The sequence below is a fragment of the Perognathus longimembris genome, chromosome 26, assembly GCF_023159225.1.
Source record: "Perognathus longimembris pacificus isolate PPM17 chromosome 26, ASM2315922v1, whole genome shotgun sequence".
Classification (NCBI taxonomy): Eukaryota; Metazoa; Chordata; class Mammalia; order Rodentia; family Heteromyidae; genus Perognathus; species Perognathus longimembris.
Window position 1 is genome coordinate 6103852 of NC_063186.1, and position 139061 is coordinate 6242912.

Below are 139061 nucleotides of genomic sequence, written 5' to 3' on the forward strand. Positions count from 1 at the left end.
TGGCTCAAGTGGTAGAGCGCTCGCCTTGAGCACAAAGAGGCTCAGGGACAGCGCCCAGGCCCTGAGTTTGAACCCCAAGACTGGGCACAGGAAAAAAAAAAAAAGACTCAGACTAAGATCTGATGATCACGATTTGAAGCCAGCCTGCACTGACAAATCAGACTCTTTTATCTCCTATTAACCAGTTAAAACGCTGAAAGTACAGCTGCGACTCAAGCGATGGAGCGCCAACCCTCCAAGTTCAAGCCCAGTAGCAGCAATGTGCACATGGGTGTGCCCTTCCACACACACCAAAAAAAAAAAAAAAAAGTGCTCATCCATTTAAAAATACGCAGTCATTTAAAAAGCAAAACAGTTGAGTTATTTTTATCAGGAGTTCATCATGGATGATTATTTTTAAGGGTTGGGCAATAAAGTTTTTATCTTGTTTCACTTTGTTTTATTTTGTTGACTGAGAAATGTCCAGTGTTCTATTTTTAACCAGTGTCTTACGCTGTCCAAGCTGCTCTAACAGAATATTATAAACTGGTGGTTTGTTTAAAAAAAAAAAAAAAAGGGTTGAGAATGTGGCCTTTGAGGAAAAAAACAAGTGGAGTGTGTCAGGCCCTGAGTTCAAGCCCCAGTACCTGTGCACGCGCACACACACACACACACACATTGTGAACTAAAGAGTATTTGAAAACCCCAACTCTGGGCTGGAGAGAGGTGGCTTGGTGGCAGAGTGCTTGCCTAGCACGCGTGAAGCCCTGGGTTCCATTCCTCAGTGCCACATACACAGAAAAATCTGGAAATGGCACTGTGGCGCAAGTGGTAGAGCGCTAGCCTTGAACAAAAGCAGCTCAGGGACAGCGCCCAGGCCCTGAGCTCATCAAGCCCTAGGACTGGCAAAAAGTAAATAAGTAAAAAAAAAAAAACGTCAAGTTCAAGCCAGGTGCCAGTGACTCACACCTGTAATCCTAGCTACCCAAGGAGGCTGAGATCTGAGGATTACGGATCAAAGCCAGCCTGGGAAGAAAAGTCCTGTGAGAGACTTTTTAATCTCCAATGAACCACTCAAAACTCAATAGTGGTGCTGTGGCTCAAGTGGTAGAGGGCCAGCCTTGAACACAAAGAGGCTCAAGGACAGCGCCCAGGCCCTGAGTTCAAGCCCCAAAACCAACAGAAAAAAAAGAAAAAAGAATGCCCCAAGTCCAGTAGATCATAAGCAATGATACACTGTGCTAGGGTGGCCATTCCTAAAGGTCCCGTGAGGCAAAGGGTCCTGGCTCGGGGCAGAAAACCGCTTATTCTGCAGCAAACTGAAAGGGCTTTTCTGTCTCTTCTCCTTGGCTATAGGAAATGTCCCCACACACAATGCAGTGTGTGTTTCAAAGCTGGTGGCCGCTTTAGGCATGGCTCTGAAAAGACTCTCTATTTCAATGGAGAAGGAGGATTTACAAGAATGAATGAGCCAAGAGCCAAGTTTCCTCTGGAAGCTGTGTGTGTGTGTGTGTGTGTGTGTGTGTGTGTGTGTGTGTGTCCTGGCACTTGAACCCAGGGTCTGGGCCCTGTCTCTGAGCTTCTTGTGCTCTTTTTTGGTGGGTGATTGGAGATAAGACTTTTTTCTGACTGGGCTGGTTTTTTGTGAACCTCGGTCCTCAGCTCTCAGTCTCCTGAGTAGCTTGGATTACAGGCGTGTGCTACTAGCTGACGGCCCCCAGCAAGCCAGGAAACTTTGGTCTCTCCAAGTCTGTTTCCTGAACCTCAGGCTGTAACAGCCTCCAATCTCACTACGCAATCCTGAGAGAAGCAGCTGTTATAAAGGCTCTATCCTGGGGGCTCTAAGGAGCATTGGTTTCCTGATTTTTCTGCCCTGGAAAGTTGCAGGGCTAGACAAGGCCCCTATCTCAGGACTATGACCTCTAACTGTGTGTGTGTGTGGCCTCTGCCAGGCCATCAAGAATCCACGTTCTTGCCCAGCCCCTGTCAGCCCCCCAATCCTTCAATCCCACAGGCAGCACAGCTGGAACCACGTGGCTGGCCACCAGACCCCACAAGGAAGGGCCCGCAGCCACCCGCACAGGCCTGGCCCATCCCTCTCAGGGCAGCCTGCCCAGAAAGCAGCAGAAGATGTGAAATGAGACACAGTAAACTGCATGTTGGTTTCTGAGTGGGGCCCAGCGTTGGGCTTATTCATTTTATAAACGCATAGAGGACAGGCATGGAGGCTCCTGTCTGTCATCCCAGCTAGACTGGAGGTCGAGGTAAAGGATATCGAGACTTAAGGCCAGCCCAGGCAACAAGTCAGGGACCCCCTCATTTCAATTTCAATAAGCTGGGCATGGTGTTGAACAACAGTCATCCCAGCTCAGTAGAAAGTGTAAAAACAGGAGGATTACTGTCCAGGATGGGCCCAGGCATAAGTGAGACGTTATTCTGGAAATAACTAAAGTCTCAGGGATTTTTCTGCCCAGGCTGGCTTCAACCCGGGATCCTCAGATCTCAGTCTCCCTAGCAGCTAGGATGACAGGCATGAGCCACCGGCACCCAGATATCATTATTATTTTGCCAGTCCCGGGGCTTGAACTCAGGGCCTGGGTACTGTCCCTGAGCTTGTTTTTGCTCAAGGGTTAACACTCTACCACTTGAACCATATTGCCACTTCCAGCTTTTTCTGTGGTAGTGAAGAATTGAACCAGGGTTTTGTGCATACTAGGCAAGCATTCTACCACTAAGCCACATTCCCAACCCCTTATTATTGATGATGCTTTAAATTCACAAGGCACAAATGAGTTAGTACACTGTAAGATGCCCTTACCACCTCAGCTCCAGCCCACCAGCACCCCGTCTAGATCAAGCCCTGTCACTTCCCTAAAGTACTAAGTACCTGTCTTTTTTTGGGGAAAAAAAAAGAACAAACAAACAAAAAAAAACAAAGCTCAAATGCACTGCCCCTCTGGCTTTCTGCACTTAACAAGATTCTCAGAAATCGTTCCCCATGATTTCACACACATTTGATAATCATTTTCTCTTTGGCTAAGTCACGGATCAGTCAGCCAGTCTCCAAGTCATGGACACAAAACTGCTTCCACACCCTGCAGAATGGATGACTCCAAGCCACGAAGGCCAGGACACTAGCTAGTCATAGACACATAGGCATACCGACAGTCTCTGCTTGTATTGACTTAGAATGTTTCCACGTGTGTGTATACGCACACACGTGCATGTGGGAGTGTGCACTCACTGGTTCTGGGACTTGAACTCAGGGCCTGAGCAGTGTCCTTGGCTTTCTTTTTGCTCAAGGCTAGCGCTCTACCACTTTGAGCCACAGCGCCACTTCCGGCTTTTTCTGCATATGCGGTGCTGAGGAATCGAACCCGGGGCTTCATGCCTGCTAGGCCAGCTCGCTACCGCTAGGCCACATTGGCAGTGCCCCACAATGGCATGTGTACAGCCAGGCTTAGGTAGGTAGATGGCCCTGCCTGCATCAGGCGGTCTGCACATTTCTTGGGTGGCTTGCTTGACAAAAAGTGGTGCTAATAGTTGATAAAGTGGCAAAGAGCCTCCCCCCACCTACCTGTGGAGTGAGGATTGGGGTCCCAGCCAGAGGGCAGGGCAGACACCCCAATTTGGCAGGCAATGGAGGGATCTGTCATTAGGCAGCTATGTTAGATGCACAGATGTAGAAGAAACATGGCTGTCCCATTCCAGACAGCCGGGAGGCACAGACTGGATCTGTGGACCAACATTGGCCTGAGGCTCCTCCTTCCTCCCCCGTCCTCAGACTGCTAATGCTGGGAAAAGGCTGCCTCGCCCCTTTGCAACTGGCCAAGGTCACCCACGGGCTTGAACTCTGGCCAAGAGGAAGTGGTCAGGGTTGTGTGACCCCAAGATCAGCATCTCCATCTCTCTTTCCCCTGCAGGCTGAAGACCAGTGAGGAGCCAGGTGCCGGTGGCTCACGCCCTGTCATCCTAGCTACTCAGGAGGCTGAGATCTGAGGATCGTGGTTCGAAGCCAGCCTGGGCAGGAAAGTCCATGAGACTCTTATCTCCAGTGAATCATCGATAAAGGCAGAAGCGGCGCTGTGGCTCACGTAGAGGGCTGGCCTTGAGCAAAAGCAGCTCAGGGACAGCACTCGGGCCCTGAGTTCAAGCCCTAGGACTGGCACAAAACACACAAAAAAGAACCGTAGGGTGTGCCCAGCCAGGTGTGTGTAGACAGTGGCCAAACCTTCCGGGGACACCAGGAAGGATGATGCTAGGAGAGAAAGCAAGAAATCAGGACTGTGCTGGAAAAATCCAGGAGGAATCAAAGCCGGCCAGCTGGGAAGCCAGCACGGGAGGTGGGTTGGGGCTCGGCGTTGCCATCTCTGCCCGTGTGATCACGGGCACGGCCCCGTGCGGCACAGCAGGGCCTGGCACCCAGTCCACCCTCGGTAGAGAAGCGGTGGTACCATTGCCCTGCTCTGGGCATCTACGTGTCGGTGTCGGGCACAGACAAGTGAGAGGGGCAGCCATGCTGGATCTCAAGTTCAGGGCTTAAGGCAAAGGGAGATGAGTCACAGGCGAGGAGTTCCAGCAGGCCTTGGCTGCCGCCCCCCTCCAGGGCCTCATCACCCCTGCACCTCCTCCAGGCCCCCCTCTCCTCCCCCTTCCTTCCGGCCTCTCATATCAGCTCTGCCTAGGGTGGGTGATGGCGGTCACTCTGGGGTCCCAGATCTCAATCCTGTAGTATCCTGGGGCTGCCCTGTCATTACCCACTACCTTTCCCAGGGGGGAATCCCCACTTGCTCACTCACTGTGGGTCACCCCCAGATTCCATTCTCCACACTCATCAAGCCAGATGGGAGCCTTTTGGCTGCCAGCCCACGGGGCCTCCCTCAGGCGGGAACCCAACCCCTGGAGGAGCTGGTTTCCACTTGCTCTCTGTCAGCAGAGCTGGGGGCACCTCCGCCTTTCCATGTCCTACCATGGGTGGGGTGTGGCAGGAGGGTCACCCTCTTAAATGATATTTTGCCTGGAGGTGGTACCAAGCATTCCCTGGGGAGGGCTCAGAGTCAGAGGAGCCCAGAGTGGTTTAGGCCTGGGGTCTTCTTCATGGCATTAGCTGTATATGTGTGTGTGTGTGTGTGTGTATACGCGCATGTGCACATGCCTGTATTGGGACTTAAACTCAAGGTCTCTTGTTCTTATTTTTTTTTCTTTTTTTTTTTTGCCAGTCCTGGGCCTTGGACTCAGGGCCTGAGCACTGTTCCTGGCTTCTTCCCGCTCAAGGCTAGCACTCTGCCACTTGAGCCACAGCGCCACTTCTGGCCATTTTCTGTATATGTGGTGCTGGGGAATTGAACCCAGGGCTTCATGTATACGAGGCAAGCGCTCTTGCCACTAGGCCATATCCCCAGCCCCCTCTTGTTCTTATTTTTTTTTTGTTGGTTGTGGGCCCACAAAAACTTGGAACTCAAGGCCTGGGCTCTGTTGCTCAAGGCTAGCGCTCTACCCTTTGACCCATAGCTTCTGGTTTTTAGGTGGATCATTGAACATAAAGAGTCTCATGGACTTTCCTGCACAGGCTGGTTCCAAACCGCAATCTTCAGATCTCAGCCTACTGAGTAGCTAGGATTAAAGGTATAAGCCACCAATGCCCAGCATATTTTAGCTTTGAATGTGTTGTTTTGTTTTGTTGCCAGTCCTGGGGCTTGAACTCAGGGCCTGAGCACTGTCGTTGGCTTCTTTTTGCTCAAAGCTAGCACTCTACCACTTGAGCCACAGCGCCACTTCTGGCCTTTTCTATATAATGTGGTGCTGAGGAATCGAACCCAGGGCTTCATATTTATGAGGCAAGCACTCTACCACTAGGCCACATTCCCAGCCCATTTTCTTTCTTTTAAAGAAACATATTTGGGGTTGGAGGTGTGACTCCGTGGTAGAATGCTTACCTATCCATTGTCCATGAGGCCCAGCACCACTATGTGCACATAGGGCATTACTGCTATATGTGTTTTTGGTTTATAAACTGACATTTTTCAGAGAGGGAAGCCCCAGCTAGACTTCCCTCAGAATACTAAGGAGGCTGGATATGGTAGTTCATGCCTATAATCCCAGCCACTCAAGAAGTGGAGGTAGGAGGAAACTGATTTGAGGTTGGCCCAGTGGAAAAAGATGAGACGTTATCAAAAAAATAGACTAACACGAAAGAGGGCTGGGGGTGTGTGTGACTTAAGTGATACAGTGCTTACAAGCAAGACTTCATTAAAGCTCTACGTGCAAGCCCCAGTATCTCCCACCCCAAACCCAAAACAAAAACAAAGCAAAAAAGCAAATGGATGGCTCTGATCTACATGTCACCCTGTTAACCAAGTGGACATCTGGGTGAAGACAGACAGACATGACGAGATAGCCTAGGCTCTGCTGTAGATCCTGGCTCCTTTACTTATTAGCTCTGAAAACGGAAGCTTTTCCACCCCGGCTGGCTTTGAACCTCGCTCCTCAGATCTCAGCCTCCAGAGTGGCTGACAGGCGGGAGCCCCCAGTGGCCTTTTGCAGTGTTCTGATACTCAAGCTACAAAGCAGATCAATGAAATGGGAATTTCTGGGCACAGGGACCAGATAGAGAACTAAAATGGAGCCAAGCTTGAGACCATGTGACTTAACTACTGATGGGAGAGTACCTGAGTCAGGGCTGTCTGCCCCCCGAGGTGGGGTGTGAGTTGCAGAAATCCAGGCCTGCAAGCATCTCCGGAGGTGGGCCCCCAGCCAGCTCCTGTGATAACCAGATGAGGATGGAAGACATCGGTCTGCTCCCAATTAACTCCTACAATTGGAGCGTGGTGGCTGTTTGCAAAGCAGAAATCTGTCCCGAAGTGACAAAACATTTTGTTACGCCAAAGACAATCATCTATCAACTACTGAACTGCAGCGGGAACCACACCACAGGCCGCTTCAGAATGATTTTCCTCAGGGGCACCAGATAGCAAATAGGAGATTTTTGTTGTTGTTTTTAATGGAAGAATTTGTATGGAAGCTTGAGCGCAGGGCCCTGTGCATTTTTTTCCACTCAGAGCTGGAGCTCTATCACTTGAGAGCCACAATGCCGCTTTCATCTTTTTAGTAGTTAACTGGAGATAGGAGGCGCGTGGACTTTCCTGCCTAGGCTGGCTTTGAACTGTGATCCTTAGATCTGCCTTCAGAGTAGCTAGGGTGACAGGTGTGAGACACCAATGGTAGGCTGAATATAGAGTTTTTTTAATTAAAAAATGTTTTTTTTTGGCAGTACAGAATGGCTAGCTTCTTCCCTTTCTTCCCTCATTAAATATGAATCAGCAGCTAAGGCCACTTCTGGTCAGATCACCCCATTGCTGACTTCCTATAAATCCAGGATTGCCCAAGATCCCGACAGCTGGGTCCACTCCTGGCCATTTACAGCACATGGGAGGTGACACCCAGAAAGCGGCGGTAGCCCCGGGCTTCTGGGGTAAGGTAGCTCTTCCCAGTTATGGGGGGGTGGCGCATATCGACAATGGCAGCACTACCATCTGGAATCGCATGCATCATCTGGGGCCCAAATCCTGGCTGGGCTGGGGTGGGGCTCTGACCGTGGGGACCAGCAGCCGGGGGTACGGTTCCACGTCGCTGGGCAGCAAGTCCCTTGTGGTGAGGCCTTGAGGATGGTGACGTGTCCTTCCTCATACAAGTGTGGCCCTGCTCGGAGTGTGTGTGTGTGTGTGTGTGTGTGTGTGTGTGTGTGTCCTTCCTCATACAAGTGTGGCCCTGCTTGGAGTGTGTGTGTACCAGCATACTAGGCCAGGACCAGCAGGCCACCCAGCAGAGTGGGGGTGCGAGGAGGCCTGTGCCACACAGAGGAGCAGGAACAGCATTTGGAGACACAGTCGGAGGGACCAGCACAGCTGTCTGTGATTCAGAGGAACTTCATTTGCTATTTGCCCACATGAGCTCTTCTCCTCCTTATTTTTGTATTTTATTGTTGCTGGGTTGTTTTTGTCAAGTCCTGGGGCTTGAACTCAGGGCCTGGGCGCTGTGTCTGAGCTTTTTTTTGCTCAAGGCTAGCGCTCTACCTCTTTGAGCCTCAGCTCCACTTGCAGTTTTTGAGTAGTTCATTGGAGATGAGAGTATCGTAGACGTTTGTGACTGGGCTGGCTTTGAACTGTGATCCTCAGGTCTCAGCCTCCTGAGTAGCTGACACTTACAGGTCTAAGCTACCAGTGCTGGGTCGGAGCAATTTCGGAAGGCCCTGAGTGTCCATCTCTTCACACTGGCTGTTTGGCTGCGGCCCGAATGGTTTCCTCATTAGCCTGCGAGCTGGGAGGTCAGCCAGCGCCATCAGGAGGCTCAGCATGACTGTCAGGCGGCTCCCCGGGTCTGAGGGGTCCAAAGAGAAGGCAGCGCCATCACCGGGATCGAGAGGCTGCATCGCTCCTCTTCTCTTCCCTGAGCCCACCCCACAGATTCCAGTGTCTTTTAACGGAGTCAGATGGCTTCCTCACCCTGCCCAGGAGGCGGGGGAGGAGGGAAGGCTGTGTGAACTCTGCCCTGTTTCTCCTTAGCCCACGTTCACCCTCTCTCCTGCACTAGGCCACAATACCCAGGCACTTCCTGGACTCTCCTCTATCCTCGTGCCCAGCCAATATCACCAACCACGTGACTTTCCCTTTTCTTCCAGCTGTCCCGGAAGGAAGGAAGGAAAGAAGGAAGGAAGGAAGGAGGCTCCTCTGGGCCCGCCCCTGCCCAGGGTTACTCCTGCACCAGGAAGTTGATGAGGGCGGTCCTGGGGGAGAGGAAAGCCTTCTTGATGCTTTTCCCTTGCAAGAGCCTCACTCCCAGCTCGCTCTGCAGAACAAGTGCGTGAACTTTGTCTGGGTCCTGGGCCACTTGTTGGGGCACGGGGATCTTGCCGCAGGCTTTATTGTTGATCTGTGAAGAGCAAAAAGGAAAAAGAGAAAAAGCTGAGGCAATGAGGGCCATGCTCAGAGGGGCAGGTACCCCAAAATCAAGCCCCACTGCCCCATTATTTGGGAGAGTCAAAACACAAAGACATGGAAGGGGCACCTAAGTGTGCACGTGGAGTAAGGATTGCCTTGTGTTTCCTGAACATGACTTCCTCCTGAGTAACTAGTTGGGAAGACAGGCATTTCCTTAACGCTCCTCCTCTGCCCCTGAGGTTCTACCACCCTTGTCTCCAGGGACATGCTGCTTCCAATCCATACCTCCCAACTGTCATCAGAGCCTATTCTTTACCAAGCATAACTGACTGGATGGACAGTGTGCTCTCCAGGCTGCTGGCACCCTATTCTGCCATGGTCTCCTTGCCTGGAAAGTGAGGCCAGTCTTGGGGACAGCCCACCCCGGAGCTGTCATGTGGTACAAGCAACCTGGAAAGTCCTAGGGAGAAGCCAGGAGTGGGCGGTCCCCAGCTCTGATGTGTTCACCTTGACGCTTTCTACGCGGTGTGTGTGACAATTCATGGGCCCCCTCCTGGCCTTCGTTCCTAGGGCTAAGCTCATAGAAGAAAAAGGCCAAGTCTCTGAACCCTTGGTGTTTGCTTGGCAGGGCTCAGGGAATGCGGGCAAGCTGAACCACATGACTGACCCCGGCTTGCGGCTTCTATTCTGGTCTTGGGCACCACTGCCACGTGACGTGGAGTCAGCACACAAGCCTTCCTCCACAAACTCGCTGCCTGGTGCTGCCAGGACCCACAGCTGAGCTGGAATTCCAAATCCTCCTGCTTCTTCCTCCCAAATGTGGGGATTCGTTCATTGATTGATTTTGTTGGTTGGTTGTGGGGCTTGAATGCAGGACCTGGGGGCTGTTCCTGAGCTCTTTGTGCTCAAAGCCAGCACTCTTAGCACTTTGAGCCACAGTGCTACTTTCAGTTTTCTGGTGGTTCCTTGAAGATAGAGTCTCACAGACTCTCCTGCCCGGGCTGGCTTTGAACCCCGATCCACAGATCTGAGCTTCCTGAGTAGCTAGGATGACAGGCGTGAGCCACTGCTGCCCAGCCCTCGTAATATTTTAAATAGAAATATTGTGGTTATTTCAAAGAGCAAGACACGTCTATAAGCTGAAAAACTGCACGTTGAAATTTGTCAGCTGCACTGAGACAAGTTTTCTGGGGGTACCGCAGATATTTACTTTCTCAGAAACACCGCTCAAGGAAATAGCTCGTGTCACCAGGTGCAGTTTCGGTTCTGAGGGTTTGGGGCAGAAATCCCTAGGGAAACCCTGCTCTTCCCCCCTGCCCCGCCCTGCCACTCCCCATGGAGATGGCAGAGCTATAATGCCAGGGCAGAGGGCGTGGAGCTCGGTAGCTTGGAAGCTCAGATTCCCAGGCTAAACACTGTGGGCCCAGGCCTTGCAGAGGTGCAGAAGGCACGGCCAGCTGGCTGGCGAGCTGCACCTGTCTCTCCTCACCTTCACTCTCTGGGTAGATGGGACAGTAACACGATCCATGACTGGCATTTATTTTTCTTTCTTTATCTCGCTCCTTTTTCTTCTCTATTTCCTCCCAAGGTTTTAAGCCCCAAGAGGGAAAGGGCCCTGTGATTTTTGTCTTCTTAGCCAGTACCATGCCTAGTGTAGAGAGGGAATTGGGCGTGCATAACTTACTTACCTGAGCCTGGGTGGCCCATGAACAATGAGAGGCGAGGCAGGCCTACGGCAAGGGCTGATGGGAGTGAAATGACAGCCTGTCTATAGATGACCTGGACCCATATATGCCTCAGGAGACAGGGCTTAAAAAAAGTCCACCCTTGCCGGGTGCTGGTGGCTCATGCCTGTCATCCTACCTAGTCAGGAGGCTGACATCTGAGGATCATGGTTCAAAGCCAGCCAGGGTAGGAAAGTCTGTAAGACTCTTATCTCCAATGACCCACCAGAAAAGTGGAAGGGGTACTAGGGCTCAAAGAGTGTTAAACTTGAGCAAAAGAGCTCAAGGACAGTGCGTGGGCCTGGAGTTCAAGCCTGACAACAACAACAACAAAAATCCAGCAATAAACCGCTTATTATTAGAAATGATCCAATTTGCAAAAGAAAGGAAAAGAAAAAAGGAAGGAAGGGAGAAAGGGAGGCAGGCAGGAATTTTCTGTAGCTTTTCTTTTTTTTTTTTGGCCAGTCCTGGGGCTTGGACCTGAGCACTGTCCCTGGCTTCTTTTTGCTCAAGGCTAGCACTCTGCCACTTGAGCCACAGCGCCACTTCTGGACATTTTCTGTATATGTGGTACTGGGGAATTGAACCCAGGGCTTCATGTATACGAGGCAAGCGCTCTTGCCACTAGGCCATGGTCCCAGCCTTCTGCAGCTTTTCTGAAATATACAGAGTGATATATTCATGGACCGCCAGCTACCTGCCATACCCTCTGGGCAGGGTCCTGAGAGCCATCTGGGAGAGTTTATTATTTTTATTATTATTTTTCCAGTGCTGGGCCTTGAACTCAGGGCCTGGGCACTGTCCCCGAGCTTCTTTTGCTCAAGGCTAGCACTCTACCACTTGAGCCACAGCGCCACTTCCGGCTTTTTCTGTGCATGTGGTGCTGAGGAATCACATCCAGGGCTTCGTGCATGCTAGGCAAGCACTCTACCCCTAAGCCACCTTCCCAGCCCTGATCTGGGACGGTTTAATGAGTCAGTTTTGCATAGGAGGTGGTGGGGCTCAGTGAGCTCTACTTCTGGGACAAAGGGCTGGGAGGGGAGGAGGGAGGGAGGGAGGGGCAGTACCTACCAGAACAGCCATCTGCACAATGTCAGGTTGTTGGAGGTACTCTGGGTCCACGGTGGGCCAAGCCTGAAGGAGCACCCCAGTATCCCAGGCATAGTGGTCACACAGTTTCTTGGGCACCAGTGCCAGGCCTGCAATACCAAGACAAAGATAGGTTACAATAAGTACACAACTTCTTGAGTAAGGCCAGGAGCTCACCACTTCTTTTGGCCTGTGTTGTTGTTTCTGTCTTTCTTTTCTGTAGGTTGTGGGGCTTGAACTCGGGGACTGGGTGCTACCCCTGAGCTTCTCTTTGTGCTCAAAGCTAGCAGTCTACCACTTTAAGCCACAGCTCCACTTCTGGTTTTAGGATGGTTAATTGGAGAGAAGAGCCTCATGGATTTTCCTGCCCTGGTTGGCTTTGAACCTCTATCCTCAGATCTCAGCCTCCTGAGTAGCTGGGATTATAGGCAGTTTTTGGCTTTTTTTTTTTTTTTAACTTGCACGTTACTGGAGCATGAACTCGAGCCTTGTGCTCTCACTTGGCTTTTTTTGCTCTAGTCTAGCACTTTGCCATACCACCAATCAAGCATTTTACTGGCTAATTAAAGAGTCTCACAGACTTTTTTGCCCAGGCTGCTTTGGAACCTTAATCCTCAGATCTCAGCCTCCTGAGTAGCTAGGACTAGAGGCCTAAGCCACCAGCTCCTGGCCGCTTTTGCAATTGTTTTGTGTGTGCCAGTTGGGACCTGGGCACTGTCCCTTCATTTTTTTTTCCCTCAAGGCTAGAGCTCTATCACTTTGAGCCACTGGAGCACTTCTAGTTTTTTGGTGCCTAAATGGAGATAAGACTTCCTTGCCAGGGCTTGCTTTGAACCACGATCCTCACATCTCAGCTTCCTGAGCAGCTAGCGTTACAAGTGTGAGCCATGGGCACCCAGCTTGGATTCTGCAATTCTTTTTGTTGTTGTTGTTGTTGGTCATGGGGCTTGAGCTCTGGGCCTGGGTGCTGTCCTGAGGTTTGTTCGCTCAAGGCTAGTGAGCCACAGTGCAGCTTCTAGTTTTCTGGTGGTTCATTAGAGATGAGTTTCACTGACTTCCCTGCCTGGGCTGGCTGTGAGCTGGGATCCTCAGATCTCAGCCTCCTGAGGAGCTAGGATGACAGGCGGGAGCCACCGGCACCACCGGGGCCCAGCTCCTAGCAGAGATTCTATGAAAACTCCTATGTACGTGAGACAGGGCAGTCAGAGTGGGCAGGGCCGGAGTCCAGGGAAGGATGGCAAAGGCTGCCTATGGAAGTTGTACAGGATTCCCGGGAGATGAAAGGACCTGGGACACAAAGGCTGTGGGCAGAAGCTGTTATAACTTCCACCTTAAAGAAAAGAGAAGGAAGCCCTAGCCTTCCTGGAAGGATCCAGATGCTTATTTATAGCAGCCTGGGCCCCTGCCAACATGTCTCCGTATAGATGGGAATGGGGGCCCCCTGCTGAGCCTAGATGAACAGAAGCTCAGCACGTGACTAAGCCTGATTTTGCTTCCCTGATCTTTTTTAGGGAAGGAAAACTACTTTTTGCAAAGGTTGAAAGTATTTAAGATTCATGTAACACGTGACATGGCCAGCATGACAGGTGGGGTGGGGGTGGGGGGTAAGTTGGCCTTTGAGAAGCACAGGGACAACGTCCAAACACACGCGGTCCAGTGACAAGGTCCTGGCCCGCAGGGTCCGCACAGGGCTGGCTGTGGCCCTCAGCCTACCTTCTTCCTTCCCTCTCTCCTCTGGGGAGTTGACCTTCCTATGGAGGAGGGAAGCGAGCCTCTCCGTTCTGAGAGCTGGTGAGGTCACCATGTTGTCTTGATGCTCCAGAGTATACACTGGGGTGGTCACAGTTCTCTTTTCTGATCCAAGTCATGCGCGCGCGTGTGCGTGCACGCGCGCGCGCGCGTGTGTGTGTGTGTGTGTGTGTGTGTGTAACAGAAGTTGAACTCAGGGCCTCGTGGTCTCACCTGGCTTTTCCATTTAAGGCTGGCACTCTACCACTTGAGCTACACCTCTGCTTCTGGCTTTTTGGTGGTTCACTGGAGAAAAGAGTCTCACGAACTTTCCTGCCCGGGCTGGCTTTGAACTCGGTCCCTCACATCTCAGCCTCCTGTACAGCTAAGATCACAGGTGTGAGCCGAACAACAGGGAGAGAGGACATCAGCAACCAGGCGAGCCTGAGCATAAAGCAAGACCCTAGCTCGAAAACCACCAAGGAAAGCAAGCTGGAGGGGTGGCTCTAGTGGTAGAGCACCTGCCTTGCAAGCATGAGGCCCTGAGTTCAATCCCAGCAAAGTGTGTGAAAGGTGAGGGACCTTACTAAAACCAGCTACGACTAGAAATGTCTTCCTTCCTTCAACCCTTCCTTCCTTCCCTCCTTTTCTCATTGTCTACTGAGCCAGTCTCAACATCCTGGACTTGTGAGTACAGAAAGACAGCTAAGACAAGTTCCTTCTGAAATAACCCTGGGTCTATGGCCCTCCCATTGGGCCCTGAATGCGCCCAATCTCATCTGAAATAACTTTGGACTCACAGGAAATGGCAAGGAAACATTCTAGAAGTCCTCAGCAGCCTTCACACAGCTTCCTCCAGGAGTCATTCCTGGCCTGATTATAGCACAATAGCCAAAGCGAGAGGTGATCGAATGGCAGGGTGTATTCCGACGTGAGTGGGGCTTGAGTGATGGCACTGTGGAGCCTGACACAAAGCTGAACCTGCACTGCCCGGCTTCCCAGTGCTCCTTTTGTGCCCAAGGCCCCTTCACCCAACCCCTGATTGCTGGCATCCACTAATGTGTTTCCCATTGCTATGATTCTCTATTTCAAGAAAGTTTATAAATAGAATCATACAGTACATAACCTCTTGAGAATGGCCTTTTGTTCTTGGCAAAATCCCCTTAGAGTCATCTAAGCTGTTGTCTGTTACAAAGGGCTTCTTTTTTATTGGGCGGGGGGGGGGGGGGCAGGACTGGGGCTTGAACTCAGGACCTGGACACTGTTCCTAAGCTTTTTTTTTTTTTTTTTTTTTGGCCAGTCCTGGGCCTTGGACTCAGGGCCTGAGCACTGTCCCTGGCTTCTTCCCGCTCAAGGCTAGCACTCTGCCACTTGAGCCACAGCGCCACTTCTGGCCATTTTCTATATATGTGGTACTTGGGAATCAAACCCAGGGCTTCATGTATGCGAGGTAAGCACTCTTGCCACTAGACCATATTCCCAGCCCCTGTTCCTAAGCTTTTACATTCAACTCACAGTTCTATTTCTAGCATTTTGGTGGTTAATTGGAGATAAGAGTTTCATGAACTTTCCTGTTCTGGTTGGCTTTGAATGGTGTTCCTCCAATCTCAGCCTCCTGAGGAGCTAGAATTATAGGCAGGAGCCGCCAGCACCTGGCTTTACAAAGGGTTTTTGTTGTTGTTGGTGTCAGTACTAGGGATCAAACCCAAGGTCTCCTAGCAAGAGCTCTACTAGTTGAGCTACATCCTCAGTTCTTCTGTTTTCTATTTTGTTTTGAGACAGGGTCTTGTAAATTTTGCCCATCTGACTCCACCTGCCTCTGCCTCCTAAGTATCTGGTATCATAGGCATGTGCCACTATATCATAATTAGAAAAGTTATTGGGTTTTGGTGTTTTTTTTTTTTTTTGTCACAGGGCTTGAACTTGGGGCCTGGGTGCTGTCTCCGAGCTTCTTATGCTCAAGGCTAACACATTACCATTTTGAGCCACAGAACCACTTCCAGTTTTCTGGTGATTAACTGGAGATGAGTCTCACAGACTTTCCTGCCTGGACTGGCCTTTTTTTTTTTTTGCTAGTCCTGGGGCTTGAACTCAGGGCCTAGGTACTGTAATTGAGCTTCTTTTGCTCAAGGCCAGCACTCTACCACTTGAACCATAGCGCCACTTCCGGCTTTTTCTGTGTATGATACTGAGGAATCGAACCCAGGGCTTCACGTATGTTAGGCAAGCACTCTACCACTAAGCCACATTCCCAGCCCATGAAAGGCCATGTTGGATGGTGATGAACTACAGCTCCACTTGCCATCCCACTAAAGACCCCTACTACAGTTTCTGCTCTGAGCCCAACATCGGAAACTACTAATGGTGATCCCAAAGACTCAAACTTTCCCTAAGCAAATGGCCAACACCCTCATTTGTACAGGATAATATTCTAGGCTAAACAAAAGATGACTTTTAAATTCAGATGTGGAGTCTTTTAGCTTCTCTGACCCAGAGTTCCAGGAAGGAAAAGAAAAGATTTCCTCATCCTGTTCGAGTCTGCAAGCTGCCAAACTGCTTGTACTTTTTCTTAAAGTCTCTATTTACTTTTGTTGTGTATGTGTGCTGGTATTGGAGCTTGAATTCAGGGCCTGGGCATTCTTCCTTGGCTTTCTTTTGGTCAGTCATGGGGCTTGAACTCAGGGCCTAGGCGCTGACCTTGAGTTTTGTTTTCCCCTCAAGGATAGTGCTCTACCACTTGAGCCACTGTGCTACTTCTGTTTTTTGTTGTTAAGTTTTTTGTCTGGTGGTTAACTAGAGATAGGAGTCTCATGGACTTTCCTCCCTAGGCTGGCTTTGAACCGTGATCCTCTCAAATCTCAGCCTCCTGAGTAGCTAGGATGACAGGCATGAGCCACCAGGGCCTGGCCAGAGTCCTGAACTCTTTGAGGACTGATGATTTTATAGATGTGGAAGGAAACTAAGGGGCTGCTATGTCAGATCTGCTTGAGTATTCAGTGTAGAACACATGATAGGGAGGTCTGATTCCATAGAAAGTGAGTTAAAGTTTAGATCTAGAATTTCATTCCAGAGGCCTCTTCTTCAACTCTAAAAGGGGACCATGAGTTCTTGTCTTAAAAATTCATCCCAGCCAGTCACCAGTGACTCATGCCTGTAATCCTAGATACTCAGGAGACTGAGAGCGAAGGATCATGGTTTGAAGCCAGCCCAGGCAGGAAAGTTCAGGCCATTCTTATCTCCAACGAATCACCAAAAAAGCTAGAAGTGGAGCTGGGGCTCAAGTGGCAGACCACTAGCCTTGAGCACAAAAGCTTAGGGACAGTACCTAGGCCCTGAGTTCAAGCCCCAGAATAGGCACCAAAAAAAAAAAACCCAAAACACCAAGCTTATACCAAGTTGAGGTACGCAGCCTTGGGGAGGTCAGGTCATGACAAGGAATGTTCAACGGCAACCTCCATGTTCACATTAGTCTACCACGATGGCATGGGAGAAACACCTCGTGTCACACAGTATAGAACAGACAGATCCCCGAGTGAGGCTAAAGGCATCTGAATCCCGAGTCATACTCAAAAAAAAGATGCATGGGGATATCCAGTGTGGAAGAGAGGAGACAAATGCAGTCCTCACGTACCTGCCCAGAGCTCGGAGGTGATATGGGGGGCCATGGGGGCAGCCATCACCAGCAGTGCGCACAGAGCATCCTCAAACTCGGGGCTGTGGACAACGACCTTCTGAGAGGCTTGCTAGAGAAGAGAAAACAGCAATGGGAAAAGCCTGGGTAAGAAAGAAAGGCCGGGGCTGGGAAGGTGGCTTAGTGGTAGAATCCTTGCTTAGCATGCATGAAGCCCCGGGTTCGAGTCCTCAGCACCACATACACAGAAAAAGCCCAAAGTACCACTGCGGTTCAAGTGGTAGAGTGCTAGCCTTGAGCAAAAGAAGCTCAGGGACAGTGCCCAGGCCCTGAGTTCAAGCCCCAGGACTGGCAAAAAAAAGCCTGGGCTGGCTTCAAAGCTCGATCCTCAGATCTCAGCCTCCTGAGTAGCTAGAATTACAGGTGTGAGCCACTGCCGCCGGCTGCAATTCTGTTAGCCACAAGGATAGACAAAACATCCAGGCTGGATGCTGGTGGCTTCTGCCTGTAATCCTAGCTCTTCAGGAGGCTGAGATTTCATGATCTCAGTTCAAACCCAACCCAAGTAGCAAAGTCATTGTGACTCTCATCTCCAATTAACTAGCAAAAAGCCGGAAGTGGAGGTGTGGCTCACGGGGCAGAGTGCTAGCTTTGAGTAAATAAGCACCCCAGGCCCTGAGTTTAAGACCTAGAACCAGCACACATACAAGACAAGATGGCCAGAGCAAAGGGTGACCTGCGGTGCTCGGTCCCCACCTTGGGCTTGTAGGCCATCTTTCTCCCCCTCACTCACCCTCCTCTTCCACCAACAAACCAGGACCTCAGGCCACTTACCAAGAGGGCACTACTGAGTCCCATCAGCTGAGAAATTGCAGAATTCAGACAGAAGTCCTCCACGAAGTGGGAAGTCACCTACAGGGAAGAGCTGAATTATACACTTGCTTCCAAATTCCTTTAAGCTTTCCAGAAAAAAAAAAAAAAAGATCAAGAAAGTGAAATTAAAATGAATTTAATCTAAAATATTTGTAAATATTAGAATCTTGGATAATCCGTATGTTTCATAGCACAAGGATTTAAAAATTCAGTCAATGCTGTTTGCCTTGAGACTGTTCCTTAAAGCAGCTCACTCACATCTGTCATCCTTGCTATTCAGGAAGCCGAGATATGAGGATCATGGTTCAAAGCCAGCCTGGTAAGGAAAGACTGTAAGACTCTTATCCTCAATTAATAGCCAAAAAGCTGGAAAGCAACCTATGGCTCAAGAGGTAGAGCACCAGAATCGAGCAAAAGCCGTTGAGGCCAGGCACCAGTGGCTCACACCTGTCACCCAAGCAACTCAGGAAACTGAGTTCTGACGATTGCAGTTCAAAGCCAGCCTGCGCAGGAAAAGGCTGTAAGATTCTCATCTCCAATGAACCAGCCAAAATGCTGGAAGTAGAGTTGTGGCTCACGTGGTAGAGCATTAGCCTTAAGCAAAACAAACTCAGGGATAGTGCTCAGGCCCTGAGTTCAAGCCCCAGGACCAGCACCAAAATAAATAAACAAACACAAGTGGGGCCAGGCATTGGTGGCTCACGTCTATAATCCAAGTCACTTAGGAGGCTGAGATCTGAAGATCACAGTTCAAAGCCAACCCAGGCAAGAAATGTTCATGAGACTCTTATCTCCACTGAACTATCAGAAAAGGTGCTAGTGGTAGAGCGCTAGCCTTGAGTAAAAAAACAACTCAGAGACAGCAGCCAGGCCCTGAGTTCAAGCCCCAGGACACACACAAAAAAGTAGGAACATGGGAAATGAGACCAAGGCAACCAACATGAGCAAAAGAGTTGTGACCTGAGAACATCTCTTATCCTGGGAAAAAAGCATCCACAACAGCAGGACAGGCCACTCAATGTTCAGCAGTTGGGGCCACCACCGCAAAGCAGGAAGAAGACTTCTTCTACCAAGCCTGCCCAAGGTGAGTGGAGCCGTGACCCCGAGCTAAGGCACCTTCTACGTCCATCCAAGTTTCTGACCTGAGAGATGACTGCATTCTTGTACTTCCAGATCTTGCTGGCCTCGGCTCTCTCCTGACTGCTCAGCATCTGAGGTTGGGGCGCCGTGCCACCGGCCCTGGCCTCTAGAAATCGTGTTGTCAGGGACCACAGACGTTGCTGCCACCTCAGCACCCCAGGAAGGGCATCGGCTGCATGCGGGGACAGTCAAGAGACAGAAAGCTGTGTCATCCTAGCTGCTCAGGAGGCTGAGATCTGGAGGATCGCGGTTCAAAGCCAGCCTGGGCAGGAAAGGCTGTGAGACTCTTATCTTCAATGGACCACCAGAAAACCAGAAGTGGTGCTGTGGCCCAAGTGGTAGAGCGCTGGCCTTGAGCACAAAGAGCTCAGGGACAGCACCCAGGCCCTGAGTTCAAGCCCCAGGACTAGAAAAGAAAAAAAAAAAAAAAAAGCAAAGGAGAAGCATGTGGATTAAAAAGAACTCAGAATTGAAAAACAACAACAACCTTTTCCCTTCTCTTTATGCCTTCTGAGATCTAAACAGTTCCCAAGAGGAAAGCTGGGTGGTTGTTAAATTACAGGGTAACACCAGGCCCAGCTCCCTGACTGGGGAACTTTTTCCTTGGAGGGAGGACCCCCCTACTTTGTTCTAGAAAATCCCTTCCAGGGTAGATCAAGAGACCACTGGCTCAGCAGGCCCAGGAACAGTGGAACAGCACAGAATCTAGTCCAGTCTCCATGGAAACAGCTTCCTAGGGGTGGGCCTCAGAGACCAGGCTTTAGAATCCTGAGGCCCCACTGGGGCTGGAAGGGGCGAGTGGGGGTGTGGGGGGGGGAGGGGAGGGATAGAACCATCCCAGAGGCTGCAACAGCAGATCTGAGAAGAACTAACTGGGGGGGGTGGGGTTCTGCAAGGGCTCAGAGCATACTGGGTGGACTGGAGGGGAGCCAGTTCCTAGATCCACTTCCATCTTGGGCAGTGACATTTCCTCCCCCCGCTTTCCCTGCTGTTTCCTGAGCGTGGGGCGGATGGGGAAGGAAGCAGGCAGGGTGAAGGAGACTGACTCTTCACATCCCACAAGATATCCTTCTCGGGAGGGGCAGCGAAGAGGATGTAGAGGCGAATCGTGTCGATCCCGTACTGGGCTACGACTTCCTCAGGGTCCACACCATTGTGCTTGGACTTGCTCATCTTCTCCCACGTCACCTCCAGCTTCTCTCTCGTTCGTGCGTGAACAGGAGCAGAACCTAGATGCAAAGGAACACTTAGGAATGAACCTGGAATTCTAACCATTTGAGAGGCAAGGGGATGAGTGCAGTTTGAAGCCAGCCTGGGCATTCAGAGTTCAAGAGACTCCATCTCAATCAATTTTATCTCATTGTATTCTATATAACTTTTGTGATGGTAGGGATTGAACCCAGGGCCTCACACATGTTAGACAAATGCCCTACCACTGAGCTAATATGTCCTTGGCCCAAATGATTTTTAATTTATTATTTATCTCCTGATTTCTTTTTGCGCCAGTCTTGCGGCTTAAACTCAGAGCCTTGGGCACTGTCCAGTAGGATTTTTAGTTCAAGGATAGCATTCTATCACTTGATCCACACACAGAAGCTCCGCTTCTGGCTTTTTCTGGGGGGTGGTACACTGGTGAGAAAGAGTCTCAGGGATTTTTCTGCCAAAGCCCACTTGGAACCACGATCCAGGTATGCTTGGGTCGAACCCATCTTTAGGCAACTTTCTTTCACTCCTTAGCTCTAGTAGTAATTCAGCACCCAAGGGCTGATATGTGTGCCTAAGAGTCCACACCCCCGGGGTAGACAGACAACTTGATGGGGTGAAAGGGAAGGACGGCTGGGGCTGGAGGGGGCTGGTGTGGAGAGGCAGACGGCATACAGGCCAGGGCCCGTGACAGATCACTCTGGGATTCCCAATCTGGCCAGGGCCTACGGGTTTCTAGGCCTGGCCTCGGCTTGTGCCCGGCCAGCCTCTCACCTGTCAGGTCCACCTCCTCTCTCTGCAGGTACTGTCCCGACGGCAGGCGGAATGTCTGCCCCTTGATGAGGCCTTGGGCCAGCAGCTTGTGAAATGGCTCCCTGGAGAAAAGAGTAACAGGAAAAAAGCAAATGAGCAGAGATAGAAAAAAAAAAAAAAAAAAAAGCCCATGGGGTTGAAGGCATGGTTCCAGAGATACAGTACCAGCCACGGAGGAAAAGTGTCAGATACTGAATTCAAGTCCCAGTTACAAACAAAAAAAGAGGAGGAGGAGGAGGAGGAGGAAGCAGAGAAGGAAGAAGGAGAAAGAGAAGAAGAGGAAGAGGAAAAAGAAGGGGAAGAGGAAGGAGAAGGAAAAGACTGATGCTGGTAGCTCACATCTGTCATCCTAGCTACTCAGGAGACTGAGATTTGAGGATCGAGATTCAAAACCAGCCAAGGCAGGAAAGTCCGTGAGACTCTTTTCTCCAATGAACCACCAGAAAACCGGAAGTGGTCCTGTGGCTCAAAGTGGTAGAGCACTAACCTTGAGCAAAAGAGCTCAGGAACAGTGCCCAGGTCCTGAGTTCAAGGCCATGACCGACAAATGAATGAATGAATGAATGAATGAATGAGAGACGCTAAGGGCCAGCTTGGGCAACATAGTGAGTCTTGGTCTTTAAACAACACAACTGGGGCTGTGGAGCTGCAACCAGGTCTTGTAGTCATCAAATGACCACTGCTGCCACCTTCCGGTGGGTGTACAATTGCAACCTGTCAGAATCAGACCCCATCCCCAGCTGTCAATCTCCCAGCACAAGGCTGCATCAGTATACCTCCACAAAGGAGGTTTGCTCTCTGAGCATGTATTTGTGTGTCCATCTTGGTATGGTTATCAAGTTGGGTATACATTCCTCTGCAAAGTAAAGCTTCGAGTAACATAGGCTATTCAAGACCAGCTCAAGTAGTAGGCATGGAATAGGACAGGAGGCTCAAGGTTCAGGCAGTAAAGCTCGAGGGATGTCCGAGGCCTGGCCTGGCAGACTTGGAACCCAGGCCGGCTGCCAAGTTCATTACTCACATTCACAACCAATGAAGGACTACTGATTAGTCCATTCACTCACTCAACAGATGGCGCTTAGGAACAAGCTCCTGTCAGCCAAAAAGCTACTCATTCATCTTCCTGTTGAAGAACAGGAAGAACAGCATTGGTTTATATCAAGGGATTAAACTCATCTTATTTCAACAAAGGGTCACTAAGAATGCATAAACTAGCCAGGAGGATGAGCTCCTGAGAATCACAGTCCGAAGCCAGCCCAGGCAGGAAAATCTACAAAGGCATTTATGTCCAGTGAGCCACAAAAAAGCAAAACATGGAGCTAGGGCTCAAGTTGAGCTCCAGTCTTGAGTAGAAAAGCTTGGGGGATAGCACCACCCAGGCCCTGAGTTCAAGCCCAGTTGCAGGACATACATATAATTTTTCAGCTACATATAGCTCTGACAACCTGCTTCATGTTTGTGTTTGTGAACATAACTGTGGTAAAGTGGTATAAATGCTCACCTGTGTTTGACCATTTTTTGATTATGGCAAAAATGATTGAAGAACCTCGCATAGAACAAATGCATGACGGCATGTTCTTTTCCACCAATGTACAAATCCACCGGCATCCAGTAATCAGCCAGTGCCGGGCTGAAGGGACTAGAAGAGAGAGAAAAGGGCTCTTTACAACCTGCTCTGCTATCCTCAAACAAGCAAAGACAGATGTACTGCAATTCTGCACATGCTCTGAAATGAGCTCTTCCAGGAAAAAAAAAAGTGATTTTCTTTTCAGAATCTAGTGAGAGAAAAGCTTATCTGGTTCATTTATGAAATGTATAAAAATGGCTATAGATGTGCTCTAAAAACAGATTTTTATATTAAATAAGAACCAAAAAGAAAGGCATCTCAGTAAGATGGGTGTTATGCATATTACTATGTGTATATGAATATGCTGATTTAATTTTAAAGATTAGACAACCAAGACTTTGGCATTCTTTTCCAGTAGGGGGCACTGTGGGGTTTCCATTGTAGAACCAATGCGTAGCTACTAAGAGTTCTTTTAATTTTGTGCTGGTACAGGGGCTTGAATTCAGGACCTGGGCGCTATCATTGAGTTTTTTGGATTATTTTTTTCCTCAAGGCTAGTTAGTGCTCTGGGCTGGGAATATGGCCTAGTGGCAAGAGTGCTTGCCTCATATACATAAAGCCCTGGGTTTGATTCCCCAGCACCACATATATAGAAAATGGCCAGAAGTAGCGCTGTGGCTCAAGTGGCAGAGTGCTAGCCTTGAGCAAAAAGAAGCCAAGGACAGTGCTCAGGCCCTGAGTCCAAAGCCCAGGACTGGCAAAAAAAAAAAAGGGCTAGTGCTCTAACACTTGATCCACAGCTCTACTTTCAGCTTTTTGGTGGTTAATTAAAGGTAAGAGTCTCATGGACTTTCCTGACCAGGCTGGCTTTGAACTGTGATCCTCAGATCTCAGCCTCCTGAGTAGCTACTATGACAGGCATTGAGCCACTGGTGTCAGGCACAACCTTATTTTTAAAAGTACCTTTAAGGCCTGAATATAAAGCCGGGGTGCCTGTGGCTCACACTTGTAGTCTTTTGGCTTTTCTGGTGGTTAATTTGGGAGCTTAAAAGTCGTCTTACAGACTTTCCTGCCCAGGCTGGCTTTGAATAATGATCCTCAAATCTCAGCCTCCTAAATGGCTGGGTGAAATGGATATGCTTGTCTGGGGCATTCCACAGGCTTGGTTGAGGCCTTTGGACCCACACTGTGGTCTGAAGCTCCTCCATAAGCTTCCGCTTCCCCCCTTTTCTCCTGCACCTGCTACACTGGACAGAGGTCTAGGGCTCTCTGGATCCATTCATCCCGCACCGATTTCCCAGGCACATCTCTTGCACACCAGGCTCCATCTTTGCTGTCGGCCTCTTAGAGGATGAGGTGGCGTATGCCACAACTTCACTGGGGGACTCACCTGTGAGGATTGTGAGGGTCCGTGTATCTCAAGTAGTACCAGGCCGAGTCAACGAAGGTGTCCATCGTGTCTGTCTCCCTAGTGGCTGCCCCTTTGCACCTGAGGAGCAAATACAGCTTGTGCACTGACTTCTTTTACATCCATTCATTCATCGACTTGTTGGCACTGGGACTTGAACTCAGGGTCTGTGTGCTATCCCTTAGCTTCTTCACTCAAAACTGGTACTCTACCACCTGAGCCACAGCTCCATCCACTTCCAGATTTTGTTTCTAATGGGTGATTCATTGAAGATGAATCTTTACAGACTTTCCTGCCTGGGCTAGCTTGGAACCACGATCCTCATATCTCAGCATCCTGAGTAGCTGGGATGACAGGTATAAGCCACCAGCACCTGAGAGTCCTCTCTGAATTAAAGCCAGGTCTTTATACAGAGAGCAAATTGACTGCATCATATTTGGGGGAACTAATTAGAAGAGAAAGGTGACCTTTTCTTCTTGCTCACCTCCCTGGCACGCTGGTACCAGGAATACAGGGTTCAATCTGTAGAAAGCATCACACCTGCCCAATGCCATGCTGACTTGCTTTTTAGGGGTCTTATCAAACTTGAAGACGTGCTTCATTGCTAATACCAAACACTGGGGAAAAAGGACGAGGTCATTTGGCAGGAGGGAGTGACAGATGGCAGAAAGGTCATGGGTTTTTAGCTCCAAGAGTAATAATACCAGCCTGAGTACATAGGCCCAGTGCCAGATGCTTCATAGATAGTAGCTCAATCACCATCTCCCCTTGGAATTACCCAAATCCTCATTTCGCTGATGAGCAGCAACTAGGGACCAGAGAGTCCTAAGAAATCTGCCCACTGATTTGGGGATCAACAGTATCTCTCTCTGTTGGCCTCTGCCGGGTATCTCTATCTTTGTGGTTTAGCTTGGACACAATGTATCTGTGGCTTTCAGCGCTAGATCTCAGCAAATCCAGGAGGTCCGATCAGCCCCAAAGCAGGGGCTTGGCCTGCCCTCCCCAGCCTCGCCCCGAAATCCTAACATCAGAGTAGGAAGCCTTATTCCTTCCTACTCGTAAGGTGCAACAGACATCAGAGCTGTTTATAAGCCAGTGATGTCTCTGGCAAGGGAAGCTTATTGTGTCTACCTGTAAAGAGGGGGTGTTTATGCTTTATCCAGGCCCACCTTTCTATTCTAAAGCAGCCAGGGCTTCTCCAGTGTTCTTGCCTATAAGCACCTGGGCAAGAAGCAGGAGAGGAGAATGGACCTGTTCCTGTCTCCCGAGTGCCCACTAGGTGTCGCTGTGCAGCGCACAAGTGCTAATCCTTTCATAGTTCCTGCTGAGTGAATAGAAGCTCACAGGGGTTTAAGGTGTGAGCCACCAGTGCCAGGTTTCAAACTATTTAACTATTTAAAGCATCTTCAACATAAACCCTAAGCAGAGAGAAACAGAAAGGAGGAAAGGCCTGAGGACTGACACTTATTATTTATTTGTTTAATAGGTGGGTGTGGTGTCACAAAACTCAAACTTGAAGCCTGGTACCCTGTAGCTCACAGCTGTAATCCTTAGCTACTCAGGAGGCTGAGATCTGAGGATCGCTGTTCAAGGCCAGTCCAGGTTAAAAAAAAAAAAAAAGGCCATGACACTCAATTAATCACCAAAAAGCCCAAAGTGGACCTGTGGCTCAAGTGGTAGAGTGCCAGCCTTGAGTGAAAAAAACAGCAACGGCAACCCAGACCTGAGCTCAAGCCCCAGTAATAGCACAAACACACATACACACTGCCACCACCACTACTACCACTACCAACAACAAATAAGTAAGTTTCTGGGGCTTGAAGGTGTGGCTCAAGTGGTAGAGTGCCTGCCTTGAAAGCTCAAGGCCCTGAGATCTAAGCCGTGGTACCACAAAAAATAAATAGATAGATAAAAAGACAGACAGATAGATGTAGATCTGTTGAACTCAGCTGAGGGTTGAGAATGTGGCTTAGCGGTAGAGCGCTTGCCTAGCATGCATGAAGTCCTGGGTTCCATTCCTCAGCACCACATACACAGAAAAAGCTGGAACTGGCACTGTGGCTCAAGTAGTAGAGTGCATCCTGGAGCAAAAGCAGTCCAGAGACAGTGCCCAGGCCCTGAGTTCAAGCCCCAGGACTGGCAGAAAATAAAGTAAAATAAATTTAAAAAAGAAGTTGTTTCTGGAAGAGGTCTACATTAATATGTTCTTCCAAAGGGGCTGGGCGGGGCCTGATTCTAGACCCTATTTTCCAAGGTCCCCAAACCTGTGGCATTTTGTATAAGCTGATGGGAGTCAGGCGGGGGAGGGGGATGGTGTGTGGTGCAGGGGCCACAGGCACAGTCACTATACTGGGGGGGAAGGGGGGGGGACACAGCCCCTTACCTAGGACAGGCGCAGTTCACCCACTCGGAAGCTGCAGCCAGCGGTGAGCCTCCCTTGCCGGTGAGAGACTTGACGCTGGGCAAGGGCACAGGCAGGTCCTGCAGGGGCACGGGCACAGGGCCGCAGGCCGGGCAGTGGACGATGGGGATCGGCGTGCCCCAGTACCGCTGCCGGGAGATCAGCCAGTCCTTCAGTTTGTCACTCGTCACCTCGCCGCCCACTCTCTTCCCTCGGGCTTTCTGAGTCAGGGCTAGAAAGGCCTCCTGGCGGGTCATGCCTGTAAACTGCGAGGAAAGGGAAAAGACGGCCAGGACTCTCAGAGCAAGACAAGTGACGGGCCCCAGCCCTGCCTCACTGACGAGTGACCACAGGGAGGGACAGGCCGGGCTGCCACGAGGACTTCCACGAGCCCCGGGGCCTTGCTCCTGACGGAGATATTAAGAGTCACATCCATTACCCTGGCATCAGTACCTCACGCCTGTCATCCTAGCTATGCAGGAAGCTGAGCTCTGAGGAGCCAAGTTCAAGGCCAGCCAGAACAGGAACCCTTGCTTAAACTTTTTACTCAAAGCAGATGCTCTCCCATTTGAGTTACACCTCTATTTCTGGCTTTTTGGTGATTAGAGATAAGTCTCAGACTTTTCTGCCCCGGCTGGCTTCAAACCTTGATCCTCAGAGCCCAATCTCCTGAGTAGCTAGAATTACAGGTTGGAGCCACCAGCGCCCAGCTTAAAAATCATATGTTATGGGCTGGGGATATGGCCTAGTGGCGAGAGTGCTTGCCTCGTATACATGAGGCCCTGGGTTCGATTCCCCAGCACCACATATACAGAAAACGGCCAGAAGTGGCGCTGTGGCTCAAGTGGCAGAGTGCTAGCCTTGAGCAAAGAGAAGCCAGGGACAGTGCTCAGACCCTGAGTCCAAGCCCCAGGACTGGCAAAAAAAAAAAAAAAATCATATGTTATGGCTGCAACTAATAGAATATATATTTGCCAGTCCCAGGGCTTGAACTCAAAGCCTGTACGCTGTCCCTGAACTTCTTTTGCTCAAGGCTAGCACTCTACCACTTGAGCCACAGAGCTACTTCCAGCTTTTTCTGTGTATGTGGTGCTAAGGAATCCAACCCAGGGCTTCATGCATGCCAGGCAAGCACTCTACCACGAAGACCCATTTTCAGCCCAGGAATATAATTTTTGACTCTAGAGGTTTGTAATGTTTTTTTTTCCCTTCAGATCTTTAAAGAAATTGAAACCTTTTCAGGGGCATCAAAAAATGCCATGGGCCTTGGACATTGTGTCCCTGTAGCTAATGAGGAAGCTGGTCCTAGCTCTGTCCCCCCCTTATCCTTGGGGTGTGGCGGCCAAACCCATAGAGTTAATCAGATGCCAGCATTTAGCTGCCAAACCCAGAGAAGAAAAATCAAATACCCACCCTCTTCCGTGTGTGTGTACATGTGTGTGTGTGTAAGTCCTGGTGCTTGGACTCAGGCCTTAATGCTGTTCCTGAGCTTTTGTGCTCAAGACTAGTGCTTTACCACTGGAGCTATAGCTCCATTTCTGGCTTTTTGGTGATTCCTTGGAGATAAAGAGTCCCACAGACTTTCCTGCCCAGGCTTGGTTCTGAACCACGATCCTCAGAACTCAGCCTCGTGAGGAACTAAGATTACAGGCGTGAGCCACCAGCACCGGCCAATATTAGGTTTTCACTGAACAAGAAGCAAAGCTATAAGCTGGGATGTAGCTCAGTGGCAAAGAGCTTGCATCCTAAGTGTAACATCTTGGGTTTTGTCCCCAGTTACCAAAAAATAAATGAGAAAAAAAAAAAAAGAAGGAAGAAGAGGCAGTAAAGCTGCCAGACCATTAGGTATGAGGGATGAGAGAAAAGCATAGATTCTGATTTGCATCTGAAGGAGAATATCTTATCAAACTCACACCCAGACCGTAGGAAGTTCTTAGCCATGTATCTCAGGGCACCAACCTCAGCAGAGGAACACAGTCTTTCTGTGCCATCTGGTAGAGTTTCGATGACATCAGTGTAGGACAAGCCCAGTGTGTGCGCCAGAAGAGCATCCTCCGGGCTGGTGGTAGGAATCCCTGTTCAAGGGAAGAAATGAAGACTAACTCCTATGCACTCCACAACAATCCATACTTGGCTTCAGCTTTTTAAGTATTTTGTTGTTGGTGGTGGTCATGGGCTTGAACTCAAAGGCCTGGGCGCCATCCCTGAGCTCTTTGGCTCAAGGTTAGCGCTCTACCACATTGAGCCACAGCACTACTTCCAGTTTTCGGATGGTTAATTGGAGATAAAAGTCTCATGGATGTGTCTGCCCAGGCTAGCTTTGAACCACAATCCTCAGAGCTCATCCTCCTCAGCAACTAGGATGACAATTATGAACCACTGGCACTTGGCTAATTTTTTTTTTTAATGTGTCAGTACTGGGGCTTGAACTCGGGGCCTAGGTGGTGCCCCTTAGCTTTTATCGCTCAACGCTGGCACTCTACCAACTTCAGCCACACCTCTACTTCCAACTTTTTGCTAGTGAGCTGGAGATATTTCTACCCTAATGGACCCATCTTTCACTATGACATTATTTCCTTGAAGTCTTTTTCCTTTGCTTAGTTTTTTCCTTCTTTCTTTCATCCTTTTATTCCTGCATCATCATTGTCTTCATCCTCACCAGTATTATTATTATTTTGTACAGGTCCTGGGGCTTAAACTCAGGGCCTGGGCACTGTCTCTAAGCTTTTTGTTTTTTTGCTTAAGGGTGGCACTCTACCACTTGAGCCACAGTACCACCTCTGGCTTTTGGGTGGTTTATTAGAGATAATAGTCTCACATACTTTTCTGCCAGGGGCTGGCTTTGAACCACCATCCTCTCAGACCTCAGCCCCCTGAGTAGACAGGATTGACAGGTGTGAGCCACCAGTACCCAACTTGCTTCCTTCCTTCCCCCCCCCCTTTTTTTTTTCTTGCCAGTCCTGGGCTTGGACTCAGGGCCTGAGCACTGTCCCTGGCTTCTTTTTGCTCAAGGCTAGCACTCTGCCACTTGAGCCACAGCACCACTTCTGGCTTTTATCTGTATATGTGGTGCTGGGGAATCGAGCCCAGGCTTCATGTATACAAGGCAAGCTCTCTTGCCACTAGGCCATATTCCCAGCCCCCCCCCTTTTTTTAATAGTTGTGATCTGAAAACAATATGGTAAACACAAGGAGGTCTTGTCTTTGAACTCTCCCTCCCCCTGCCGCCCCCCCCCCACTGGAAAGGAAAATGGTTTTCTTTGGGGGGGGGGGGTAGGAAGCAGAGCTGAGTCCTGGGGCATGGCTCTAGCACCTTAGAAAACCCCACTCAGTCAAAAGCTGAAAGATGGCAACTGGGCTGTGTTCCCAAAGGCACTGGAACATTCTGAACAGACATTTACTCTGTGCTACTCCCACACAGGGCCTGGAGGAAATGCAGGGCGGGCTGAAGTAAATCACTCAGCCGCCAGGGGAGACCTGCTATTCTGGCTGGAGCTGGGCATTAAGAGCAGCTTTTTACTTTTCTTTATCTGCTCCCCGCCCGTCCCCCTCCTCCCCCAGCTGTTAGTTCTATAGGGGTAGTGACTCAGCCTTGGTTCTACTCACACCATGGGCTTCAATGAGGTGGGGGGGGCTGTCCTGGGGCATTGGGGAGGTGTGAGATAACATCCTTAGTGTCTACCAGGACCTCTCCATCAGCTTGGATACAATATCTCCTGGTGGAGAGTCACTGCTACCGTCACCCGTGTAAACTCCTGACTTGCTCAAGGACCCATGTCAGATAGAAAACTAAAGGGCATACACAACACACTAGGTCAGATCTTTTTTTTTTTTTTTTCTTTTTTGGTGCTGGTGGTAGAGCTTGAACTCAGGGCCTGGGCACTGTCCCTGAGCTTCTCTTGCTCAAGGCTAGCACTCTTACCACTTGAGCCACAGCGCCACTTCCGGTTTTCTGGTGGTTTACTGGAGATAAGAAAGAGTCTCATGGACTTTCCTGCCTGGGCTGGCTTTGGACCGTGATCCTCAGATCTCAGCTTCCTGAGGAACTAGGATGATGGGCGTGAGCCACCGGCACCCAGCAGTACTTTAGCCTTCAACTTGCAAAACTGATTAACATGGATGACATTTTAACAACCATTTACCTATTTTTGAGTCCAGAGAGCCTCCTAAGTCAGGTCTGGCCACAATAATGACAGGGACCTCCTGCTGGGTGAGCATGTTCACGGCTGTCACCGGTGTACAACAATCTGTAATGACAGCAAATGACAGTGCACGTCAGTCTACTGAGACCCCACACTGCCTGGATCTCCGAGGAGAGACCAGAGAAGAAGAAGAAGAAAAGCAGTAAATCTTCTGTGTTCTGTCCTAACTGATAAAGGACTTGTCCTTTGAAGGGTATTAATAGATAATTCACACCAGCAGAAATCAAAGGACGAAACAAGCACATGAGAAAATTTTGTTCATCCAAACTACAAAGCAAAGATGTGAGAATCGCCTTTTGAACACCTGCAGTAGGCAGAAGAATAAAACAACAACAGACATCTACTTATGGGGCTGGGAAGGTGGCCTTGTATGCATGAAGCCCTGGGTTCCATTCCTCAGCACCACATACACAGAAAAAGCCAGAAGTGGTGCTGTGGTTCAAGTGGTAGAGTGCTAGCCTTGAATAAAAGAAGCTCAGGGACAGTGCTCAGGCCCTACCTCAGGACTGGCAAAAAAAAAAAAATGTTTTCTGAATTTATAACATATGAAAATGTGTTGAATTTATAGTGTTTTACCTCAGGAACTCGGTCCTTTATAATTGATTAGCCCATTAAGCTCCTATTAAAGTTATCTCATTTTAATTTGTATCCTCAAATTAACCATAAGAAAAAATGAAAAGACTAAATGCTTGCATTTTTTAGTTTTTCAATTTTAGAAAATATTCAACCATCACAAGCCCTCAAAGCAATCTCAAATTGTCCATGAGGGTAAAAACTAGTTTTCCCTATAAACAGCTGAGAAAAAGCCAATTTCTCATTGGAATGAATAGACAAGGTAAACTTGATAAAAATAGCAATTTGCTTATTTTGCGCGTGTGCGTGCGTGTGCGCATGCGTGCACACGCAGGCTTGTTGTTATGGGCACTGTCTCCTTAGTTTCTTGCTCAAGGCAAGCATTCTACCACTTTGAGCTACAGAGCCACTCCCGGTTTTCTGGTGACTCATTGGAGATGAGAGTCTCACAGACTTTCCTGCTTTGGCTGGCTTCAAACCATGATCCTCAGATCTCAGCCTCCTGAGTACTAGCTACCAGGGTCCAGCTCCAAACAATGAAATTTCAACTCTTCTCCATTTTAGCATATCACATGAAGAGGAAAAGTAAGTAAAGAGATTCACCTTGTCTCTGAACCTGTGTCCCAGAGGCATACCAACTGGGCCTGTGTGTCCTGAGGCCTGACACTGCCCCAAGCTCTTAGGAAGTGCTAATTGGTCTGAATGCCTGAGTGTGGTCTTTAATGCTTAGGAAACAATTACAAGTGCCAGAGATAAGTTGCAATACCATGGTTTATTTCCTCAACCTGTTATTAGCAAATGTTTCAATTTGCTTCTTTCAAAAATGGCAACTTTGGGGGTGGGGAAGGCAACTTTGTATCACCCTCCTTAAGAGTTCTTAGTCAGATAAAGCTTATAATTTCAAACTCCAATCATTCCCATTGTTACTCCCCCTTAAAGTCTACAGCCCTTGGCAGGGAAGTCTGTGAGGCTTTCTATCTCCAAGGAACCATGAGAAAATGGCAAGTGGAGCTGTGGCTTAGAGTGGCAGAGCACTAATCTTGCACAGAGAGCTCAGGGACAGTGCCCAGGCCCTGAGGTTCAAGCCCCAAAACTGACAAAGAAAACAAAACAAAAACACAATACTAAGTCTAAAAGTACGGACTAAAAGTAAGATGCACAGATGCACATGTAAGATACACAGCAGGACCGTGGTTGTCAGGGACTGCTGTCCCCAAGCCTATTCTAGGATCTGCCAGCTCACCTTGGCCAGGTACCAGGGCCTTCTGAAAAGCCTCCTTCAAAGAGCTGTGCCCATGCAGGAGCCTGTGGCTGGGAGAAATGGCCACATGGGAGGTGCCATATATGGCCTCGGGGGTGGCTGTGTATGCTGTCAGCTTTTCTCCAGTATCTCGGCCATCAACCTGGCAGGAGGAAATGAACGTTATTTCATTTCTCCATCCTCCCTCTGGGCAGTGTGACGCCTCAGCCACATCCTTTGGCTCTTCCGCCTGGTTCCAATGGTAACAGCCTCTGTCTTCAACATCAAAGGGGCAGGGGACTAAGATGGGGCCTGGCAGTGCTGTGCTCTATCATGAATTTTGTGTGTTGACACGCGCACGTGCGCATGCACATGTGTGTGTGTGTGTGTGTGCGCGCGCGCACTCTGGTCATGGGGCTTGAACTCAAGGCCTGGATGCTGTCCCTCTCTCAAGGCTAGTACTCTCCCACTTTAAGTCACAGCTCCACTTCTGGCTATTTGGTAGTTTGTTGGGGATAAGCGTCTAAGAGCGTTTCAGGCCCAGGCTGGTTTTGAACCGTGATCCTCAGATCTCAGCCTCCTGAGTAGCTAGGGTGACAGGCGGTGAGCCACCAATGTCTCGCTTTGAAATCTTAATGTTTTGTTTATGTATTTATATTTTTTGGCAACCTCAATTAGGGTTGTTTCTTTGCCCTAAAAAATAAAATAGGTGGCTACTAGAAAATTTTAAATTATGTATGTGGGCTGGGAAGGTGGCTCAGTGGTAGAGTTGCTTGCGTAGCATGCATGAAGCCCTGGGTTTGATTCCTCAGTACCACATACACAGAAAAAGCCAGAAGTGGCGCTGTGGCTCAAGTCGTAGAGTGCTAGCCTTGAGCAAAAGAGCTCAGGGACAGAGCTATGGCCCTAAGTTTAAGGCCCACGACTGACAGAAGAAAGGAAAAAGGTTATATATGTGCACTATAATCAATGTCTTCCTGTTGAATAGTGTTTCTGTGGATCTGAGTCACTGGATTCATCAGTGAACTCCAAACTGCGAAAGGAGATTGGGGATCTGCTGAGCATGAGCTGCTAACACTGCAGGTGGGTGGTCACCTTTAACGTGAAGTCCAGATGGCAGCCCACACAGTCCCCGATCCAGTGGGCCTGCATGCCCTTGATGCCATACCACTCTGGAAGGTCTGCCAGCCCGTCCCGCATGGCCTGTGGGAATAAAGAGCAGAGGGAGAGAAGTAGACAGTGCTTAGTAAAGGCACCCAAGGATTTGGGGCCTGGGAAGCTAGTGTAAGAGTTACTTACACTACTTTGGCTGAAAAACATAGACTTCTAACTTGAGCCCAGGAGAAAAGCTTGGCATCAGTGCCTCCATTGGGGGAGGGGGGGCACTACCGGTGGGGCTTGAACTTAGGGTCTGTTACTCTCATTTGGCTCTGTGTTATGTGTGTTGGTTGTGGGGCTTAAACTCAAGGCTAATGCTTTACCACTGGAGCCACAGCGCCACTTCCGGTTTTCTGGTGGTTCACTGGAGATAAAGAGTCTCATGGCCTTTCCCACCCAGGCTGGCTTTGAACTGCGATCCTCAGATCTCAGCCTCCTGAGTAGGTAGGATGGCAGGCATGAGCCTGGCTCCTGGCTCACTTGACATTTTCAACCAAGTGAGTCACAGCTCCATATCCAGCTTTTTGGTGGTGAATTGGGAGATAAAATTCATCTAGATTTCCCTGCCCAGGCTGGATTATAATCCTCAATCCTCACACCTCAATCTCCTTAGTAGTTAGGATTACAGTTGGGAACCATGAGCACCTAGCTGTAATTCCTATCTTTCATAAATGTGTTATGTCTCATAGTTTAGGAACTAAAAGAAGGTCGTGATCTACAGAACTGACAGGGTCTGGGCAGGCTAGCCTGCTCCCTGCCACAGAAAACTGAATTCTGGCTAGATGCTGGTAGCTCATGCCTGTCATCCTAGCCTGTCAGGAGGCGGAGAGATGAGGATCTCAGTTTGATGCCAATCCAGGCAAAAAAGTTTGAGGTTTTTTTTTTTTTTTTTGTCACTTGTGAGGCTTGAATTCAGGGCCTGGGCACTATCCCTGAGACTTGTGCTTGAGGCTAGCACTCTACTACTTGAGCCACAGAGCCACTTCTGGCTTTTGAGTGGTTAATAGGAAATAAGAGTCTCATGGGGGCTTTTCTGCCCGGGCTAGCTTCGAACTGCGATCCCCTGATCTCAGCCTCCTGAGTAGCTAGGATGACAGGTTTCAGCCACTGGTGCCCAGCTCTGTGAGACTCTTATCTCCAACTAACAAAAAAGGTGAAAGTAGAGCTGTAGCTCAAGTGGTAGAGCACTACCTTGAAGACAAAAGCTCAGGGACAGTGCTTAGGCCCTGAGTTCAAGCCACAGGACTGGCACAAGAAAGAGAGAGAAGAGAGATATGAAAGGAAGAACAGAAGGAAGGGGAGGAGGGAAGGAGGGAAAGAGGGAAGGAAGATGGAATTCTGTTCAGAGGGAGGGAGAAAGGGAAGAAGGAAGGGAGGGAGGGAAGAAGGAAGGGAGGGTAGGAGGGAGGAAGGGAGGGAGGGAGGAAGGAAGAAAAAAAGGAAGGAAGGAAAAAAGGAAGGAGGGAAGGAAGGAAGGAAGGAAAGAAGGAAGGAAGGAAGGAAACTGAATTCTGATCTGCTGCTCTGGTAGGAATGTAGAAACCACCTCTTAGGTTTTCTCTTGATTGAACTGTCCAGTCTAGAAAACTTCTGCAGGAGGTACTTGCTTAAAATAGTCAAATAATGGAGAGGAAGACAAAAGATTCATGGATGGATGAAATTGAATTGTTTTCATATGCTAATTCATATGGAGGAAATTCGAATGTTTTCATATGCTAATAATTCTGGAGGGAGGTCTGGGTAGGACCTAACCTAACTCATAAATATTTCAAAATACCAAAAGAAAATTTATACATTGACCAAATGAAGCTAACCAACTATATATGTTTGTGCACTCAAACCACAGCTCTGTACCATTCGGACCACAGCTCCACTTGTGGCTTTAAGGTAGTTAATTGGAAATAAGTGTCTGTCTCATGAACTTTCCTGGCTGGCTTTGAATCTGACTCCTCAGATCTCTGCCACCTGAGTAGTTAGGATTAGGGCAACTTCTTTTCTTGATTGTGGCTCACAATTTCCCTTTTTTTGACAAGTAATTTTTGATTAGGTATTGTACAATGCTGATTAAATGGCTTCTTTTCTTTGTTTTGTTTTTGTTGCCAGTCCTGGGGCGTGGACTCAGGGCCTGAGCACTGTCCCTGGCTTCTTTTTGCTCAAGACTAGCATTCTACCACTTGAGCCATAGCGCCACTTCTGGCTTTTATCTATATATGTGGTGCTGAGGAATCGAACCCAGGGCTTCATGTATACAAGGCGAGCACTCTACCACTAGGCCATATTCCCAGCCCAAATGGCTTCTTTTCTAAAATTTGACTTTGGTGCTACAAGTTTTCTTTTCAACCTCTTGGGTTTGCTTTTTTATGCTTTCGTTAAGGACAGCCTGTTTTGAGTTTTGTCTCCAGTCCTGGGATGTCATCCATATATCTCACACACAGATTTCTGGGAACTCTCAACAGCACAGAATGGCAAAGCCATAACACCAAGGTCTCCCAGAGCTGCGCTAAAATTGCTTTCTGCCAGCCCCATGGCCTTGTGCTCTCCTCTCCCCCCCCGATGTTCTGTGCTGACCTCCAAAAGCAGCTCCTTCAATCAATGTGCACAGGGGTTCAGCAAGAACCGGGGGAGTTGCCATGGTAACTAAGCGCTTCTGCTGAACAGCTCAAAACTCACCGCTGACAATTGAAAGAATAATGTCCCTCCCGTCAGGCTATTACATTTCCAGCTAGAGGCAGAGGTCAAGAAAAAAGAGCTAATTAGGTGGCCTTTCTGATCATGTGAGCTACAGACTACAGAATCCTCGCATAGGTCTGCAGGATGACCTGGCTCCACTTCCTGGTAACACAGCGGGCCCCAGCTGTCAGCAGAGAGGGGTTCACACTGCCCAGATGGTACAGGGGGTGCTGACCTCAGCTTTGTTTTTCTCATCCCCTTCTCTGACTTCCCTGCCCTTTCAAGGAACAACACAAGGGTGGTTAACGAAGTCTAGTGAGCATTTCCCATGCATTCTGAATAAATTATATGGGAAAAGAGCCCCACTGAAGACCTCTATGTTGAGACTGCCTGTCATCAAGTGACGCATCACTGAGGGCTCCTGCTACCCAGAAGGCCTTGGGGCTGCCTGTCATCAGGAGAGGCATGGCTGAGGGCTCCTACTACCCAGAAGGCCTTGGGGCTGTGCCTGTCATCAGGTGAGGCATGGCTGAGGGCTCCTGCTACCCAGAAGGCCTTGGGGCTGCCTGTCATCAGGGGAGGCATGGCTGAGGGCTCCTGCTACCCAGAAGGCCTTGGGGCTGCCTGTCATCAGTTGAGGCATGGCTGAGGGCTCCTGCTACCCAGAAGGCCTTGGGGCTGCCTATCATCAGGAGAGGCATGGCTGAGGGCTCCTGCTACCCAGAAGGCCTTGGGGCTGCCTATCATCAGGGGAGGCATGGCTGAGGGAACCTCAGGCCCACCCTCACCTTTGCGTAGGCGGTGGTCTTCAGAAACCACTGTCTCAGGTACCTCTGCTCCACCTTTGCGCCCGAGCGCCACGAGCGGCCCTGCTCATCCACCTGCTCGTTGGCCAGCACCGTCTGATCCACTGGATCCCAGTTAACCAGAGCCTGCGAGTATTCACAAGACAAAAGATGTGCACAAAAATTCAAGGTTAGCGGGGTGCCGGGGGCTCATGCCTGCTGCTCTACCACTTGAGTTACAGCTCCACATCTGGCTTTTTTTTTGGGGGGGGGTAGTTTTGTAGAGATAAGAGTCTCACAGACTTTCCTGCCCGGGGCTGGCTTCAGTCTTTAATTTGCAGATCTCCGCCTCCTGAGTAGCTAGATCTATAGGTATAAGACATCAGCATTAATGAGCAAAAGTAGGGAGTGGAGTTGTGGCTTAAGTGGTTGATCACCAGCCTACTCAAGAGGCTGAGATCTGATGGTCACGGTTCGAAGGCAGCCTGGGCAGGAAACTCTGTGAGACTCTTTTTTTTTTTTTTTGGTCAGTCATGGGGCTTGAACTCTGGGCCTGGGCACTGTCCTCTGTCCCTGAGCTTCTTTTGCTCAAGGCTAGCACTCTACCTCTTTTTTTTTTTTTTTTTTTTGGCCAGTCCTGGGCCTTGGACTCAGGGCCTGAGCACTGTCCCTGGCTTCTTCCCGCTCAAGGCTAGCACTCTGCCACTTGAGCCACAGCGCCACTTCTGGCCATTTTCTGTATATGTGGTGCTGGGGAATCGAACCTAGGGCCTCGTGTATCTGAGGCAGGCACTCTTGCCACTAGGCTATATCCCCAGCCCAGCACTCTACCTCTTGAGCCACAGCACCACTCCTGGCTTTTTCTATATATGTGGTACTGAGGAATCAAACCCAAGGCTTCATGTATATGAAGCAAGCACTCTACCACTAGGCCACATTCCCAGTCCTACTTCTTTTTTTTCCCCCTCTTTCTTTTCTCCATTATCTCTCTACTTACTTTTTTTGAGTACAGGAAAGAAAAACAAATGGAGAAAAAGTGACTTCAAGGTTTTAGATTTATAGTCCATATGTAGTTTTTGGTGGTGTTGGAGATTACAATGTATATCTAATATACAATATTAACTATCTAATATACAATGTTATACTTAATATACTTAAATATATTTAAGTACTAGCTGTTAAATATATTTGAATGTTAAATATATTAAAAGTATCAAATATATAAGTATACAAATGTACAATACGTATAATAGTATAAATATATTAAAGATATAAAATATATTTAAAGTATTAAATATACCTAAAGTATCAAGCATATTCTAATCCACATAATAATATAAGTACACTGAAGGTATTAAGTCTATTTAAAGTATTAAAATACCTAAAGTATCAAGCACATTATAATCTGCATAATAATATAATTATATGAACAGTATCAAATATATTTAAAGTATTAAATATACCCAAAGTATTAAGCATATTATAATTTTTGTAACAGTATAAATATATAACCTTTAAAGGCATTAAGTATATTTAAAGTATTAAATATATTAACATATTAAGCATTAGATATATTTAATATTAAATATTAGAGTATATATTTCATATACAATATTAAATACTGTATATGCTTAAGGAAATCAAGTATTTTAGTGCTTGTGATTTAAAATGCAAGCAGGAGCCAGGTGCCAGTGGCTCACGCCTGTAATTCTAGCTACTCTGTAGGCTGAGATCAGAGGATCATGGTTTGAAGGCAGCCAGGGCAGAAAGTCCCTGTAGGATTCTTATCTCCACCTAACCACTCAAAAACCCGAAGTGGCACTGTGGCTCAACTGGTAGAGTTCTAGCTTTGAGCAGAAAGAGACTCAGGGACACAGCCCAGGTCCTCAGTTCAAGCCCCACAACTGATCAAAAAAAAAAAAAAATGTGGGCAGGAATAAAGACTACATACTGACTATTTGGGTTGTCAAAAATGTGGTCCATAAACTTCTGGGGGCCCCTAATGAGCCCTTTCAAGGGGCCACTGGTCAATAAGGCCAGCATTGTTTCCTCTGTTTTGTTCACATTGGCACGGCTGGTGCGGAAATCATTGTGGACCTCAGTAAAAGCCAAGGCAGCAAGCAGCATTTTAAACTGAACCACGGGTGGCTGTGGTTGTGGGCAGTGAAATTCCCAGTCCAGGCCACAAGGGGGTGCTCTTGTCTACCCCACCACCACCCCAAGCCCAGGGCTTCAGGCATGCTAGGCAAGCACTCTACCACTAAGCCACATTCCCTGCCACTGGTTTTTGTTTTTGGTTTTGTTTTAGTTTTGATGTGTATGTCAGTATTGGGTCTTGAACTCGGGGCCTGAGGTTCTCTCGTAGCTTTTTTTTTTGTTGTTGTTGCTCAAGGCTGACACTCTACCAACTGGAGCCATACATCTTCCACTTTTGGCTTTCTTACTGGTTAATTGGAGATTAAGAGTCTTAGGAACTTTTTTTTTTTGTCCAAGCTAGCGTTGAACCTTGGTCCTCAGATCTCCTAAGTAGCTAGGATTACAGGTGTGAGCCACCAATGCCTGGCAGTAGTTACTTTTTGAGTCTATTGTGATCAATTTCGGGAATTTGAGGTAGGAGCCACTGCTGTGGCTATTGTGCAATCAGGACTGATTTCCTTCCCATGTAACAACAACATATTCTAAAGGGATGGGGATGTTTTGTTTTGCTTTTTGAAGTTGGACATGCACTGACTTTAACTTACCTCCTTTTGATAGGCAAGTCCAGCTTCATAGAGTTTAACAAAGAGGTACTGAGTCCATTTGTAGTAATCTGGAAAACACGTGGTAATTTCCTGCCAAAGAAGAAAAAACAGTATGTATAGGCCTCTGTAAGCATTCCCCTACAATGAATATATCATCCTTGCGATCCACGATCCAATTTTTAAAAGCAATCAGACTGCACAAATATTTTCTAACTTAGAGTAAACTTTTTTTTTTGACAGTGGGGTTTGAATTCAGAGCCTACATTTGCTTGGCTTGCTCACAGCTAGGGCTCTACCACTTGAACCACGTCTTCAGCACAGCTTTTTGCTGATTAATTGGAGATGGAGTCATGTGGATTTTTCTGCTCAAGCTGGCTTCAAACTATGATCCTCCAGAGCAAATGCCTGAGTAGCTAGGAAAACAGGCATGAGCCATCAGAACCCAGCTCAAACTACAGTGTTTCCACCAACTAAAAAGTGAGAGGGCTGGGAATGTGGCCTAGTGGTAGAGTGCTTGCCTAGCATACATGAAGCCCTGGGTTCCATTCCTCAGCACCACATAAACAGGAAAAGCCAGAAGTGGTGCTGTGGCTCAAGTGGTAAAGTGCTAGCCTTGAGTGAAAAGAAGCTCAGGGACAGTGCTCAGGCCCTGAGTCCAAGCCCCAGGACTGGCAAAAAAAAAAAAGAGGAACACAGTGCTGGTCCTGGGACTTGAACTGAGGGCCTAGGCTGTGTCCCCGAGTTCCTTTTTGCTCAAGGCTAGTGCTCTACTACTTGAGCCACAGCATCACTTCCAGGTTTTCCTGAGTAGTTTATTGGAAATAAGTCTCATAGAATTTCCTGCCTGGGCTGGCTTTAAACCACAATCCTCAGATCTCAGCCTCCTGAGTAGCTAGGATGACAGGAATGGGCCATTGGTGCCCAGCTTGGCTCCCCCTTCTTTACTGGGCATGTGCAATGCAGAAACTCAACATCAGTTCTTCCTATATCCTTTTTTTTTTTTTTTTTTTTTTTGGCCAGTCCAGGGGCTTGGACTCAGGGCCTGAGCACTGTCCCTGGCTTCTTTTTGCTCAAGGCTAGCACTCTGCCACTTGAGCCACAGCGCCACTTCTGGCCGTTTTCTGTATATGTGGTGCTGGGGAATCGAACCCAGGGCTACATGTATACGAGTCAAGCACTCTTGCCACTAGGCTATATTCCCAGCCCCTTCCTATATCCTTCACAGAGCCATTTCATAGAGCTAAGAGGGAAATTTTCACATTTTAGGGCAAAAAAAAATTGTTTTTGAGATTAATGGGATTGATCCCGGGCCTCATGCATCCAGGCAAGCGTTCTACTCCAAAGCTGAATATTCAGTCTTGTTTTTATGAGACAGAGACCTGCAACTGTAGCTTAGGCTCGCCTCAGACTCAAGATCCTCTCCTCTCACCTCTAAGCGCTGGGATTACAGATCTGTGTCACCTTGCTCAGCAACACTAACTTTTCTGTCAGCACAAACATGTCGGAAACCATGAATGTAACTCATCTGGAAAGCAACTGCAAAATTCAACAGCAGTAACTGTGCCGGGTGTGGAGATATACATACATACATACATATATATATATATGTATATATATATATATATATATATATGCATATCCGTATTCCCCAGCACTAGGGATTCAGACACAGGAGAATCAGGAGTATGAGTTCAAAGCCAACCTAGGCTACATCTCAAGACTTTGTCCCCCTCCCCCTGCTAAAAGGGGGTAGGGAGCTGGGTGCTGATGGCTCACGCCTGTCATCCTAGCTACTCAGGAGGCTGAGATCTGAGGATCATGGCTCAAAGCCAGCCCAGGTGAGAAAATCCATGAGTCTCCTATCTCCAATTAACTCCCTCACACATACCAAAAAAGAAGCCAGAAGTGGAGCTGTGTGTGACTCAAGTGGTAGAACACTAGCCTTGAACAAAAAAGCTCAGAGACAGTGCCCAGGTCCGGAGTTCAAGCCCCAAGTCTGGCACAAAACAAAAAAAAGGGGAGGGAGGGAGGAATATTTGCTCACTTGGATATGATTTTGATTTCAAAATAAACCTTGTGTTTCTGCATGTAACTGGGGCCTGGTGGCTCTATAAGACTCACTGTAATCCATTTATTATTCTATTATATGAATTAGGCTAAACAATCTACTTAGAAAGGTGAATGAAAAACATTAACAAATATTAGTGAGAAGCCACATGACCTATTCTAAAGCTAGATCAAAGGTTTCTATAATCTACCTTCTGTCCTACAGCGCATTTATTTGCCCTAGAATTAAGAACAGAATCTGATTACCTAAGACATGCAGCTGATAAAGTCAAATAAATAAATGGCCCATGAAACAGCAGGCGATGACAAAACAGATGTTTAGGGCTGGGCAAAGTGCTTGCCTCATATACATGAAGTCCTGGGTTCGATTCCTCAGCACCACATATATAGAAAAAGCCGGAAGTGGTGCTGTGACTCAAGAGGTAGAGTACTAGCCTTGGGCAAAAAGAAGCCAGGGACAGTGCTCAGGCCCTGAGTCCAAGGCCCAGGACTGGCAAAAAAAATTAAAAAAAAAAAAAAAAGAAACAGATGTTTGAAGATCATCCACTGCTCACACCCAAACTTCCAGGCCACCCCGCCAGGAACCCCTGGAGCCTGTGGGTGGGGCTCACCATCGCCACACCCACCCACAGCTGGAGGGGGGGGCAGCTCATGCTTGGGAATACTTTGTTTTTCTTTTGGTGTCAGTCCTGGGGCTTAAACTCAAGGCCTGGGTGCTGTCCCTAAGCTTCTTTTGCTCAAGGCTTGTGCCTTGAGTTACTGGTACACTTGAGTTACAGCTCCACATCTGGCTTTTTTGGGGGTAGTTTTGTGGAGATAAGCGTCTCACAGACTTTCCTGCCCGGGCAGTCTTTAATTCGCAGATCTCAGCCTCCTGAGTAGCTAGATTTATGAGTTTGAGACACCAGCATTGATGAGCAAAAGCAGGGAGTGGAGTGGTGGCTTAAGTGGTTGAGCACCAGCCTGGAGCGAGAAAGCTAAGGGACAGCACCCAGGCCCTCAATTCAAGCCCCAGGACTGGCACAGGCAGGCTCACGCATGTGCACACACACAACACACACGGTCACACTCACACACACAAATAATAATACAGAGTCATGTAATTCAAACCATAGCTCTGAAAGCAAAGCGATTTGGACTCGCTCCACATAGATGTATCTCAAGATGTCGGCTTTTCTATCTTCCTGAGCTCTACAAAGCACAATTTAGTTGCCAGACAACCAAATTTACCCGTGAGCACAATGGAAATTGATTCCTCCACCCGGTGGCAGGCTTATATTCCACAGTATCTGGCTTTGACGCATTAAAATGATTTTGCACATTATTTATAGGCAAGACAGGGAGCCCAAGGCTCTCTCTGAGCTCTCTCTGCAACACCGGTGAGATCAAAGCACGGTCTTTTGAGGCCCGCCCACCCACACCTCAAGGACAGCCATCATTTAGTGACTGAGCCAGCCTAGTTGGTGGCTCTTGTGATCCAGTGACTTGGCAGTGACCAAATCCAGGAAGGCTGAGATACCGAAGCCTTCTGTGAGGAAAAACCATGGCGGTTATTCACCATAGCTAGTGTGCGATCGCCTCAGGCCACCACTGTTGGGTTTACTCAAGAACCTGTGTGTGGGTAAAGTCAAACATGGTGTCATAAAGCTCATCTCAGTGGGGTATGCTAAGGACCAAGAGTGCAGGGATTTGAGTAAAACAAAGGCTGGGCACATGTGGGGGGGGGTCAAGGGGCACCAAGGAGTGAGCTATCACCCTATCTCTCATCCTAGGATCTATCTGGGTCCTTGTTCTTCTGTCCCATGGCATATGGGACAGCCATTGGTCTCAGATCACAGAGTCACTGCAAGCGCTCTAAGCCATCCATCATGCATCACGCTGGCCTCCCAACCTCACAATATTTAGTCATCTATCAAGAAGTTAACAAGCCAGGCGCTGGGGGGGCGGGAGGAGGGTCCCCACGCACCATCCTAGCTTACTCAGGAGGCTGAGATCTGAGGGTGACAGTTGAAAGCCAGCCCCAGGCAGGAAGTGTGTGAGACTCTTATGTCCAATGAACCACCAGAAAACCAGAAGTGGCTCTGTGGTTCAAAAGTGGTAGAGGGGGCTGGGGATATAGCCTACTGGTAAGAGTGCCTGCCTCGGATACACGAGGCCCTAGGTTCGATTCCCCAGCACCACATATACAGAAAAAACGGCCAGAAGCGGCGCTGTGGCTCAAGTGGCAGAGTGCTAGCCTTGAGCGGGAAGAAGCCAGGGAAGGTGCTCAGGCCCTGAGTCCAAGGCCCAGGACTGGCCAAAAAAAAAAAAAAAAGTGGTAGAGGGCTAGCCTTGAGCAAAAGAGCTCAGAGACAGTGCCCAGGCTATGAGTTCAAGCCAACAGTAACAACAACAAAAGATGGCCATGGGAAGGCTGGGCAATGAGCACTGGCTCTATTCCTGGGCTCACGATGACCCTAGAAGGGGACTCCCACAGGCCAGGTTTCCTCAGCCTCACAGGCTGCTTCCTCTCTGCCTCCTCTTACTCCTCTTCCTTCAGCCATCTTTCCCATTGCATCTCTGCCTGACACCCTTTGACCTCCTGCTTCCTCTCTCTGCAAAACTAGGGAAAACAGGTGTTCATTTCAGGGCATTAATTAATCTTGAACCTAACATTTGTCTCACCACTGGTTGTTCTGTAATGACGTTCCTGTACTAAAGACTAACTTAAGATAGAAAATGAGCAGTGAAAGGAACTCAAAGTGACAAGTGATTGTCCCTGCACTATTCTATTTAGAGCATGCCTTTTTTTGTTAAAAGGTTTTTCTTTTCAAATCTAGGGCTGCCAGCTAAATTCTTAAGTAATTTGAAAGGCTTGCAAGTCACATGTTATTAAAGCCAACATAACAGGGTGAGTATTACAGGCAGGGAAATCAAGGGGAGCAGATTTTGGTTTTGTTTTGTTTTTTGCTGGTCCTGGGGCTTGAACTCAGGGCCTGGGCGCTTACCATTAGCCTCTTTGTGCGCAAAGCTTAGCACTCTACCACTTGAGCTGCAGTGCCACTTCCAGCTTTTTTGAGTAGTTTATTGGAGATAAGAATCTCATGGGAACTTTTCTACCTGGGCTGGCTTCAAAATGTGCTAGGATGGCAGATGTGAGCCACTGGCACCCAGAAAGGGAGAGGTTTTAAAGGCATTGTCTAAACACTGTGTGACTAAAAACCAGCTCATCTGTGTGTGTGTGTGTGTGTGTGTGTATGTGCGCACACACGTGCGTGCGTGTATGTTGGCACTGGCTTGAACTTGGGGCCTGGTGCTGTCCCTTACTTTCTGCTTTTGCTGGTTAATTAGAGGTAAGAGTCCCATAGACTTTCCTGCCCAGGCTAGCTTTGAACCTTGATCCTCAGATCCCAGCCTCCTGAGGAGTTGGGATTATGGGCATGACCAACCAGCACCCAGTTCTGCTATTCTCTTGATGGGTTTATTTGGGTATTCTTCATATTTCTAGTAGCCTGAAAGTTTCCCCTGCCACATCCTACACGAGACCCTATGAAGAAGCCATGGCTGGTCAAGAAGCAGCCATCTACCCCATTGTTCTTTGCCAGTTGACAAGAATTTCAACAAAGCAATCTAACAATACAGACAGCTTTTCTAACTGGACATCTGGGAACCAAAAAAAAACCCAACCGACCAAACTAACAAAAACTCCCATTAAGCTACAGATGAGATTAATTAGCTTGAGCTGCAATTTGTTACCAAACTATTTGGGCGGATGCCAGTATTTTGGCTGTGTGAGCCAAATGAGCTCTCCACAGCTGCCCCATTCTTCTAGAAGGGAAAGAATATTCATGCAATTTGCAGCATCCTTGAGAATTTCAAGGCTGAGCAGGACAGAATCACCTGATGGATGTTTGCATGGTTCTGGTTTGCTAGGTTCCCTGAGTAAGAAGAGGGCAATTTGCTAGACACTGGCATGGGGCCAAAGGAGAAAGAAACATCAATTCCCCAGGAGCAAACAATGACAGCAGTGCCCAAAATGAGTTGTTCAAGCTGTCGGCAAGCTCCATTAAGCCACAAGTAGTTGAATCCTGATATAGCTTGTATTTTTTTTTTCTTCCTATGAGATACAGACCAAGAAATCAAGCTATCAACTTGGAAATGTCATACTAAATTGCTCTGATAGTCCAGTCATCTGTTTTTCTTTTTCGTAGTAGTGGGGTTTCAACTCAAGTGCTGGGTGCTGTCCCTTAGCTGTTTTGCTCAAGGCTGGCACACTACCACTTGAGCCACAGCGCCACTTCTGGCTTCTTCTTCTTCTTTTTTTCTTTTTTTTTTTCTTGCCAATCCTGAAGCTTGAACTCTGGGCCTGGGCACTGTCCCTGAGCTTCTTTTGCTTAAGGCTAGTGCTGTACCACTTGAGCCACGGTGCTACTTCTGTCTCTTTTTGAGTAGTTTATCAGAGATAAGAGTCTCATTAAGTTTTCCTGCCCAGGCTGGCTTCGAACCACAATCCTCAGATCTCAGCCTTCTGAGTAGCTAGGATTACAGGCATGAGCCACCAGCACCCAGCTTTACTTCTGACTTTTTGTGGTTAATTAAGCATAAGAGTCTCACAGACTTTCCTGCTCAGGATGACTTTGAACCATGATCCTCAGATCTTAGTCTCCCGAGTAGCTAGGATTATAAGCATAAGCCACCAGTACCCAGCTTTATACTGTCTTATACAAGACACAACCCTTGCCCAGTGCCTCTGAGGAGTCCACAAACATTACCCTGGCAGAGACAATAAAAACACTGTCCAGGCGGGCATCAGTAGCTCATGCCTGTTGTCATCCTACCTACTCAGGAGGCTAATGTTGGAGGATTTCAGTTTGAAGCCAGCCCAGGGAAGAAAAGTCCATTAGATTCTTATCTCCAATTAACCACCAAAAAAGCTGGAAGTGGTGCTGTAGCTCAAAGTGGCAGAACACTAGCCTTGAGCCAAAGAGCTCAGGGACAGTGCCCAGGACCTGAGTTCAAGCCCCACACCTGACCAAAAAAATAAAATAAAATAATGAGTAAGAATAATAACCACAGTCTATGGTTTAGGCTGACAAGCACAGGAGCGGGCCCAGCTGTACATGAGGGTCATGATCTTGACTTTGAGATGACCAGCTATGTTTTGAACACACTGACCTTTGGGTCAACAGGTGAGCACAAGGGAGAGGTACAATCAAATCACTTCAGCTGGAGCCCACATACCCCCTTTGTCCCTCCCTGTGTCCAGCTCCAACCAAAAAAGGATTTCTGCAGGAAAAGGTTCATTTCTGAGTCTGAGGGGAGGCCCAGCAAACCTCAGCCAGAGATCTGCCAGACTGACTGCTTCCCCTGCCAGGACCTGGAAGGGGGCTGGGAGAAGTCAAAAGCCTAGCTTGCCTGCTACACGTTGTCAAGGCAACTGGCTCCAGCCCTTGCACCGGGAAGGCTTCCCACCACGTTTCCAGGCACTTCACTCGCCTCTAAGTTCTTTTTGTTTTTGAGCTCGTCTTTAAATGCTTTTCATATGGGAAAAAAAAATAAAAGAAAGAAACACATTTAAAAATATATCTTTCTATTATTCGGGAGACCTCATTATTTCTCCCAAGTTCAATTCTTCCTATCTATCAGACAGCTAGTCTGGAACATAAATAAAGCAGCAGTGGGGCCTCGAACAATAATGTTTCGCTCTGCAACCACACCAACTCTGCTGCCTCTGGGAATAAAACCTGGCCAAGAAGGAGACAGAGACCTATACAAGTAAGGGCGCTGGTGACTACTTAGAAGCTGAGACCTGAGAATCGTAGTTCAAAGCCAACCCATGCAGGAAAATCTGTGAGACTCTTATCTCCAATTAGACAGCAAAAGGCTCAAAGCAGAGTTGGGACTCTAGTGGTAGAGTAATAGCCTGGAGCAAAAAAAAGCCCAGGGATAGCACCAGGCCCTGAGTCCAAGCCCCAGGACCAGTGGCCACATCAGAAAACTACCCTTTCACCACAAGCATAGAAACTCAGCACGGGTAATGCCCATGGGACTAGCATCCAGGTAACAATGGAATCTGGAGTACAAGAAAGTATACTAGCATGAGAGACAGGTATCTTCAAGTGTTGGTGACACATACCAAATTAAATTCTTCACAGGTGAAACTGTACCACGGAGAGAAAAGGAAAGAAAGAAAAAGGATGGAGCCATGAACCCTCCCCTCCCCCCATCCATGGATTCCCTCCCTATGTTACAGAGTAGGAGATTTGCTGGACAAGACCTAGAAGAGCTCAGATACCCCAAGATCTGTCCCTTTAAAAAATGAAGACAGTTAGGTGCCTGTGTCTTATGCCTGTAATCTCAGCTACTCAGGAAGCTGAGAGCTGAGAATTAAGGTTTGAAGCCAGCCCAGACAAGAAAGTCTATGAGACTCTCATCTCCAATTAACCACCAAAGGGAAAAGTGACAGCACTCAGACCCTGAGTTTAAGCCCTAGTGCTGGCACAAAAGACAAAACAAAACAAGCAGAGCACAGCCAGTATGGCCCTGCAACTTCTGGGGTGCATACTGTGTACCCCTTCTAGACACATAGCCCAAGACAGTCATCTAGTGTTCACCTGGATTTCTCTTGTAAAAGTCAGCTTTATAGCTGGACACACGCACATAGATAGAACTAATAAACATGGAAACATAAGAAATCAGATGTGAAATATAAAAGCCATTTAAAAATTGGGGTTCCAGTGGCTCACACCTGTCATCCTAGCTACTCAGGAGGCTGAGATCTGAGGATTGCAGTTCAAAGCCAACCTAAGGAGCAAAATCTGTGAGACTATCTCTGATGAATCACTCAAAAGTCAGAAATGGAGTTGTGCCTAAAGTGGTAAAGTGCCAGCCAAAAAAGCTAAAAGAGAGAGATTAGGTCCTGAGTTCAAGCCCCGATACTAGCACAAAAAAATACATACATAAATTCATACAGCAAATAAAGACAAGATCTCTTCCACAAAGAGCCTCAGAAGATAGCCAGCTCTTGACTTTTGCATTGAGGGAAAAGATGAAAAGCTGAGTTAATCCAAAACACCATGTATGCCCAGTGCTAGAACATTTCCTTTTTCTCTGAAGTTTTCATTTTCATCAAAGTATGGATGTTTGGAGATTACCAAGCAAGCACTGCCTCTCCTCTCTTGGCCCAGTGGTTTTATGTATCCAAAGATGGACAGTGAAGGACCCATCCCCACCCTATTATCCCAGGGGCTAAAACCCCAAGTATCTGTGGGAGTACTTGATGTACAGGCAGGGCAGTCTACCTAATCCTAGCTGTAAAGGTTCCACAGTGGGCCTAGCCTGTAAGACTCTGAGGTCGAGTTGCGAGGCCAGGAAAGGGTTAAGAGGTGAAAGACTGAGAACTGGAGTGAAGGTCAAACCATCTAGGCAAGACAGATATAGAGCTCTTTGAACATTAAAAATAAAAGCTTGAGACCTTAGAGAAGGCAACACTTATCATATTCTCTGCAGTCACCCCCACCCCACCCCCAATACTAAACTCTAGTAACCCCTGTCTCCTCGCTCAGATTCAAAAACCCTTGACTCTAACTCCACCCTTGGACACTGTCCCAGCCCATGGGAAGACTGTGCCACTCGCTGTTCCTCAATAAACAGTCCTGTCTTAGCCTGTTTCCTTCCTCTCTTCTCCATTTTTCTAACAAACACCAGTCTGCGTTGGACTGGTTTGTTCTTTCTTCTTACATTTGCCTGATTTTTGAAGGGAATGCTTAGGGATTGATCTCAGTGCAATCATCCAATGATTTCCACATGCCAGAGTGTGCTTCTGTATCTGTGGGGGGTTTTGGGGGGTGAAGGGAGGGGTTGTGGGGCTTGAACGGAGGGCCTGGCCACCATCCCTGAGCAATTCTGCTCAAGGCTAGGGCTCTACCAACAAAACACCAGAAAACCGGAAGTCGCACTGTCGCTCAAAGTGGTAGAGTGCTAGCCTTAAGTGTAAAAGTTCAGGAACAGTGCCCAAGCTCTGAGTTCAAGCCCCATGACTGACCACAAAAAAGCAACAGGTCCAGTCAACTGTGGACTGGAACATCCAAAACTGTGAGCCTAAATCATCCTTTTCTCTTCCTCAGTTGACTACCTCCAGTATTTGTTACAGTAATGAGAAGCTGGCTAAAAACAAATGCAACTATGTATATCTCTGTTTTTATTTGAGCAGTGCTGGGGTTTGAAGCAGGGCCTTCAATGAGCTAGGCAGACCCTCCACCACTTGAGTCACACCCCCCCCATGCCATCCTTTGTGTGCTTTAGTTACTTCTCAGCTAGGGTCTTGTGTGGTGTGCCTGGGCTGGCCAGGACTTTGAGCTTCCTACCTATACTTCCTATGTATCTGGGACCATTGAGCACATACCACAACACTTGGCTTGATTGCTGAGATGAGGGGGGCGGGAGTTATCCCTGACTTTTTAGTCCTACACAACCTCAAACCACAATCCTCCCAATCCCTGCCTCCAGTCGCTGAGATTACAGACATGCCCCACATGACTAGCAACTTAGCACCTTCTTCTCAGGGAGGCTGCCAAGTATTCCAGAAAGTATGTGCCCCACCAAGAAACACCCCCCCTCTTCCCTCTTCCTCATTCTCCCCTCATTACACAATTTGGAATTTCATTCCCTCCCTCTTCTCCCCTCAGCGCATGTTCAGCTAATCGCATTCAGCTCTCCCTGTCTTCATTTCCCACCATCTAGAGAAAAAGCAAAACACGGCGCTGTGCTAGGAGACAACACGAGATGATCATTCTGGCTCATGAGAAATGCATTCATTCCAGGAGGAGGTGGACTTGCTTTCCAACCCTGAGAACCATGCTCTTTGTGGAAGGAAGACTGAAGAAAATACAGCTCAGGGGCTTGGACCATGGCTACGAGGTTTCCTGCCCCCAGGAGAGGCAGGAAGATATAAAATGCTACGAGCTGGGTTTTAAACTGTGGCTTTGCCGTCTGAAGGAAGAAGATAACATTCCTGAGCCATCTCGTTGTTCAAACTGTTTGGGTAATTGTCAGCTGGCCATCTGCTGGATTGTCTGTTTTTTGTGAGACTTTAAGATTACTGCTTGCAAAGGGCACAGATTCGTCTCTCAATTAAATCATTCCTCCACCTCCTCGTGTTGCTGTTTTGCACACATCAAGTAGATTGCAAAGGTTGAATTGGAAAGGCTTGTGAGGTTTCGGGGGGAGGGTGGCAGTAAAGGGCTAGGAACACATGCATGAGGAGATGAAGGGGTGGCTCAAGTGGTAGAGCGCCAGCTTGAAGTGGAAAAAGCCAAGCAAGAGTGTGAGGCCCTGAGTTCAAGTCCCAGTACTGGCATATATGGGCGTGCACGCACACACACACACACACACACACACACACACACACACACCCGTGGCTCACACCTAGCTTCTACAGGATTAGGGATGTGCTTCAAGTGGCAGATTGCCTGTCTAGCAAGTGTGAGGCGCTGAGTTCTTACCAATACATTAGAAGACAGTACTTGGGCATATTATAATATGACAGAAACCACAATGGTTTTTGTTTTGTTTGCAAAAACAAAGACAGAAAAAGAAGGAAACAAACAAATAAACACCCACACAAGCCTCTCCAGAAGGGAGGGGGGACTTACTCGATCCCAGCTAAAGCAAAGGCCCAGGTGTTCTAGCTGGCCCCTCATGTGTTCGATGTTCCTGTGAGACAGAGGCAAGGAGGTCAGATCTTTAGAGGAGGGTTGAATACATGACTTAACCAATCACACTCTGAGAAATGTGGAAGAAAACTCAAGAAGTATAGATTGGAGAAAAGGGCTTCAGGGAGGCTGGGAATATGGCATAGTGGCAAGAGTGCTCGCCTTGTATACATGAAGCCCTGGGTTCGATTCCCCAGGACCACATATGTAGAAAATGGCCAGAAGTGGCGCTGTAGCTCAAGTGGGAGAGTGCTAGCCTTGAGCAAAAAGAAGCCAGGGACAGTGCTCAGGCCCTGAGTCCAAGTGCCAAGGACTGGGAAAAAAAAAAAAAGGGAGAGAGAGAAAAAAGGGCTTCAGAGAGTAGTTTGTTTTTCCCTGACAGAACAAATCACGTTAAGTGAGGTAAGCCAGGCTCTGAGAGACAAAGGGCATACATTTTTTCTCACATGTGAAGTTGGGTCGAAAAATACTACTGGGTATGATGATTTATACAGAATTCTAAGCATTTCATACACAGTCAGGCTAAAGGAAGATACTCTTAAAGGATGAACCCAAATACTATTTATGGGAACAAATTCCAGGAAATGGAAACATGTTTTCTGTTGTTGTTGTTGATGATGATGTTTGGTTCTGCTTTTGTTTTGTCGTTTGAGGGTGCAAAGGGGCCCATAAAAAGAGGGAGGAAGGATGAACAAGTGCAGGCATGGTACTCAGTAGACACTATGTGGAAATGGGGCTGGGGATATGGCCCTAGTGGCAAGAGTGCTTGCCTCGTATGTGGAAATGAACTATGGGACTCGCAGGCAGGGACAGGAGGGGGAATATGGGGGCTAGCAAAGGAAGGCGTGACATTGTCCAAAGGAGATGTACTTACTACCTGACTTATCAAACGGTAACTCCTCTGTACAACACCTTAATAATAACAATAAAACCATACTTAAAAAAATGAACACAAAGGTGCAATGCTTCTGTGCTTCTGATCATATAAAGTAATATTTATCAAAGTGAATTTCAAAGGGCTGGGAAGGTGGCTTAGTGGTAGAGTGCTGGCCTAGCATGCATGAAGCCCTGGGTTCGATTCCTCAGTACTACATACACAGAAGCCGGAAGTAGCGCGGTGGCTCAAGAGGTCGAGTGCTAGCCTTGAGCAAAAAGAAGCCAGGGACAGTGCTCAGGCCCTGAGTTCAAGGCCCAGGACTGGCAAAAAAAAAAAAAAGCTGGGGGGGATTCTGTGGCTCAAGTGGTAGAGCATTAGTCTTGAGAACAGAGAAGCTCAGGGACAGAACCCAGGCCCTGAGTTCAAGTCTCAGGACTGGCAAAAAAAAAAAAAAAGAAGGAAGGAAGGAAAGAAACTGTGAGCTAGTGGCTCACACCTTTATCCTAGCTACTCAGGAGGCTGAAATATGTGGGTAGAGATACAAAGCCAGTCTGGGCAGGAGAGTCTATGAAACTCTAATCCCCAATTAATCACCAAAAAAGCTGAAAGTGCAGCTGTGGCTCAAGTGGTATAAAAAGTTCAGGGACAATGCCCTGGCCCTGAGTTCAAGTCAAGCCCCCCTGCCCCACCACCACCACCACCCAACGACCAAAAAAGAAAATGAAAATGCATGGAAACACACACCTCTGGGTCCAGCTTTCTGGATGTAAATTCCTCTCTATGGCTGCGTTCTCAGCAGGCAGCCCGAATGCATCCCATCCCATAGGGTTGATGACCTGGCGTGGAGAGGACACAAGTGAGCATGGTGAATCACTCAACCCAGCAGGGGTCTCTTCTGGACAGTCAGTCAGTAACACCATTAGCAACCTTCTCTGCTAAATAAGCCTTCTCTCCTGGGTGATTCAGGAGAACTTAGACTTTTGTACAGCAAAGCACCAATAGTAGTGACCTAAGTATTTCCTTTTTGTTGTCAGTTGTGGGGCTTGAACTCTCAGCCTGGGTGCTGTCCCTGAGCTCTTCAGCTCAAAGCTACCACTGGAGCCACAGTGCTTTTCGAGTGGTTCATTGGAGATAAGAGTCTCTCAGGGACTTTCCTGCCCAGGCTGGCTTCAAACTGTGATCCTCAGGTCTCAGCCTCCTGAGTAGCTAGGATGACAGGTGTGAGCCACTGGCACCTGGCTGGACTTTGCTGGACCACACCTGAGCTCAGCTTCCTGCTGTGCTGCAAAACTCTCCCAGGGCTGCTTCTTTGGCAGAATAATGTACCTGTTGTGTAACTGCTCTGCAGAAAGGAGAAAACCTAATTATTACTCAGTGTCTTTGTCAGAGCTGTCAAATGGTACCAAGTCAATGTTTCACCCTACTAACATCATGTTATGGGGCCTGCTCACATTTTTAAATGAAGTCAATACAGAGAGACTATGTGGGGGGGGGGCAACACAACAGTCTAGAGTTATATAACCAGCTTGTTCTTTTTTATTTTATGTTTTCAGATGAAATCAACATGAAAAGATATTCTTAGTTTCCATGTCATCCAAGATGTCTAGAAACATGAAGTTAGAAAAATCTTTTAAAAGAGTTCCTTAATATTTCAGACTCTTACCCAAAATAGCAAAAAGTTGCCCTTACAGAGAGAACAGAAAGGATTGGGGAAGCGGGGGGGGGGGGAGTTGGAGGCTTGGCTCAGTTGGTAGAGTGCTAGCCAGTGAGTGAAAGCGTTAGGTACAGTTTGATTCCCAGTTTTGGACACACCCTGACCTCTCCACCCCCCCCCCCAAAAAAAAAAGAACAGAACAGACTGTGGGAAATGCTTTCTGTAGCTTACATTCTTTCCACCATGGGTCAGGTCCACTAATTAAAAGGCCCCCGAGCCAAGTCTCTAGCCACCCGCAAGGATCTCCTTGTCCCTGTGCCCTGGGTTTCCCGGGGCCCCTACAATTCTCTTGACTTATGTGCTCCTACCAGAGTGGTAATGAAGTAAAGATCTAGCTGGATGCCAGTGGCTCACGCCTGTAGTCTGAGGTCACAGTTCGAAGCCAGCCTGGGCAGGAAAGTCTGTGAGATTCTTTTCTTTTCTTTTCTCTTTTTGCCAGTCCTGCGGCTTGAACTCAGGGCCTGGGCACTGTCCCTGAGCTTCTTTTGCTAGCACTCTGCCACTTGAGCCACAACTCCTCATCTGGTTTTCTGGTGGTTCACTGGAGAGAAGAGTCTCATGGACTTTCCTGCCCAGGCTGTCTTTGAACCACCATCTTCAGGGCTCAGCCTCCTGAGTAGCTAGGACTACAGGCGTGAGTCACCAGTGCCTGGTAGGTCTCAGGCTTCTGTCCAGGCTAGACCACCTCCATCTTCATACCTCCACCTCCTGAGTAACTGGGATTACAGGTATGTACCACAATGCCTGGCCCTCTATTCCTTTTTGTTCACCCTGACCAGGAAGCTAAGTTCTGCTCTGTCATGCACGCTCCACTAACCACCATCAGGATTCCCTAACCAGAGGTCTACAAGCCATGGGCCCACATGATCATGGGTTGAAACCTCCCAAGTCAGAAGCCAAAACAAACCTTTTCTCCTTATAAGATGACTGCTTCAGGTATTTGCTACCGTACTAGAAAGTTGCCTGATGCTAACATTTGGTCCATCTTTGTCCTGTTGGCTTCACTGCTCTATATAATGACTGTGTGTGGCACCTACAATTCTATCTGCCTACCCCCTCCCCCACCCCATCTCCATCCCTAGCGCAACACCCTATATACAAAAAGAAAAAGCCAAGCTCTTCACGTTCCTTCTCAATGTCCTTCAGTCTTAACTAAAGACATTCCTTCTTTGATGGGTGGCTCATGCCTGTAAGCCTAACTACTCAAGAGGCTAAGATCTGAGGTTTGAAGCCAGAACCAGGCAGGAAAGTCCATGAGACTCTGATCTCCAATTAGCCACCAAAAAGACAAGAAATGGAGCTGTGGCTCAAATGGTAGATGGCTAGCTTTGAGTAAAAAAAAGCCTAAGGGACAGCACCTAGGCCCGGAGGTCAAGCACAATACTGGCACAAAACAGACAGACATATAGATAGATGAAAGACAGATCGCTAGATGGATGAATGGAGAGATAGACGGTAGATGGATGGATGGACAGATGGATAACTGGATGGATGGAGAGGTAGATGATAGACAGATGAAGGGATGGACCATTAAATAAGGTTTGATCTTCATTTGTCCCGGGCACACATTAGCACGCTCATCTCAAGTAGAGTAGACCGGAGCGGCTTCAGCGGGTGTCTGCCCTTACCTGCCTGCCTCTCATTCTCTGGAAGCGTGCGATGGTGTCACTGATGGTGTAGACTCGAACATGGCCCATGTGCAGCTTACCCGAGGGATAAGGGAACATGGACAGCACGTAGAACTTGGGCTTTGACTTCTACAAAAGAATGACAAGGCGGACTTACTTATTAAATGCTTTCTGGGAACTCTGCCTGCAGGAATGAATATTTTGGCATCTCTGCTCATTTTGCATTGAAAGTTTTTTTCTTTTGAGAATGGAAAAAAAACCCTCTCATTATGTAAATTGACGAAAATGCTCAAAGCACAAAACTCAAAGCCCAGGGTAGAGCTAAAAGGTGTCCAATATAATACAGAATAACCCTCTAACTAAAAATCGTTGTCCTGTCTGTAAAGCTCCTCTTTTAGCCAGGCGCTGGTGGCTCACGCCTGTCATTCTAGCTACTCAGGAGGCTGAGATCTGATGATCACAGTTTGAAGCTAGCAGGACAGGAAAGTCCACCAGACTCTTAGCTTTAAGAAATCAGGGGGGCGGGGGCTGGGGATATGGCCTAGTGGCAAGAGTGCTTGCCTCGTATACATGAGCCCCTGGGTTCAATTCCCCAGCACCACATATACAGAAAACGGCCAGAAGTAGCACTGTGGCTCAAGTGGCAGAGTGCTAGCCTTGAGCAAAAAGAAGCCAGGAACAGTGCTCAGGCCCTGAGTCCAAGCCCCAGGACTGGCCAAAAAAAAAAAAAAGAAATCGGGGGAAAAAAAAGCCAGAAATGGAGCTGTGGCTAAAGTGGTAAAGAGCCTTGGGGTTGGGGATTTAGCTCAGTAGAAGAGCATTGCTTGCACTGGCCAAGTTCGGTGCTCAGAAAAGGGAGAAGAAAAAAAAGTAGCCTTGAGAGAGAAAAAGTACAAGGCCCTGGATTCTAGCCCAGTACTGGCCAAAAAAAAAAAAAAAAAACTGTCCATTCTCCTAGAACTATGTGGGGTTTGGGTTTTGTCTATCATAGGACATCTATAAAGATGAAGCCTCACCCTGGATCCACTGTGATCGGTACTGAGATCTACTGGCAGCAGAGTCCCAGGTACCACTTTGGGTCCTCAGTTTCCCTACTGTATTATAAACTCATTTTTTGATGGAAAAAGCTGAACCCACAGAGGGAACAGATTATTGTGTCCCAGGGCTGATAGGACAAGATCGGGGTCCTAAAAAAAGTGGGGGGGGGGGGGGCTGGGGATATGGCCTAGTGGCAAGAGAGCTTGCCTCGTATACATGAGGCCCTGGGTTCGATTCCCCAGCACCACATATACAGAAAACGGCCAGAGGTGGTGCTGTGGCTCAAGTGGCAGAGTGCTAGCCTTGAGCAAAAAGAAGCCAGGGACAGTGCTCAGGCCCTGAGTCCAAGGCCCAGGACTGGCAAAAAAAAAAGATCGGGGTCCTGTGGCCTCTGGCTTCCCCAGCAGCAGTGGGAGCAACACAGGAAAGAAAAAAAACGCCCTGGGGGCTATCATCAACCCAGCTGCTTTTTATTTTTCATTCTTTGCCAGTCCTGGGCCTTGGACTCAGGGCCTGAGCACTGTCCCTGGCTTCTTTTTGCTCAAGGCTAGCACTCTGCCACTTGAGACACAGAGCCACTTCTGGCTTTTTTTCTGTATATGTGATGCTGAGGAATCAAACCCAGGGCTTCATGTATGCTAGGCAAGCACTCTACCACTAGGCCACCTTCCCAGCCCCTGCTGCTTTTTTCTCCAGGAATTTTTTGGGGAAGCGGGAAAACGCCTTGTTAGAATTCTTTGGGACCACTGAATCTGAAATTTGGGCACTAAGAAGGCTGAAGCAAGAAGATGGAGAGTTTGAGTGTGGCCTGGGCTACAAAGCAAGATACTGTCTCAAACAATTACAGAAAGAAACAAAGGAAGGAAAAAAGAAAAGGAAGAAAAGGGGAGGGGAAGGGAGAGGGGGAGGGGAAAAGGAGGGGAAGAAGAAGGGGAAGGGAGGGGAAGAGGAAAAGGAAGGGGAGAGGAGGGAGGAAGGGAAGGAAGGAAAGAAGGGAGGGAAGAAAGAAGGGAGGAAAAGAAGAAAGGGAGAAAGGGAAGGAGAAAGGAAGGGAATTCTTTGGGAAGCAGAAGAATAACAAAATTCTTGACATATGATATTTCTGTAAGGTTTATTAAAGAGGTAGCTGATAAAGGAGAACACCACATGGTATTCGGGCAGGAGAGAAAAGTTTATTCGAGAACTTCTGGCCTGTGGCCGAGAAGATGAATAGCCAGAGAGAAGGGCTGAACTACTGAAGGGCCACGCCCTATCCAGGACAGTGGGATTGGAAGTGACCTCAGAGAAGGGGGAGGTAACTGCTTCTAGGTATGCCAGTTACCTAGGCAATGCAGGTACTGGGCACAGACTTAATTAAACAGGTTGCGGGGGGGGGGGGGTGAGGGGGGTGTGAGGGGGCGGGTATCTGCATGGAGCCCTCCCAGGGGTGGACATTACAATTCCTAGTTGTTGTTTTTTTTCTTTTTTCTAGTACCAGGGTTTGAACAGGGGCCTTGAACTTGCTGGGCTTGCTTGCAGAGCTCCTATTCTACCACGTAAGCCACGCTTCCAGCCCTCTAGTTTTACATACAGACATTTTCCTCCTTAGAATTACTTCATTTTACCACATGAATGTTCATTGTGTTACATTATGTTAGAAATGTTGCCCCAAGCATTTTCTTCATATAATTTGATCATTAATATCTATTTAAATGTTTACTGAATGAAAATTAAATTAGCAGCAAAATCAAATCATTCTTCATCTCCTTGCTAATATGCACAACTCCAAATTTGAGTTAGTAAAAGATAGGCAGAAAAAGCATTGCTAAAAGCATGAGTAAAAACCCTCCTAACTCATTGTCTTAGGCTGGGAATGTGGCTTAGTGGTAGAGTGCTTTCTAATCATGCATGAAGCCCTGGGTTCGATTCCTCAGTACCACATACACAGAAAAAAGCTGGAAGTGGAACTGTGGCTCAAGTGCTAAAGTGCTAACTTTGAGCAAAAGAAGCTCAGGGACAGTGCCCAGGCTCTAGGTTCAATCCCCAGTACTGGCACAAAAAAAAAAAAGAAGAAGAAGAAAAAGATGCATAGCTCAGGAGGCCGAGATCTGAGGATTACAGTTCAAAGCCAGCCAGGCAGGAAAGTCTGTGAGATTCTTATCTCCAATGAACCACCAGAAAACCAGAAGTGGCTCTGTGGCTCAAGTGGGAGAGCATTAGCCTTGAGCTGAAGAGCTCAGGGACAGCGATCAGGCCCAGAGTTCAAGTCCCATGACCAAAAAAATAAATACAATAAAAAGATGTATAGTGCTTGTTTATTGCAGAGCCCAGAGTACCGCCTGTGTCCCTGCTTTCTGCTTTTCTGCGTGAATTAAGTCATTTTTCCCCCTCAGTGAAAAAGAAATGAGTTCTGTCATCTGGGGGTGGAAAAAAAGGAAGGCAGAAAATTCAAGGAGTTTATATTCTAATTGAGCAGGAATCTGACTGAAAGGGAAATTTTCATAATTACATCAAAGTAGAGAATCGAAGCCTTTGAGAGAAAATTAGGATTGCAAGTGATGGGGAGAGAACAGCTTTGCTAAGTAGGTTCTATTGTTCTCCTTGGCCTGTACCTTCAGAAGGAAGACAACTTCTACTTCTCTGTGGATGGCGTTCTAAAGTTGCCACTGAGCCCCAGAGGGTAGCAGACCTAAAGACCCCCCCGCCCCTCACAGGGGGTGGGTAGAGCCCTCCCCCCTGGCCCTAATAGCCAATAGGCCTTAGGTAGATTCCTATTTTTCAGGCCTGTGTGCTGTCTATGAACCCCTTCTCCCCTCCACCCCAAAAAGCTAAAAGGCTTCAGGAATGGGCTGGGAATGTGGCTTAGTGGTAGAGTGCTTGTCTAGCAGGCATAAAGCCCTGGGTTCCATTCCTCAGCACCACATAAACAGAAAAGGCCGGAAGTGATGCTGTGGCTCAAGTGGTAGAGGTTGCCTAGTAAGCACAAGGTCCTGAGTTCAATAGCTAGTACCTTTAAAAAAAAAAAAAAAAAGGCAGCCAGGTGCCAGTGGCTCATGCTTGTAATCCTAGCTACTCAGGACACTGAGATCTGAGGATCATAGTTCAAAGCCAGCCTGGCCAGGCAAAGCCATGAGATTCTTATCTCCAGTGAACCACCAGAAAACCAGAACTGGCACTGTGGCTCAAAGTGGTAGAGTGCTAGCCTTGAACACAAAAGCTCAGGGACAGTGCTCTGGCCCCGAGTTCAAGCCCTGTGACTGACACCCCCCCCCAAAAAAAAGCCATTTTATACAGGTACCCTCAACTGCTTGTGTTGGGTCTAATAGCATTAGTTTAATACCTCTATTACCAGTACTAAATAAATAAATAGAGCAAAAGAGAGAGAGAAGAAATGGCACTTGGTGGCCCATGCCTAGCTATTCTGGAGGCTGAGACCTACAAGACTGATGGTTCAAGGCTAGCCAAGGAAGAAAAGCCCCCGACTTTACAAAAGAACCAGCAAAAAGTCAAGCTAGAGGCATGACTCAGATAGTAGAGCACCAACTGTGGACAAAAAAGCCAAGCAAGTATGAGACCCTGATTTTCCAACCCCAGTATCACCAAAACAAATTAACTGCCCATCATCATTTGGTTGAAGGCCACATATTTAAGAGCTTATCTGAACAGTGCAATCCCCAAACCCAAGCCCTTTGCCTTCTCCCCGCCATTTCAGAGTACTCACATCCACTTCAGAAGCGTGGGAGGCCTGATCTTTTATCCGCTGGTGCCACCATTTCTCCACGTCCTTTCTTGTCTGGAGCGTGTAGTCTTTCGTCCACTTCCCTGTGGCACTATAAATGCTTCGGGCACAGACTGTTATTCCCTTTCCATACTTGCTGATGGTTGGCATAAGGAGGGAGGCAGGAGAGCCCAGCCTCTGCCAAGCAGGAGCCATTCTTCAGAAGGTAAGAGGGCCCTGCAGAGAAGCCTAGAACAACAGGGGATCCACTCAGGAACTCCTCTGCTCAGCCAGCACACATCAGGGCGTCCTGCTCTTACTTCACATCCTTCCTCCGCTTCTCTTGATGATTTTTGAACTTGAAAGAATATATTGAAACTTCAATTGTGCTAAGACACAAACTAGTGTGTGTGTGTGTGTGTGTGTGTGTGTGTGTGTGTGTGTGTGGACATGCCAGTACTGAGGCTTGAGCTCAGAGATTCAGAGACACGCTCTCATTTGGCTTTTTTACTCGAGGTTGATGCTGTACCATTTGAGCCACACCTTCACTTCCAACTTTTTGCTGGTTAATTAGAGGCTAGACTCTCATGGACTTTTCTGCCTGGCTGGCTTCAAACCTTGATCCTCAGGTCTCAGCCTTCTAATTGGCTCGAATTACTGGGATGAGCCACTACTGACCATTGAGATAACTTTTTGGATTACAACCCATAAGTTGTGGCCCATCAGGACATCCAGCTACAATTCAAAACCCAAACTTCGATTTTTTTCAGTAGTTTCCTCCACCAGTGAATCTGGGGATTGGTCCCACTTAAGTTCCATGGCTGAGCGATAGCAGCTCGCATCTGTAAATCTAGCTTCTCAGGGGGCTGAGATCTGAGGACCATGGTTCCAAGCCAGCCTAGGCAGGAAAGTCTGTGAGACTCTTTTCTCCAGTTAAGCACCAAAAAAGCTCAAAGGGGTGCTGTAGCTCAAGTGGTAGAGTGTTAGCCTTGAGAACAAAAACTCAGGGACAATGTCCAGGTCCCAGGACTGGCACCAACCCCACCCCAAAAGAAACAACCTCTCAGTGTTGGCATTTTACAAGTATATGTACAGAATAAATTGTTTTCAACCTGGCAATTAATATCACTTGCTTTTTAAGGGTAGACATACAGAGTAAGGGGGAAAAAAAAAGTCCTATTGGGCTTGGCTTTTAAAAAAATATGTAGTGGGACTACATTTAATAGAGTTAGCTAAGTGAGCTGGGCACCAGTGGCTCACAATTGTAATCCTAGCCACTCAGGAGGCTGAGATCTGAGAATTGAGGTTCAAAGCCAGCCCGAGTAGGAAAGTCTATTAGATTCTTACCACCAATGGACCACCAGAAATGCTGGAAATGAGCTGTAGTTCAAATGGTAGAGCACTAGCTTGGAGTGAAAAGAACCAGGCTCTGAGTTCAAGCCCCAAGACCAACACACACACACACACACACACACACACACACACACACACACAGAGCTAAAAGAGGCTGGCTTAATAGCAACCATTCTACATGACCAGCCTAAATATAAGATGTTCTGTATAAGGAAGGCCATGTCTTTTTTCTTTTTAGGTTTCTATAAAAATCAGAATTATCTAAAGGAGGTATAGTGTTTCTGGTTCTCCAGCTAAGTTAGCACTATCATACACTGGCAGGTCAAAGAAGATCTCTTAGTGGGGCTGAGAATATGGCCTAGTGGCAAGAGTGCTTGCCCCGTATACATGAAGCCCTGGGTTCGATTCCCCAGCACCACATATATAGAAAACAGCCAGAAGTGGCGCTGTGGCTCAAGTGGTAGAGTGCTAGCCTTGAGCAAAAAGAAGTCAGGAACAGTGCTCAGGCCCTGAGTCCAAGGCCCAGGACTGGCAAAAAAAAAAAAAAAAAAAATCTCTTAGTGGAAGATATTAGGAAAAAAATAGAAAAAGGAAAAGGCCGGACTCCATTTCAACAGACTAGGACTGTTTATTGAAGAACAGCAAGGGGCTAAAACCTTTCCCTGGGATCAGATGTTATGCTAGAAAGTAGGGTTGGGGTTAGTTCAGTACAGGGGAGATGACTGCAGGTGTGGGCTGAAAATAGGGTAAGTATAGTGATAATTGACTCCCTTAGCAGAGAAGAGTGATCTTACTTCCAAGGTCTCAAGCTTTTTAATGTTCAAACAGCTCTACATCCATCTTGCCTTGACTGACGTTCTCAAGGTCCAGTTCTCAGCCTTCTGTCTAATCTCTTAACTCTTTCCTGATCTCATAGCTCGGCCTCAGAGTTCCCTACAGGTTAGGCCCACAGTGGAATGTTTACAGCCAGGTTTAGGTTGGCTTGTCCTGCCTGGGTCAAGCATGTCTGTGCATATCTGGGCTTTGGCCTGACATCTGTATGCACCTGGGAAGATAGGGAGGGGGGGGGGTCAATCCTTCATATTCTTTGCATACATAAATAGATTGAGCCAAGAGGGGAAAGGCAAATCCTTCAGAAGACACCTATATAGGGCTGGGAATGTGGCATAGCGGTAGAGTGCTTGCCTAGCATGCACAAAACCCTGGGTTCGATTCCTCAGCACCACATACACAGAAAAAGCTGGAAGTGGTGCTGTGGCTCAAGTGGTAGCCTTGAGCAAAAAGAAGCTCAGGGACAGTGCCAAGGCCCTGAGTTCAAGCCCCAGGACTGGCAAAAAAAAAAAAAAAAGATACCTATATAGATGCCTGAGATTTTTTTTTCCTAGACAGCCCTCCCTAAGAACATAAGCTCTCTATCCTCTTGAATAGAAATAACAGAAAACAAGCTGAGCACCAGTGGGCCCATGCCTGTCATGCTAGCTCCTCCGAAGCTGGGTCGAAGGCGATTTGAAGCTAGCTGGGGCAAACACATCCAAGACACTGATCTCCAGTTAACCAGCAAAAAGTCAGAAGTGGAAGTGTGGCTCACGCAGTAGAGCACAGCCTCGACTGAAAAAGCCAAGAGAGAATGTGGGGCACTGAGTTCAAGCCCTGGTGCCGGCCCCACAAACACACACACCGAACCACAGACCTGTGGTTTGCAAGGGCTAATGCCCTGCGTGACCTCAAGCAACTAACTTCCCATCTGAAATTCCATCCTGGGCATCTCTGTGGGATGAGGGACTAGAGCTAGGTAACTTCTGGGAACCCGAAGTCCATAACTTCATGTGCACCCCAAAGATTTCAAGAACTGCTCATGGCTGAATTCAATCCCACCCCACCCCACCCCACCACAACCCAGGGGGCAAAGATCCTGGGATGAGAGGCAGAGGAGCAGTAAACACCCAACCAAGCCAGGGGATTGGGTGGCTCACGCCTGTCATCCTAGCTACTCAAGGAGGCTGAGTTCCGAGGATGGCGGTTCGAAGCCAGCCGTGGCAGGAAGAGTCTGTGAGACTTTTACTTCCAATTAAATAACCCCCTCCACCTTAAAAAAATGAAAGGAGGGAAAAAGCTGGGAGTGGAGCTGTAGGTAGCACACGCGGTAGAACGCTCGGACCCTGAGTTCGAATCCCGGGACACCCCCCCCTCTCCTCCACACACGCACATACACACACACGAGCAAAACAAACAAAGATGTGTGTTTGCACGGAAAACATTCCAGAAGAACCAAGGGACGAGGTTCTCCCCGGCGTCCCGAGAAGGCGCCGGGAACCCCCTCACCGAGTCCGCACCTCACACCCCGGGAGCCTCCGCCGGGCTTGGGGGGCCGGGAGGCGATCTCACCAGCCTCCCCTCACGTCCCGCCGGGCCCGACAGGGTTGGACCTGCTCACGGGAGGCTCCTCAGAGGCTCGCACTCGCTCGAACTTTCAGGCGTCCACGGGCCGGCCAGTCTGCACGGGCGCCGCCATGTTGGGCGGAACAACAACTTTATTGACAGCGGCGGCGGCGGCGGCGGCGGACACAGGCAGGAGGGGCGGGGCCGGGGGCGGGGCCTGGAGTTGAGCGACAGGGCAGTTCCGGAATCCTCAGAACCGGCGGAGCGAGCGGCTGGGCAGGGGGCGTGGCCTAGGCCTGAGAGCCCGAGCCTGGATCTCGGGGAGGGGGGGAGGAGTCGAGGGCGGGGCCTTGGGGTGAGAAGCCAATGGGGGTTTTCTCCCGGCTCGTGGGGCGTGGCGGAGGGCGGGGCCTGGGGTTGAACTACAGGCCAATCCTGGATTCTCCTCTAGCCCGTGGGGCGGGGCATCTGCACTGTGGCCCTGAGCACGGCCTCCCGCGCAAGCCCCGGGCTCTGACCAGGACTTTTCTTGCAGGAGCAAACTCTTGTCTAAGGGTGAAATGATTACAGTTGTAGTTGTAGCTAATAATGTGGCAGAGCTGTTAAGGTTAGCGGCCCCGGGTTAGATGAGAGAGTTAGCTAGTGGTGGTGTAGATGGAGACCTGGGTTCAAATCTCAATGGAGCAATAACTGCCTACTAGGTTTATTTTATTTTATTTTTGCCAGTCCTGGGCCTTGGACTCAGGGCCTGAGCACTGTCCCTGGCTTCTTTTGCTCAAGGCTAGCACTCTGCCACTTGAGCCACATAGCCACTTCTGGCCGTTTTCTGTATATGTGGTGCTGGGGATTCGAACCCAGGGCCTCATGTATACGCGGCAAGCACCCTTGCCACTAGGCCATATCCCCAGCTCTGCCTACTAGGTTTAAGAAGGCCGATTGATTGACAATCACTGACCAAGTGACCTCACTGACTTTCTACTCTCCTTTCTCCCTATTTATCTCTGTGTGTCTGTCTGTCTGTCTGTCTGTCTCTCTATCCTGGGTCTTGAACTCAGAGCCTGGGTGTTGTCCCTGAGCTTTTTCTCACTCAAGACTAGCACTTTGCCACTTGAACCACAGCACCGCTTCCAGTTTGTTCCGATAATTATTTAGAAGAATCTCAAGGAGTTTCCTGCCCCGGGTTGGCTTCTAACCATGATCCTCATATCTCAGCCCCTTGAGTAATTTAGGATTATGGGAGCCCCAGATCATCTTGTTTATCAGGATACCCACAAGCCAGAAGTTTCTCTTGGAAGAATGGGCTGTCTCAAACTGGTTGGGTCTCAGATGGCTGTCTTAGCACTGGCCAGACAACTTCCAGCTTCATGATGATCTTCTCCTCCTGCTAAATGGCACTCACACCCACCAATGCCAGGACAGTCAACGATTGCCATGACAACAACTGCAAAGGAACATCAAGGAGCATCAAGAAACAGCCAGCATCCCAGAAAAATCTCCACCCGTTCTCAGAAAAGACATGAATATTCCTCCCCTTTATTAGCATGGCTCTTCCCCTTCACTTTTTCTATGCTGCTAGCATAATCTGCTAGCCCATAAGAATTGAGAAGTTAGCCAGGGGCTGCTCACATCTGTCACCCCAGAGACACAGCTCATCTCTGTAATCCTAACTACTTCTCAGGAGGCTGAGATGTGGGTTCAAACACAGCCCAGGGAATCAGAAATGAAGTTCTATCTAAAGCGGTAAGGCATCAGTCTTGAGTGAAAAAGCTAAGAGAATGCACCCAGGCCCTGAGTTAAAGCCCCAGTACCAACACACACACACACACACACACACACACACACACACACACACACACACACACACGAGTGAGGTTGATTTGTAGGTTTCTCAGGCATTTCTCTATTCTTGGCTGAGAATAAAAGTTTTGGATTTTTTCCACTGCTCAATTGGGTCCAATTTGCTATGACTTCCACAACTCTGGGAAGGTAGAAAAGCCAAATTAGGAGGTAACAAGTCCTAGTAGTAATACTGGAAATATTGCCATATTAACCTGCTATATGTAATACATACATGATGTGTACATAACTGGAACACCCTTTCTCTATTGCATCTCTACTTTTATTTCAGGTCAAAGGCATTTTCCTTTTATGTATTCAAGTTAACATTGACATTTCCAGAATATTCTTTCAAGTGGAATTTTTCTAAAAGTCATTTGCTTTACTGAAAAGTTACTATTTTTACACCAAAGAAGAAAGTGGGAGGAAAGGAAGTCTTTTCACTCTTAAAGGGCTCACTGCAAAAGGTAGATTATTAAATGAAAGAGACAAGTTTCTGGGTAGTATGGAATGCAATAACATTTTTATTCATTTTTTATAGAGGAAAAAATAGAAGAAACACATTTTGTTAGCCTAAACCTCCGGGGAAAACCTGAAAAAAATAATATATTCTAAAGAATTTCCTAAGGTTACTCTTTCAGAAAGATGGCATATTTTTCATGTGATTTCTTCATTTCTTTTACTAGTCCCAGCAGTTTGTGTGGGCTTATGGCCCTCAAAAATACTCAGCTCATTGCTGGGCACCGGTGGCTCATGCCTGTAATTCTAGCTACTCAGGAGGCTGAGATCTGAGGATCACAGTTCAAAGCCAGCCCGGGCAGGAAAGTCTATGGGACTCTTATCTCCAATGAACCACTAGAAAACCATAAGTAGTGCTGTGGCTCAAGTGGTAGAGCACCAGCCTTGAGCTGAAGAGCTCAGGGATAGCACCCAGGCCCAGAGTTCAAGCCCCATGACAAACAAAAAAAACAACTCAGCTTCCAGCTGAGCACTGATGGCTCACTTTTCTAATTCTAGCTACTCAGGAGGCTAACATCAGTTTCAAAGGCAGTCTGGGCAGAAAAGTCTGTGAGACTCTTATCTCCAATGAACCACCAAAAAGCCAGAAGTGGAGCTGTGGTTCAAGTGGTATAGTGCCAGCTTTGAGTGAAAAAGCTCAGGGACAGTGGTCAGGTGCTTGAGTTCAAGCCCCGGTACTGGACACATATATACACATACATACATACATACATACACATACACATACATACACATACATACAACATATACACATATACACATAAATATATGCATATACACATACACACATATATACACAAATACACATACACAACACTCAAAGGACCAATTGGTCGTTTCATTTATTAACTTTCAAATTGTTTTCCCACAAGTGCTTTTATAATTCTTGAGTACATATTAAAAAAGAAGGGGCTGGGAGGGGGCTGGAGATATGGCTTAGTGGTAGAGTGTTTGCCTTGCATACATGAAGCCCTGGGTTCGATTCCTCAGTACCACATAAATAGAAAAAAGCCAGAAGTGGTGCTGTGGCTCAAGTGGTAGAGTGCTAGCCTTGAGCAAAAAGAAGCCAGGGATAGTGCTCAGGCCCTGAGTTCAAGACCCATGACTGGCAAAAAAAAAAGAAGGGGCTGGGAATGTGGCTTAGCGGTAGAGTGCTTGCCTTGTATACATGAAGTCCTGGGTTTGATTCCTCAGCACCACATAAAACAGAAAAAGCCAGAAGTAGTGCTGTGGCTTAAGTAGTAGAGTTGTAGCCTTGAGCAAAAGAAGCTCAAGGACAGTGCCCAGGCCCTGAGGAGGAGGAGGAGGAGGAGGAGGAGAAAAAGAAGAAGAAAATAATAATTAGAGTGACACAGTTATACTGAAACACAGAGCTAGACCTTGGGATTAAGTTTTTAATCTGTTCATTACTGGAGAAGGAAAAAAGAATCCTTTCTATTGCTGCAAATCTCCTTAGGCCTTAGAATGCCTCTAGAAAAAAAGATAATCTTCTTTGAGGAGATCCTGAATTTATTACAAAGAAACAGTATTAAATTACATTTAACATAAAAAAGTTTTGAATTTTGATTGCTACCTTAAAGAAGCATTTCTGTAGGTGATGAACGTGCATTTCTAAGTGCATTAAATCTGGCCCATCCAATACTCAGAAGGCTGAGATCTGAGAACTGCAGCAAACTTGGGAGACTCTTATTTTATTTTAATTTTTTTGTCCAGTCCTGGGCCTTGAACTCAGGGCCTGAGCACTGTCCCTTCTTTTTGCTCAAGGCTAGCACTCTGCCACTTGAGCCACAGCGCCACTTCTGGCCGTTTTCTGTATATGTGGTGCTGGGGAATTAAACCCAGGGGCTCACGTATACAAGGCAAGCACTCTTGCCACTAGGCCATATCTCCAGCCCCGAGACTCTTATTTTTGTTGGTCATGGGGCTTGAACTCAGGGCCTGGGCACTGTTGCTCTACCACTTTGAGCCACAGCGCCACTTCTGGTTTTCAGTTGCTTCAATGGAGATAGGAGTCTCACACACTTTCCTGCCCGGGCTGGCTCTGAACCACGATCCTCAGACCCTCAGCTTCCTGGGCAGTTAGGAATGCAGGCATGAGCCACCAATACCAGGCTTCTCTGTGAGAGTCTCGACTCCTAATTAACCACCTAAAAAGGCTGGAAGTGGAACTATGGCTCAAGTGGTAGAGCACTAGCCTTTATGGAAAAGCTAAGGGTCAGACAACACTCAGGCCTTGAGTTCAAGCCCCAGGACAGAAGAGGAAGGGGGGGGGGTGAGGAGGATGGAGGAGGGGGAGGAGGGAGAAGGGAAGGAGAGAGAAGGGGAGGAGGGGTTCTTGGGCTCCCCTAAGTCACAGAGAGCTGAGACATCTTTTGATTTCTTGCTTTCTCAACCCCATGAATAAGGACAGAGGCAGTGGCTCTGAGCAGTCTGGAGCAATTGCATTGAAAGAACACTAATGTATTCCATTAGCATCTCATCTCATCAGCTTCCTCTGGGGGAAAAAAAGAAAGCACGTAAACAACTCATTGCTTCTGTTCTAAGGTACCAGAGTGGTCAGAACTCCTCTGCAAGAAGGGGCCTGAGGTACTGGGGAAGGATTTTATGGAGCTCCAGCTCATAGCCTAGAAAAATCTCCTGGGGTGTGGAAGATGATGGCTGCTCAGATGAAGGCTCTGGCAGTGAATTTCCTTCATAAGATGTCTGTCACTCCTATAAAAAGGCCCTTAAGAAAGAAAAGGTAGAGGGGCGGGGAGTGTGGCTTAGCGGTAGAGCACTCGCCTCACATACACGAAGCCCTGGGTTCGATTCCTCAGCACCACATATATAGAAAAAAGTGGGATGTGGTGCAATGGCTCAAGTGGTAGAGTGCCAGCCTTGAGTGAACACATTAAAGGACAGCGCCCAGGCCCTGAGTTCAATCCCCCATTCAGATACCAAAGCAAAATTCAAAAGCCTCTGCCTATCCTGACTTAAGATTTTAATGAGAAGCCTCAGATGGCTCCAACTCATCATTATTTCATTTGAGGTTTACCATCCAGGCCAGCAGGACATAAAACAAGATTGTATTATTTTTTTAAATCTTTCTTTTCCTGAAAGTTGTTATTGTAAAGGTGATGTACAGAAGGGTTGCAGTTACACAAGTCTGGTAATGAGCACATTTCTTTTCGAACTGGGTCACCCTTTCCCTTACTTCTCCCAGGTTTTCTACCCCAATACTCCCCCCTACCACCAAGTTTTACGGTTCATTTTCAACATAGTGTCTAGTGTAACTCATCATTAATACACAGAACATTCTGTCCCTCGGGTCCCTGTCCCAGGCCTTCCTCCAGAATGAAAAAAAGCAAACAAAACAGATCATAGCTAGTTCTGATTCTGTTCCACCATTAATTACTGTTTCTCTCCCATACCTGCGTGCCTGCCTTCCTTCCTTCCTTTCTTTTCTTTCTCCTCCTCCTCCTTCTCCTTCTTATTCTTTCTGATGTCAATAGCAAGATAAGATTGTCAGGACAACCCAGAGTAGAGGTGGGAAGGCCATTCTTGACCAAAACCGTAACCTCATTTGGCTCAGTATCCCCCATGGATGTTCCTGTGTTTCCTGGTAGCAAGAATGTAAAAAACTTCTTCAGCTGGGCAGTAGTGATGCACGCCTAACATCCTAGCTACTCAGGAGGCTGAGATCTGAGGACTGCGGTTCAAAGCCAGCCCAGGCAGGAAAGTCTGTAAGACTCTTAACTCCAATGAGCCACCAGAAAACCAGAAGTGGTGCTGTGGCTCAAAGTGATAGACCTCTAGCCTTGAGCAAAAGAGCTCAGGGGCAACACCCAGGCCTTGAGTTCAAGCCCCATGTCTGACCAAAAAAAAAAAAAAAAAAAGAAAGAAAAGAAAAAAAATCTTGGGGACAATGCACAGGCCCTGAGCTCAAGTCCTAGGACCAGCACCCCCCAAAAAGTGTGAATTATCACCACCACCATCATCATCATCATCATTTTTGAAAAACAGTGACTCATCATATACCACTCTTGGAGCCACAAATGCCTTCAGGGCTCTTGCAGCATCTGGACGATCTCCAGCATTATTTGAAAGCAATGATGGGGTTCAGTCTGTTTTGGAAGTTCCTCCCGAAGTCAGATTTCATGGTGTCTGGGTTTTAGTATCTCCTCATTATTCTTACCAAGATGTTCTTTGCAGAGAACTTGACTTCCCTCTAGCTACAACTTGAGCACAGGTGTATGGAACACAGTAGTGAAGAATCGATGTGGTCTAAAGTACACCCATCTCCCCATGTGCTGGTTATTTGATGCTTCGCCTCCTCTCCCATCCTTTCTCTGCCTCGTTCTGTGTCTGCATTCTGCATGGGTCAGCCAAAGAGAGGCAAGATGGGAAATGGCCCTTGCTCTCAGCACAGTGATAGCCCAGGAGCACAATTTCCATAGGCCACAGCTCTGGGGGTTCTGAGAAAATCTTTTTCTCCTTCTGGAGTATTTGGGTCCACTGCCAATAAAAGGCTCTGGCTATGGGAGCTTGAATTCGGGGCCTAGGTTGGTGAGATTAAGAGGAAAGCACTTAGAGATTCCCAACACTTGATTGGCCTCCCTGGGAGAGCCAGCGGCTGCCTCTCCGGCTGTGCTAAGCTCCTGCACTAACTCACTTGCCATGCAGGCCAGTGTCCAGCCTGCAATGACCTGGCTCTTTCTCTGTAGAGGAGCAGCAGGCTTAATACAAGTTTATTTGGAGCCTGGCACCAGTGGCTCATGCCTGTCATCCTCACTACTCAGGAAGCAGAGACCTGAGGATGGCAGTTCAAAGCCAGCCCAGGCAGGAGAAAGTCCCTGAGACTCAAGCCCCAGGATTAGCAACTAATAAGTAAATAAATCAATCAAATTAGGAACACTTTTTTTTTTTGCCAGTCTCATAGACTTTCCTGCCTGGGCTGGCTTTGAACTGTGATCCTCGGAGCTTACCCTCCTGAGTAGCTAGGATTAGAGGTTTGAGCCACCGGCACCCACCTAGGAACACTTTGTAGACAATAAAGTTGACCCTTGGAAGTTTATAACTGGGTGAGTTGTTATTTTGGTGTGTTTTGGGGTTTTGTAGGTGTGTTTTGTTTTTTTTTTTTTGGCAAGTCCTTAAAAAGCTTTGCGAGTTTCTTGTTATTGTTTGGCTTTCGAATTTCTTTTAGTTGGTTGTGGGGCTTGAACTCAGGGCTTGGGTGCCGTCTCTGAGCGTTTGTGCTCAAGGTGAGCGCTCTACCGCTTTGAGCCACAGCTCCACTTCCAGCTTTTTGGGTGGTTCATCGGACATAAAGTCTCACAGACTTTCCTTCCTCAGGCTAGCCTCGAGCCTTGGTCCTCAGGCCTCAGCCTCCTGAGTAGCTAGGATGACAGAGTCAGCAGCATTCAGCCAAGGGAGGACTTTTGAATGCATTTCCACTGGCAAACTCTCTGTTCCATCCAGGAAGGTCTCTGAGGTACCTCTTTCCAGCCTAGGTCGTGTTCCTGACAATTATAAGCAACAGTTCTCCCAAAGGATCTAGTTTTGTCTCATTAGAGCCACTGCTGAAATGAATCCAGTGGCCCTCTAACATTTTCTCGCTTCTCCCAGAGGCCAATTTTCTGGACTTAACAGCACCCACAGTCAATATCTCCCAAGATTACCAAATCGACTTCTACAGAGGAAGGAAAATCACCTTTTCCCAGCACAAAGCACATGTGCTTTCCTCAACCAGCTGTCTTCAGCTAAGAGAAATCATTTAATGAGACTGCAGGTCACAAGATCATCTTCCAATTAGGGCTCCATCATGCCAGCTGCCACCCACGCTGGGGACAATCGCACTGCGCTTTGGAGAACAAACACACCCACTCTCATGGCCAAAACAGTTCTTTATTTTGGGGGGCATGAACTTGGGGCCTGGGCACTGTCCCTGAGTTCTTTTTGCTCAAGGCTAGCACTTTACCACTTGAGCCACAGCGCCACTTCCAGTTTTCTGGTGGTTCATTGGAGATAAGAGTCACACAGACTTTCCTGCCTGGGCTGGCTTTGAACCGCGATCCTCAGATCTCAGCCTCCTGAGTAGCTTAGGATGGCAGGCGTAAGCCACCAGCACCAGGCTCCAAAGTGGGGATTTTTTAGTCTCTTTCCCTTTTGAAATGCAGCCAGGCTAAGGACAGGACAAGGTCTCTAGTAGGATGGGGAAGGCCCTCCACCATTTACCTTTCAGATTACAGAAGAGAGTTTGAGCCCCAAGCTGGCAGCTCATGCCTGCAATCCTAGCTATTCTTGAGGCTGAGATCTGAGGATCTTGGTTCAAAGCCAGGCCAAGCAGGAAAGTCCATGAGACTCTTATCTCCAATGAGTCATCCGAAAGCCAGAAGTAAAGCTGTAGCTCAACAAAGTAGAGCACTAACCTTGAGCAAAAGAGGTCAGGAACAGTGCCCAGGCCCTGAGTTCAAGCCCCAGGATTGGCACCAAAAAAAAAAAAAAAGTAGAAGAGAGTTTGACATTGTCCAAAACACTTATTAGGCTATAAGGAAGAAGTTAGAGTCTCCAGGATCTGTTCTTCCACCCAGGCCTGGCTAGATGGCCCAGGCTAAAGTCAGCTTGGGCAGAAAAGTCTGCTAGTTGGTTGTTTCCAATGAACCAACAAAATGCAGGGCTGGCGGAGTGGCTAGAGTAGTAGAGTGTCAGCTTTGCGAGTTCAAGGCCCTGAGTTCAAATGTCACTACCAAAAAAGAAAGAAGAAAAGGAAGGAAAAGAAATACAGAAGGAAAGAAATGAAGGAAGGAAGGGAGGAAGGAAGGGAGGAAGGGAGGGAGGGAGGGAGGAAGGAAGGAAGGAAGGAAGGAAGGAAGGAAGGAAGGAAGGAAGGAAGGACCTCCATTGGTATTCTAGATTCAGCCATCTGAGTAAGGAGATACTGTTTTGTTATAGCTTTGGGTTTTCTTCTTCCTGAGAGCTAAAATTCTATAGCCTCTCTGTATATTTAGCAGCCCCATAGATGACTCCTTTTGTAAAAGAAAAAAAAATCCCTGTGCATTATTTATTGGGTATTAAAAGAGATTCATCCTTAAAAGGAGCTCCTCTGTGAACTGGGTTCTGGCTTCCGTAGTTTTCTTTGTTGTCATTTGCTGAGGGCCAAATGCATAACTTCCTATCTCCCTGTCGGGATTTCTCACCTGTGGTCGTGGTGTGCTCTTTCCTCCTGCATGCCTGTGGTCTTCGAGCTCTTGGCATCTCTCTTACCCTCAGTCTGTCACTCATCCTGCCACATGCCCTTGGTGGCCCTGCCCTGCAGAGCCACTTGCTTGGTTGCTTGGTTACCATCTCACAGGCACGGGCTGGTCCAGCTCCATCTCAATTCGCATGGCCAGGCATCTGAAAGTGCTTTCTCTAAGAAGTCTGGGAGCTCAATAGTATTGACTCAATACCCACGAAAAATCAGCAGGAGCTGGCTGCCAGTGGTGGCTCATGCCTATCATCCTAGCTACTTGGGAGGCTGAGATCTGAGGATCATGGTTCAAAGCCAGCCCGGGCAGGCAAGTCTATAAGACTCTTATCTCCAATAAACAACTCTGAAAAAGCCGGAAGTGGAGCTGAGCACAGAGAGTCTCAGGGACAGAACCTAGGCCCTGAATTCAAGCCTCAGGACCAGCAAATATAAAATAAAATAACAAAATCATCTGGCAAAAGAAATAGTTGGCTGGCTGGCTTGTTTGTGGCTGTTGTTTATTTGTGCCATCCTGGGGCTTGAACTCAAGGCCTAGGTGCCGTCTCTGATCTTCCCCCCCACCCCTACCCAAGGCTAGCACTCTACCACTTGAGCCACAGCCCCACTTCTAGCTTTTCCTGAGTAGTTTATTGGAGATAAGAATCTCACAGATTTTCCTGCCTGGGCTGGCTTGGAATCACAATCCTCAGATCTCAGCCTCCTAGGTAGCTAGGATTTTAGGGGTGAACCACCGGCATATACCTGCCTCTTTTTTTTTTCTTTTAAGTACTTTTTGGGTGCTTTTTGCTCAGATTGAAAAAAGAAAGAAGGAAAGAAAGAGGAAAAAGAAACAGAGAGAAAAGAGGCGGGGGCAGGGGAGAAGCAACATGGGTACTGGTGGCTCCTACTTGTTATGTAGATACTCAGGAGGCTGAGATCTGAGGATCATGGTTCAAAGCCCAGGCAGGAAAGTCCATCCGGCTCTTCTTTTGTTTGGTACTGGGGATTGAACCCAGGACGTTGCACTTGCTAGGCAAGCACTTTGCCAATGAGCTTCATGCCACCCCATCCATCAGACTCTTATCTCCAATTAACTAGCAACCCCGCCCCCCACCCCCCAAACAAAGCTGGAAGTGGAGCTATGGCTCTAGGACAGTGCCAGCCTTGGATGAAACAGCTAAGGGATAGCCTCTAGGCCCTGAGTTCAAGCCCCAGTACTGACACACATGCACACGTGCACACACACACACACACACACACACACACACACAATTCTAACTGTGCCTCCACCCTTGGCCCACACAGAGATCCTACTCAATCTGTCTTTGTTTGCTAGATGCTTCAGGGGCCCAGCACCAGAGTAATAAAACATAATAATTCCTTTTAATGGGGTAATTTACTGCCCCAATTTACTTCTCAGCATTGTTAGCCAAATTGCTCTTTCAGGAAACATGAGCTAACCCAACTGGCAGAGCTCCGGCACTTTCTATGGAGGCAGAGCCAGGGAAAGTCTACACATTCAGTCAACTCTACGTCTTTCCATCTTTTTTGGGGGGTGGGGGGAGGGGTTGGTTGATTAGTCCTGAGGCTTGAACTCAGGACCTAGGCTCTGTCCCTGAGCTTTTTCTCAAGGCTAACACTCTACCACGTTGAGCTACAGCGTCACTTCCGGTTTTCCTGTGGGTCCTTGGACATAAGAGTCTCACAGGCTTTCCTGCCCTGGGCTGGCTTGGAAGTGCCATCCTCAGAGCTCAGCCTCCTCAGTAGGCAGGATGCCAGGCATGAGCCAACGGTGCCTGGCTCTTTCCATCTTCTTACCAAAGATATTAGCAGACCCTGTGGAGATCTAACACATTCCCCCTGACCTGGCCCCACCCATCTTCCCTGGACAGTCTAGAAAATGGTGGTTTAGCTGAAAGGCTCTAGGACTGTGTACTATGGCCTAGAAAGAGGTCCAAAATCAGATGGAAAAATCACCAGGTGGCTCATACCTATCATCCAAGCTACTTGGGAGGCTGAGATCTGAGGACTGAGGTTTGAAGCCAGCCAGGGCAGGAAGGTTCACAAGACTCTGACCTCCAATGAACCACCAAAAAAGCCAAAAGTAGAGCTGTAGCTCAAATGGTAGAGTACTATACTGGAGCAATAAAAGTTCAAGTACAGCACCCAGGTCCTGAGTTCAACCCCCAGGACTGCCACAAACAAACAAACAACAACAACAACAAAGAAATAATATGGAACTGGGTTCAAAACCCAGGTTCTGTGTTTGTTAATATTGTGCTCCTGGTCACGTGATTCTGCGCCTCCATCCCATTGTCCCATTGTCTATAAATTAGGAAGCGAGGTGGTTCATGAAATGTTTGAAATAAAGCGATTATCAGATACTTACTGTATAATCTTTGAGGGTGAGTGATAAGTTTTTAGTGTGTGACACACAAGACCTAGGCACTCTCCTTTAGATTTTTTTTAGCTCAAGGCTCGTGTTCTATCACTTGTGCTATTTTTCCACTTCTGGCTTTTTGCTGGTTAATTGAAGATAATAAGAGTTTCACTGGACTTTCCTGCCTGGTTGGCTTCAAACTGTGATCCTCAGATCTCAGTCTCCTGAGTAGCTAGCACAAGAGACATGAGCCACTGGCATCTAGATACCTCTGTAAAAAGAAATAATAATAATAATAGAAAAGTCTTCCTGCCCCTATCCAGCCATTTAGACATTTGATTTTCAGCTATAACAGCTCATTAACTTTCATTAGTTAAATGAAGCCTGTGGTACAGGGTACATTAGGTTTTCTTCTTGCCAACCCAGATATGAACTACACAGTAGAAGACTTAAAGTTCAGGTTAAATTCCTCATGAAGGTATAAGAGCAGAGATCAAAATCTGCATATCTTAGCTGGGTGCCTGTGGCTTGTGCCTGTAATACTAGCTCTTCTGGAAGCTGAGATCTAAGGATCATGTTGAAGCCAGCCTGGGAAGGAAAGTCTATGAGACTTTTATCTCCAATGAACCATCCAAAAGCCAGAAATGGAGCTATGGCTCAACGTGGCAGAGCACTAGCCTTGAATGAAAAAGCTCAAGGACAGAGTCAAGCCCGGAGTTCAAGTCCCACAACCAACCAAAAAAAAAAAAATCTGTACATCTTTGTGTTTCTTAATTAATTTAGTGACATTACTGGAAGGCTTCAGCTGAGGACCTAGGCACTGTCCCTTAGATTTTTCACCCAAAGGCTGGCACTCTACCATTTGAGTTACTTTGGTGCTTAATTGGAGATAAGAATCTCATGGACTTTCCTGCCTTGGCTGTCCTTGAACTGTCATCCTCAGATCCTGAGGACTAAGAATGACAGGCGTGAGTCACCAGTCCCTGGCTTCTTCATTTTAAACTCATCATTAGATAGAATGGGCCACCCCATTAAAAGTTTCCTTATCCCTGATCATTATTCAGCCCTGTTTAATTAACACCTCCCTTCCCTCCCCAATAGCTCTTTAAACAGCCTACTCTCTTGCCCAGATTCTTTTCCACACCTGTCGCAGCAATTCCGAGGAAAGAGGCTTTGAAGCAGCCTCTTCAAATCCCCTGTTAATGGACCGGTAATTATTGTGGTGACTTTTCAATAAGGTGTGAAACGTTCAGCTAGCTGTCAGCCAAGCCTTTCCTCAAGGCACAGAGAAGAGGGACACAGCAATGGAGAAAGGGAAACATCGGAGCCTGGGTCACTGTCCCGCATAGCTGTCATGAGCCTCTGTTAGGCAGATAGAGACCTCCCTGGAATCCTGAAGACAACACAGACCCACATTAATGACTCCTACATGCTCACCCATACCACCAGAGGCAATACCAAGAACTTTGCCTGGCTCAACTTGCTTGATATTTGTGAGAATGAAGCTGGATGCGGGTGACTCATACCTGTCATCCTGGCTACTCAGGAGGCTGAGATCTGAAGATCGGCTTTTGAAGCCAGCCCAGCCAGGAAACTCCCTGTGAGAATCTTTTTTTTTTTTTTTTTGCCAGTGCTGGGACTTGAACTCAGGTCCTGGGCACCGTCTCTGAGCTTCTTTTTGCTCAAGGTTAGCGCTCTACCTCTTGAACTGCAGCACCACTTCTGGCTTTTTCTGTGTCCGTGGTAACTGAGGAATCAAACCCAGGGTTTCATGCATGCTAGGCAAGCAACTCTACCACGAAGCCACCTTCCCAGCCCCTCATTCTAGCATATTTTTCTAGAATGTGTTTGTTTTTAGATCTGGCCTTCACTGGAGCAGGGCCTGGATTGGCTGTTCAAGAAGATTCCCAGTACGAAGTGTCAAGAATCATCGAGGCTCCTGGAAGGACTTTCCAGTTAGAACCTCCATACTACCTGGGCCAGAGGTTCCAAGCTTTTGCCCATGGATTTGTTCAGGTGTCAGGGCTGGGACTGGTCCAAACTGGGCTCCATCCTCCTCCTCCTTCATACACATCTAGCTTGGACTGAGCTCGAAGGAACAAGGCTTCATTACCTCCGAGTGGAAGTTTTGCTGAGTTCACCCACACTCTCCACCCAGCAATCAATCATCCACCCTGCAAATTGAGTTAGAAGTGTGATCCTAGTAATTACGAAGCTCTATCATTTCCCTCTTCTGTCCTAAATAAATTAGAAAGGCTCTGAGCTCTCATTTTGCAGCTGGACCTCATTTTTCAAGCACAGATGGAAGAGAGTGGCAAAGGTCTGAACTCACAGAGGACTGTGGCCAGTACCCAGTTAGGCAAGGGTAGCACGTTGTCTTTGCAAAAAATAAAAAAATTAAAAAATCCATCACCTCTCTCTGAGTCTCAACTGCCACATGTATAAAATGAGGAGTTTGCCTGATGCTGGTGCCTTATGCCTGTCATTCTACCTACTCAGGAGCCTAAGATCTGCCAGTCTGGGCAGAAAAGTTCTTTGACATTCTTATCTCCAACTAACCAGTAAAAAGCTGGAAGTGGGGCTGTGGTTCAAGTGGTAGAGCATCAGACTTGAGCAAAAAGGCTCAGGGGCAGTATCTAGGCACTGAGTTCAAGCCCCAGGTCTGGAACACACACACACACACACACACACACACACACACACACACACACACACACATTTTAAGGGAACAAAAAGAAAGACAGCTGGGTACTGGTGGCTCAAGCCTGTCATCCTAGCTACTTAGATGGCTGAGATCTGAAGATCACGGTTCAAAGCCAGCCTGGGAAGCAAAAGTCCACTGAGACTCATATCTCCAAGGAAGCACCAGAAAACTGTAAGTAGTGCTGTGGCTCAAAAAGGTGGAGTGCTAGCCTTGAGTGACAAAACACGGGAACTGTGCCAGGCTCTGAATTCAAGCCCCATGACCAACAAAAATAAGAGAAAAAGAAATACAGGCCAGAGGTTCCTGCCCTACCTTTCTTACAAAGTATCCAAGCTCAAGCTGTGTGGAAATGTAGCAGACGGAATTAAGTCTTAAGTAACAACTTTAAGATGGCCACAATGGCTGCTAGGTCCCCAAGGGAATCTGTGGTTCATTGCTAAATGAACTGTGCAGGCTCTAATTGCTGCCTGCGTTCCCCCAGAGACCAAGCTCCCTTCTAATGGCAGTCATCAGGAAGAATTCACAGGGCCACTCTGGAGAGCTGGCCAAGATGCTGGAGAATCACTTCCCTAGGTGGAAGTAGAGGCAAGAGAATCTCCAGGTCTCCTCAAGCCGGCCTGGCAGGGGAGGGGTTTCTGGTAGCTCCTCCCCTGACCCAGAGTAGCTCCTGATGCCTTCAGGGAAACAGGTGAACAAAGCCTGCTTTCCTACTTCTTAATATTCTACCCCAACCAATAAATCCAGCACAAACAACCACAGTCTCTAAACAGGATTTCCAATATGTTCTTTTCTCAGTGATATATATGTGTATATATATGTGTGTATATATGTATATATGTATATATATATGTGTATATATATATATGGGGGGGGCGGGGACAGGTCCTGAGGTGTGAACTCTAGGCCTGGGCACTGTTTCTGAGCATTTTTCCTCAAGGTTAGCACGTATGTACCACTTTGCGCCACAGTTCCACTTCTGGTTTCCAAGTGGTACATTGGAGTTAAAAAGTCTCATGGGGATTTTTTTCTGCCTGGGTTGGAGCCAACTGTGATCCTCAGATCTCAGCCTCCTGAGTAGCTAGGATTATAGGTGTGAGCCAACAGCTCCTAGCTCAATCTGTTCTTTTCTCTGTGCTATTTGTGTGTGTGTGTGTGTTGGGGGGGGGGCTGGGTACAGATCTTGGGGCTTGAACTCAGGTGCTGGGTTTTGTCCCTGGGGTTTTATTTTTGTTTGTCTGGCTCAAGGCTAGTGCTCTACCACTTGAGCCGCAGGTCCACTTTTGGCTTTTTTGGTAGTTCATTGGAGATCAGTCTCACCAACTTTCCTGCCCTGGCTGGCTTCAAACTGTGATACTTAGATCCCAGGCTCCTGAGAAGCTAGGATGATAAACAGGCCCACGTGGCTTAGGATTTGATTTTTTTTTTCTTGCCAGTCCTGGGGCTTGTACTCAGGGCCTGAGCACTGTCCCTGACTTCTTTTTTGCTCAAGGCTAGCACTCTGCCACTTGAGCCACAGCGCCACTTCTGGCTTTTTCTATATATGTGGTACTGAGGAATCGAACCCAGGGCTTCATGTATACCAGGCGAGCACTCTTGCCACTAGGCCATATTCCCAGCCCCAGGATTTGATATTTTAAATAACCAAGGAGAAAAACTAGAGGCACAAAGTTCTGTCTCTGGCTACTGAAGAGACATGGGAGACACTGTCCTCACCCCTCCCCTTGGCCACAGTTTTCCCTATAAAACAAGGGGTCAGGGGCTGGGAATATGGCCTAGTGCCAAGAGTTCTTGCCTTGTATACATGAAGCCCTGGGTTCGATTCCCCAGCATCACATATATAGAAAATGGCCAGAAGTGGTGCTGTGGCTCAAGTGGCAGAGTGCTAGCCTTGAGCAAAAAGAAGCCAGGGACAGTGCTCAGGCCCTGAGTCCAAGCCCAGGACTGGCAAAAAAAAAAAAAAAAAAAAAAGACAGAATAGGATAAAAGAGAAGAGGATAGAGCACAATAAAATGGAATGGAATATAATAGAATGGAATAGGACAGAATAAAATAGGAGAGTAGAATAGAAGGGAGTCAGGCACGGGTGCTCATGTCTGTAATAGCAGCTCTTCATAGACTGAGATCTGAGGAATCATGATTCAAAGCCAGCCGGGGCAGGAAAGTCTATTAGACTCTTATCTCAAATAAACTATTCAGAAAAACCTAGTAGTGGTATGTGGCTCAAGGGGGTAGAGCTCTAGATTTGAGCTAAAGAAGCTCTGGGCCAGAGCCCAGGTCATGAGTTCAAGCGTTAGGACTGGGGAGAGGGAGAGAGACAGAGACACAGAGAGAGAGAGAGAGAGAGAGAGTAATAAAGTAAAATAAAACAGCACAGAACAGAATAAAATGGGATGGAATAAAATAGAAGAGAATGGAATAGAATCAAATCAAATCGATCAAATTGAATAGAATAGAGTAGAATGAGATGGAATAAAATAGACTAGAAAGGGATAGAATAAAATAGATTAGAATGGAATGGAAAAGAATAGAATAAAACAGGTTCGGATCGGATAAACCAGAATCGAATAGAAAAGAATAAAACCGAATCAAACGGAGGATGGAATGAAATGGCATAGAATACAATGGAATCGAATCTTCAAATGGAACAGCATAAAACAGGACAGGATACAGTGAAGTGGATGAGGACGGCATACACCGGGTTAGACGAACACTGACTGGAAGCGAAGAGGGATTGAGCGGCGTGGAATAAAACAGAAAGGAAGGGAGTGGAATCGAATGGAACAAAATGGAATGGAGCAAAACAGTCGGATGGAATGGAACGGAATAAAACGAGCTGTCTGGGTGTGTGTGTGTAGGTGGGTGGGTGGATGGGTGTGTGGTGTGGGGTGTGTGTGGGTGTGACCCCTGAAACTAGACATGGCAGGCGCTTCTCCAGAGTGGCAGAGGAGAGTTTCCAGAACCTCCCTTGGAGGTCTCAATTCTCCCGGAGCGCGCGGGTGGGCGCGCGGGGCGGGGTTGGGGGGGTGGTAGAGGGGTAGGGGGGGTATGTTGGGGGAGGTTGGGGGGGTATGTTGGGGGAGTGGGGACCTAGTCTAGGCCCCGCCCTCCCTCCCTCCCACCTCTCTCTGGAATCCCCCTCATCCCCCCCCTCACTCCCGGGGGGGGGGTGGGGAGAGGCGGAGCCGGGGCGCTAGGAGGGCGTGACGGGGCGGGGCGCGCGGAGCAGGGGGAAATCCAGCTCTGGGTGACGCTTCTGGGGCTCCCCATCCCCAGCACAGCCGACCAACGTGTGGGGTGGGGAGGGGGAGCTGTCCGAGGACTCCCCCCCACCACTGCCCCCCCACACCCACCCACCCACCCACCCAGCCACCCTCAGAGCTCCGGGGTGGGGACCCCACAGATCTCCATCATCATCATCATCTCCTCCTCCTCCTCCTCCCCCTCCTCCCTCCCCCCTCCCCTCCCTCCCTTCCCCTCCCCTCCTCGGTGGAGCTCCGTGCGCCCTCACTCCGCCCAGCCAACCCGTCCTCCAGCCAGCCAGCCAGCCGGTTCCCACGACTCCCTGCGCGCCCCCCCACCACCTCCCCTGCCCTACCCCGCCACCGGGGTCCCCCCCCCTACCCCCTACCCCACCCCTACCCCACCCCACCCCACCCCACCCCCGATCGCCGGCGCGGTCGCCCCGCCATGCCGCCACCACCCCGGGAGTCCCCGCCGCGGGCGCCGCCCGGGTCGCCGCCGCCCGTCCGGAGCGCGTGAGGCGCGCGCGGTGCGCCCCGGAGCCCGCCGGCCATGCCGCCGAGGACCCCGCCGGGCGCCCGGGGCTGCGGCCGGCGGCGGTGGCGGTGGTGGTGGTGGCGCTGCGGCGGCGGCGGCTGCTTCTTCTTCTTCCTGGCCACCACCACCACCACCTGTCGGTTCTCCGGGATCCGTGGAGCGGCGGCGGCGGCGGCGACGGCGGCGACGGCGTCTCCTTCCTCCTCCTCCAACGGCACCGTCCACGCGCCCGCCGCGCCGTCCGGGGTCCCGCCGGAGCCGCCGGAGCCGCCGCCGTGTAACATCAGCGTGCAGCGCCCGCTGCCGAGCTCGCTGCTGGTGCGCTGGGGCGGAGGACCGCGGGCGGGGCCGCCGCCGTGCGACCTGCTGCTCTTCTCCACCAACGCGCACGGCCGCGCCTTCTTCGCCGCCGCCTTCCACCGCGTGGGGCCCCCGCTGCTCGTCGAGCACCCGGCGCTGGCGGCGGGCGGCGCGCGCCAGGACCTGCGCCTGTGCCTGGGCTGCGGCGGGCTGCCCGAGCGCCGGGCTGCGGCGGCGGGGGCGGGGGCGGGGGGGGCGGAGCCCCCGGCGGCCCTGCGCCCCGCGCCCGGCGGGGGGACCCCGGACCCGGCCACCGCGCCGCCGCCGCCCCCCTCCCGGGCCCCCGCCCCGCCCGCGGGCGCCCCCGCCCCCGGCCCCCTGTGGCTGCAGGCCCGGCCCTGGCACTTCTGCTGCCTGGATTTCAGCCTGGAGGAGCTGCCCGGGGAGGCCGCCGGCTGGAGGCTCAACCGGAAGCCCATCGAGTCCACCCTGGTGGCCTGCTTCATGACGCTGGTCATCGTGGTGTGGAGCGTGGCCGCCCTCATCTGGCCCGTGCCCATCATCGCCGGCTTCCTCCCCAACGGCATGGAGCAGCGCAGGACCGCCGCCGCCACCGCCGGGGGGACCGCCGTCGCCACCACCGCCGCCACCACCACCGCTGTCACCACCGGGGGGACCATCACCACCACCACCACCCCCATCTCCACTGTGACCGTGGGTGACCGTGGGTGACCGTGGGTGACCGTGGGTGACCGTGGGCACCACCCCCCCCCGGGAGCCCCATCCGGCTGGCTGGCTCTCCCTCCTCCCCGTGTCCTCGGCCACGGATCACCGAGTGGTCATCCCGGGCCTTCCCTCCCTGAGGTCGTGGCCACCGAGGGACTGCCACTTGCTGCTCTCCTGGGGTGTCCATTCCGTGTCCCCCCCACACCCCCACCCCCACCTCCCCAGATCAAGGCCACCCAGCCAGCCTCTCCCGTCCGCCCTGAGTCTGCCCTGTGATTGGGGGTTTGTTTTGTTTTGTTTTGTTTGTTCCCACCCTGCCAGTCCTGGGGCTTGAACTCAGGGCCTGGGCGCTGTGCCCCCTGAGCCCCTCTCTGGGCTCAAGGCTATATAATGCTCTACCCCCTGAGCCACAGCGCCAGGGCAGGCTTTTAATGAGTTGGTTGATTGGAGATGAGAGTCTCAAGGACTTTCCTGTCTGTCCCCCACCCTACCCCACCCCACCCCACCCCTGGCTGGCTTTGAACTGTGATCCTCAGATCTCGGCCTCCTGAAGAGCTAGGATTTTATTTTTTAAAATTTCATTTTCTGAATATTTTTATGATCTTTAAGTTGTTGGGCAAAGGAGTCGGCATTCAAGAGAGTCGTCTATGACTACGATGTGTCTCGGACCACTTCACCCCTTCATTCCCACCCATCCCTCCCTCCCCACCCACCCCTTCCCTCCCTTCTTCTTCATTTTTAGGTTATATATTGATTTCTTTATTTTTTATTTTGCCATTTGACAAAGCAGTTTAGGTCTCCAGTCCGTCTTGATTGGCGTCATCCTTTCAACACCCATCCTGTGTCCTCGATCACGACGCCAAGTGACCCCCTCCCGTCCTCCCTGCCTATCCGTCTTCTGTGGGTGCCTTTCCCACCTGAGAACCCATCAGGTGTGATTTGTGCTGTGGCTACCTAATTAGTTCTTTGCTGGGGGGGGGGAAGGGAACCCCCTCCCCCTCAGTGTGCTTGCCACTGTATGTCTGTATTGTAATTCAGACACACTGGATGTCTGTATTGTAATTCTTGTTCCAAATGACAGAGAGGGAGAAAGGGAGAGAGGGCGAGAGAGGAGAAGGAGAAGGAGAAGGAAGAGAGGAAGACAGAGAGGAGAGAGACAGAGAGGACAAGAGAGAGCAGGCCCAAGAGGCTCACATAGGAGGCTGAGATGTCAGTGAGGATGAAGGCTTGACTCCAGCCAGGGCAGGAAAAGTTTGTGAGACTCTTCTCTCCAATGCACCAACCACACACAAAAGGCTGGAAGTGGAGCTGTAGCTTGAGTGGCAGAGTGCTAGCCTTGAGCATAAATAAATAAATAGCCTAAGGGACAGTGCCAGGGCCTGAGTTCAAGCCCCAGGACTGGCAAAGAAGAAGGAGAAGGAGAAGGAGAAGGAGGAGAAGGAGAAGGAGAAGGAGAAGGAGAAGAAGAAGAAGAAGAAGAAGAAGAAGAAGAAGAAGAAGAAGAAGAAGAAGAAGAAGAAGAAGAAGGGAGGAGGAGGAAAAGGAGGAGGAGGAGGAAGAGGGAGGGAGGGAGGGAGGGAGGGAAAGGATGGAAGCAGGTGAAATGGGCCCTTTCTGCTTGATTCTGCCCTCCCTCCCCCTCTCCATCACCTGCCAAATAACTGGCAGAAAAAGACCAGATCCTGTGTTCTCTGTTTTATATATTTAATAACTGTTTTAAATGAAAGTTTTAGTAAAAAAAATTAATAATACAAAACAAAAAAAGACAACATTGCTATTGGTGTAGTAAAAGGAGCTCTTTGTATCTGAACATAGCTTGTATTTGAAGTTTGTTTTCTTAATTTATTTTTTAAAGGGGGGGATGGGGGAGGAGGGTGTGGGAATGATTCGACAGTGATTGATTGTTACCTGCAAAGCAGTGAACTTTCTGGAACTTTTCCCACGTCAATCTATATTCAGTGATGTAACCTGGTGGGTGTTTCTTATTGTATTTCTGTGGTGTTTTTTTTTTTCCTGGCTTTTAATAGAGACATTTCCCCCCCCTTCCTCCTGCGATGTGTATGTCTGTTCTTTTTTTTTCTTTGCTTGAGGGGGCAAAAAAAAATAAGAATTGCAAGCTATCACTCTAGAAAATGAGGGAGGGGATTTATGTGTGTGTGTGTGTGTGTATGCACACGCATGTGTGTGCCAGTACTGGGGCTTGAACTCAAGGCCTGGCACTCTGATTTATCTTTTTTTTTTTTTTACTCACAGACTTTCCTGCCCTGGCTGCCTTTGAACCGTGATCCTCAGATCTCAGCCTCCTGAGTAGCTAGGATTATAAGGTGTGAGCCACTGGCATCTAGCTACTGCAAGTCTTTTGTATAGGACAGCGCTAGATATGCTTAGCTTTTTCATTCAAAAGTTAGTGCTCTGCCACTTGAGCTACACCTTCACTTATGACTTTTTGCTGGTTATTTGGAGATAAGAGGCTCCTGGACTTTCCTGCCTGGGCTGGCTTTGAACCATGATCCTCATTTCTCAGCCTCCTGAGTAACTAGGATTACAGGAGTGAGCTCCTGGTACCTGGCTAACCAAAGATTATGTACTCTTTCCTCTCTCTCTCTCTCTCTCTCTCTCTCTCTCTCTCTCTCTCTCTCTCTCTCTCTCTCTCTCTCTCTCAGTTATGGAGCTTGAACTCAGGGCCTGAGCACTGTCCCTGGCTTCTTTTTGCTCAAGGCCAGCACTCTGCCACTTGAGCTACAGCGCCGCTTCTGGTTTTCTGGTGATTCATTGGAGACAAGAATTTCATGGACTTTCCTGCCTGGGCTGGCTTTCACCCTCACGAGCCTTAGCCTCCCAAATACCGGGATTACAGGTGTGAGCCACTGGTGTGTGACTAATCAAGTATGTGTATTCCTAAGGATCAAGTCAGTGACTCAATCGAGACAAAGGCACAGGAGACATGGAATGGAATGGAGGCCCTGGAGCCCCAGCCTACGGCAGGTGAGGAAGTGAACATAGAAAGTTTCTGTGTCAGCCAGGTACTGGTGGCTCAAGTCTGTCATCCTAGCTACTCAGGAGGCAGAGATCTGCAAATTGTAGTCCAAAGCCAGCCTGGGCAGGAAAATCTCTTGAGTCTCTCATCTGCAATAAACTACTCAGAAAATCCTGGAAGTGGCGCTGTGGCTCAGGTGGTAGAGCACTACCAGCCTTGGGCAGAAAGAAGCTCAGGGACCGCGCCCAGGCCCTGGTGGGGGAGGGGAAGGCCTGTGTCCTTTTCCATCTGATGTGCTTTCATCTCCTGGCACGGCCTCAAAGCCGGAGTGAAGGACCATCCCAACATCCTGACAGAAACATCTCTTCTTTCATTATCTGAAGGCTCCCATGGAGCCACCAAGGCCCGGAACACAATTCTCTGGGCTGAATGACATGACTCATCTCTGTGGGAACTGCTTGTATTGTCTGGCTTTACTGAATGTCTTGGGGCTGGAAATTAATTCGGAGTATTCCATAAGCAGGAGGGACATGGCTGCCCCCAAAGAACGAACGGTCACTCTGCCTGGCACCGGTGTAGCTCACGCTTGTCATCTTAGCTACTGTGGAGGCTGAGATCGGAGGATCGTGGTTCAAAGCCAAGCCACGAGACAGGAAAAGTCTGTGAGACTCTTGTCTTCAATGAACCACAAAAATAAATAAAAATATAGATATAAACTTTAAAAAAATGGTAGAGTGCTAGGATTGAGTGGGAAAAAAGCTCAGGGACAGTGCCCAGGCCCTGAGTTCAAGCCCCAGGACTGGCAAAAAAAAAATGAAAGAATCTCACAGGCTTTCCTGCCCAGACTGGCTTCAAATTATAATCTTCAGATCTCTGCCTCCTGAGTAGCTAGGATGACAGGCGTGAGCCACGAGTCCCCGGAGCTTCAGAGAATGAGTCGTGTGGTGCTAGACACTGGGAGCACAAGCCTATAATCCTAGCTACTCAAGAGGTTGAGATCTGAGGATCATGGTTCAAAGCCAGCCCTGGGCAAGAAAGTCTGTGAGACTTCTTTTTTCTAACTAGTCCTGTGGCTTGAGCTTTCTGTCTGAGGTCCTATAACTGAGCTTCTTTTGCTCAAGGCGAATGCTCTACCATATGAGCTACAAAACCACTTCCAGCTCTTTCGAGTAGTTTATTGGAGATAAGAGGGCTGGCTTTGAACTGTGATGTAAGATCTCAGTCTCCTGAGTAGCTAGGATTACAGGAGTGAGTTACCAGCTTCTGGATCAACCAACCAATCACCCTTCCTTCCTTCCTTCCTTCCTTCCTTCCTTCCTTCCTTCCTTCCTTCCTTCCTTCTTTCCTTCCTTCCTCCCTCCCTCCCTTCCTTCCTTTCTTTTCTCTCTCTCTTTCATTCTTTCCTTCTTCCTTTGTTCTTTTCTTTCTTTCCTGCCAGTCCAGGGGCCTTGAACCTGATCAGGACCTGAACACTGTCCACTGTCCCTTAGCTTCTTTTGCACAAGGCTAGTGCTCTATGACTTGAGCCACAGCTCCACTTTGGGCTGCTTGAGGTTCCTTGGCGATAAGAGTCTCAAAGACTTTCCTGCCTGGCTTGGCTTCCAACCTCAATCCTCAGATCTCAGCCTCCAGAGCGGTTAGGATGATAGGTGTGAGCCACCAGCACCCAGTTCTGTCTGTTAGGAATCTGTCCTGAGGATAATTCTGTTTTCAGAAGAAAGAAAAAAAAATAAAAAAGCTCTAGGCAGGAGAATGTTTGCTCCCTGCAGGGAAAAACCTAGAAAGCACTGAACTACCTCACAGTTCCGGGATGATGATGACACGAAGTGAAATGTCCTGAGTAGCTAGGATTACGGATGTGTGTGCTATCAGTGCCTGGCTCCACACAGCTCTTTCTCTGAAGCTCCACTGGTCACTTTTCCTCTTGGCACTGGTGGCTCACGCCTGTCAGCTTAGCTACTCAGGAGACTAAGATCTGATGATGGTTCAAAGCCGGTCCAAGCAGCGAAGTCCCCAGGAGATTCTTATCTCCAAGTAATCACAGAAAAAAATCTCAAAGTGACACTGTGGCTCAAGCTGTAGCGCATTCCTCTTGAGGAAAAAGGACTCAGGGACAGTGCTCGGGCCATGAGTTCAAGTCCCAGGACTGACAAAAAATGAAAAGAGCCTTGCCTAGTCCAGTAGGAAAGGAAGGAGGTAGATCTGGAGATCTGCCACAGCCCTGCCCCACAAAATGATTCCTGCAGGCTCAGGTCGCCTCCCTGCCTCGAGGCCTTGCCGACTGGGAGACGTTGCTACTTGTCTGTTTTTTAAAACCAGCATTCCAACCTCCCCCCACCACGCACACTCAAGAGGGAGCTGTCTCTGGAGCCCCAGAACGGCCTGGAGCTCAGACTGGTGACAGGGACACGTGTCCTGAGCCTCATAGGGCTGATCAAAAGTGCCTTCCAGGGCTGGGACTATGGCCTAGTGGTAAAGTGCTCACCTAGCAGGCATGAAGCCCTGGGTTCGATTCCTCAGCACCACAGATATAGAAAAAGCCGGAAGTGGTGCTGTGGCTCAAGTGGCAGAGTGCTAGCCTTGAGCAAAAAGAAGCCAGGGACAGTGCTCAGGCCCTGAGTTCAAGCCCCAGGACTGGCAACAAAAACAATACCAAACAAAAGTGGCCCTCTGGCTAGGCGCTGCTGGTGGCTCACGCCTGTCATCCTGGCTACTCAGGGAACTGAGATCCGAGGATTGGGGTTCAAAGCCAACTCGGACAGCAAAGTGTGTGAGACTCTTATCTCCCATGAGTCACTAAAAAGCTGGAAGTGAAACTGTGGCTCCAGAAGTTAGAGTGTACTAGCCTTGAGCAAAAGGCCAGGGCAGTGCTCTGAGTTCAAATCCCAGGACTGGCACAAGAAAAGAAAAGGGAAGAAGAAGAGAAAATTGGGGTGCAGGGGTTACTCAGCATTTTACTTATTTTGTGGTTTGTTGTTGTTTTGCCAGTCCTGGGGCTTGAACTCAGGGCCTGGGCACTGTTCCTGAGCTTCTTTTGCTCAAGACCAGCATTCTACCACCAAGCCACATTTCCAGCCCTCCTGCCCTTCTTCTTTGTTGTGTTTTTCTTTGTTGTTTTTACAAAAGGTTAAGGCTTTTTTTTTTGGTACTGTGTGTGTGTGTGTGTGTGTGTGTGTGTGTGTGTGTGTGTTCCAATCCTGGGGCTTGAACTCAGGGCCTGGGTACTATCCCTGAGCCTCTTTGTGCTAGCATTCTACCACTTGCACCACAGCGCCACTTCCAGCGTTTTCTGAGTAGTTTATTGTAGATAAGAATCTCACAGACATTCCCTCCCAGGCTGCTTTCAAACTGTGATCCTCAGATCTCAGCCTCCTGACTAGTTAGGATGACAGGCATGAGCTCCGCCTAGCTCCGCCATTTCTTTCATAGCAAGTGAGTGCAGAGTGGTTAGACTACATTTCATTTCATGTCGTCACCCTTGAACTGTTAGGTATTTCGATGCTTTCTAGGTTTTTCCCTGCAGGGAGCAAACATTCTCGCCTAGTGCTTTTATATTTATTTTTTTCCTTCTGAAAACAGAACTATCCTCAGGACAGACTCCTAACAGACAGAAGTGGGAGGTGGGGGCTTAGACTTATCATCCTAACAGCTCTGGAGACTGAGATCTGAGGGTTGAGGTTGGAAGCCAACCCAGGCAGGAAAGTCTTTGAGACTCTTACCACCAAGGAACCTCAAGAAGCCCGAAGTGGAGCTGAGACTCAAAGAGGTAGAGTGCTAGCCCTGAGCAAAAGAAGCTAAGGAACAGTGGACAGTGCTCAGGCCCTGATCGGGTTCAAGCCCCCTGGACTGGCAGGAAAGAACAAAGGAAGAAAGGAAGAATGAAAGAGAGAGAGAGAGAGAGAGAGAGAGAGAGAGAAAAGAAAGGCAGGAAGGGAGGGGAGGGAGGAAGGAAGAAACTATGAGTGTTTAATGACCCTGTAAATACATCAGTGGTCAAATGATTATTATTATTATTACCATTATTATGGTGGTGCTCCTGAGATGTGAACTCAGGGCCTGGGCACTGTGCTTGACCTTGTTGTTGTTGTTGTTGCTCCAGGCTAGTGCTCTACCACTTTGCGCCACAGCTCCACTTCCAGTTTTCTGGTGGTTCATTGGAGATAAGTCTCATGGACTTTCCTGCTTGGGCTGGCTTTGAACCCTCGATTCTCAGATCTCAGCCTTCTGAGGAGCTAAGATGACAGGCGTGAGCCACCAGTGCCCTGGCTTGTCAAATTCTTCTTCTTCTTCTTCTTCTTCTTCTTCTTCTTTTTTTTTTGATAGCACAAAGCTGGTGAAGAAACCCTGACCAAATGGAGTGAAATGAACCAGCAGACTAGATGTGGTATGGGGTGTGGCTGGGTTTTCCAGCCTGTGTCCTTGTACCCGCCCACACCCCATAAATAGCACCTTCACTGACCAATCCTGAGTGGCCACCTGCTTCCGGTTCCACCCAACTTGCAAGGTGAGCAATCTGAGGCCGGGGCAGGCAGGCCCAGGCAGGTGCTTTGTCACCCACACAGCCATAAAAACAGCCATGTCGAGTCCACTGTACAGACAGGGAGAGATAAGCCAGAAGCTTGTAGCGCAGACAAACAAAACCACCAGCAAACAGCAAACCAAATACCCTGGGAGCAAAACAAGGCAACACGACGCTGTTATTTGTGTAAAAAAAGAAAATAGTCGTAGAAAGCCAGGTGCTGCTGGCTCACGTCTGTCATCTTAGCTGCTCCGGGAGGCTGAGATCTGAGGATCGCAGGTTCAAAGCCAGTACCTGGGCAGGAAAGTCTGTGAGACTCTTTTATCTCCAAGCAACCACCAAAAAGGTGGAAATGGAGCTAGGGGCTCAAGGGCTGACGTACAAGCCTGCCTTGAGCAAAAGGGTTCATGGACAGTGCCCGGGCCCAAGTTCAAGCACCAGGACCTGCATCGAAGATAAAATAGAATATTATAAGGCAGGAGAAATGAAAGCACAGACAAAGTTGATTTGATATGAATGTAAGACACCAGATGGAAACTGAGGCAAGCCTCTCAGATACAGGCCTGTTGGCTAGGAGGGCTACCTTATGCCTTATGAAGCTTTGGCGATTTGCTTCTTAGGCAAGAAGGAGGAAGAAGAGGAGAAAGAACAAGAGGAGGAGGAGGAAGAGGGTGTAAATCTTCTTATTATTATTATTATTTTTATTTTGTGCCAGTCCTAGGATTTGAACTCAGGGCCTGGGCTCTGTCCATGAGCCTTTGGGCTCAAGGCTATCACTCTACCACTTGAGCCACAGATCCCCTTCCAGCTTTATTGAAGATAAGTGTCTCTGGGACATTCCTGCCAGGGTTGGCTTCGAACCGTGATCCTCAGCTCTCAGCCTCCTGAGTAGCTAGGATGGCAAGCGTTAGCCACAGGCATTGGGCCAAAGTCTGTGTGGGTGGAGGAATTGATTCCTCTAATAGGAAGGACATCTCTGAAATCACTACACACACACACACACACACACACACACACACACACACACACACACACACAGCCAAAAAAAGACTATTAGGGGGGTGAGTGAAGACAGGTCATAGCTGAGAACTCGGGTCTTGAATGAGCCTGGGGGCAAATTACTTAGAGGGCTGGTTGTTCAAGCTTCAATAAGGAGTAGAGTCAGCTGGGCTTTTCCTTTCGCTTCCCCCCCACCCCCCTTGCTCATCTGATTCTTGGATGTCGCAATTTCGGGGAAGGCGAGGAAAAAGCTGAAATCGCTGATAACTTTGTGGTGATCTCATATGGTGCTCTCTGCTGGCTGAGTCACAGACTGAATCTTTCCTTCCTTCTTTCCTTCCTTCCTTCCTTCCTTCCTTCCTTCCTTCCTTCCTCCCTTCCTTCCTTCCTTTCCTTCTTCCTTTCTTTCTTTTGCCTGTCCTGGGACTTGAGCTCTGGGCCTGGGTGCTATCCTAGAGCCACTGTGCCACTTCCAGATTTTTCTGAGTAGTTTTTGGAGATAAGAGGCTCGTGGACTTTGCTGTCTGGGCTGGCTCTGAGCTATGATCTTCAGATCTCAGCCTCTGGAGTAGCTAGGATGACAGGCATGAGCCCCCCGCCCCCCACCCCGTGCCCAACTAGACAGAATTCTTTCAGCCCCCCCCACACACCTGGCTCCCCCCAACCCAAGGCAGGTGTTGATTCCATGGGCAAAATTCTAAGCAAAGTTTAGTAACCCAGTCTGGGTGCCAAGGGCTCACGCCTGTCATCCTAGCTACTTAAGAGGCTGAGATCTGAGGATTGTGGTTCAAAACAAGCCCCAGCAGGCAAATCCAAGAAACTCTTATCTCCAAGGAACCAGAAAAACAAGAACAACCACCAGAAATGAGCTGGGAACTGTAGCTCATGCCTGTCGTCCTAGCTACTCAGGTAGCTGAGATCTAAGGATCACAGTTCAAAACCAGCCCAGGGAAGGAAAGTCTGTGAGACTCTTCTCTCCAAAGAACCACCAGGAAACCGGAATTGAAGCTGTAGATGAAGGTGGTAGAGTGCTAGCCTTGAGCAAAAATGTAAGGCTAGTACCCAGGCTCTGAATTCTCTCAGGACTAACACACAGCAAGCAAGCAAACAAACAAAAATAGCCAAATACTTAAGAAATTACCTGGTTCCTGTTCTGTTCCAGTCCTATTAGAATTCTCCAGATTTTCTCCAAGGATGAAGACTGATGAGTTAATGGTCAACCAGGCCATACTTGGCTTGTTTTAAACAATGTTGGTCCTAGGGCTATAACTCAGGGCCTACATGCTTTCACCAAGCTATCACGCTACCACTTGAACCACAGCTCCACTTCTGTGGGGTTGTGTGTGTGTGTGTGTGTGTGTGTGTTTCATGGGAGATAAGAGTCTCACAGAGCCAGGTGGTCTGTGGCTCACACCTGTCATCCTAGCGACCCAGGAGGCTGCAATCTGAGGATCACAGTTCAAAGCCAGCCTGGACATAAAAAGCCCATGAGACTTATCTCCAATTAACTACTACAAACCTGGAAGTGGCACTGTGGCTCCAAGTGGTAGAGCACTAGCCTTGAGCAAAAGAGCACAGGGACAGTGCCCAGGCCCTGAGTTCAAGCCCTACCAATACCACCACCACCACCACCACCACCAAAAGTCTCACAGGCTGCCTTTGAACCTCAATCTCAGCTTCCTGAGGAGCTAAGATGACAACCATTTACCCACAGGCTTGGCTATGCTGTCTCCCTACTGGCATATTGGCCGGGGGGGGGGGGGGGAGAACCGTTGGCAGACTTCAGTCCTGAGAGTCTGGAAAAATCTAGTTTCAAACTGACCTTCAACTATGATTCTCCTTACACACACACACACACACACACACACACACACACACAAATGGGGCACCCCTGGGGGTCAAGAAAGAAAGATGGGGAGGGGGGCGTCCTCTCCCCTCTGATCGTGGCCTAGGAACAAGGACCTTACACCTCAGGAAGGAGGAAACCAGCCCGACCTGGGACCTGGGCGGGAGAAGTGGTGACCGAGGCAGGAAGGGGAGGAGGAGCAGGAGGAAGAGGCCCGGGCCTGCTGCTCCGGGGGCGGAGTCCTGGACCTGCGTCTGGCCGGGCCTGCGTGCAGGTGAGCCAGGCAGGGCAGGGCAGGGCCGGGCAGGGCCTGGCAAGGCGGGGCTGAGCTCAGCCGGTGCCAGGCTGGGCGCCCACGGCCTCCCGGCTCCCCAGCTCCCAACCGGACTGTCAGGGATTGGACCCACCGAGGCTGAAGCACCCCCAAAGCCATGGCTGGCTTTCACGACGGGGTCACGATCGCATGGTTGGGGGTCCTGCTCCTGGCTGTGGCCCATGAGACAGGTAAGTCGGGGTGGCGGGCAAGGGGGGGGGGCGGGAATCCTCCCCTCACTTCTCCCCATAGAGGGTGGCATTGAGTGTTGGAGATGGGGAAGGGGGGCAGAGGGAGGGAGCTGGTAGGTCCTGAGAGGTGGGGGAGGGGGAGTCCCAGGACACAACCCCTCCCCCAACTGCTCCAGAATGCAGCCAGGGTGGGTTGATGGCTTAGGGGCTCTCCCCCCCCCCCAAACAAAGTGGCCCCTTGTGCAGTGCCTTTGGGGGCGACCTGTGCCCTGGCTGGGCACGTGGGAGGGTCCCGTTCTTGATTGGGAAAGGTTGAGTTTGAAGGAGGTGGAGGAGGAGGAGGAGGAGGAGGGAGAAGGGGAGGAGGAGGGTGCAGGGGAGGGGGAGGAGGAGAGGGAGGAAAAGGAGGAGGGAGAGCCCCAGTGGACGCGCCTCATCTGCCCGCTACCTAGGGAAGGAAGGGGAATCGCGTGTCCTCCCCATTCAGGCCCACCCACTCTACCTAGGTTAAGGTAGTAAGCTACCATAGTGGTCAGATGCCGAGTCCATCCCCCCCCCCCGCCCCCATCATCCCCCATCCACAAGTCAGTTTCTGCTCTCTCTTGAAGTTTAAGATCATTGATTGGAAATGGTAGAAAGGGAGGTTCGTAGCTGCACCTCTGGGGTTGTGGTTTTGATTGCTGGGCGGCAGGGGGGGGGGGGGAGTCCTTGCTAGGATTGTGTGACTTTCCAGGAGTTCTGGTTGGAAGGAAATGGGCTGCTGTGGTGTCCCTGAACATCTGAACATGTAGTAAAAACTCACAAAGAATCCGCTTTCAGGGCTGGGAAGGTGGCTGGGTGGTAGAGTGCTTGCCTAGCATGCATGAAGCCCTGGGTTCGATTCCTCAGTGGTGCTATGGCTCAAGTGGTTAGACTACTAGCCTTGAGCAAAAGCAGCTCAGGGACAGTGCCCAGGCCCTGAGTTCAAGCCCCAGGACTTCCCCCCCCCCCCACAATCCCCCCAAAATCTGCTTTCTTTGTGTGAGAAGTTTGATCTGTCGCCTCTACTGAGACTAGCAGAGATTTTTCCACGTGTGTTCGTTTTGATTATTGTGCTGGTACCGGAGCTTGAACTCAGAGCCTCGTGTTTTCAACTCACTCAAGGTTGGTGGCTCTATCATTTGAACTACACAGATCCACTTCTGGATTTTTGGTGGTTTCACTGGAGAGAAGAGCCTCATGGACTTTCTTACTCAGGCTGGCTTTGAACCCTGATCCTCAGACCTCAGCCTCTCCTCCTCCCTCTCCTCCTCCCCCTCCTCTTTCCCCTCCTCCTCCCCTGATCCTTCCCCTTCTCTTCCTCCCCCTCCTCTTTTTTCCTCTTCTTCCTTTTCCCTTCTTCCCTCTCCTCCTCCTCCTCCTCCTCCTCCTCCTCCTCCTCCTCCTCCTCCTCCTCCTCCTCCTCCTCTCCTCCTCCTCCTCCTCCTCCTCCTCTTTTTCCTCTTCTTCCTTTTCCCCTCAGCTAGGATGACAGGTGCGAGCCATCAGCACCTGGCTCATGTTTGTTTTATTTTTTAATAGAATTATCCAGGAAATGATCAGGGTCTTTGATCCAGAATCACCCAAGGAGGAGTTTGTGTTTGACAGTTAGATAAATTAGGGTAGATGGAGTAAAAGAAGGATAGGAAGCCAGGGTAGGTGTGTAAAAACGAAACGATACAAACAATAGATGGGGATTGCTTCCGTGTTCCTTTCTGCCACATCTGGTGGTTTGCTACTATATACTAGGTAGAGAATTTGGCGAGGTTCATTTGAAACGTTGTGTGCATATTTGACTGTATTTGTTTCGAGATGGGGAGGTGCCAGTCCTGGAGCTAGAAGTCAGAAGCTGGACACTGTCTCTGAGCTTTTTCTTTTATTTTCTCAAGGATAGTGCCACGTCTGGCCTTTTTGGTAATTAATTGGCAATAAGAGCCCTTTTTTTCCTCCAGTCTGGCTTCAAATCAAGGTCCTCAGATCTCAGCCTCCCGAGTAGCTGGGATGACAGGCGTGAGCCACCAGTACATGACTTAAGAGTGAATTTTCAAGACTCCCTTAGGAGACAAAAAAAATAAAATAATAATTAGCTTGTGTATTGACTGGTTTAGGGAGAAAGAAAGAGAGAAGTGTGTGTGTGTGTGAGAGAGAGAGAGAGAAAGGAAGGAAGGAAGGAAGGAAGGAAGGAAGGAAGGAAGGAAGGAAGGAAGGAAGGAAGGAAAGAAGGAAGGAAGGAAGGAAGGAAGGAAGGAAGGAAGGAAGGAAGGAAAGAAGGAAGGAAGGAAGGAACAGAGAAGGAGGGAGGAGAGAGAAAAGGAAGGAGGGAGAGAGAAAGAAAGACAGAGGGAGTGATGGGGAGGGAGAAAGAGAGAGGAGAGAGAGCTATCTCTGCCCATCGCTGTTGGTGCTGCATTGAAACTTGCAGATCATTTCGAGATGGTTCAGTGTTCTGTGCTCTCCGGTAAGAAGATGGTGTAAATCAAGGCACTGCTGATGATAAATGTGACTGCCTGTCCTGACTCAACTAGCTTCTACGTGTCTCCTTTCTCCCTGTGACCTGGTGGTGGTACTGCCATTTTGATCTCCCCATAGATCCTTCGAGATAGTTCTTTACTGGCTGTGTGCTCAGTGCTCTGACTTTTGAGCCACAGCACCACTTCTGGCTTTTTTTTTTTTTGGTGGTTCACTGGAGATAAGACTCTCATGGACTCTCCTGTCCAGGCTGGCTTGGAACTGCAATCCTCAGATATCAGCCCTGGAAGTGGCTGGGATGACAGGCGTGAGCTACTGCACTGGTGCCCGGCTTACTTTCTTAATGAGACCTCAGAAATGAGCCCCAGGAAGTAATACAGTGGGGAACAACTGAGAGTTTGTGGCTGGGAGAGAACTTGGTAGAGTGTCTGATTTGCCTGAAGTCCTGGGTCAACCTCCTGAGTGGGGAAGGCTTTCTAGAACTTTTTTTTTTTTTGGCCAGTCCTGGGGCTTGGACTCAGGGCCTGAGCACTGTCCCTGGCTTCTTCCCGCTCAAGGCTAGCACTCAGCCACTTGAGCCACAGCGCCACTTCTGGCCGTTTTCTGTATATGTGGTGCTGGGGAATTGAACCCAGGGCCTCATGTATACGAGGCAAGCACTCTTGCCACTAGGCCATATCCCCAGCCCCTAGAACTTTCTCGTTTAGGACAGATGGAGCACAGACTAGCAGAGTGGAGATGAAATTAGAAGCACTCAGGGTGGAGAGTAAAGGGATTTGCGTTTTCTTTTTCTTTTTAGGTTTCATTTTGTGCTGAGCCTGCCTAGGGCTTGAACTGGGCGATGTGTCTGAGCTTTTGGTTTTTTTTGCTCAAGGCCAAACACTGTACCACTTGAGCCACAGCTCCACTTCTGGCACATTGGTGGAGATAAGAGTCTCATGGACTTTCCTGCCCAAGCTGGCTTCGAACCATGATCTCTCAGATCTCAGACTCCTGAGTAGCTAGGATTGTAGGCGGGAGCCACCGGTCAGTGCCCATCAGGAAGTTTGCTTTTTAGTGGGGTGTGTAGATGACCCCCTATTTTCAAGAATGCATCACATAACTTTGTTAAAAATCTCAAGTTGAAACCAGGTGCTAGGGGCTCCCGCCTACCATCCTAGCTATTGAGGAGGCTGAGATCTGAAGATCACAGTTCAAAGCCAGCCCGGGCAGCAAAGTTCTGGAGACTCTTCCCTCCAAAGAAACCAGCAAAAAGCTGGAAGTGGAGCTGTGGCTCAAAGTGATAGCGTGCTAACCTGGAGCCCGAAAATCTCAGAGATGGTGCCTAGGGCCCTGAGTTCGAGCCTTAGGATGGGCACCAAAATTTTCTTTTAAGTTAAAAAAAAAAATTTCAAGTGGGTTTGGCTTTCCATGAGTCACTGAGACACCAACAAGGGATGGGGGTGGGGATCAATAACCCCATTTTTGCTGTCTCTGTCTCTGCCCCTTCCAACAGGGTGAGTAGACAGAGAAAAATGAGGTGTGTGTGTATATATGTGTGTGAGACAGAGAGAGAAAGCTCAGATTTAAGCGCCGGACATTTTCTGGAATGTATACTTGGCACCTGGCACCTAGGCGGGGGTGGGGGTTAGGGTTGGGGTGTGGGGGGGGAGATGAGTCCAGCAGATGAGTCCCTCCCTCCACCCCCCCACCCCCACCCCAATGACCCACACAGGGGCCTGGGCTGAGTCACGCCCCGCCTCTCTGCCTGTCAGCGAGGTGCGCTTAGGGTTTACCTGTCAGCCCCGGGGACTCAGCTCAGACGCTGCCAGGCTGTGATGAGCTGGCCCTCTGGCCACATAGCTGCTCTTTTAGGGAAGTTCTTGATGGCAAGTCCTGAGGCTTGAACTCAGGGCCTGGGCGCTGTCCCTGAGCTGTTTTTTGCTCAAGGCTAGCGCTCTACCACTTGGAGCCACAGCGCCACTTCCGGTTTCCTGGTGGTTCATTGGAGATAAGAGTCTCTTGGACTTTCCTGCCCAGGCTGGCTTTGAACCACCATCCTCAGATCTCAGTCTAGGATGGCAGGTGTGAGCCCCTCGGTGCCTGGCTTCACTTGCGTTCTTGCCTAGCGATGCTGAGTTGGAAGAGATGAGGGGCGAGACTTGGAGGGCTGAGGTGGAGACGTGGAGAATGGAGTTTGCCGGTTAGAGGAATCCTTAATTGAGGGTGAAGATACTGTAGCTTTAGAAGGATAAGGAGACCCCCCCAAATGTGAGGGGCTTGTGTCTGAGGTGCCCAGACTCCGTGATTAACAAAGGGTCAGCGCCTTTAATTGCCCTTCAGAATTATAAAAAATTATCCTGCAATCAAACTATTTCAAACTACTTAACCACAACCTTGTAATTAGCCCATCAGACTCTCCCAGCCAGCCAGAGACTATCTAGACAGCAGAGCCACCAGGGCCAATTTCTTCCCTCATCCCTTTTATTATTTGGTGTTCCTGGTGTGTGTGTGTGTGTGTGTGTGTGTGTGTGTGTGTGTGTGTATACCCAGGGCCTGAGCACTGCCCCTACCACTTTCAGCTTTTTCTGAGTAGCTCTCACAGACTTCCCTCCCCAAGCTGGCTTCCATCCGCAATCCTCAGATCTCAGCCTCCTGAGCAGCTAGGATGACAGTGTGAGCCACCGGGGCCTGGCTTTTTTTTTTTTTTGGCCAGTCCTGGGCCTTGGACTCAGGGCCTGAGCACTGTCCCTGGCTTCTTCCCGCTCAAGGCTAGCACTCTGCCACTTGAGCCACAGCGCCGCTTCTGGCCGTTTTCTGTATATGTGGTGCTGGGGAATCGAACCTAGGGCCTCATGTATCCGAGGCAGGCACTCTTGCCACTAGGCTATATCCCCAGCCCCGGGGCCTGGCTTTTGAGACTCTAATATACTACACCTCCAAAAAAAAAAAAAAAGCTGAAAGTAGAGCTGTGGTTCAAGTGGTAGAGCGCCAACCTTGAGCCAAAGACGTTCAGGGATTGCTGGGAGGGTGGCTTAGTGGTAGAGAGCTCGCCTAGCAGGCATGAAGCCCTGGGTTCGATTCCTCAGCACCAGATACACAGAGAAAGTTGGAAGTGGTGCTGTGGCTCAAGTGGTAGAGTGCTAGCCTTGAGCAAAAAGAAGCTCAGAGACAGTGCCCAGGCCCTGAGTTCAAGCCCCAGGACCAGCACAAGAAACAAAAATCACGTAAAAATTTTGTGTGAACAAGTGCCTATACATACACACACACACACACACACAGAGTTCCTCTTAGCCAAGGAACTGACCAGACAGGTTTTAAGCCGCTTGAATGTTGTTCCCCGTTGCATGGAAGATGTAGGCAGGAATACCCAGCATGCTTTTAGGACTGCTGCTCTCCTTGTGACCCAGAGCCGGGAGTCTAAGTCATGCCAGCTCTGTGAAACCAGAGCTGACGCTGGACCTGAGCCCAGCTGGCTCTAGCCTTTAATCCCTGCTGAATGGTGGAGACCACAACTGGCCTGGAAGATGTTAGCGATCTTATCACACACTTGAGCCTTGGATTCAATCTCAGCTTGTCAGAACAAAGATGTCAGCCAGTGCTGTCACACTTGCCTGTAATCCTAGCTACTTCAGAGGAGGCTGAGTTCTGAGGACCTTGGGTTGAAGTCAGCCTGGGAAGTGAAGGGTTTTGTTGCCAGTCCTGGGGCTTGAACTCAAGGTCTGAGCACTGTCCCTGAGTTTCTTTGCTCAAGGCTAGCACTCTACCACTTGAGCCACAGCGCCACTTCTGTTTTTTTTTCCTGTGTATGTGGTACTGAGGAATCGAACCCAGACCTTCGTGCAAGCTAGATAAGCACTCTGCAAAGTTTTTGAGAGTTCATCTCCATGAAAAGAAAGAAATGAAAGAAAGAGAGAAAGAAAGGAAGAGAGGAAGAAGGAAAGAGAAAGGGGCTGGCAATGTGGCTCAGTGGTAGAGTGCTGGCAAAAGAGCCCATCTCTAGATAACCAGCAAAAAGCCAGGCTGGAGGCATGGCTCAAGTGGCAGAGCACCAGCCAAACAAACAGCCAAGCCTTCCTCCTAGACACTGTCTAAAAAGTACACAAGAGAACTTCAGTGCCCACACTTTTCAAATTCCAGATATCTTTTGACCTCAAGCTATACTCTCAGTTGCATTTGAAATGAAGCAAAATGTACAGATGTCAATCAAAGCATTTGTCCTCCCTCCACACCCACTGGACCATTTTAAACATCTTTTTGTTATTTCGGAGGAATCTCAATGGGCACGCAGCTTAGAATATATATCTCTATCTCTATCTCTATCTATCTATCTGTATCTTGATTTGCCCACTGGATGAGAACAAACCGTTTTTGAGGGAAAAAATGTTCGTGGTTGCTCCAGGAATTCCTGGGCAGGATTAGATCTGTTTAAGTTCTTATTTATCATGCCCTGGGCTTGAATAGAAGATCTGACTCTGTCTCTTAGTCATTGAAACCTGGACAGGTTTTCTGTGTGTGTGTGTGTGTGTGTGTGTGTGTGTGTGTGTGTGTGTGTGTGTGTAATTTCCCTCTGCTTTTGTTTCCTATGCTATGATCCAGAATTGCCCAGAAATAAGACAGCAGAGACCGGAACTAACAGAGGATGCAGATAGGCCTGTGATAGGGTAAAGAAGAATGGGTTAAAACCAATGGGAATTCCCACAGGAGGCCGGATGAACAAAAATGGCCTAATAAGGAGAGATGGAACCCAGGCAGAGGGAGCTGGAGAGAGTTCAGTGACTCAGAAATCCTGCCTGGTGCCTGGCCCAGCCCTGGAAACTCATATATTGTACTACTCCCAGGAAGGGCCATTTGACTGTCCCTTGGCCTGGATTACCCCCCCCACACACACACACATACACACAAATCACATAAAAATTAAGATCAGTGACAGGCCTGGCTGCCAGTGGCTCCCGTCTGTCATCCTAGCTACCCAGGAGGCTGAGATCTGAGGATCGTGGTTCAGGCAGGAAAGTCCTATGAGACTCTTACCTCCAGTGAACCACCAAAAACTTCAAGTGAGAGACAGATGTCCTCTTCATCATTGGGAAGGTGAGCGGTGCCATTTTTGTACCCCGCCCATTCTCAGACCAAGAGGAGAAGGGATGAAAGTGTTAGGCACACAGATGTGGGAACCATAGCTGGAGTGCAGGCATAATCATCCTTGCTCATATCATTTTCCCTCCCTCCTTCCCTCCCCCTTTCCCTCCCTCCCTGCCTTCCTTCCCTTCTCCTTCCTTCCTTTCTTCCCTTCTCCTTCCTTCCTTCTTTCCTCCCTCCTTCCTTCCCCCTCTTTTGCTCCCTCCCTGCCTTCCTTCCTTCCTTCCTTCCTTCCCTCTCTATCCCCATCCCTCCCTCTCTTCCTTCCCTTCTTAATTTCCTTTCCTTCCTCCCTGTGTTCCCTCCCTCCATTTCTCTCTCCCTTCTCCTCTCCCCCTTCCCTCCCTTTCCTTCCCTCCCATCTTCCCTCCCTCCCTCCTCCCTTCCTGCCTTCCTTCCCTCTCCTTTTCTTTATTCCTTCCCTCCTTCCTTCCCTCTCTCCTTTTCCTCGCCCCCTCCCCCCCCCAGATGCTTCTGAGATCGTGGTCCCCCGGGGCAGCGGCATGACTATTGTCATAAAGCAGAAGACCCCAGCCGTGGCGGGAAGGCCTTGTTACCTCATCACGTCTCGAAGGCAGATGACTGTGTTGCTCCTTAAACCTGGAGACAAAGCCTCCATCAGCTTCACCTGCGTGGATCCGGAGAGGCACTTCGTCCTGGAGATTCAGAAAAACATCGGTGAGTGCACGCTGAGGAACTTGCACTTGGCTATCCCCATGTGTGGCGTGAGTTCATTTGAGTAAGCTTTACCAGAGCCTTGTGGGAGCTGGGCTCACACCTGCCATCCTAGCTACTCAGCCAGGCTTGAGAGCTGAGGATCGCGGTTCAAAGCCAGCCTGGGCAGGAAAATCCATGAGATGCTTCTCTCCAATAAACTACCAGAAAACTGAAAGTAGAGGTGTGGTTCCGATGTAGAGTGCTAGCCTTGAGTGGCAAAGCTCAGGGGCATAGCCCAGGCCCTGAGTTCAAGACTCAGGACCAGAACTAAGAAAAAGAAAAAAAGAGGGGCTGGGGATATGGCCTGGTGGCAAGAGTGCTTGCCTCTTACATATGAAGCCTTAGGTTCAATTCCCCAGCACCACATTCATAGAAAACGGCCAAAAGTGACGCTGTGGCTCAACTGGCAGAGTGCTAGCCTTGAGCAAAGGAAGCTCAGTGACAGTGCCCAGGCCCTGAGTTCAAGCCTCAGGCAAACAAAAGAACCTGGTGAGAACCAGACAGGGTGACTCATGCTTGTAATTCCAACTACTTTTAGAAAGGCTGAAATTCAGTAGATCATGATTCATGGGCAGATCTGGAAGAAAACAAAAAGTTCAAGAGACCCCCATCCTCATCCAGTAAAAAGCTGGGTAGGAGCTTGTGGCTCACGTCTCTAATCCTAGCTCCTTAGGAGGTTGAGATCTGAGGATCGCAGTTCAAAGCCAGCCCAGGCAGGAAAGTCCATGAGACTCTTATCTCTAATGCATCACCGGAAAGCTGGAAGTGGCGCTGTGGCTCAAAGTGGTAGAGCGCTAGCCTTGGGTGAAAATGCTCAGGGACAGCGCCTAGGCCCTGAGTTCAAGCTCCATGATGGACAAAAAAAAAAAGAAAGAAAGAAAAAATGTTTTTTGTGGCTGTGTTGCAGATTGCATGTCAGGCCCGTGTCCTTTTGGGGAGGTTCTACTTCAGCCCTCGACGTCGGAACTACCCAGACTCAACAGAACGTTCATCTGGGATGTGAAAGCTCATAAGAGCATCGGTCTGGAGCTGCAGTTCTCCATCCCCCGTCTGAGGCAGATCGGGCCGGGCGAGAAGTGTCAAGATGACGTCTCTTACGCCATCAGCGGCCGCATCGATGCCACCGAGGTCCGCATAGGAACCTTCTGTAGTAACGGCACGGTGTCCCGGATCAAGATGCAAGAGGGCGTGAAAGTGGCCTTACACCTGCCCTGGTTCCTCTCCCGAAACACCTCTGGCTTCAGCATTGCCAATCGATCGTCTATAAAACGTGAGCACACCCCTTACCCCGGCACCCAGGGAGATGATCAATGATACCAACCCCCCCATCCCTAGCCGCAGATAACCAGGAGTCATTCCTTCTTATTGATTGATTGATTGATTTTGGCCAGTCCTGGGCCTTGGACTCAGGGCCTGAGCACTGTCCCTGGCTTCTTTTTTGCTCAAGGCTAGCACTCTACCACTTGAGCCACAGCGCCCCTTCTGGCCGTTTTCTGTATATGTGGTGCTGGGGAATCGAACCCAGGGCCTCATGTATATGAGACAAGCACTCTTGCCACTAGGCCATATCCCTAGCCCCCCTTCTTATTTATTTTTTTCTTTTTCTGTTTCCTTTTCCTTTTCTGGCTTGGGCTCCATCTCCACAGGCCTGTGCATCATTGAATCTGTCTTTGAGGGTGAGGGTTCAGCTACCTTGATGTCGGCCAATTACCCCGAAGCCTTCCCTGAGGACGAACTCATGACCTGGCAGTTTGTCATTCCTGCACCCCTGCGAGCCAGCGTCTCCTTCCTCAACTTCAGCGTCTCCAACTGCGAGAGGAAGGAGGAACGTGTGGAATATTATATTCCCGGATCTACCACCAACCCTGAGGTGTTCAAGCTGGGGGATAAACAGCCCGGGAACATGGCCGGCAACTTCAACCTCTCCCTACAGGGCTGCGATCAAGATGCCCAAAGTCCTGGCATCCTCAGGCTTCAATTTCAAGTGTTGGTTCAACATCCACAGAATGAAAGCAGTAAGTGACACCTGCATGCTTCTCTCTCTCTCTCTCTCTCTCTCTCTTTCTCTCTCTCTCTCAGTGCTAGTCCGGGGCTTGAACTCAGGGCCTGGGCACTGTCCCTGAGTTTCTTTGCCACTCTACCACTTGGAGCCACAGCACCACTTCCGGTTTTCTGGTGGTTGGTGGGAGGTAAGAGTCTCCTGGATTTCCTTGCCCGGGCTGGCTTTGAACCACAGTCCCCAGATCTCAGCTTCCTGAAGTAGGTTTCTAGGCAGAAGCTTCCCTTGGCCCTGCTCCCTCCCCTTCTCCTCCCCTTCTCCTTTCTTCCTTCTTTGCTTCCCAGGTAGTTGGCCTGGGGGAAGTGCCTGCTTGTTTCTGACCTGTGGCCCTGGGGACACTTAGACTTTGGACACCATATACAGGAAGTGGGTTGCTAGGCAGTGAGAACGGCTTACTGGTGAACACCTGGCACTCAGCTATTTATTTTATTCTTTTTTAGTACAATAAGAAAACTTGGCCAGACACTGTTGGCTCATATGCCTGTTACCTTAGCTACTCAGGAGGCCGAGATCTAGAGGATCTTAGTTCAAAGCCAGCCTGGGCTGAGAAATCTGTGACGTCTCCCATTAATGAGCCAGAAGACAGAACTGGAGATGTGGCTCCCTGATAGAGTGCCAGCCTGGCACGCACTGGCATACACACACACAAATAAAAGCCACTGCCAGATGGGCCTGAAACTGGGTGCCAGGGGCTCACGCCTGTCATCCTAGCTACTCAGGAAGCTGGGATCTGAGGATCTCCATTTAAGGCCAGCCCCGGCAGGAAAGTCCCCGTGAGACTCTTATCTCCCATGAACCACCAGAAAACCGGAAGTGGCGCTGTGGCTCAAGTGGTAGAGCACTAGCCTTGAGCTGAAGATCTCAGGGACAGTGTCCAGGCCCAGGGTTCAAGCCCCATGACTGACAAAAAAAAAAAAAAAAAAAAAAAAAAGATGGGCCTAGAATGCAAATTGTGTAGGGGCAAGGGCTGGGGTGAAGTCATATCGCCTGGGGGTGCAATCTTTAGGGTGGCATTCACTCTGAGGTGCCTCACTGGGTTATGTAAGAACCGGATCATCTCCTTGATTCTTACTCTACCCACTAGACACCTCGCCCTGAGGGAGGGGTGTGAGTTCAGAGGCCACACCGCCTCCTCCAGGAGCTGCGGTCTGCGAAGGATGGAGCCTAAGAAATGGCTTTGAGTGAAGGCTTTTGAGGGCTCTCCTCGCTTTCGCTCTCATTTATTTTTGTGCTGGGATTAGGACTTGAACTCAGGGCTTGGGCGCTGTCCCTGAGCATTTTCACTGAAGGCTAGCGCTCTACCACTTGAGCCACAGCTCTACTTCTGGTTTTCTGGTGGTTCATGGGAGATGAGAGTCTCAGACTTTCCTGCCTGGGCTGGCTTTGAGCTGTGATTCTCAGATCTCAGCCTCCTGAGTAGATAGGATGACAGGCGTGAGCCACCAGCACCCAGAATCTTAATTTTTCTTTCTTCCTTCCTTCCTTCCTTCCTTCCTTCCTTCCTTCCTTCCTTCCTTCCTTCCTTCCTTCCTTCCTTCCTTCCTCCCTCCCTCCCTCCCTCCCTCCCTCCCTCCTCCTCCTCCTCCTCCTCCTCCTCCTCCTCCTCCTCCTCCTCCTCCTCCTCCTCCTCCTCCTCCTCCTCCTCCTCCTTCGTTTGTCAGTCTTGGAGTTAGAACTTGAAGCCTTTCAACTGTTCTATCACTTGAGCAACACCTCTGGTTATTTTTCAGATAAGGACTCTTGTTTTTGCCTGGATTGAACTCCAATTAGCATCCTCTTATCTCTGCCTCCCTAGTAGCTGGAATGATGGATTTGTGTCACTATGCCCAGCCTTTTAAGTATGTTATTTCTTTTTCTTTCTTTCTTTTTTTCTCTTTTAAGTGTTAGTTGTAGGGCTTGAACACAGGGCTTGGGCGATGTCCCTGAGCTCTTTTGCTCAAGGCTGGCGTTCTACCACTTTGAGCCACAGCTCCATTTCTGGTTTTCTGGTGGTTCACTGGAGGTGAGTAGTCTCACCACTTTCCTGCCTGGGATGGCTTTGAACCACAATCCTCAGATCTCAGCCTCCTCAGGAGCCAGGATGACAGGTGTGAGCCATTGGCGCCTTGCCTATTTGTCTTTCTTTCTCTTCTCTTTATTACCTTTAAGGAGTTGTACGAAGGGGTTTTTCAATTCAACCCATCAGCTTGTGGCTACTTCGCCTCTTGACACATTTTTGTTTTTGTGTTTTCAGACAAAACCTACGTGATTGACTTACGTCAGGAACGAACCATGTCGCTCACCATCGAGCCCCGACATGTTAAACATGGCCGCAAGTTTGTCCCCGGCTGTTTTGTGTGTCTCGAATCTCGGACGTGCAGTACCAATATCACCTTGATGGCCGGGTCCAAGCATACCATATCTTTCCTCTGCGATGACCTGACCCGCCTGTGGGTGAATGCAGAGAAAACTATAAGTATGCCGTGCCCCTGTGCTCTTGTCTTTCCTCTCTGCCCCACTCCTCTTGGGGTGTTGTAGGTAGATTATATATCATCTGATGTGAGCCGGGTACCAGTGGCTCACGCCTGTCATCCTAGCTACTCAGGAGACAGATGGTGAGGACCGAGTTTCAAAGCCAGCCCCGGCAGGAAAGTCCATTGAGACTCTTCTCGCCAATGAGCCACCTGAAAAGCAAAAGTGGAGCTGTGGCTCAAGGTGGTAGAGCGCTAGCCTTGAGTAAAAGAAGTTCACAAACAGCACCCAGGCTCTGAGTTCAAGCCCCACCACTGACCAAAAATAAAATAAATCGTCTGATGTGAAATGCCCATCCAGGGCAGAGAAGCGAGTCATCTCAAAATATACCTTCACCCTCTGTGATTCGTGAAACAGTGCAGTTCCACCTGGAAAAGAAACGAGTTTAAGACAAAACTGTCCATTTTACCAATCTTTTAGCTTAATCCCAAAGCAGTACCTCTTTTCCTGAACAAGAGCCAAGAAACCAGACCAAAGCAGGAACTTTTTTTTTCCCCAAGTCCTAGGCCTGGAACTTAACAGTCTTACACAGACTTTCCTGCCCTGGCTTGACTTTGAACCACGATCCTCCTATCTCAGCATCTTGAGTAGCCTGGATTACAGGTGTAACCTACAGGTGCCTGGCTCAACCAGAGCCCATGTCTCTCCTCGCTGCTCATAGAAGTTTGCCTCCCAGGTTATTAGAGAATAAGAAAGTTCCAGCAGGAGGAAAAAGCATGAATCAAGGAAGATACCAGAAGCGAGAGAAGGGAGAGCCACGTGGGGTGGAATGGTGTTGCTCCCATCTCTTCTGCATTTGAGTACCACAGACCTTCTGTTCTAGGTTGCCTGGACCACCGCTATTGCCACAAGAGACCCTATTCTCTGCGGGTACCTGGCCACATCCTGCAGCTACCTGTAGAGCTCCATGATTTCTCCTGGAAGCTGGTGGTGCCCAAGGACCAGTTCAGCCTGGTCCTAGTGCCAGCCCCAAAGCTGCAGCAGCACACGCAAGAGAGACCCTGCAACACCAGCTTCAGCTACCTGGTGGGCAGCGGCATGGCCGGCCACGATTTCGGTTACTTCTGTCCTGGAGGTTCCATTGAGCAGATCCGGGTGAAAGAGAACAGCTCTGTGACCCTGCGCACTTTCACCTCCGGCTTCCTGCAAGATGTCGCCAACCAGAGCCTCACTGTGTCCTTCATACCAAACTTCAAAGGTAGGAGAGGGGGGCTGGGAATATGGCCTAGTGGCAGGAGTGCTCGCCTCATGTACATGAAGCCCTGGGTTCGATTCCTCAGCACCACATATATAGAAAACGGCCAGAAGTGGCGCTGTGGCTCAGGTGGCAGAGTGCTAGCCTTGAGCAAAAAGAAGCCAGGGACAGTGCTCAGGCTCTGAGCCCAAGGCCCAGGACTGGCAAAAAAAACAAAGGTAGGAGAGGGCTTCTTCAACCTCTCTCTACTCCACTTCCACCCAATTAAGTATTGGATTTAGAGAGAAGGATGGTGCAGGAGGCTGGTTTCCTTCCTTCCTTCCTTCCTTTTGTCCATTGTGGGGCTTGAACTCAGGGCCTGGGCGCTGTCCCTAAGTTCTTTTTTCCTCAAGGCTAGCACTCTACCACTTGGAGCCACAGCGCCACTTCCGGTTTTCTGGTGATTCATTGGAGATAAGAGTCTCATGGAGACTTTTCTACCCTGATTGGCTTTGAACTGCAGTCCTCAGATCTCAGCCTCTTGAGTAGTTAGGATGACAGTTGTAAGCCACCAGCACCCGGATTTTTTTCCTTTTGACTATATATATAAAATCATAAATTATATATGATAATATATATAACATAACATATATGATTTATCATAATACATTATAATACACAATATATTATAATATACATAAGACATAATATAAGACATAATATATTATGATAGAATATGTAACATAATATACAATAATAGTATCATGTTATATGTGATATGATATAATAATCATACATAATATGATATGTAATAATATATACAGACACATATATCTTATATGTGTATACATGTCTGCATTGTTATTATAAAGGTGATGTACAGAGGGGTTACAGTTTCATAAGCCAGGAAATGAGTACATTTCTTTTTTCTTCCATTGTGGGGCTTGAACTCAGGGCCTGGGCCCTGTCCCTGGCTTCTTTTGCTCAAGGCTAGCGCTCTACCACTCTGAGCCGCAGCTCCACTTCTAGTTTTCGAGTGGTTCATTGGAGATAAGAGTCTCGTGGGGACTTTGCTGCCCAGGCTGGCTTCGAACCCTGATCCCCAGATGTAGGATGACAGGTGTAAATCGCTGGCACAACATCGCCTCTTCCCTTGCTCTCTCTCTCCTCCTTTTCCTACAGAGGAAGGCATTTTCACAGTGACCCCAGATAGAGCGAGTAAAGTTTACCTGAGGACCCCTAACTGGGATCGGGGCATGCCGGCCCTCTCCTCGGTTTCCTGGAACATCAGCGTGCCGGGCGAGCAGGAGGCCTACCTGGCCTTCCACCGGGAGCGCTCCGGCGTGGTGTGCCAGTCCGGCCGCGCATTCATGATCATCCAGGAGCAGAAGAGCCGGGCCGAGGAAATCTTTAGCCTGGAAGAAGATGGGCTCCCCAAATCGCGACGTTACCGAGACAGTTTCTGGGTCAACATTTCTAACTGTAGCCCTGTGAGCAGCAAGCAGCTCAATCTCCTCTTCTGGGTGACTCTCACTCCAAGGAGCGCAGGTAAGGAGCGTTAGGTGAGTTCAGAAGGTGACCAAGGCCGGGGGAAATGGGCGTCAGGAGAACAAGAGGTGTGGCTCAAAGGGAAGAGCATCATCAGCCTGGAGCAAAAAAAAAAAAAGAAAGAAAGAAAAGGCTCAGTGAGAGTGCAAGGCTCTGAGTTCAAGCCCCAGGACTGACTAAGTCATGAAATAAAAATCAGCAACAGAAACAAACAAATGAAAAGGGAGATAGAAGGATGGATCAGGTGGGAGTGCATACAATGACTCGGTGTGATGCCCAGAGTTCAGTTTCCAATTAGAAGAAGAAGAAGAAATCAGGTACTGAAGCCAGGTGCTGGTGGCTCGCACCTGTCATCCTAGCTACTCAGGAGGCTGAGATCTGAGGATCGTGGTTCAAAGGCAGCCTGGGCAGGAAAGCCCGTGAGACTCTTATCTCTAATGAACCACCAGAAAACCAGAAGTGGCGCTGTGGCTCAAAGTGGTAGAGCGCTAGCCTTGCACAAAAAGAGCTCAGGGACTGTGCCAAGGCCCTGAGTTCAAGCCCCAGGACTGGCCAAAAATCATGGTCAAAACAGACACAGTGATGATGTGTTCCGCAGCTCAAATGCACAAGGAAGGAAACAGCTTTCTGAGTGTGAGGAGCTCTGTGTGTGTGTGTGTGTGTGTGTGTGTGTGTGTGGAGGGGACATGGCTGGCAGTGGCCACCCCTGGTGTTTCATCCTGGTGCTAATGCTGGTTCCTCTCCTCATCTCTGTCCCTGTGTCTCTGCTCATAGACCTGTCCGTGGTCCTCATCGCCGTGGCCGGAGGCGGACTCGTGCTGCTCATTGTCCTTCTACTCGTTATTTGCTTGGTGAAGAAAAAGTAAGTGGACTGTCTCCTCTCACTCACTGGCTGCGCCTGGTTCAACGCCTCCTCTGATCACACAGACCAGATAGCTTGTTCATTCTTCACTGTTGCTTTCTGGCTCCTCAATCCCCTGCCACCCCCCCACTCCTCCCACCAAAGATCTTTTATTTGATGTATTTATTCCTTTTTTTTTGGTCGGTCGTGCGGCTTGAACTCAGGGCCTGGGTGCTGTCCCTGAGCTCTTTTACTCAAGGCTAGCGCTCTACCACTTTGAGCCACAGCGTCACTTCTGGTTTTCTGTTGGTTCATGGGAGATAAGAGTCTCACGGATTTTCCTGCCTGGGCTGGCTTTGAACCATAATCCTCAGAGCTCAGCTTCCTGAGTAGCTAAGATGACAGGAGTCTTTTTCTTTATTTTTTTTTTCAAGTATTCCTAGGGCCATAGTTCCAGGTTATAAGCAATTTCAGGAACTGAAAGGTGACACAGATAGGAAAGCCTGAGTTCCTCTAAGTCTTGACAGAAATGGTGCACCGCTAAGCTTGCTCCTTCTCCTCCTCCTCCTCCTCCTCCTCCTCCTTCTCCTCCTCCTCCTCCTCTTCCTCCTCCTCCTCCTCCTTCTCCTCCTTCTCCTCCTTTGTCCTCTCTCTCTCTGTCTCTTCTTTTTAGCCAGTCAGTCCTGGGGCTTGAACTCAGGGCCTGAGCATTGTCCCTGAGCTTCCTTTGCTCAAGGCTTGCACTCTACCACTTGAGCCACAGCGCCACTTCTGGCTTTTCCTGTGTATGTGGTGCTGAGGACTTGAACCCAGGGCTTCATGCATGCTAGGCGAGCACTCGACCACTGAGCCACCTTCCCAGCCCCTCCTCATTCTTCCTTTGTAACCCACAGGAAAAAGAAGACCAGCAAGGGCCCGGCGGTGGGGATCTACAACGGCAACATCAACACCCAGATGCCAAGGCAGCCAAGAAAGTTCCCGAAAGGACGGGCGGACAATGACTCCCACGTGTACGCCGTCATCGACGACTGCATGGTGTATGGGCATTTGCTACAGGAAGGCTCGAACGGGTCCTCTCTCCGGCCGGAGGTGGACACCTACCGTCCTTTCCAGGGTCCGATGGGGGACTGTCCCCCCTCTCCACCTCCCATAGGCTCCCAGATTTCAACTAGAAAGTTGAGCAGCCATGAGGCTCCCCCCTGCTCCCCTCCGGAGTCAGAGAGCGAACCTTACACCTTTTCCCACCCTCATCCGCGTGACGGGAGCCATAGAGACACAGAAATCCCCTTGCTGGAGACCCCACAGCCAGTGGAAGCAGCCGAATAATTCCTTCTAGAGCCTTCTAGAGACTTCGCTGAGATACCCAGAGGAAGGCACCGAGGCAAGCCAAGAGACGCTCCCCTCACCCGAACCCCTCAAAGGAGAGGAATCAAAGGGGGGGGGAGAGGGAGGAAGGGTGTCCCGGACGCCACCGGCTTGTGATTGTTCTAGGGGACTCGTTCCAGTCACGAGGCAGACACGAGGGATTTCCACTGGGTTCAGCGTCCCCGCCGTGACGGTTCCCAGCTGTGTGGATTCTAAAGCTGGCTCGTGTTGTGGCGGGGATATGATGCTAGGAGAGACAGGCCTAGCACAGGGTGCTCCTAAGCCCTGGGTTCCGATTGTTATTCCTGCTTTGAAGTGACTGTGTGTGTGTGTGTGTGTGTGTGTGTGTGTGTGTATACAGGCACACATCCTGGGGCTTGAACTCAGGGTCTAGGTGCTGTCCCTGAGCTTTTTTTTTTCTTCTTTTGTACAAGGCTAGCATTCTACCACTTGAGCCACGTCTGGCTTTTTTTTGGGGGGGGGTGGGAGTGGAGATGGTTCATTGGACTTTCCTGTCCGGGCTGGCTTTGAAATGGGGTCCTCAGATCTCAGCCTCCTGAGCAGTTAGGATGACAGGCGTGAGCCCCCCGCATCTGTACTTATCTGCTTTATTGTGAGGAAGGCAGTCCAGCTCAGGTGGACTCGTCTCTGGTTCTCGTGGCCATAGCTTGGAGGGGGAAAGTCCACAAAGACCCTAAATCTAGCCTCAGTCCCTCTGAGAGCATCACCAATGCTTACCTGGAAATAATTTATTGAATGTAGATATTTTTTAGCTAGCCTTCTGTTTGTTTCCTATACTTTTTTTAAGAAAAAATAAACAGATTTACAAATCAAATGTGTGTTGGATTATTTGAATGCCATTTCTTTCTCCGTCCTTCTTCCTTCCCTCCCTCCCTCCCTCCCTTCCTCCCTCTCTCCCTCCCTCCCTTCCTCCCTCCCTCCCTCCCTCCCTTCCTCTGTCTCTCCCTCCCTCCCTTCCTCCCTCCCTTCCTCCCTCCCTCCCTCCCTTTCTTCCTTCCTTTCTTCCTTCCTTCCTTCTGTTGGCTGTGGGGCTTGAACTCAGGGTCTGGGCGCTGATCCTGAGCTTTGCTCATGGCTAGTGCTCTACCACTTTGAGCCACAGCACCACTTCCAGTTCCCTGCTGGTTCACTGGACACAAGAGTCTCATGGGGGTCCTTCCTGCCCTGGCTGGCTTTGAACTGCAATCTTCAGATCTCAGCCTCCTGAGTAGCTATGATTTTAGTCAGCCACCAGGACTAAGGTGAAGGCTATTTTATTATTATTATTTTTTTTTTGCTTTTCCTTGTGTTTGCTTTTATGCTGGTACTGGGGTTTGAACTCAGGGTGGGGAATAGTATCTGAGACTCTGTGGGGTTTTGTTGGCCTGGGGCTTGGACTCAGGGGCTGAGCACTGTCCCTGGCTTCTTTTTTGCTCAAGGCTAGCACTCTACCTCTTGAGCCCCAGCACCACTTCCAGCTTTTTCTGTGTATGTGGTGTTGAGGAATCGAACCCTGGGCTTTGTGCATGCTAGGCGAGCACTCTACCACTAGGCCACCTTCCCAGCCCTCCATGAGACTCTTATCTCCAATAAAGAGTCTTACCTTCCCAAAAGCCAGAAATGGGCCTGTGGTTCAAATGGTAGAACACTACTAGCCTTTGAGTACGAAAGCTCAGGGACAGTGCTCAGGTCGTGAGTTCAAGCTCCAGGACCAGCACCAAACTAGCAAAATAACCCCGAAAGTTCAAGGCTAACCTGCTAACATAGAGACCTCATCTCCAAAGATGGGGGGGTGGGGGGAGCTGGGTGCTGGTGCCTTCCATCTGTCATCCGAGCTACTCAGGAGGCTGAGATCTGAGGATCATGGTTCAAAGCCAGCCCAAGCAGGAAAGTCCAAAAGACTCATCATCTCCAATAAACCACAAACAGCTGGACGTGGAGCTGTGGCTCAAAGTGGTAGAATGCTATAATCTTGAACACGAGCGCTCAGGGAACAGCGCTCAGGCCCTGAGTTCAAGCCCCATGAATGGCACAAAAAAGTGGGAAAAGGTCAGATTCGTGGACAGCTACATCCAGCTTGCCACACGTGGAAAGTCTAAGTGGGAGAAAGCATTGGCCGCTGATGGTAATGATTTTCTTGCCTATACTGCCACCTGCTGCTGGAAGCTGGTATCACGCCTGTCCTCAGGCTTTCAAAGTGGCTGCTTTTCTACCACAGAGAGACTTGGGTCCTCTCAGAAGGGTAGCCATCCCTACTTTTGGATATTTGAATGCCCCCACCCTCGCCCCAGGCGCCTCTATCCTCCTAGAAGGCCGAGGAGGGAGTTGGAAGAGTCCAGGACTGAGCTAGAAGACATGGACTGGAATGTCAAGCCTGGCTTCTTGCTAGCTGGTGTGCTGTGGATGAACTTGAGTCTCGTGGCCTCCTCCCGTGACTGGAATTGCATGAAATGGCTTCCTGTGAGGATGTTAGGACACCTGAGCATGAAGTAGGCCCCCAGCGGACAGCAAGCTGCCTACCACAACCAATCTCAACCATGCCAAGCAAATCAAACTACTATCCATGATGTCTCCATAAAGGCAAAGATAGTATGAAATGCAGCCGGGGCTCGTGGCTCAATGCCTTGTCATCCTAACTACTCTAGAGGCTGAAATCTGAGCATCATAGTTCCAAGCCAGCCTTGGCAGGAAAGTCCTTGAGACTCCTATCTCCAATGAACCACCAGGAAACCAGAAGTGGTGCTGTGGCTCAACGTGGTAGGATGCCAGCTTTGAGCAAAATTGCTCAGGGACAGTGCCCAGGCTCTGAGCTCAAGCCCCATGATCAACCCCCCCCCAAAAAAAAACAACCCCAACAAAATTGGACAACAGATTTAACTAGCAATTTGATTACCTCGATGACAGACCTCTCCATGAGGATGAAGAAAGGGGACATACCACCCAAATAGCAGGTGACTGTCATATTTGGCTTCTAGATCAGGTAAGTGTAAGGACAAGGTGACTGCCTGTCTCCTGCAAGCACCAGCAAGACACCCCTACAGCAGGCCCTTGAACCTTAGAAATTAAACCCCCAGCCTGAGAGGAGTGGGGGTAGGTGTGGCATTGCCGGGGGCGGGGGGGGGGGCGGGAGGGAGAAGAATCATGTGTGCTAGTTTCCAGCAGATGGAAATGAATTCTACAAAGAGAGGCCTGGAAATCCCAATAAAGGTTGGAGCTTAAGACAGCCATATTATGTCAATGTGAATTTCCTGACTCTTGATCAATGTGCCGTGTTATGTAAGGAAACAAGCCTTGTTTCCAGGAAATACACACTGAAGTATTTAGGGGCAAAAGCACATCACCACTGCATGTACTTTTGACACGGGGGCTCACGCCTGTCATCCTAGCCATATCAGGAGGTTGAGATCTGAGGATTGCGGTTCAAAGCCAGCCAGGGCAGGAAAGTCCTGATGCGACACTCTTTTCTCCAATTAACCACCAAAAGGCTGGACGTGTCGCTATGGCTCCCGTGGTGGTGGTGGATATAAGGCTAGCCTTGAGTGAAAAAGCTAAGGAACAGCGCCCAGGCTGTGAGTTCAAGGCCCAGGATGAGCACTGAATACATAAACAGGAGCATGCAAATGTAAGTAAATGCTGGCATTGGAGGAATCGGTCCTCACCACTTTCTTGGCCGTCCGAAGTTAGGTGAAAAGAAGAAAGTTAGGGAAAGAAGAAGGGCAGGCCGCCAGGCAGGGTGGTCCTCACCTCCCACCCTCCCTCCGGCCCCCACTTCCCCTTCTCAGATCCTTTTCCTGTGGGCCCAGATCACCTTCCTCCATCTTCCCCAGGATTCTGGAATCTTCCCCTTGCCCCTCTACAACACCCCACCCTCCCCCCTGCACAGACTTCAGGCACTCTGCACCAACTTTATTTGCAAACAAGGGTTCTGAACATGATCTTCTAACAGCCCAGACCCTGATGCCACCTCCACCATGCATCTTCCCCCTGGGGGGGGGGGACCCTGCCTTTCCTTAGAGCTCGCTCAGGGCCTACATACCTCCTTGGGCCTCAAGCTCCTCCCATGGCCACGCCCCCAAACGCCGTGCCCCGCCCCATCCCCGAAAGCTCCGCCCCCACGGGCTCCTCCCCAATCAGAATCCCACCTTTCCTAGGCCACGCCCCCTATCGGGCCACGCCCCCATCCGGGTACCTCCCACCCGCTTCCTCTCCCCCCTGTATTTTTTAACAGTCCCGCCCCCTCCGGGCCTCCTATTGGCCGCTCTCTCCTTGGTCCCGCCCAGCGCCCCGCCCCTTCCCGCCCCGCCCCGGAACTACACGATGGCGAACTGACAGATGTAAGGCAGCTTGTCGCGGCAGCGCTTGTCGAACCATTTGCCGTTGGCGGCCCCGGCCAGGGCGGCGCAGTTCTCGGCTTTGCCGCCGTCCGGTTGCGCCGTGATCTCCGTCTCCCAGTTCTTGTAAGTGATGTGTCCTCCGGTCATGTCCACCCAGGAGCCCTCGGTCGCCATGTCGTTGAGGCCCAGCCAGACCTCGGCCTCGTCGCGCAGGCTCTGGCGCCCGTACTCGTACAGGGCGTCGTTCTCGGAGCCCGAGTGCGGGGTGGCCAGGGTGCCCCCGCGCGAGATGCAGTCCTCGCTCGCCTCGTGGAAGGTCTTGGCCTGGCTGAAGGCCAGGAAGCACTTCATGTGCACCTTGGTACCCTTCAGGCAGACTGGCATGGCGGGGGTGGGGTGGGGTGGGGTGGGGTGGGTGGGAGGGTGGGAGAGAGGAGGCGGGGGGGTGGGGGTGGGGGTGGGGGGGAGAAATGGCGGTGATCCAAAGTCCTTTACTCCTTCCAAGCCACCCTGATCAGGCCAGGCCCACCATCCTCACTCCCATTCAGCTCATCCTTGGGGTCCTGGCAACAGACCCCCCCCCAACCTCAGACAGGTGCTGACCTGACCCACCGTGGCCACCCGCACTGCTACGATGGGTGGTCGCGTATGCTGTCTCCTAGCCCAGTGTCACACCCTCAGCATATGCTACCTTGGGCTTGCCCAAGGATAGGTCAAGCTAAAGGATTGATTATCTTATCTATCCATCCACCCACCCACCCATCCATCCATCTATCTGTCTATCTATCTATCGCATCTTTGTGTCTTCCCGCTATCATCTATCTACCTATCACTTGAACTCAGGGCCTGGTTGCTGTCCCTAAGCTGTTTGTTTGCTCAAGGCTAGCACTCTGTCACTTTGAGCCACAGGTCCACTTCTGGCTTTGGAGAACAATTGGAATAATTGGATACAAGGGTGTCATGGACTTTAGGATTACAAGCATGAGCCACCAATGCCCAGCATATATATATATATATATATATATATATATATATATATATATATATATATATATGTCCCCTATGAAACCTTCCATTGGGCTTTGGTTGGAAATTGTGGTGTCTGTCCCCTTGCCCCTCCTACCTCTGCCCAGTTCTGCTTTCCCAGACTCCTCCAGGCCCGTCTGGCAGATAGATCATGAAAGGAGGAAATCAGGCCTATGTGCCCCTAAATGCTGAGAGGTCAGCTGCTGGATTCTGGGGCTGCAGCTCCCCCCCTGGCAGTCATCCATCCTGATCTTGGTCTTTTGTGGGGACAGTGTCCCAACACACCACTTAGCTGTAGCCAAACCTGGGTTTCACACATGGGCTGGGGGCTGGGGGGGGGGGTGGCGGGCAGGCCCGTAAACCTGGCTTTATAGCCCTGGGCCTATCTCCAGCTGGAGGCCAGAAGCCATTGTCCCAGGTGGGCTTCTGGCCTGAAGTTTTCAACACTCACCTGTCTGCAGAGCTTGTTGCTCCTTTAACAGCGCCACCTCCTGGGCAAGGCTGTCCAAGCGGCTCTTGAATTCCTCCAACATTTTGGGGCCCACACCATCTAGGATGGAATCAGGAGGTGGTGAAGAGAGAGAGAGAGACATCCATGTTGGAGAGAGTGAGTCCATGGGAGCTTGGGACTGGGCGGGAGGACTTGTCAACAAACCCCAAAGGGGCAAAGGGAAAGGGGTCCCCTGATGTGTTCTTCGTCTTTGCTCCTGACTCCACTCTTGTGTGGTGGGGGTAGGGGGGTTTCCCCCTTACTCCTGTACTCATCAGGATTGTTGGAAGAGATGGGGGAACCGGATGGATTTGGGGTGCAGCCACCCCATCAGCTCCAAAAGAAATGAAAGCTCAGGAAAGCAGGACCATGAGGAGGGGGGAATAATTTGAGACCCCACCAAGCAAGGGCCACTTCCCCAGACTGGAAGGACAGCCCAGACCAGCAGAGCAAGGGGTCTAGCCTGGGCTACGAGAGGCAGAATGTAGGCACATGTGTGTTTCCCAGGTCCCACAAACGTGGGGAGCTTGCTGGAGAAAGCATTCAACCTGTCAGTCACTCTCTCATCTACACAGTGGGGTGTTACTACCCTTGTCCCCACCCCCCACCCCCAGAATGCTAAGGGACAGGCTCTGGGTTCAAGCTCAAGAACTGGTATACACTCACTCACACAAGTGTGGTTATTTGGCTGGGGGCTTACGCCTGTTGTCCCAACTACCCAGGAAGTGGAGGTAGAAGATTGTTTTTCTCTATCAATACTTTTATGAACTTCACAATTAGGCACAAGGGAGCCTCAGAGGGCCTGTATGCCTCCCCCCCCCCCCCCCCGCCCACACACACCTTATTTTCCTGTGATTTTGGCTCTGATCGTTTGTTTCTGTGCCTACATCCCTGCCTCGCCCCATTGGATGGCTCCTCAGCCCCTGAGCCCCCAGGGGGTGATAGCCAGTCGTCTCCACACTGTGTGGGGCGCCCTCACTGCTGGCAGGCTTATGAGAGCAAGGCTCACTGCAGACAGATGGACCCCGTACAGACGGGGACAAAAGCTGCTCTAGGCACGGGCATGCTGTCCTTGTGGAACGGAGCAATCCCTTACCCTTCTTTCCTTTGCATCACACTTTTCAGTACCAGGCATGGGGCTAGGAGGCTCTACATATTTTGAACCATTAAAGAACCACAGCAAACCAGGCCCCGATGGCTCACGCCTGTAATCCTAGCTACTCAGGACACTGCGATCTGAGGATTGAGGTTCAAAGCCAACCTAGGCAGGAAAATCCATGAGACTCTTATCTCCAGTTTAAAACAAAACAAACAAACAAACAAAAAACCCAGAAGTGAGACTGGCTCCAAGTGGTAGAGTGCTAGCCTTGAGTGAAAGAGCTCTGGGACCGCGCCCAGGGCTTGAGTCCAAGCTCCCCAACGCTGCCCTCCCTCCCCCCACAACTGAAAAGCTCATAGCAAGCCTGTGAGCAAATGCCACTCTCAACAGAGAAGACCAAGGTTGAGATCACAAAGCCTTACTGCGCCTCCTGCTGGCCATTGAACATTTCCAGACTGCCAAGCCAAAGGATTGATATTTTTCCCTCCCCCAGGCTTGAACTCAGCACTTTGCACTTGCAAGGCAGATGCTTAGCCACACTTTTAGCCCTTGAGTTCTTTAAAATATTAGGAGTTTGGTAGTGGGGAAGGGGGCAGATGTTAATTTAGATGATCTGGAAGGTTCTTCCCAATTGGAAGAGTCAATAATTCACAACCATTCTGCCACACACCTTAGCTATGAGGTACTTGTCTTAAGATCCCACTGACAAAGCCGGGCACCAGTGGCTCACGCCTGTAATCCTAGCTACTCTAGAGGCTGAGATCTGAGGATCACGGTTCAAAGCCAGCCCGAGCAGGAGAGTCCGTGAGACTCTTATCTCCACTGAACCACCAGAAAACCAGAAGTGGCGCTGTAGCTCAAATGGTAGAGCACCAGTCTTGAGCTGAAGAGCTCAGGGACAGCGCCCAGGCCCTGAGTTCAAGCCCCTGGACCGACAAAAAAAAAAAAAAATCCCAGACAAGGAGCAGGGGGCCACACAGGAAGATGGGGGTGAAACTCTGAGCCCCTTCTTACCTTTCTTGGCACTCGCAGCCTTCTTGACCTTGGGGGTCGGTGCCTCAGCAGTGACAGGAGTCAGGAGGTAGAAGAAGCAGAGGAGCAGATAGGCTCCCCAGAGCTCCATGCTATGTGAAAACTAGGGGCTGGATTGCTCTGGAAAGTACTGGCAGCTGGGGCTCGGGCTGCACGTCTTAAAGCAGCAGCCACAAAGACTTGTATGCAGAAACGTCAAGCTGTAGCTGCCAGCATGCCAGAAAAAAAAAAGGAGGGGGGCGGGTGAAGGGAGGAAAGTTTGGTAGCCTGAGGATTCTGGGAAATTCCAAATCGTCTCAGCTCATGTCTGTCAGGCAGATGGATACAATGGACAGAACCCAGGCAGACCACGGAGGCCCCAAACCATGTGGGCTCAAGAGGGTCCTCTCCTCATGTGCCTCCAAAGGAAACTGAGGCTCAAGGAGGTGAGAAGGCTTTGCTCAAGCTACCCAGCTATTGCAGGACAGAGTGCCGGGAGCCTCCCCCCGCTCGATCAGTCAGGCTACAAACGACTTGTTCATGCAAAGAGAAGTTTGAGCTGGGTGCCTGTCATCCTAGCTACTCGGGAGGCTGAGATGAGGAGGATGGTGGTTTGAAGCCAGCTAGGGCAGGAAAGTCCCTGAGCTTCTCTGCAATGCATCACCAAATAGCTGGAAGTAGAGCTGAAGCTCAAGTGGTAGAGCACCATCAGCCTTGTGCAAAACAAGCTAAAGGACAAGCACCCAGGCTCCGAGTTCAAGCCCCAGGACTGGCACCACAAAAAAGGAAAAGAAAATACTGTACCATACCGTGTCACTCAGCTGTCCCCTGCCTTCCAGAAGTCCGGCTGCCTTGTTCCTCAGGCTCAGGGCGGGGCCTGTTCTGCAGCCCCAGGGGAAGGAGTCAGGCCTGGCTGGGTCCTCGCACTGGAAAGGACCGTGCCAAGGGTGTGGGCGCCGGGCAGGAAGCAGAGCACTAGCAAGGCCCCTTAACGACCCCGAGCTCCGCCTCTCAGAATGGGAAGAGTTTTGTATTCACAGCTGGATCCTTCCTGAGACCATTTGGGGCCTGACCATTATATAACCTCATGAAGAGTCTGGCTTCCTGGAACTCTGGGTGGGTAAGGCAGATGAAAATTAATGTTCTTCTGGCTGGGTGTAGTTCACACAGGCCTGTAATCCCAGTGCGCTAGGAGGCAGAGTTTGGGGGCGGTTTGTGGTTGGAGGCCAGCCCAACCCTTCCCCTCATTGCACATGTTTGCAAGACCCCATCTGGTGGCTCATGCCTGAAATCTCAGCTACTCGGGAGGCTGAGATCTGAGGATCATGGTTCAAAGCCAGTCCAGGCAGGAAAGTCCATCAGACTCTTCTCTCCAATGAACCACCAGAAAACCCAAAGTGGAGCTGTAGATCAAAGTAGTAGAGTGCTAGCCTTGAGCAAAAGAATCTCAGGGACAGTGCCCAGGCCCTGAGTTCAAGCCCCAGGACTGGCAAAAAACAATACCAAAGGCTTTTTTTTTTTTTTTTGCCAGTCCTGGGCCTTGGACTCAGGGCCTGACCACTGTCCCTGGCTTCTTTTTGCTCAAGGCTAACACTCTGCCACTTGAGCCACAGCACCACTTCTGGCCGTTTTCTTTATACATGGTGCTGGGGAATCGAATCTAGGGCTTCATGTATGGGAGGCAAGCTCTCTTGCCACTAGGCCATATTCCCAGCCCCGCAAAGGCTTCTAAACTGTATTCAACCTTGAGCTCCCCTTCAGAGACAGGTGTGGCCATGCTGGGAGGAGTGTTCATTCACACCAGGCCCTGCAGATGGCCTATGGAGTCTTGCTCACAGGGTGTTCTATCAGGCAATAAATTCCTGGCACGTTGTCTCATTTGTCTGAATAACTGCAGCATGAAGATGCCATGGCTGAAACTCTCCATCATGAGGTCCCTCCCCCCCCACCCGCCCAGGGCTCTCAGTTTGATTCAGGAGTTGTAAGATGGCTCTACCCGTGGAAGGCTTCATCCTGCAGTGAGCAGAACGGCTGACCTCCTGTGCGGAGAGTATGAATGCTGGAGGGCAACGGGTGATGACTCCTCTCGGGCAGCGAATGCTAATCATGTTGATAAAGCATGCAAGCTTATGAAACACCAGGGAGTGGTTATAAAACACAAGCAGTTTCACAAGAGTGATAAGAGAGGTTGGCTAAGGACCAACATGGCTGCCAGGGCCCTGACCCAAGAGAGCTCCACGTGGCTCTCTTCCACACAGGATGTGGGAAGGCTGACCGGCCAGGGAGAATACACAAGGTACAACGAACAGTTCCGTGTAATTCTTTTTTTGGGGTGCTGGTCCTGGGTCTTGAAGTCAGGGCCTGGACTTTCGTGCTCAAGGTGAGCATTCTACTGCTTGAGCCACAGGTTCATTTTCATTTTCTTTTGAGTGGTTAATTGGGGATAAGAGTCTCACCGACTTTCCTGACTGGGCTGCCTTAGAACCAATGATCCTCAGATCTCAGCCTCTTGAGAAGCTAGGATGACAGGTGCGAGCCACTGGCACCTGCCCAATCATTAATCCAGTGCTTGCTGTGTTTTGGACTCTGGCCCCCTCTTCTCCCTTGCTGAGTCCCCAAACCAAACAGCGGCAGGTTCATCTGAAGGACTCCAGTCATACCAAACCAGACCAGAAAATAACTTTAATTTTACATGTATAAATGTTGGCAGGTATAACAATGAAGGAAAAAAATATATATACAAACTCCAGTTTCAATAAGAGAATAAAGCACAAACAGCCGAGGGTTGAAGGGGCAATACGCCAGTCACCCGAGGAACCCCACTTTTGGCCTCTTGGGCCCCAGGCTTTCTTCCTTGTGTAGAATGCTCTGCAGGGAGGTGTGCAGGACCTTGCCTACACGCTTGCCGGTCTGTGGGAAGGGACAGGAGGGGAGAGAGAAAACAGCTCATTAGTTGTGAGGTTCACACTTTGACCAGGCAAGCTCCCCTTCCTGCCAGCCAGCCACTCCCAAGTCCAGATGCATTCCATTATTTTTTTATCCCCCCCTCCCCATTCTTTTTTGGTGCTTATGCTGGGGCTTGAGCTCAGGGCCTGGGCGCCGTCGCTGAGCTTCTTTTGCTCAAGGTGAGTGTGCTACCACTTGAGTCACAGCTCCATTTCTGGCGTGAGATAAGACTTTCCTGCCCAGGCTGGCGTTGAACTGCGAACCCCAGATCTCAGCCTCCTGAGTGGCTAGGATGACAGGCGTGGGCTACTGAAGCTGGCTTTTTTTCCTGTTCTATTTGTTTGATACTAGGGCTTGAACTTAGGGCCTGAGTGGTGTCCCTTGGCTTTTTCTCTCAAGGTTGGCACTCTATCACAAGAGCCCTAACCCCACCACTTTTTTCGGTGGTTCATTGGAGATAAGAGTCTCATGGACTTTCCTGCTTGGACTGGATTCAAACCGTGATCCTTAGAGCTCCGCCTCCAGCATAGCTAGATGACAGGTGCTGCGCCCCTGAGCCTATCCGATGGCCCTAGAACTACTGGAAATCCCTCTGGACACGGTGTTACAGTGGTTACCTGAGAAAAAGCAACCAGACCCACCTGACTGCTCCAGGCAGTTCAGAGACGAGGCTGGGTTGAAGGCCTGGAAAAGCCCAGGGCCCTACAGGGGCTCCTAGCCCCAGGCACAACAGTGGAGTAAACAGCTGGAGAAGTACCCCGATGAGCCTGGGACTAAGCCAACCACTTCACCCAGCCCCTGAAACTCCCCACTACTCTGCTAACTTCCATCACACCAAGTACAGACCTGGGAAGAACCTGGGGTATGCTGTCCGCTCCCCCCATTCTCCCTGTAAGGGACAGGAAGTAGCCAGCCAGGTGGTTACCCTCAGTGCAGGCCCCGCCCTCCCTCGGTCCCACCCCTGGCCTATGGCAGCAGACATCCAGCCTATCAGCTTCTCCCTAAGCCTGGAAGCACCCAAGCATCCAAAGCCACGCCCCCGCCTCACCTCCATCATCTCAAAGATGCTCTCGGGGTCCAGGCTGCCCTTCCCCACTTTCCTCACGCACGTCACCGCTCCCTTGCTGGTCACCGACAGCAGCAGGCTGGCCAAGGAGCAGGCTTCCTCCTGCAGGCTGGCATCCACCACGTGCCGACAGCCGATCTGCAGGGTCAGGGAAGCACAGGGCTCTGGGGGCAGGCAAGGGAGGGCGGGCAAGGCACAGCCCAGGTCCACCCCACCGATGGTGCCCCACGGCGATCCACACAGGTCAGGCCCTGGCGCCCACTCTGGCAAGCAATCGGCACAGGCTGAGGTTGGAGGAGCCCCCATGTGGGCCGGGAGAGACACCCCAGAACAAGCTTGCACCTTGCACAGTGTGACGATGCAGGGGACGTTCTCCACGCTCAGTCGGATGCAGTCATAAGGGTCATCGGAGAGTTCAATGTCCTTGGAGCCTTCTTCGTCCATCAGGACATGAACCCGTGGTATTCTGGAAGCAGAAGCACAATGAACATTTCTACAGGAAGGAGGAACACTTCTTGTTTTGTCGGTCGGGGGGAGAAGGGGGGCTTGAACTCAGCGCCTGGGAGTTGTCCTTGACCTCTTCTGCTCACAGCTAGTGCTCTGCCAGTTTGAGCCACAGCTCCACTTCTGGTTCTCTAGTGGTTCGTTAGAGATAAAGAGTCTCAGGAACTTTTCTGCCTGGGCTGGCTTTCAACCATGATCCTCCAATCTCAGCCACCTGAGTAGCTAGGATTGGAAGTGTGAGCCATTGGTGCCTGGCCAGCATATATATTTAAAATTCCTTATCACCCTCTGGTGGCAACTGGCTGCTGGCTAATCCTGCTTTAGAGAGGGTCTTATAGACCAGCACCAGTGGTTCATGCCTGTAATCCTTGCTACTCAGGAAGCTGAGGATTGTGGTTTGAAGCCAGTTTGGGTAGGAAAGTGTGTGAGACTCTTTATCTCCAACAACAACAAAAAAAGGGAGTACCAAGTAGTAGAGCACTAGCCTTGAGCAAAAAAAAAGCTTAGAAACAGCACGTGGCCCTGAATTCAAGCCCCAGGTCCAACACACACACACACACACACACACACGGATCTTCTGCACTGTGCCTCTGTCAGCCCCAGACTATTGTCTTATTTCCACCAGGGCCATGGGTGGGCGTGGGTCAATGAACTCAGCCTCTTCTCTGTGGGTTTCTAATCATTTCCATGTGGCACACTTGTTAATAAATATAACAATGCCAAAAAATACGTAAGTATATGTTTTTGTTTTGTTTTTTTTTTTTTTGGCCAGTCCTGGGGCTTGGACTCAGGGCCTGAGCATTGTCCCTGGCTTCTTCCCGCTCAAGGCTAGCACTCTGCCTCTTGAGCCACAGCGCCGCTTCTGGCCGTTTTCTGTATATGTGGTGCTGGGGAATCGAACCTAGGGCCTCGTGTATCCGAGGCAGGCACTCTTGCCACTAGGCTATATCCCCAGCCCCAAGTATATGTTTTTAATCTACTTTTTAACTTAGAACAACTTATAAAATTTATTTATAACTTATAAAATCTTTATTTTTTTTCTTCTGGAGCTTTAACATTAGCCCTAAAACCTTTTTTTTTTTTTGTCTGTTGTGGGTCTTGATCTCAGCACCTGCCTGCTGCCCTGAGCTCGTCTGCCCAATGCTAGCACTCTACCACGTTGAGCCACAGCACCACTTCTGGTTTTCTGGTGGTTAATTAGAGGTAAGAGACTGATGGGGACTTTGCCTCTCGGGCTGGCTTTGAACTGTGATCCTCAGATCTCAGCCTCCTGAGCAGCTAGGATGACGAGCGTGAGCCACCTGGCTTCCTACTTCACAGCCATAGAAATGTCCTGTGTTCCACGGTCAGTTCTCCATAGGGCCCGGTCTGGGCAGAGTTTACCTTGTGTTGAAGAGAGCGGCCTTCACGGCGATAGAAATGGCATCAAACAAATTTCCTCCACATTCTAGCAGCTAAGGGGGAGGAGGAGGAAGAAAAACAACAAATGTCCATTTATTACTGTAAGAATGGCCTCTGTAGGACAGATTCCTAAGCGATAACTGCCTATTTATAAAACAAATGCAAGGATGCAAGGCTGTTGGGCACCAGTGACTCTTGCCTGTCATTCTAGCTCTTCAGAAGGCTGAGCTCTGGGTATCACAGTTCAAAGAAGCCAGCCTGCGAGGGAAAGTCTGTTAGACTTTTATTTCTAAAAAACCACCAAAAAGTCAGAAATGCAGCTGTGGCTCAAGTGGTAGAGCTCCAGCCTTAAGAAAATAAATAAAGATCAGGGACAGCACCTAAGCCCTGAGTTCAAGTCCCCAACTGGCCTGCACATACACACATACATACCCAAAATAGGAGACCATCTTTTCTCGAGTAAAACTCATGCTGGAGATGCTAAGATCCATGGAAAGAGGGGGAAAAGCAGAGTGTGGCCAGTGTAACAGCGTGACACTCACCAGCACATCCACGTAGAGTACCCAGCAATGCTCCCGGGGGCTGATGCAGAGCGACTTCAGGTCCACGCTGCTCTTATTGTTAAAGGTCCGGCAGAGAGTGTTGGCAATCTCCGTGCCAAGGTCATCCCCTCCTCGACCTTCAAATTCAGGGGTGGCGTTGGCTGAACTACACCGAACAGCAAACGGCAAAGTGAAATGAGCTGGGTGCCGGTGGCTCACACCCGTCATCCTAGCTACTCAGGAAGCTGGGATCTGAGGATTGCAGTTCAAAGCCAGCCCGGGAAGGGAAAGTCTATTAGATTCTTCTCTCCAATAAATGACTCAAATGCAGGAAGCGGAGCTGTGGTTCAAGCGGTAGAGCACCAGCCTTGAGGGAAAAAACTATGGGACAACGCTCAGGCTGAGCTCAAGTTTTAATACTAGCGCGCGCATGCGCACACACACATACCACAAACATCTAAGTGAAATCTTCCCAGATGCACACATCAGAGTGGCCAGGCTTGATTCTGGTTTCTCTGAGGAATGTGGAAGAGTCAGGGGCTATGAGGAAAAGTCCCGGAGGGCTGAGAGTATGGCTCAGGGTTAGAGCACTGGCCTAGCACAGCAGGAAGCCCTGGGATTAAGCAGTTGGGACTATAGTTACTTTCTACTTGGCTGGCCTCTAGACATACACAATATCCAGCCCAGCACAGCCCTGGATCTGCCTGTGATTGGCAAGTGTTAGCAGAAGCCATTTTTTTTTTTTTTTTTTTTGCCAAAAAAAGAAACAAGGCAGCTTAGACACACACTCCTCAGCTGGTAATAATGAACTCTCTTATCTTCAGTATAATATAGACTCTCTTCTCTGAGAGACTCAGAATCTGAGATCTGGCTTAGAGTTGTGACACTATGCATACAATGCCTAGCTTTGTTTTTTTACTTTTTTTTTTTTTTTTTTGGCCAGTCCTGGGCCTTGGACCCAGGGCCTGAGCACCGTCCCTGGCTTTTTCCCGCTAAAGGTTAGCACTCTGCCACCTGAGCCACAGCGCCCCTGCTGGCTGTTTTCCATATATGTGGTGCTGGGGAATCGAACCAAGAGCTTCATGTGTAGGAGGCAAGCACTCTTGCCACTAGGCCATATTCCCAGCCCGTTTTTTTACTTTTCTTAATTTTTTTTTTGTCTTGTGCTGATCCCCAAACTTGAACTCAGGGCTGAGGCACTGTCCCTGAGATTCCCGTCGCCCCCCCTCCCCCCCGGCTGGCGCTCTACCACTTGAGCCATAGCTCTACTTCCGGCTTTTCTGGTGGTTCACTGAAGAAAACTGCTTCATGGACCTGTCCATCTGGGCTGGCTTGGAACTGAGATCCTCAAATCTCAGCCGCCGGAGCAGCTGGGAATACTGGCATGAGCCACCAGCTTCCAGCTTCATGCCTAGGTTTTAATAGCAGAACCATGGTGTAAGAACTTTCCCAAGATGATTTATGTGACGTAAAATCCAGAAGGGAACCAGATGTTGGCCTCCGACTGATCCTGTTTTAAATAAAGGAAACAGAGGCCCAAGGTTATGTAATTTGTTCCAGGCCTGGCAGCTAAGTTTCTAGCCTGGGAAGTCTGTACTTTTCCTGCTAGGCTTCCCTGTAGTCTCTCCTGAACTGGTGATTCTAACATCAGCCAGCTCAGCTTTTCCTTAGGCTTACCTTCTGCCTCAAGTTAATGAATTGCAGTCAAGGACTTTTACCAGGCCACAAATAGCCAAGGGAGATTAAAAAAGCTTGGTGGCTCACACCTGTAATCCTAGCTACTCAGGAGGCTGAGATCTGAGAATCCAGGTTCAAAGCCAGCCTGGGCAGGAAGTCTGTGAGAATCGTCTCCAATGTACCACCAGAAAACAAGAAGTGGTACTGGGGGCTGGGAATATGGCCTAGTGGTAAAGTGCTTGCCTCGTATACATGAAGCCCTGGGTTCGATTCCTCAGCACCACATATACAGAAAAAAGCCGGAAGTGCCACTGTGGCTCAAGAGGTAGATAGAGTGCTAGCCTTGAGCAAAAAGAAGCCAGGGACAGTGCTCAGACCTTGAGTCCATGCCCCAGGACTGGCAACAAAAACAAAACAAAAAAAGAAGTGGTACTGTGGCTCAAAGTGGTATAGAGTACTATGCTTGAGCAAAGGAACTCAGGGACAGCACCCAGGCCCTGAGTTCAAGGCCCACAACTGACATGAAGAGAGGAGAAAAAGAGAGAAACAGGCTAATAATTGTAGTTCCCTGCTCAGATCCTTTCAGTATGGGTGTGGCTTTTTTGGGCATAAAACCAAATGTTTTCTGCACTTGTTACCCAAGCAATACTGATCCTTAAAAAAACACACACACACACACAAAACAAAACAAAGGCTCAGTTCTCAGTCTCTTCCAAAACTGTGAAAAACAGCTCTCTGAGCTGGATGAAGTCAGCACGCTGCCCCTCCCAGCTCTCCAACCCTCCCCACCCTCCTGACTCATGCCCCTCACCCCACCTAGCCCCAAACTGGGTTAAAGTGGGGTAGGCTGAGATCAAGGCCGTATCTACCTGGAATAAGACTCTAAATACTAGGTCCATTGTTGCTTCCTTGTAATCAAGCCAGCCTGCAAAATGGAGGCGGTCTCACAAACAGGCCAGGCCATAGCAGGAAAAGGGACTTAGCAGGCATTCCAGGGCAGGGCTAACTTGGGGCCATATCTTTCCCCATACCAGAGCTATCTACCCAAGGTTGATTCCTCTGGGTCCAAGGAACTTCATTCTGAACCCCTTCACTATAATCGTCCATGTCAAGTTTTTGGAAGTTATCTGGTCAGTTCTGGAGGCTTCTCAAGACTGCTTCTCTACTTTGTCCCCACCCCTAGCCCTTCAGGCATGCACAGGGGCCCCCTGCAGCAGCACTAAGTAGCCTAAGTGTCTCTGGTTTGAGTTGGGAACCAGTGGCTCATGCCTTTAATCCCAGCCCCTGAGAGACTCAGATCTGAGGATCACAGTTCAAAGCCGGCTTGGGCAGGAAAGCCTGTGAGTCTCTTTTTCTCCAATAAACCCAGAAAAAGCCAGAAGTAGAGCTATGGCTCAAGCAATAGATCACTTGCATTGTGCAAAAGAAGCTGAGGGAAGGGCTGGGAGCGTGGCTCAGCGGCAGAGTGCCTGCCTAGCATACATGAAGCCCTGGGTTCAATTCCTCAGCACCACATAAGCAGAAAAGGCTGGAAGTGGCGCTGTGGCTCAGGTGGCAGAGTGCTAGCCTTGAGCACAGAGAGGCTCAGGGACAGCAGTCAGGCCCTGAGTTCAAGCCCCAGGACTATCACCAAAAAAAGTAAAACCCAAAGACTGTGATGAATGCCAGATATTAAAAACACCAGTGAGTGAAAATCCAAGTCTCTGGTGCACACCTGTAATTCCAGCATGCAGGAGGCAGACGCAAGAGAATAAAAAGTTTGAGACCAGCCTGGGCTGTATAGTAAATCTGACACCAACCTAGATTGCATAAGACCTTGCCCCAAAAGAAAACAATAACAAAACCTAAAAGAAGCTGGAATAAAAATAGCAATAAGCCAGGCGCTGGTGGCTCCCGCCTGTCATCCTAGCTAACTCAGGAGGCTGAGATCTGTGGATCATAGCTCAAAGCCAGCTGGGGCAGGGAAGTCTATAAGACTCTTATCTCCAGTTAACCACAGAAAAAAGCTCAAAGTGGTGGTGTAGATCAAGTGGTAGAGCGCTAGCCTTGAGCAAAAGGAGCTTAAAGACCGGGCACAGGCCCAGGACTGGCCAAAAAGTCAGACTCTATCATCTGCCACCTAGTGGTGGCCCAGGGCAGCACACATCTCTCTCTGTCCCTATCTCCCTTTGGGCCTTAGGCAGAAACCACCCCCTACACAGCAAACCACAGACACAGCACAAGCTTAGATCACCTGCATCCAGGTCCTGCTTAGTTAAAAGTGCTTCTGGGTATCTCTGGAGCAGGACTTAGGGTCCGGTAGGCCAGCACCTTTTCCACAGGGCTTTGAGACATCAAGACTTAGTTGACGTTCCTAAGACCGACACGAACCTATTATTTCATGGGGACAAAACCAAAAAGACCCAAAGGGAGAAGAGTCCGCAGGAAAGCAATTAGTTTGCAGAGATTTCCCTAGCGCTGGGAATTTGCACAATTAAAACCTGGAAGTTGCTGATAAGGAGTTAAACCACAGGAGGCCCAGAGTGACTGGAGGGGCCCCATCCTAACACCAATTACTTTCTCCCCTTGGGAAGCAGCTGTTTTCAACTGTGGACCAGGGTGAGCGCCTTGAAGCTCTCAGGCACTGCTGGGACCTCTGCAGATCCTCTAGAAGCCATTCCTGTTCAATGAGCAACAGCGGGAAGACAGATCAGTTTCCACAATCTAGGGCTGTACCTTTAAGACTCGGGTGATGTCGGGTGCTGGTGGCTCACGCCTTTGTTCCTAGCCACTCAGGAGGCTGAGATCTAAGGATTGTGGTTCGAAGCCAGCCCAGGCAGGAAAGTCCGTGAGACTCCTTCATCTCCAATGAACCACCAGAAACCTGGAAGTGGAGCTCATGGCTCAAAGTGGTAGAGCGCTAGCCTTGAGTAGAAAAGTTCAGGGATAGCACCCAGGCCCTGAAGTTCAAGCTCTCAGTATCTCTGGGTTCACATGTGCATGCACTCACATACACAAACACACAGAAGCAATGTATGCAGCCTTGAGATTATGCATCTGGAGGATTCAGAACTCCCCAGACCTTGCTGGGTCCCCACAAAGGAGGGAAATAAATGAGCAAGCAGCCTCTCAGGCCGACTAGCAAAGCCACTTCTAGAAGCCAAATCTGGGGAAGAGATAGCCCAAAGGCTCCTTTCACCACACCGAAGTCACCTGCTTTTATAGCTGGGATGAGGAAGAGAGGAAAGCAACCAGCTAACCCAGAGTCATGTTCAGACAAAGATCCCCAATAAAACACCCCTGGTACCAAGCATTCAAGTGCAGCCTTTTCTTTAGTGTGTCTGAGCCAACTATCTTTGTTCTGCCTAGGATGAATGAGGGAGAAGATAATGAAGGGGGAGCAAAGCAAAGCAAATTACAGTTCTTGGCACAGTGTGTCTGCTCCCCAGGGAGAAGTAGGCAGCTCGAGGCTAGGAGAGGCATTCTGCTTCCTCCAGGAGCAAAGGAAGATGGTCTAAGTTGGGGACATAAACAAGGTCACTACCCTCTAGGATAGGCCAGCACCCCCTCCCCCCAACTCAGATAGTCAGAGCCTCTGAGCAGAAAGAGATTGTTTGCTGGAAAGAGAAGTGCCCAGAAAAATGAATAGGAATTGATCTTCAACCTCCAAACCCTGGTCTTTGCAGGCTGCATGAAATAGAAAAAGTATAAATCCAAAGCCAGACAGAGCTGAACTGACCTTTGGGGCTATGAGAGCCTGAGAAAGTTGTCTCTCTTCTATGAAATCCAGTTATCATTTCTCCTACAGGAATACTACAAAGATCAATTAACTAGGCTGGGCGCCGGTGGCTCGTGCCTGTAACCCTAACTACTCCAAGAGCCTGAGATCTGAGGATCATGGTTCAAAGCCAACTTGCTTTAGGGAGGCCTACTTGTGAGTTTGGCCACAGGTAGTATGGGGGGCCCTGTCTCTGAGTGCTCTAAGGCCAACAATAAACTGACGGGAGTCTACTGTGCCTAGATCTTGTTATATGCTTTTTGTGGTTTAGTGTGGAAACTGTGTAAGCAGAAAATGTCTTATGGGACTCATCTCCAATAAAATCTGAGGGGCTGAGTCTCTAGTGGGCTTTGCTGGGCAAAAAGGGCCCAGAGAAGCTTCTGTGTTTTCACTGCCATACTAATTTGTATCCACAAGTACAGTGCTGTGTAGTAAGTCTTGAGTTTCTCTAGCAAATCTGAGTGTGAAGGGAGGTCTCAGGAATACCAATCTGACATGCGCCAACAGAAACCAGCTGTCAACACAGATGTTCTAGACGTAGACACTGAGAGGAGCCAGAAACTAGTTAGAGCCCCAGCCCCTAGAAGGGAAGAGAGGTAACATTCCTCAAAACCCTCCTGGGAGCCAGCTAACAGCCACTCATTTGTTCACTCTGTCTTTACTTTCTCATTACCACAGTTACTATCTGCATTGTTAGGATAAAGACATGTAGGCACAGGGAGCCTGAGATCTGGCAGCTAGACAGAAAAGGAAGTGACCTAGTTCAAGGCTGGCTGAAGACAACAAACCTTGGGTATTGCCAGCACCCTTGTTGCCTGCCTGGGTATCACCTTCTTGGAATGTCAAGACTGCTTGGCTGACCCTGAGCCTCATTTGCCAAGCAATACATGAACAGTTTTCTGCAGAATTTGAGCAGGAAGAGGAATGGGGCAACTGTAACCCAATGAGTCTTATTATCTGTGCATGATACATTTTTCAAAGCACCACAACCCCTATCTTATCATCTGACCCCTATAACCTTGCACTGGGATGCCTTTCCCTCAGACAGGGAAAATAGGGCCTAGCAAGGGCAGGTGGCTGAGACAACGGTGGGCAGCCCTAGTACCTGACACAAAGGGGAAAAAATCAGTAAAGTGATTTGCTTTTTTTTTTTTTTTTTGCCAGTCCTGGGCCTTGGACTCAGGGCCTGAGCATTGTCCCTGGCTTCTTCCCGCTCAAGGCTAGCACTCTGCCACTTGAGCCACAGTGCCCCTTCTGGCCGTTTTCCATGTATGTGGTGCTGGGGAATCGAACCAGGAGCTTCATGTGTAGGAGGCAAGCGCTCTTGCCACTAGGCCATATTCCCAGCCCTGCTTTTGTTTTAAATGCTCAAACTGCCTCATGCTCTGGCTTGGCTTTTTCACTCAAAGCTGGTGCTGTACCACTTGAACCACACCTCTATTTAAGAGTCTCACATATATCCCTGCCTAGGCTGGTTTTGAACTGGGATCCTCAGATCCCAATCTCTTGAGTAGCCAGGACTACAGTGGTGAGCCACCAATGCACGACTGATAGTTAACTGAATGATTGAATGGAAAATAGGAGCACTCGACAGGAGATAATTAGTTCCTTTCTGAATCTTTATCTTTTCAATCATCTCTCTTGAAAACCATTTGCCCAACACTCACCAGTCCACAAAGAACTCCAAGTAGCCTTCCTCCGGTCTCTCCAGCTTCGGCGTCCCCATTTCTGCTTTCACTCCCACTAGGATGTCTGTGTGGCCCTGCAGACACATAGAAGGAGGTCCTCACTCAGAACAGGCAACCAGGAACCAGGAGCCTCTCCACTTCTCCACTGAAATTTGGCTTGGAACCTGGATCTCTAGGGGCAATTCATACTCCAAAGGCCAGCAGGGATTCATAACTGGTTCCCTAGGGGCTGACCCACCTCTCCTCCTGGACAAGAATGCCTCAGCACTTACCAGCTTGACTCTGGCAGACCCACTGGTGTTGGACACCACATCCGTTTCCACCTCCACACAACGGTAGTCCTCACAGCCGCGACCATCCACGCGGAGATCTTCCTAAGTCCATGACAACAAACCCACCATCGTTTTCCTCTCCTTACCGTTGCCACGGCATTATTATGATTCCCCTCTTTATTGACGGATTGATTTGCCGGCACTAGGGCTTGAACTCAGGGCCTGGGCGCCGCCCCTTGAGCACTTTATTAAGGCTACCACTCTGAGCCACACAGCACTCTTCCGGTTTTTTTTTCTGGTGGTTCGCTGGAGATAATAAAAGAGTCTCACAAGCTTTCCTGCCCGGGCTGGCTTTGAACCTCCATCCTCAGATCTCAGCCTCCTGAGTCGCTGCGATGCCCGGCGGGAGGCGCCGGCGCCCCCGGCTCACCTCCGCTCTAAGAGGCCCGGGTGTCTCGTCCCTGGCTACGCGCCCTTCCCCTCCCTCCCTCCCTCCCTCGTGGTCGCTACCTGCACGCCGTGCACGATGTACACCTTCTCCGCCTCGCTCAGCGCCACGGACGCCATGCTGCCGGCGGGGTGGCGCCGTCCAGTGACGCCATCGGCCCGCGTCGCGCGCCGCGCTCCCTCCTTTCCCCCCCCCACCTCCCCGCCCGCGTCGACCGCGCCCTCCGCGCCTCCCGACGTCATCACCCTGCGCGGCGGCCGCTCCCGCAGCCGCGGCCGCCTCCACCGCCCCGGGTTGCTCCATGGGCTTCTCCTGTGCGCCGCCCGGTGTCTGGCCGAGTCCAGTGAGCCGCGGCGCCGCGTGGTGGGGAGCCCTCGCCCCAGCGTTAGGCCGAGTCCCAGAGCCGGGGGCGACCGGAGGAGACCACGAGGACCACCACGGCGCCGGCGGCGGCCACGGCAGCAGCAGCAGCAGCAGCAGCCGCGGGAACCCCGCTTGGGGGAGTACAACTTGGGGGACCCCCTCCCCTCAGGTTTCACGGTGAGTTCTGGGAAGGGGAAATCCGACGTGGGGAGAGAATGCTGAGGTGAGCGAGGCCGAGGAGAGGCAGCCGCCGGAGCTGGAACCTGGGCGACCCCCGCCATGTGTGGAGGGAGGGAGGGAGGGAGCGAGGGAGCGAGAGGCGCCCGCCCGGCAGGTTTGGCCGAGAGCTGGAGTTGAAGTAGTAGCTTGTGTGTCCTGACGAGAAAGACGGACGGACGGACGGAGAGCCCGCCAGCGTCCAGTCGGACAAGGTGATGGATCAAAGTGTGTGTGTGTGGGGGGGTGCCCGCTCCCCAGCCTCCCCCCCCACTTTCCTTAAGCCCCCTAAGGATGGTCAAAAAGAGAGGCAATGAAGCCTTCTTGCCCGTATGTCGGGCCTGGGGCTTGAACTCAGAGTCTACGCGTTGTCCCTGATTCTTTCCACACACCCCCACCCCACCCCCAAGGCTAATTCCACTAACAGCTTTTGGCTTGGTCGATTGGAGATAAGAGTCTCACGGACTTTTCCTGCTTCGGAGTGGCTTTGAACCGCGATCCTCAGTTCCCAGCCTCCTGAATAGCATGGATGGACTGGTGTGAACCACTGGAGCCCGCTGCCCCCCCCCCCCCCGCAACTTGCATGTTTTAGGTTGTTCTCAAAGGGAAGGGTTTGTGCCAGGAGTGGGTCCATCAGCTGCCTGGTTCCATCCCTCACCTCTACCCTTGACATTCTCTTTCTCTCTCTTTCCCTCCCCACCGCCCTCCCCCCTTGTCGCTTTTTCTTCCTGTTTCTTATCTTCCCTTCCCCACCAAACCTTAGCCGCTTACTTGCTTTGTCTCCTGTGCCCACCAGAACAGTGTCCCAAAGAAAAGGGGGCGGTGGTGGGGTTTAGCCTGCGAGGGCGAGGTGCGCAGTCTCCCTGCCTGTCCCCAGTGCTTCTTGGATGTCGCGACTTGGCGGAGGTGATTGCTGGAAAATGATAGGTAGATGTTGGAAAGAAAAAGAACCAACCTCAGGGGCTGAATAGTGTGGGGGGTGGGGAGTATGGGCCTTGGATATCTAGAGAGAGGATGCTTTCAAGGTGAAGGGGGGGGGGTCACAGAAGGAGCACATTTGAGGTGGAGCTGTCAGAGTACCCGACAAGTTTTTTTTGTGTGTTTTTTATTTTTTGCCAGTCCTGGGCCTTGGACTCAGGGCCTGAGCACTGTCCCTGGCTTCTTTTTTTTTTTTTTTCTTTTTGCTCAAGGCTAGCACTCTGCCACTTGAGTCACAGTGCCACTTCTGGCCATTTTCTGTATATGTGGTGCTGGGGAATCGAACTGAGGGCTTCATGTATATGAGGCAAGCACTCTTGCCACTAGACCATATCCCCAGCCCCCCCGACAAGTTTTAAAGGTGCCACGCGGATAAATGGAGAAAGTTCACCCGTCTGATTGAAAGTTTACCCTCTGATGTACATTCGTGCCACTCTTGAGAAATCTGTGTTTAAAAGTGAAAATAAGCCGGGCGCTGGTGCTCAACTCTGTCATCCTAGCTACTAAGGAGGCTGAGATCTGAGGATCGCGGCTCAAAGCCAACCGGGACAGGAAAGTCTCTGAGACTCTTTATCTCTCATGAACCACCAGAAAACCGGAAGTGGCGCTGTGGCTCAAGTGGTAGAGCCCTAGCCTTGAGCTGAAGAGCTCAGGGACCAGTGCCCAGGCCCAGAGTTCAAGCCCCACAACGGACCCCCCCCCCAAAAAAAAAAAAAAGTGAAAATAATCTTTGGCAAAGAGCGATAAGACTTCAAATATATCAGGAGCAAACTATAAGTAAACCTTGTATTAGCTTTTATATATTTACATTTTTTTGTACCAGCACTGGGGCTTGAACTTAAGGCCTAGACCTTGTGCTTTACCCTTTTCACTTAAGGCCGATGCTCTACTACTTGAGCCACACCTCTACTAACAGATTTCCGTTGGTTAGTTAGAAATGAACCTCATGACTTTTTTTTGCTCAAGCAGGCCTCAAACCGTGATTTTTTTTCAGATCCTAGCCTCCCGTCTAGGTAAGGTTATAGGCATGAATCACCAGCACCAGGCTTCTGGTAGCTTTGAAACATAAAATGAGCAAAATGAAATTTTTTTTTCCTGAAGAAATTCTCCAGGTGGTGGGGAAGGGTAGGGTGAACACAGCCACACAACATGGTGATTAGAGCTATGATGGGGGAGGGCATGATACAGTGGCCTGGGAAGATGAGTTTGGAAAAAGAATGTCCCTCACTGAATTCAAATGCATTAAACTGCTGAGCCCCCAAATACATGATCACTTCTTGGTATAGTAGATAGTAGTGTTCTATCTCTCTCTCTTTTTCTCTTCCCTCCCTCCCTCTCTTTCCTTTTTTCTTCCTTCCCTTCCTTCCCCTCTTCCCCTTTGCTTTCCTTTCTGTCTCACTCTTGATGAGGGTGGTGGGTGGGGAGTTCTGGGGCTTGCTTGAGCTCAGGGCCTGGACGCTGTCCTTTGCTCAAGGCTAGCACTCTGCCTCTTGAACCACAGCTCTATTTTTGTAGTGGTTAATTGGAAATAGGAGTCTCACGGGCTTTTCTTGGCCCAGGTTGGCTTCAAACATGATCCTCAGATCTCAGCCTCTTGAGTAGTAGTAGCTGGGATTACAGATGTAAGCAGCCTGTCTTTCTTTTCTTCTTAGTAGAATACATGTTCATTGTCTTCTTTTAAAATTCAAATTAGTGTATATTAATTGTACAGAAGGGCCTCATTGTGATATGTCTGGTTTTGTTGTTGTTTGTTTTGTTTTGGTCAGTTGTGGGGCTTGAACTCAGAGCATGGGTGCTGCTCCTGAACTTTTCTGCTAAAGGCTATTGCTCTACCATTTGAGCCACCACTTCTGGTTGTCTGGCAGTTAATTGGAGATAAAAATCTCATGGACTCTGAAGAGTTTAGGAAATATGGAACAGGGCTGGGAAAGTAGCTCAATGGTAGAGCATGAGACCCTGGATTTAATCCCCAGCATCACATTCATGGATGGCACATGTTTAAGCCAGTTTGGTTTTTTTTTTTTCTAATCATAGTGTCTTTTTCTTAATCAGTGCCTTTTCGGTTGGTTACTATTTTGTAGATATGTCTATACCAAAGCCTTCTTACACTCTATTAATTTTGTTTAATATTATGTGTACCAAGCATTGTTTTTTACCAAGCATTTATTATGTACCAAGCATTGTTCTTTTTATTTTTTTTGCTGGTCCTGGGGTTTACACTTTGTGCTCAAGGCTAGCTCTCTACCACTTGAGCTACAGCACCACTTCTGGCTTTTTCTGAGTAGTTCGTTGGAGATAAGAATCTCACATGGTTTGGGAATGTGGCCTAGTGGTAGAGTGCTTGCCTAGCATTCACGAAATCCTGGGATCGATTCCTCAGTACCACATACACAGAACAAGCTGGAAGTGGCGCTGTAGCTCAAGTTGGTAGAGTGCTAGCTTGGGGCAAAAGAAACTCAAGGACAGTGCTCAGGCCCTGAGTTCAAGACCAAATACTGGTGAAAAAAAAAAACAAAAACAAGCTCAATTTCATTCCCCACAGTTCCTGATACAGGAGGCCCCTGTTTGCTAAATTGCCCTCAAAACTCCAGTTAGGTTTATCCTGAAAACAAAGAGTCAGTTCAAGCATGAATTCCCACATCCGTCTGAGTCCTTTTTCTAGCGAGGTGCCACTGACAAGTTCCTGTGGGTTTCAGCCCATCCCCTTAGATAAAGGGAACGGAGTAGAATTTTAACTACCAAGTAGCTGAGAGCCCTCAATGGGGGTGGGGGGGGGGGCGCAGTAGAGTAAACATTTGTGAAAAGGGGCTGTGTGTGCCATGT

The 139061-nt window shown here is 49.5% G+C and overlaps 5 protein-coding genes across 10 annotated transcripts; 2 read left to right on the top strand and 3 right to left on the bottom strand.

Moving 5' to 3' along the window:
- Window positions 1-8071: 8071 nt before the first annotated feature.
- Lars2 (leucyl-tRNA synthetase 2, mitochondrial) lies at window positions 8072-64437 on the bottom strand. 2 transcript variants are annotated; one of them, XM_048334655.1, is made up of 21 exons: window positions 64261-64437; window positions 60578-60823; window positions 55840-55968; window positions 53242-53333; window positions 51561-51621; window positions 39862-39951; window positions 37124-37267; window positions 33603-33710; window positions 32511-32670; window positions 30635-30739; window positions 28452-28567; window positions 26475-26758; window positions 24074-24172; window positions 22618-22755; window positions 21078-21178; window positions 20147-20329; window positions 19103-19272; window positions 17922-17999; window positions 17088-17199; window positions 11711-11838; window positions 8072-8907 (listed from the first exon to the last, which is right to left on the bottom strand). In XM_048334655.1, exons 2-21 carry the CDS (start codon window positions 60788-60790, stop codon window positions 8728-8730), a joined length of 2691 nt encoding a protein of 896 aa, XP_048190612.1. In that variant the 5' UTR covers window positions 60791-60823; window positions 64261-64437; the 3' UTR covers window positions 8072-8727. The 2 variants fall into 2 exon arrangements, with proteins under 2 accessions (XP_048190612.1, XP_048190611.1); XM_048334654.1 differs by having other exon boundaries at window positions 60578-60932; window positions 64354-64403.
- Window positions 64438-82639: 18202 nt separating this feature from the next.
- Tmem158 (transmembrane protein 158) lies at window positions 82640-83761 on the top strand. Its single transcript, XM_048334461.1, has 2 exons — window positions 82640-82705; window positions 82988-83761. The coding sequence occupies exons 1-2, from the start codon at window positions 82640-82642 to the stop codon at window positions 83759-83761; spliced, it is 840 nt and encodes a 279-aa protein (XP_048190418.1).
- Window positions 83762-94363: 10602 nt separating this feature from the next.
- Cdcp1 (CUB domain containing protein 1) lies at window positions 94364-112818 on the top strand. 2 transcript variants are annotated; one of them, XM_048334623.1, is made up of 9 exons: window positions 94364-94600; window positions 102674-102883; window positions 103830-104192; window positions 104569-104937; window positions 107215-107436; window positions 108316-108690; window positions 109849-110214; window positions 110989-111076; window positions 111949-112818. In XM_048334623.1, exons 1-9 carry the CDS (start codon window positions 94528-94530, stop codon window positions 112379-112381), a joined length of 2499 nt encoding a protein of 832 aa, XP_048190580.1. In that variant the 5' UTR covers window positions 94364-94527; the 3' UTR covers window positions 112382-112818. The 2 variants fall into 2 exon arrangements, with proteins under 2 accessions (XP_048190580.1, XP_048190581.1); XM_048334624.1 differs by lacking the exon at window positions 102674-102883.
- Window positions 112819-116719: 3901 nt separating this feature from the next.
- Window positions 116720-121647, bottom strand: Clec3b (C-type lectin domain family 3 member B). Of its 3 annotated transcripts, none has more exons than XM_048334629.1 (3): window positions 121190-121647; window positions 118232-118330; window positions 116720-117131 (listed from the first exon to the last, which is right to left on the bottom strand). In XM_048334629.1, the coding sequence occupies exons 2-3, from the start codon at window positions 118311-118313 to the stop codon at window positions 116731-116733; spliced, it is 483 nt and encodes a 160-aa protein (XP_048190586.1). In that variant the 5' UTR covers window positions 118314-118330; window positions 121190-121647; the 3' UTR covers window positions 116720-116730. The 3 variants fall into 3 exon arrangements, with proteins under 3 accessions (XP_048190586.1, XP_048190584.1, XP_048190585.1); XM_048334627.1 differs by lacking the exon at window positions 121190-121647 and adding an exon at window positions 120384-121164; XM_048334628.1 differs by lacking the exon at window positions 121190-121647 and adding an exon at window positions 118393-118686 and having other exon boundaries at window positions 118232-118359.
- Window positions 121648-123037: 1390 nt separating this feature from the next.
- On the bottom strand, window positions 123038-134830 carry Exosc7 (exosome component 7). Of its 2 annotated transcripts, XM_048334626.1 has the most exons (9): window positions 134744-134830; window positions 134234-134335; window positions 133941-134035; window positions 126840-127005; window positions 126280-126350; window positions 124735-124858; window positions 124375-124530; window positions 123181-123290; window positions 123038-123148 (listed from the first exon to the last, which is right to left on the bottom strand). In XM_048334626.1, the coding sequence occupies exons 1-8, from the start codon at window positions 134798-134800 to the stop codon at window positions 123186-123188; spliced, it is 876 nt and encodes a 291-aa protein (XP_048190583.1). In that variant the 5' UTR covers window positions 134801-134830; the 3' UTR covers window positions 123038-123148; window positions 123181-123185. The 2 variants fall into 2 exon arrangements, with proteins under 2 accessions (XP_048190583.1, XP_048190582.1); XM_048334625.1 differs by having other exon boundaries at window positions 123038-123290.
- Between the last annotated feature and the right edge of the window lie 4231 nt (window positions 134831-139061).

What these genes read in the sequence shown, in the direction of transcription:
- Lars2 (XM_048334655.1), bottom strand. Translation starts at nt 60,790, where the DNA reads ATGGCTCCTGCTTGGCAGAGGCTGGGCTCTCCTGCCTCCCTCCTTATG. An exon ending in CCCACGCTTCTGAAGTGGAT is followed by an intron (nt 55,969 to 60,577) that starts GTGAGTACTCTG and finishes ATTCTTTTGTAG; the next exon opens with AAGTCAAAGCCCAAGTTCTA. An exon ending in CAAAAAATGGTCAAACACAG is followed by an intron (nt 21,179 to 22,617) that starts GTGAGCATTTAT and finishes TCTTTTCTCCAG; the next exon opens with GGAGCCATTTCACAAGCTGC.
- Tmem158 (XM_048334461.1), top strand. Translation starts at nt 82,640, where the DNA reads ATGCCGCCACCACCCCGGGAGTCCCCGCCGCGGGCGCCGCCCGGGTCG. An exon ending in CGCCGCCGCCCGTCCGGAGC is followed by an intron (nt 82,706 to 82,987) that starts GCGTGAGGCGCG and finishes GTCCCGCCGGAG; the next exon opens with CCGCCGGAGCCGCCGCCGTG.
- Cdcp1 (XM_048334623.1), top strand. Translation starts at nt 94,528, where the DNA reads ATGGCTGGCTTTCACGACGGGGTCACGATCGCATGGTTGGGGGTCCTG. An exon ending in CAATCGATCGTCTATAAAAC is followed by an intron (nt 104,193 to 104,568) that starts GTGAGCACACCC and finishes CCATCTCCACAG; the next exon opens with GCCTGTGCATCATTGAATCT. An exon ending in ATTTGCTTGGTGAAGAAAAA is followed by an intron (nt 111,077 to 111,948) that starts GTAAGTGGACTG and finishes TGTAACCCACAG; the next exon opens with GAAAAAGAAGACCAGCAAGG.
- Clec3b (XM_048334627.1), bottom strand. Translation starts at nt 120,492, where the DNA reads ATGGAGCTCTGGGGAGCCTATCTGCTCCTCTGCTTCTTCTACCTCCTG. An exon ending in GGCTGCGAGTGCCAAGAAAG is followed by an intron (nt 118,331 to 120,383) that starts GTAAGAAGGGGC and finishes ATTCCATCCTAG; the next exon opens with ATGGTGTGGGCCCCAAAATG. An exon ending in GCAACAAGCTCTGCAGACAG is followed by an intron (nt 117,132 to 118,231) that starts GTGAGTGTTGAA and finishes CCGCCATGCCAG; the next exon opens with TCTGCCTGAAGGGTACCAAG.
- Exosc7 (XM_048334626.1), bottom strand. Translation starts at nt 134,800, where the DNA reads ATGGCGTCCGTGGCGCTGAGCGAGGCGGAGAAGGTGTACATCGTGCAC. An exon ending in GCCGCTCTCTTCAACACAAG is followed by an intron (nt 124,859 to 126,279) that starts GTAAACTCTGCC and finishes TTCTGCTTCCAG; the next exon opens with AATACCACGGGTTCATGTCC. An exon ending in GCATCTTTGAGATGATGGAG is followed by an intron (nt 123,291 to 124,374) that starts GTGAGGCGGGGG and finishes CCCTTCCCACAG; the next exon opens with ACCGGCAAGCGTGTAGGCAA.